Below are 144,179 nucleotides of genomic sequence, written 5' to 3'. Positions count from 1 at the left end.
GGGAAGCCGAGCCCTCATCGATACCTCCAGCGCCCCTGCCACTAGGCCTCAGAGGAGCGCTGATCGCGAGAGGAGCAAAAATCTCACTTTCCCACGGCTCGTTAGTAGTACCTACAGTGTCACTGGTCGCTAAAACACTGCCTCGCCATTCTGCGACTGCAAGGGCGAAGACTTGCACTTTCCTTGCTGCCGAAATCCTTATGTAGGGTGGGTGGGAGGAAAAACTGCTCCCGACCTTGTTCTTCCGATGTTTGTTGGGTGAAAGAATGGTGCTGCTAGCGGTCTGAGACGCTCTTATCCTCAAGTGCACGCCTCCTTCCTTTGCTGCCCTTTCGCAGGCTTCTCATCATGTTTGGTGGGCTTCCTGCCCCTTAACGCTTTTCCCGGGCTAAACACCTGGCTTTGCAGGCTTTTGCCCAACCCCTCCCCCTTACCCAGGTGGGAGGAAAAGGACGCTGCCCTGTTATCTGGGCGCCTCCTCTAGGGTTTTCCCCATCATCACCTCCATAACCTGGGCATTTGTCCATAGCTATACCAACATTATTGCTCTTTCCGTTCGCTGCCCTTACCTCCCTCATTTGGAAAAAGGGCAGATGGAGAAATGTTTCTTTTGTTGCCATAAAAGGCCGCAGATTTATTATCACAACATTACTAAACACTACATGCTTATCATCACTGCAAAACCAAAGTTTGTGAAATTGTTCTCCAGGTGCGGCGACCAGCCGACTGCTCCATCTCAAAACATTGCTTCCTCCCATTTTTCAACCAAGCCCACTTTAGGCCAAAGCTCCCCCAACCATTATTGCCTGCGCCCCGCGTGCCCTTGCAGGTGATGCTGGGCTGGAGGAGTGTAGTTTTTGCCGGCGAAGCCGAGCCCTCATCGATACCTCCAGTGCCCTTGCTGCTAGGCCTCAGAGGAGCGCTGATCGCAAGAGCAGTGAAAACCCTTCCCGCTTTCCCACGGCTCGTTAGTAGTACCTACAGTGTCACTGGTCGCTAAAACACCACCACGTCACAGATGGGCCCATGCTCATCCGTGGCTCCCCCCGCCGTTGTTCATAACTGCAGCAGCTTTGCGCACAAGTTCCAGAAGAACAGATCCATGCCTCCCAGAGACAAGTGCACTCCATCCTTCTTGTAGTACTCCGGCCACTCTAGGTTGAGTTACCTGAGTGAAACCTCTGCCCCTGAGTAGGTTACCTGAGTGAAACCTCTGCCCCTGCAGAACTTGGTCATTGCGCCATTTAATTTTCTCCTCGATTTTTCAACAGCCGAATGACTTTCGGCTCCCCTCCACTTTTGCCTTGGTATAATTTCGGACCAAATGATATCTGTATCTCCCAAACGGGAGGTCAATTCCTGCAAGGTGTGCATTATTTCCCTCATTAGCACCCCTCTGCCCAGGCTTGTAAGATCATTTCCACCCAGATGAATGATTAGTACGTCGGGCCTGCAATGTCTACAATTTTTCCACATGCTCTTGCAGCTGGCCCCATTTCATCCCGGGCACCCCATGTCACCAGATCTGATACTGGCCAGCTGTCATCCTCTGTCTTTCTGTAGACCATTTATCCTTGGCCCTTGTCACAAAAGAATGACCCACCACCCAAACGGACCACTTCCTCCTTTGAGCTGCTGTTTTTTGAGAGGAGAGGAGATGAGAGCGTGGCACATTAACATCACATTTTGCCCGGCTTTATATATCTCTTGAAACAGCTAGACTTCCATCCCCTTATTTTCATAATTGCTTCTGGCCTCATACCCAGACCAGCTGCTGATGCGGCTGCTCCAATTCTGAATGAACGGGTTCCAAAAATCCCTCTGTCACTCCCATGTCTTTCAATGCCATACCCATCACACTCTTGAACTGGTACCTGCTCAGGGCCGTCTCGTCCCTGTGCAAAAATAGGGATGAGCCTGCTCCATTGGGCCGTCTTACATGTAGGTTTGCGGCTAGACAAGCTACCGGACAAACTGGGCTTTCCTTAATACCATAGAGTGTGATTGCTCTCCCCCTCCCATTTTGATCCATCTGAGACTTTCTTAAGTGTATGTGGACCCGATCCCCTGTCATCGTAACATCTGTCTTCCAGCCTCAAAACCCCCGAACCCTGGCCCTCTTTATTCTTTGGAACCAGCTTGCTTACTCTGAAAGCCCCAAAGAAGGTCAAGGTGAATGCTGCCCTGAACAGTACCATCTCTCACTCCCTTCGGCATGTTTTTGGCAGTATTCCTATCAACCTGTGCAATTTCAGAATATCTTTGGGTCGCCTGGGGTTGGTTTTTTCTCTGTGCGTTTCGCCCAACCTTTCATAGCCAGACGTAATGCTTTGGTGGGATCAGGCATCCCTCCCAGATTATGGTAGTGCGCTATCGCTGCCAAGTTATAAGCTACTCGGGCTCTGGTTTTGTGATTCTACCAGCCCCAGCTGATGAAGGCGTGCACTGACGATCCCGCTAGATGCTCAGCCAGGAATTCCTCCTTGAAAGTCAAGAATCACTCCCAACACACTTTGTATCGCTTTCCCGTGCCTGGCGCCAATGCTGTGTTGATCAGTGTGCTCAAGTGTTCCCAATCATGCCCCGCCATTGGCCCTTGAATGGGGTCATCCTCTCGTTTGCCTCTGGTCTGTTCTCCCGAAACCTTCCCCACTGTAAACGAGAGAGAGAATCAGCTGCTACGTTCCTTACCCCTGGTATGTGTCACGTTCCTTACCCCTGGTATGTGTCGTGCTCTTACTTCAGGGTTTAACTTGAGAAGGCTTGTTGTCAGCTCCCTGAGCAACCTCAGTACTCTTAAGTTGCTAGACGTCCCTTGATTTATGATCTGTTCCACAAAATCACCCTTTTATTGGCCAGTGACTCCTCCCATAGCTTCAATGCAGCTGCGATGGGAAACAATTCCAGCAATGTGATGTCTCGGGCATGCCTGCACCACTCATTCCCTAGTATTGCACCAAACCTGTGGGTGCCTGAAGCATCTGTAAAAAGTCTCAAATGTTCACTACTTGCCCACTGCTCCTGCCACAGTAGGACCCCATTGAACTTATCCAGGAAACCATCCCACATCCTCAGGTCCTCCTTTACTTCAGCACCCAAACGCACATGTTGGGATGCATGTTGCAACCCCACTGTCTTTAGCTCAAGGCTCCTCGCGAACACCCTGCCAGCTGGAATCACCTTACCCGCGAAATTCAATTTCTCCGCCAATGATTGCTGCTCCCTCAATGTGGCCTTGCTCCTGCCCCTCAACTCCTTGATAGTGTCCTTCAGGTTCTCCACTTTGTCCATTGAGAGCCCCGTTGTCCCTTCCTCCGAATCAATCTCGATTCCCAAGAATGTTAACCTTTTGAGAGGACCCACTGTCTTTCCTTTCACTAGGGGAACCCCCAGCTCGAGCATCAATGCCTTAAACCTGTCCAAGGCTGATTCAATATCTGCTTTCCCCATTAGTGACCCTCTCCTCATGGCCTTCACCAGTTCAACTGCATCCTCAAAGGAGGCGTAATTCACCCTACAGTTCCCTTCTGCTATGCCATCGTTCACCAATTGTCTCTATGGGAAGGATAGGTGCTGGATGAGTCGAAATGCCCTGCTTCTTTCTTGGGCACCAAACCCAAGGGCGATATCCTAACCTTCTTGAAAGGGGGGATAGTGAAAGGACCGGCCACCCTACCTAGGCTAACTTCTTTTGCAAATTTATGTTCCACTACCCCTATCTTTTTTAACGCTGAGTTCAAGTTGTCAGCCTCCATGCTCCCCACTGACCCGGTGTAAGGAAATACAAACACCCCCAAAAAACCCTCCCAAATTATCTTTGCATCTGCGCTATTCTGGTACGAGTTTAGGAATGGCATCATTTTAGCAAGGAGTATGGGTGTGGGCAGTGAGGTGCCAATTTCGCTTAGCCTTCTCCTTTGGCTTGGGGTTGCAGCTCTTTTTTTCCCCCATCGCATGATGTTGTGCTATACCTCCCTGAACATTTGGTGCATGCATGCTTGAATTTACAGATTTTGCCAAAGGGGCAATAGCCTTGCTCAAATTTCCAGCATGTCGCTTGCTTCCCCTGCTGATAGCTCAGTCTACTATTCCAGGAGGCGTGCCCACAAAAGGATCCCCTCTTCCTGTCCCCATATGTCCATTTCTCTTTCTTATTAATAGGACCTCTCCCCTTGAGCCCTTTCCCCCACCTCTTTTGCTGATACCATCTTTTCAATGTAATCAGTCACATCTACTTCATTCCATGACATAGCTGGCCAAATCTGCATTTTTAAACCTAAGCCCCAGTCATATTTCAACCATGCTTCTCCACCATAAGTTAAGTAAGCGGTATGAATGTATTGCTCGTAGGCAAATAACGCCCCTGCATCCCCAGGGAATTTCTCCACCATAAAGGATGGCAGCATTCTGAACGCTGCCAACCAGTTGTGAATATTCTCCTCCTTCTTAACCTTCTCTCTGTCTTTCTTCTCCCTTTCCTTTTCTGAAACCTGGCGCATATCAAGCCCTATTGGCTCTATGTCAAGAAGGCTGAAAATATCAATGAATTCCTTTTGCCATTTCCTCTCTTTGAATGCTGTTGGGAAATGCCACACTAATGCATTCCCCATAGCTCGCACTGGTGCAAAACCTGGCATCCCTCTCCCATAATAGGTACTACTCCCAGACACCTCTCCCTGCCCCTGGATGCTGGACCCCATTGTGGTCACCTGCTGTGGGTGTATAACCACCCCCTGCAGCGGTTCCCCAGACACGCTACCAGCTGGCCCGATGTGCTCCTGAGCCCATGGCTCCTTCCGAGCCACTCATCACCCACCTCTGGGTATCCCCCTGCTGGTGAACCACATCCAAAAGCATTCACATTCCCACACAGCATTTGCCCATTCACCCCATTGCCCCATGCTGGCAAGCACTGCATCACTATACCTTTCACTTGCTCCAAGGACGCAGGTCCCTCTGGTGCCATCGCCGCTGTGGTGGCCGCATGCGTGCTGTGTCCACTGCCGCTAGTCCTTAGAATATCTGCAGGCACAGCCGCTGGGCTGGCAACAGGCCCATGCTTCAATTGTCGGTACTGTCCATCTTCTGGCAGCGGCCTTCACGGCACACGCACTGCCTAACGCCAGAGCTAGTGTTGTCCATCCCAGACTTGCCCCTTAGGTGTATATTGCTCGTCCCTCAATTGGGCGAACTGTGCGTTCTGGGAGCTATCCCCCTTAGAGGTTGCCCGACTGGCACATGCACTGCACGAGACCTTGTACCCCAGCGGCCTCTTTCTGCTTGTGTTTCGCTCTTCTGCTTTCATTAGCTGGAGAATTCACCGCCGCAGCCCACAGCCAAACTCTTTTTGCAGAGCTGCAGCTTCGCTACGAGATACCTCCAGCAGCGGGCACCCAGCAGCACACATGCTGCACGCGTGCCTGCTCCTCCTCACGTCGGGGCAGCGGCCCGACTGGCACTCGCACTGCCCTTGCGCACTTTTCGTCTGCACTGGCTGACTTCTCCTGGGGCAACAGTCTACGCCAGTACCCGGCACGCTTACCGCACGCCGGACTGAGTTTCTGCTTTACTGGGGCTTGCTTTTCGCTCCATGCTGGGCACCTTCCTCGCTGCGGCACTCCTGGCAGGATGGTCCTGTTCTTCACGGCGGCCTCCTGGCACACGCACCGTCTGACCACAACGGAGCCGCTGACTGCGGTTCACGTTCTCGCTCCTCCAGCCTTGGCAGGTGAAAGAAAAACTGCTCCCGACCTCGTAAAAACTGCTCCCGACCTCGTAAAAACTGCTCCCGACCTCGTTCCTCCGACGTTTTTTGGATGAAAGAATGGTGCTGCCAGCGGTCTAAGTCGATTCTTATCCTCAAGGGCACACCCTTCCTTTGTTGCCCTTTTGCAGGCTTCTCATCATGTTTGGTGGGCTTTGCGCCCCCTCACACTCTTCCCGGGCTAAACTTTGGCTTTGCTTGCTTTTGCCCAACCCCTCCCCTTACCCAGGAGGAGGAAGGAGGACGCTGCCCTGTTATCTGGGTGCCTCCTCTAGGGTTATACCGCCATCGTCACCTCCAAAAGCATACGTGTATGGAGCAGAACTATACCGTTTCCGCCTCCTCCGTCCCCTCCATCTGCCAAACACAAATCCAGTGACGTCCGAATGGGATTTTCATGCTGGCAACACTGATAGGATTTGTATGGGATATGGAAAGCTTTAAGTCCCTGCTAACAGCTGGGGGATGCCATTGGGATCGGTTCAGGTCTTCTCGCAGATCACTGGCTCCACAGGTCTCGGCACTCTCTGGAGCTGCCCCATGAGTTTACTCTCAGTGTGCTTCATTGCACAAGCTCAACTATCAGTGGGAATTCAGCCTGCCTGGGAATGCAGCTGCAACCTGCAAGAGCTGTCCCTCTGCCCAGCCCTTCATGTCACAATGGCATTCATCATTGCGGGTATCTCATGGACCTGCCATGATTGTGTGTCTGCTCCCTGCTGCCGCTGGCAGCTGACTTCATCTCGTCGCATGCTAGTTCCTGCCTGCCATCCCTTAGCAAGTGGGATTAACTGCTGGATCATCTGCCATGGGGAGCCGAGGGTCTGTAAGGGGGCTGCTGTACTATGGGTTGCTTATCTCTCCTCATCCTCAATAGTTCCACTGCGCCTCATGCTCGAGACAAGATGTCCACTCCTGTCCACCCGAGACCTTCCCAGCCCACGTGGCTCTCCAGCACACCTCTTTCTCTATTGGGGGAATGTATGGAAGTTGAGAGGGTCAGAGGGGTCTGTGGGGGGGGCTGCTGTACTCCTGAGGGGAGTGCTAGTTCAAGTACTAAGGGTTGCTTATCTCTTCTCATCCTCAATAGTTCCACTGCGCCTCATGCTTGACAGAGATTCTATTCTATGGATTTTTTATATAGTGCCAGCACCTCCGCAGGCCTCAGGGCGCTCACAAAACACACAATAGAAAAACAAAAATGTAGGGACACATAGCTAATAATCCAAGGGTCTCACTCCTTTTCTTTGTCAAACAGATATGTTTTTAAACCTTTCTTGAACTGGGCAATTGAGGGAACCAGTCTAAGTGACTATGGTAAAATGTTCCCCATGGTTGGGGCCTAGGAATCAAAGCTGATTGCTCCAAACCACTTCAGAAAATAACGCGGCTGAGACAAGAGGGCATCCTTATTTGAACGCAGAGACCGCCTAATTGGCGTTGTCTTGATTCGTGAACTAAGATACAGGGGGGGCATTACTAGCCAAACATGTGTATACCATGCTGGAGGCTTTTAAGTGAATTCTCTGTTGAATGGAGATTCAGTGCAGTTTCCGACGGGCAGGTCTTGGGTACCTGGACAGGGAGCATCTGGAACAGGAATAGGAACAGGAATAGGAATTTAGGGAGGACCACCATTTTAATCAGGTTAAGACTTGGCATCCATGAGAGCCACAAGCTTGCCCACCTCTCTACGTCCCTCCTGTCTTCTGTCCAGAGTGGGATAAAGTTATTGGGGAAGATGTCTGTAGGGTCGCTTGTGACTTGGACTCCCAAATATTGGAACCCGTCCCTCTGGAATCGGAAGCGGAGCTCTCCCACGTACTCCGTCTCTGCGTCTGATAGATTTCCCCCTATGAATCCCACCGACTTCCCCAGGTTAACCTTGAATCCCGAGAGTTCTCTGTAGCGCGCTAGGCCCTGCAGCACACGGGGGACCGTCTGGGATGGTTTAGTGATGTAGAGGAGCGCATCGTTGGCAAATAGGCTAATTTTGCAATGAGAATCTCCTATCAATACTCCGTTTGTTGCCTCATCCTTTCGGATCGAGATCGCCCAGGGCTCCATAACCAATCCGTATATTAGGGGGGATAGTGGGCAGCCCTGTCTCGTGCCTCTCCCCAGGGGAAACACCCTTCATTCTGTCCCATTTGCGACCACCTTGGCTGAGGGAGCGGAGTATAGTGCCGACATCCAGCCCAACCACTTCGGTCCCAACCCCACTGCAGAGAAAACCTCCCCCATGACTCCCCAACTAACCCTGTCGAAAGCCTTCTCTGTGTCGAGTGCCAACAGTAGGGCCCCATCATCCCGGACCATCCTTGAATTTAGTACATGGAAAGTTTTGCGCATGCTGTCGGAGCCTTGTCTGTTTAGGATGAAACCCACCTGGTCTGGGTGGACCAGGGGGGGAAAGCATCTCTCCAGTCGGGTTGCTAGAATTCTGGCAAAGATTTTAGCATTTAGGTTGAGAAGGGAGATAGGCCTGTATGAACCACAGTCTGCCAGGTCTCTGCCCGTTTGGGTATTACAGGGATGAGGGCCTGCAGAAAGGTTGGTGGGATTGAGTCTCGGTTTCTAATTTGATTGAACAATTTGGCTAGGGGATCTGCTAGGATGGTTTGGCACTGTTTGTAGAAATCCGCCGTGTACCCGTCTCCCCCCAGAGCTTTTCCCACTTTTAGCCTCTTAATGGTGCCTTTCACCTTCTCCTCTGATATATCCCCTTCCAGGCCCTGCAGCTCCGGCTCGGTCAGTCGGGGTAATGGATGTTCCGCTAAGTATGCCCGGATTGCCTCCACTGATTCCCCCCTTGCTTTTTATAGAGTTCCCTGTAGAAGTCAGCAAATCATTCTACTATTTGCTCCTTCTTGTTGCACTCGTTGCCCCCTCTGTCTCTGGTGCGTCCCACCCTCCTTTCCATTCTACATCCCCTGGATCTGCGCGCCAAGAGAGTCTCCATTCTGTCCCCCCTTTCATAGTATCTTTGTCGCATATATCTCAATTTCTTAACCACTTCCCCTATGAGGACTGTGTGCAATGCCTGTCTCTTCTCTTGCATCTCTACCAGGAGGGTGTTAGGGAGAATTCTCTGTAAGGCTAATTTCCCTCACCTAGTGAGTCCCCCAGCAGCTTTGCTGGATTTTTGGGGTTTCTTTTTTTCTCTCCTGCTAAGAGTGAGATTCTTTTGCTCCCACTCTTAGACATGATTTGAGGTGTTCCTTGAACTTTCCATGTGTTTTATGGGCTATGGGGTCTTTTACTACATAGGGTCTCATGTGTTTTTTTGATGTGGGTTACACAGCACCCTCCGTGCCGTAACCCAGGGGAGTCGTAGCGACCCCCCAACATAGACTCCATACCCTGGGACTGACTACTGTCTCCCAGGCCATGTAAAGTCACCATTGGCTTTGCTAGTCCCAAATTATGAACAGAAACCAGTACAAACCATCATATTGTGGACGCACTGGTCGGGGCAATTCGATTGCCCCGGGGTCTGTTGTTCGAGGGGGCACGTCTCCGTCCCCCCTGATCGAGTTTTGGCTGGTGGCAGTGGATACTACTTTTTATATTCGACCGCAAATATATCTCAATGGGATTTTCCCATTGTTTGAGGCTACCAACTTAAATTATTTAATTCTTATAGCCTCGAACATACCGCCGGTTTATTTATTTAATATTAATTCACCGGTTGGTATTTTTTGCCAGAACTCGATTCTAAAATGGCGTTTGTGTTCTCTTCTGTGACTCCAACCCAAGTCGAGCCCTTTGTTCCACTTTTTGGCGGGCCTCTCCACAGAAGCCTCCAAAAGTGGTGACACTCTGTCTGGGCACCACAGGGGGTGTGGGAGGGGGTTTAGGCACCCTGGACTGTGTTACCTTGGTAACTCAAGTCGCACTCTTGTGTGATTGGCCCAAGTGGTGAGCCGGCCGGCTCACCACTTAGCATGTTTGATTGACAGTTAGGCTGAGTGAATGGGGGTGTGCTGCATAAAAGCAGGGATTTGGGGACTGGAACTTCAGAAGTCGCCACAGGACCTAAGAATCCGAGGAGGGAGAAGCTGAGCTGACGTGCAACGACGACACCACTGGTGGAGCCCTGCTGAACCGTCTCACCACTTTTCCTGACGACAGAGGAGATCTCCAGTCCGGAGAGTCTTCTTCCTTTGATTGGTGGGGATAACCAGTTTTGCCTTCTTTTCACCTTCCTAGAACATCTCGTGGCCGCCTTGCCCGTGCCAAGCACCCCGGCAACTGGAATACCACGGTTTACCACTACCGCGAAGAGAAGGGTAGTACCTTTTCACTGGAGAACTCCATAGCTGGTTTCTTCCCTGGCAGTGCAATGACCTTTATCTTTCCTCCACGGCGAGACCTCTTCTTCCTCTGGACGAAACACTGACTTGCACCTGCTGCCAGGAACAACTGCCCCCGTTGGAGCTTCCTTCACACTTAAGGTACTGTGTCCCGCCTGGCTTCCCTTGCGACAGATCGTTCGGGGTGACAGTAAAGCCTCGACTTTCTAACCTGGGTTAGCCTGGGACAACCTAGCTAACTTTTCCTGACTTTAATTTCACCCTTTTTGTGCGAACTACAAGACTCTTTGGGCATAACCCCACTGTGTGAACCTGGACCCCTTCTGCTTGCTCTCTCCAAGAGTGGGCCTTGCAATTGACTTCCTTGCCCTCCAGTAGAACTCTGCCTATCCTGCCTTACTGTGGTTCTTTGTAAAAGTATTGAAACTTGTGTGCTTCCTTAACTCTGCCTTTTTCCCTCCCTTTCTTTACAACTTATTAGAGTGTCATCCTATGTTAAGCGCTCACCTCTGTCTGAAAATAAGTGGTGTTCTCACTAAGGCTTGTCTAATAAGTGAATAGGGTTGTATATATATGATAGTGACTGTGTGCTGAATTTATTACCTCATTTTTGCTAGTGTAAATCATAAGTGTGTTTTTAAATAAATAATTATATACTTTTACACCAAAGCTCTGGTCAGTGTTTGTTTGTGCTACTGTGTCTCTGTACCTATTGTGTATACTCGCAATACTGCCTAACTCTTCTTGAGGGAAGTCTGACTGCTCAGCCACAGCTACCAAGTGAATCTGTGTGGTACAGACTGCTACCAAGTGGGTTTACTGCCAAACATCTGTAGTCTTAAATCTTTTGCAGTGGTCCCTAAGGGAACTGCACAGGTTTCTGCCTAACACTGGTGTACAGTGGTGGGATTTGTATTGAGTATACATTTTAGTGTGCTTAGGGATACCTTAGTGCAACTAACCACAAAGCTTAGCACTAAAAGAAGTATTTTCTAAAACCTATCAACTATGGAAGGTTATAGTCAAGAGTCCCTTGCTACAAAAACTGCTGATTGTTTAAGAGTTCTCTGTAAGCATAAGAATCTCCGGACTAAAGGCAAGAAAATGGAGCTAATAGAAAGGTTGTTAGGAAACCAAAGTCTGGATGGTGGTTCAGAGGAACCTACCACTCCAGCACCTGTAGATAACAGCAATGATATTGATATTAATGTTAGTATTGATAACTTATAGAGTTGTCTCCACTGGGCCTCTACCTGCCCTGCCAGCTGTACCTACTGGACCCTTAACAGGCCCCACACTTAATCCTCAATATATTGAACTAGAAAAAATGAAGCTTGAATTAGAATTCAAAAAAATGAATGCTCAAACAGAACAACGGCACCAAGAACTAAGGCTCAGAGAAATGGAGCTCAACCATGAGCTAGAAATGAAAAAAATGTCTGTTGAAAGTGCTTCTCTCTCCGAATCCTCTAGGAGTTCCAGTCCCAAAAGACCCCGGATGCCTAAGGAGTTGGTGGGTATGTATGAACCTAAGTTGGATGTGTTGGACTGGTTGAGTTTGTTTGAATATAATCATGGACTCCAGAACATTACAGGAAATGAGTTACTTTCCTGGTTGTTCTCTAGGCTCCCCCCTGTTGCCTCTGATGTGGTAATGGAGTTGGGGGAGGAGGATAAGAAGGATTATGAGTGTTTGAAACTAGCTTTGATAGCTAGATTTGGGAAGACCCCTTCCCAGTACCTTAAGAGGTTTAGGACCCTCAAAAAGCATGATGGTACCCCTTGGGCTACCTGGGTGAGTGAAAGTTTGAAGAATTTAGAGGGATGGATTAAGGGTTACAAGGTGAACACTTATGAGGGAATGAAGAATCTTGTAATGTTGGAGTCAATTTATGATGCCTGCTCTCCTGAGCTCAGACAGCACTTGGCTGATTCAAAGGAATTAGATTCCAGGAAACTAGCTAAGGCTGCTGACTTGTGGGTTGCCAACAGGGCTACTCACAAGGACTCTGGGGTAACTCAGAAAAAGGATGAGGGGAAACAGCCAAAAAAGGACTCCAAAGAGAATTCTAATAATTCCAATCCGAAAGAGGGCCCCAAACAGAATAATAAGGGTAAACCACAAGGGAAACCAAATCAGAGTAGTGTACCCTCTGGTGGTAAACCAGAAGGAGGTCAGAGCAAGCCACCATTCCAGAAAGCATTTGGTAAATGCTTTGTTTGTGGCTCGCCTGACCATGTGAAAGGAGATCCCAGATGTAAGGGTAAACCTTCAGGGGTTCAGCTTTTCTCCTTAGCCTTCGCTCCAGAGGAGGAAGTACAAATGGCAAGTGGAAACTTTCTACTGCTGGCTGATGAACCCATTGGAGTCTCAGCCAGTGTTTCTTTAGTGTCTCTGGGTCTGTGGGAACAACAGAATTTAGATGTCTATAACTCTATCCCAGATAATACTAAAGAGTATTATAAGGACAGTGTCCAGGTGAATGGTCAGGAGACTCCTGCCATTAGGGACACTGGGGACAGCATAACTGTGGTGGATACATCTTTTTTTCAGACTGAGGATGTTGCTAAGGCACCCAAACGCCTCACCAAGTTAGCTGGAGGGCCTGTGCAGATGCTTCCCCAATTACCGGTTCTCATCCAGTGTAATGACATGACTGTGAAGATACCTGTCAGCATACAAAGTGAGGTGCCAGGAAGGTTCTGTTGGGTAATGATCTGAAAACTCTTGGAGTAGTGTCACATACCCCCAGACCTCCTAGTAAAAGGTTACAGGAGCTCACCAGACCTGCAAGGGAGAGAACCATGAGAGGTACTCCCAAGGAGATGATGAAGAAAGATATCACTCCTACTCCACTGGAGTTACAACTTGCTATCACTGAACAAAAAGAAGCCAAGGGGAAACCCAAGACTTCCAAGAAACAGCCAACAGCAAGCACTCCAGTGCTTCCAACAAGGACTTCCCGAGGTTGTCCAAAGTTACACCTGTAACTCCACCTCCAGCTGAGGCTGAGAGGGAGGTACAACCCTGTATGGTGGAACTAGACTCTGAAGAAGAGCTAGTGGAAGGCCAGGCACTCATTGGAGATCTGGATCCTGTTGACCATCCTGAGCTGCAGTCTTTACTGGCAGAAGGTGGACCCAACAGGGCTGACTTCAGTAAGGGACAGAGAGAATGTCCAACTCTGGAAGGTCTTCGCCAGCAGGCAGCTTCTCAGGCTGATGGGCAAGAGCCTGGGAGGTATAGGTTGCACTGGGAGGATGGCCTCTTCTACAGTGAACCAATTGAGTCTGCACCTGGAGACTACAAGCGGCTTGTAGCACCTCAAGAAAACAGACAACAGTTCTTGCAACTAGCCCACGAGATTCCTTTGGCTGGTCACTTGAGTTTCAAGAAGCCCAAGGAAAGGCTCTCACTCTACTTTTATTGGCCAAAAATGGGGGCTGAGGTAGATAAGTTTTGCAAGACCTGCCATACCTGCCAGACTTCTGGTAAGGTTGGGTCCAAGAATGTGGCACCTTTCGTGCCTCTCCCAGTAGTGGGAGTCCCATTTGAGAGGGTAGGGATTGACATTGTTGGTCCCCTTGATCCCCCAACCTCCTCAGGCAACAGGTTTATCCTTGTTGTAGTAGACCATGCTACTAGGTACCCTGAGGCAATTCCTATGAGGACTGTAACAGCTCAGGCTGTGGCTAAGGCCCTCCTTGGTATTGTTACCAGGGCTGGGTTTCCTAAGGAAGTAATCTCTGACAGGGGGTCAAATTTTATGTCCCACTACATGTAAGCCATGTGGAAAACCTGTGGAGTTACTTACAAGTTCTCTACCACCTACCACCCTCAGAAAAATGGGTTGGTAGAAAGGTTCAACAGAACCATGAAGAGCATGATAGGTGCTTTAGAGGATCCCTTTAAAAGAAAGTTGGACCTTCTATTGCCATGTCTTCTCTTTGCTTATAGAGAAGTCCCTCAGGAGGAAGTAGGTTATTCTCCCTTTGAACTTCTCCATGGCCATCCGGTCAGAGGTCCATTGGCCCTGATCAAGGAGGGGTTGGAGAGTGCTCCTTCCCCCAAGCCAGTCCGAGTGACTGACTATGTGATAGGTCTCTGCAGGAGAATGTCACAAATGATGGAAGAAGCTAGTGATAACCTGAAAGCTGGACAAGCCCTGGTCAAGCATTGGCATGACCAGAAGGCTAACATGGTTGAGTTCACTCAAGACCAGCTAGTTCTAGTTATGATCCCAACAAGGCAGAGGGCCTTGCAAGATAAATGGATGGGACCCTTCAAGGTTGTGGGTAAACCTGGAAAGGTGGACTATCTGGTGGACTTGGGCAATCCCAAGGAGGCTCCCAGAGTCTTCCACACTGTTACACCATCCATTGGTCACCTTACGCACACGAATACCCGTGCAGTCACTAAGCCCTCCATCTCAGGTCCTGTTCTGCCTTCCTCTTCTGACCTCATGTCCTCACTCCCTCAAGCAGCATGGCAGCGGCGCACATGAGGGCATTTAACGTGCTATGGTCATATTCACCCATTGCAACGTTGGCAGCTGCCCTGGCGTCTTGGAGACAGTCGACGGAGACGCTGTTTTTTTCCTTTGCTCCGTCACGCCCTCAGGAAGACCCGGCACCGGCGTTTTGGAAACTTGGGTCATGTGACAAAGAATCGTGCTACATCATCGGTCACGTGATGGGTCATGTGACACTCCTAGGCCCCTTTAAAACCGGAGAGGGAACGCTCATTCAGTGCTTCACAGCTGACCCAATAAGACACTGTTCGGCGTCTTCATGTCTCCGCATCTTGAACCTGGACTACAGACTGTTCTTCTTGGATTCCTCTGTGAAGCCCTTGGATATTGTTTTGCTCTGCTGTTTCAGGACCTTTGAACTGTGTTATTGGACTCCTTTGGATTACCCCCTGGTTACGACGAACTTGGCTGGCTTTTGACCTTGGAACTCTTCACGGATTGTTTTCGGATTTTCCTCTTCTGTTACCTTTTGGAGTACCCTCTCCATACAGGTTTTGCAGTGCCTATTTCTACAACAATCTACGCCTCACCGCTGCCGCTTGCTACACTCTGCAGCCACACGGAACACTTCCATTTTTCATCTTTGTTCTTCCTGTCCCCAGACCCTTGGTAAGCCCCTTGATATTTGTTACCTCGCTATTCAGTATATTATTTGCCATTGTACTGACCCATTGTTTGCTTTACAGCGGTGGAGGGGTCACCGGTGTTCCTGGTTCCTGGCGTTCTTCGGCACTCAAAAACGTGTGGCCTCAAGGATTGCTCAGGAAGTTATTTGTATCTTTCTGAGCGAAACTTGTGGACAGAGGCCCCATAATCTTCATGACCATCAAGTCATAACACACACCAACCGACTAAAGGTGTATGTCTCCAGACCTGAAGTAGGAGGCTTGCTTCTGGCTTCAACGGAAGAGGAAGAAGAGAGCAAAGCTCTACCTGATCTCCTCAGAGGCTTACCCTTGGACGAAAAGATTGACGGAGTAAATCTCTCATCAAATCTGACACCTGAGCAACAAGAAGAGTGCAAAGGCATGTTAAATCAGTTTGCCTCTCTGTTCTCACTTTCACCCGGCTTGACCCCTTGGAGACAGCATGATATACTCACTGGTGACTGTCTGCCAGTCAAAAGCAGAGGATATAGAATGTCAGAAAATGTAAGGTCCCACATCAAAGGGGAGGTCAAGAAGATGCTTGATCTCGGGGTAATAGAGCCCTCTACTAGCCCATGGTCTAGCCCAGTTGTGTTAGTACCAAAGGCAGGATCCGAAGAATTGAGATTCTGTGTGGACTATAGAGCTCTTAATGCAGTCACCAAGACTGATGCCCACCCTTTGCCAAGGACAGATGAGTTGGTGGATAGACTTGGTTCAGCCAAGTTCCTCAGCATATTTGACCTTACGTCAGGCTATTGGCAAATAGCCCTGACAGACCATGCCAAGGAAAAGACTGCATTTTCTACCCCAGTTGGCTTATACCAATTTAAGGTGATGCCTTTTGGATTGAAGAATGCACCTGCTACATTCCAAAGAATGGCGACTCAGGTTCTGAATGGGATGGAAGACTTCTGCATGGCATACTTGGATGACATTGCAGTGTTCAGCCAATCCTGGGAAGAACATGTGAGCCACTTAGGGTATCTTTTGCAGGCTCTTGGACAGGCCAATCTGACCATAAGGGCAAGTAAATGCCAAATTGGTCAGAGTAAGGTGGTCTACCTTGGGCATGAGGTAGGAGGTGGAGAAATAAGGCCTTTGCTCAGTAAGATTGAAGCTGTGCAAAATTGGACAACACCTACTACTTAAACCCTGGTGAGAGCCTTCCTAGGCCTCACTGGGTATTACAGGAATTTCATTGAGAACTATGGGACCATAGCTTCTCCACTGAATGTGATCTCCTCTCCAAAATTCCCTAAGAAGGTCAAATGAAATGAGGAATGCAATCAGGCCTTTGAAAACCTGAAGAAAGCTCTTTGCCAAGCACCAGTACTGAGAGCTCCTGACTATCACCAAACTTTCATTGTGCAGACAGATGCTTCTAATGTAGGTATAGGTGCAGTCCTTAGCCAACTAGATGAGAAGGGTAGGGAGCGCCCCATTTGCTTCATCAGTAGAAAACTGAAGGATCCTGTGACAAGGTGGGCAGCAATCGAAAGAGAATGCTTTGCTATTGTGTGGGCACTGAAGAAGTTTAGGCCATACTTGTATGGTTCTACTTTTGTCATTCAGACTGACCACCAACCCTTGAGATGGTTAATGCAAATGAAGGGAGAAAATCCAGAACTATTGAGATGGCCTTTCTGCCTGCAAGGGTTTGATTTCACCATTTAGCACAGGTCAGGGTGTCACCATCAAAATGCTGATGGACTCTCTAGGATGTATGTCATCGACTAGAGGTATGAGGTTCATCCAGGAGTGGTTAAATCCTCCTGTCCCTTAGTCTGGGGGGGGGGGGGCGAGTGTTAGGGAGAATTCTCTGTAAGGCTAATTTCCCAAACCTCGTGAGTCCCCCAGCAGCTTTGGTGGATTTTTGGGGTTTATTTTTTTTCTCTCCTGCTAAGAGTGAGATTCTTTTGCTCCCACTCTTAGACATGATTTGAGGTGTTCCTTTAACTTTCCATGTGTTTTATGGGCTATGGGGTCTTTTACTCCATAGGGTCTCATGTGTTTTTTTGATGTGGGTTACACAGCACCCTCCGTGCCGTAACCCAGGGGTGTCGTAGCGACCCCCCAACATAGACTCCATACCCTGGGACTGACTACTGTCTCCCAGGGCATGTAAAGTCACCATTGGCTTAGCTAGTCCCAAATTATGACCAGAAACCAGTACAAACCATCATATTGTGGACGTACTGGTCGGGGCAATTCGATTGCCCCGGGGTCTCTTGTTCGAGGGGGCACGTCTCCGTCCCCCCTGATCGAGTTTTGGCTGGTGGCAGTGGATACTACTTTTTATATTCGACCGCAAATATATCTCTATTGGATTTTCCCATTCTTCGAGGCTACCAACTTTAATTATTTAATTCTAATAGCCTAGAACATACCGCCGGTTTATTTATTTAATATTAATTCACTGGTTGGTATTTTTTGCCAGAACTTGATTTTAAAATGGCGTTTGTGTTCTCTTCTGTGACTCCAACCTAAGTCGAGCCCTTTGTTCCACTTTTTGGCAGGCTTCTCCACAGAAGCCTCCAAAAGTGGTGCCGCTCTGTCTGGGTGTGGGAGGGGGTTTAGGCACCCTGGACTGAGTTACCTTTGTAACTCAAGTCGCACTCTTTTGTGATTGGCCCAAGTGGTGAGCCGGCCGGCTCACCACTTAGCATGTTTGATTGACAGCTAGGCTGAGTGAATGGGGGTGTGCTGCATAAAAGCAGGGCTTTGGGGACTAGAACTTCAGAAGTCGCCACAGGACCTAAGAATCCAAGGAGGGAGAAGCTGAGCCGACCTGCAACGATGACACCACCGGTGGAGCCCTGCTGAACCGTCACACCACTTTTCCCCGACGACAGAGGAGATCTTCAGTCCGGAGAGTCTTCTTCCTTTGACTGGTGGGAATAACCAGTTTTGCCTTCTTTTCACCTTCCTGGAGCATCTCGTGGCCGCCTTGCCCGTGCCAAGCACCCCAGCAACCGGAATACCACGGTTTACCACTACCGCGAAGAGAAGGGTAGTACCTTTTAACCGGAGAACTCTGCGGCTGGTTTCTTCCGTGGCAGTGCAACGACCTTCATCTTTCCTCCACGGCGAGACATCTTCTTCCTCTGGACGAAACACCAACTTGCACCTGCTGCCAGGAACAACTGCCCCGCTGGAGCTTCCTTCACACTTCCCTTGCTACAGATCGTTCGGGGTGACAGTAAAGCCTCGACTTTCTAACCTGGGTTAGCCTGGGTCAACCTAGCTAACTTTTCCTGACTTTAATTTCATCCTTTTTGTACGAACTATCTACAAGACTCTTTGGGCATAACCCCACTGTGTGAACCTGGACCCCTTCTGCTTGCTCTCTCCAAGAGTGGGCCTTGCAATTGACTTCCTTGCTCTCCAGTAGAACTCTGCCTATCCTGCCTTACTGTGGTTCTTTGTAAAAGTATTGAAACTTGTGTGCTTCCTTAACTCTGCCTTTTTTCCTCCCTTTCTTTACAACTTATTAGAGTGTCATCCTATGTTAAGCGCTCACCTCTGTCTGAAAATAAGTGGTGTTTCTCACTAAGACTTGTCTAATAAGTGAATAGGGTTGTATATATATGATAGTGACTGTGTGCTGAATTTACTTACCTCCTTTTTGCTAGTGTAAATCATAAGTGTGTTTTTAAATAATTATATACTTTTACACCAAAGCTCTGGTCAGTGTTTGTTTGTGCTCCTGTGTCTCTGTACCTATTGTGTATACTTTGCATACTGCCTAACTCTTCTTGAGGGAAGTCTGACTGCTCAGCCACAGCTACCAAGTGAATCTGTGTGGTACAGACTGCTACCAAGTGGGTTTACTGCCAAACATCTGTAGTCTTAAATCTTTTGCAGTGGTCCCTAAGGGAACTGCACAGGTCTCTGCCTAACAGAGGGTTTCCCTATCTTCCCCGTTGAGACCGAGCCTTGCTCGCAGGACCTTTAGTTCTTCACGGATCTTGTTTTCCATAAGCCCTCTCTCTCGCTTACGACTGGAGCCCTCGGCTATCAGGAGACCTCGGAAGGTGGCCTTTGCGGCCTTCCACACCATCACCATGTCGGATTCCCCATTGTCATTTGTCTCAAAATAAGCTACCATTTCCTTCCTTAGGAAGTCTCTGAAGACCGGGTCTCTCAAGAGTGTGTGATTGCAGCGCCATCGAGAGGATCTCGGGGACAAGGGAAACGACCAATTTGCCACCAGTAACTCGTGGTCAGACCATGTTATTGATTCCACCCTGGGGAGCGTGGTCACCCCTCCCCCTTCCTCTGAGGTTAAGAGCAGGTCAATTCTCGTGTAGGTGTAGTGTGGGGGAGAGAAGAAGGTGTATCCCCCCGGGCCTGGCCACACCTTGCGCCATACATCTGTCCAATAGTGTTCCCTTAGGAGAGTCTGTTGGGCTAGATTATCTTTGGTGGCTCCCCTTGACCCCGCTCCTCTTGCCGTCCACCAGTCCAGTTTGGGGTCCATTATGAGGTGGAAGTCACCACCTAGTATCATGGCCCTCTCTGCCCATTCATCCATTACCCTGAAATTCTGCGTCAAGAACCGTATTTGACCTGAGTTGGGTGCATATAGGGTGGCCAGTGTGATGCGTTCACCCTTGCAGGTGCCCTTGATCCCCAGGAATTTCCCCACAAAGCCCCTCTTAGTTTCTATGCTTGTGAGGTGGAGTGTTTTGTTCAAAAAAATGCCTACCCCTTCCTTATTTGAACTTCTGCGGGAGGCCCAGAAGTTGCTCCCAATTTCCTTTCCTTTAATCATCGACTCCCCCCTGTTTGTAGTGGGTTTCCTGTAGGAAGAGTACGATCAGATGTTGTTTGCGGAACATGTTGCTAGTCAATGATCTTTTGTTTTGAGAGTTTAAGCCCTTGACATTCAGTGTGCCTATCCTTCCTTCAACCATGGTCGTCCTTGGTCTTATTTTCTTTGTGCTCCTCTATTTGTTTCCGATGTAGGGCCCATTGTGAAGCAAAGAGTCCTGGCTCGATCTGGCTGCCCCCCTTCCCCTTAACCCTTGCGGGCATCTCCCCTCCCCCCGTTCTTTTGTTTTATCCCACCCCTGCACCCTCCCCCTTCCCAACCCCCTCCCCGCTTTCCCACTTTTCGAGGCGTTCGTCTTCATCCCTTGTCAGGACTAATCAACGAACCACCAGGGCTTCTTCCCCAGCGCTGGGTGTCACAGTTTATCAGGGTTCCCCAGCTTTGACTTTATGTCAGAGCCATTGCCCATTTAGCGCGGTGAACTCTGTCCATTTTGATCTCCTCAGCGGCTTCTGTGCCCAGAATAGTCTGTATGATGTTGTGCACCTTGCCCTCTAGGGCAAGCAGGCTCTCTCCCTCCAATTCCGCCAGTCCAAAGATGCGTAAATTGTTTCTCCTTTTGCTGTTTTCCATATCATCGACCTTGAATCGTAGTTCCGCTTTGTGACGTTGGACCTCCATGAACCTTGCTTCCATTTGAGTCTCTAGGAGTGCTGTGGAGAGTTGGTTGTTTTCGACCCCTTCCATGCGGTCCTCCAGAGTTGTTACTTTCGTTATGAGGTCAGCCAGCTTGGCTCCCATGTCTGTTCTTATCCCCCAGATTTCCTCTAGGATCATCTGGATATTGTTCTGAATTGCGCCCATGTCCGGGGCCGGGGTGGATTGGCCTCCAGACGCCATCTCGTTTTCGCCAGCTCGGAATTGGAATTTGGAGAGGGCTTCCTTCCAACGCATAGAGGTTGTGCCTGGGTCGGAAGTGGGGGTAGCCCTGTGACACGTGTGTGATAATAGCTGTGCCACCAGCCTACTACTGTTTCTCCCCCAGCTAGTGTTTCAGTGGCTCTGGTGGTTAGGTTGTCCTGCTCGTGGCTATTAGGTCCGGGGAAGAGTTGGACCGTGGATGGGCCGCCGGTTGCTAACCTGTTGCCCGTTTCTGGGTCTCCTTCCAGGGGTCTCTGGGTCGTTCTGGGTCTGATGCGGCGACCAGCGAGGGGTGCAGGGTCGCCCAGGGTCTGAGGAACTCTGAGTCCAGGTGTGTGGGCCTTATCCGAGGTAGAAGGGGCTCTGTATAGAGTAAGTGTGGGGCCGGGGCGTTCTACAGATCAGGTGGTGCTTCTCATCGTGGCCCAGCTTTGGGGGGGACAACTTAGTTGGTGGTCACCCTTCGGGGCCCCTCCAGTGCTTTCCTCACCAGCGGTGTAAAAAGGGGGGTGCGCTCCCGCGACGGCCTCAGCTGGGGGGGGTCCTGTTAGGAATATTGGACCAGTTGCCAGTATCGCTGGGCTCGTGTGAATGCTCCTCCGGAGGTCGGGCGGTGTTGTGGGCCCCCGTGGCTCGAGAGTCAGGGTCCGGGTGCGTAGGTTTGTGGGTTCTGTCCCTCAGATAGTAGCCGCAGCTCAGCGGTTCATTTGACCCCCACGTGTGGGTTGTGGGGGTCACTGGTATCTGCTCGGGCCCCCTCCAAACTGCCTCCTCACCTTGTCTCCTGTGTCTCTGCGATACCGGATCTCTCACCGGCCACGGTATGGGCACACTCCCGCGTCGGCCCAGGCTGGGGAGGTCCTGATAGGGGTATAGTGTATGCCTCCCGGGTCTGATTTCATGTGGTTTATGGGCTCTTGGGTTTCTCTGCGTGTCCTGGGCGTGTGCCTTTCTTCTCTTGTGGCCGCCACTGGGTTGCGGTGCGGTGGACCCCCACGTATGGGCTGTGGGGGTCACTGGTGTCCACTCGGGGCCCACGGGCCGATGTGTGGGCGTGCTCCCGTGTCAGCCCGGGAGACAGTTTCTGCTACCGAGGGGTGGGGGACTGCCCCGCCGCTGTGGGTGGCAACCGGGTGGGAGAGCAGTGGTGCTACCTCCGGCAGAGTGGCCCCCACCCCACTGCTCCGGTTCCCCTTGGTGTCTGCCTCGCCGACGGGGTGTGGGGCTTCTACACCCCTCGCTGATGGTGGTGCGCATCCGCGGGGGGGGGTAGTGGTGTCCGGGCCGCAACTCCGGGTGTAGCGAGCCCGTCGGGACTCTGCTTGCTGTTGCGCTCCCCGTGGTGTGTTTCCCTGCTTCAGTCCTCTGTGTCTTCCTCTGGGGCGCGTCGTGCAGTCTTGAGGGGGAGGGGCCCCCCCGGCTTTCACCTGTATTACTCAGAATTGGGAGCACCTCCAGAATTCAGACTTTGATCATTCTGTTGGGCGTTGGTTCCAACGCTTTATCTCGGCATCATCAATGTGCTGGGGCCCTTTAATCTTGTTTCTCCGCGGGTTTCCCAGGGCTTGGATGGGAGCTCTCGGTTCAGGCCGCCATCTTGCCTGCGCCCCCTGGTGGCCTCCTGAAATTTGTTTAAAAGTAAATAAAGAATCACCAGGGTTTGGTTCTACCCTAGGAGCAGTGGTCACAACTTCAGGTTCCAATATGTCATTGATGCAATCTGCAATACGTGCTTGGTGCTGATTGCTTTTCTGTTTAAAACCCTCATGCACTTTTTTTATTTGTATTTGTATTTTATTATTTACTTTTGACACCAAAGATTGTCAATGACAACGTGCAAATCCTTTTCGGAACCCTTTAACTCCTGTAAAATCGTAAATAGCTCTCTCGCTTAATCCGTTCATCTTATTTGATCTCCTTTGCCTTGAAGATATTTGTCTTATAACATTGTTAGGGAGAATTCTCATTCAATGGCTAATTTCCCTTACCTAGTGAGTATCCCAGCAGCTTTGCTGGATTTCTGGAGTTTATTTTTTTCACTTGGTAAGAGTGTGAGCTTTTCCCCCACTCTTACCTATGTTTTGCTATGTGTATTTCCTCTGTTTTTGTGATTGTGGACTCTGGAGTACACCACTTCAGTAGCCCCCTTCTTTTGTGTGTTACACAGCACCTTCAGTGCAGTGACACAGGGTTGTCTTTAAGACTTCCCACCGACTCCATTTCTGGGGCTGACTACTGTCCCACAGAAAAGGGTAAAGTTGCCATTAATTTCACTTAGTCATTTAACCACAGATCCAGTACACCCCATCTTACATGGAGTACTGGAAAGGGTTCAGCCTTAGCCCTTTTTATCTGTACCTCCTAGAGCATTGTTTCGCTCTTTTAACATTTAGACTTGGCTGGTGGCAGTGGTATCTACCGTAACTTTTCTACCGCGATTATACTAGATAAATGTGGTATTGTTTTTAGGCTATTATATTAGCCTAGAACTTAAACCCGCTTGATCAAATACTTTTTCTTTTGGCTACGGTCGGGTTTATTCACCATTTCTTTTTGTTAAAGTCCTTCTTGTGTTTTACTTTGCGTGGCAAACCAGGTTTGCCTTCTTTGTTCACTGTCTTTTGGCGGGCTTCTGCCAAGAAACCCTCCTCTAGGCGCCGGGTGTCTCGGTGGGCTGAATGTGAGGGAGGGGTCTAGTCACCCCCTGCACAGGGTATCCTAGGAAACCCAAGTCGCACTTTGCCATGATTGGCTGACGTGGTTGTCCGGGCCGGACAACCCCCCTGCTGGGTGATTGACAGCCAGGCTGTGTGAATGGGGGATTTTCGCATAAATGGCAGAACTCTTTGGCTAGAAGTCAGAGTCGCCACTTGAACTGCAAGGAACCGAAGAGAAACGGCGAAGAAGTCGGCTGCTGCAACTATCCCATCCCGGTGAAGCCCTGCTGCAGTCCTGAGCTATCTACCCTTCAACGACCAGAGAAGATCCAGTCCGGAGTCTTCTTCCCTTGAGCCTGGTGGGGATAACCAGCTCATCTTCCATAGCCAGAGGATCCTCTTTGTGGTCGAAATCGCTGCACACTGCTCTATTGGTCCGGATAGCCATCTGAAGAGCCTCTCCTGTTTTTAAGAAGCGCACCTTTTATTCACTGTTGCCGCTGTTGGCTTCAGCCCTGTGTGATGCAGACCCCTCCAGACGTCCTCCTTCTTGCTGAGGCACCAGGAACCGTGGGTCTGCAGGAAACTACCAGGAACAACTGCCGTGGCACCAGCTTCTTAATTGAATAAGGTACTGTGTTCTGCTCGAGGAAATTTGGGTGAATCCCTTTTCTTTGCCTCTAAGGCTTGCCCTTGTCTTCCCTCCTTCTTATAACGTCTGCTTCCTCTGTTGACAATATCTAAGTACTCCTGGCTACGTTGAATTGTGAACAATCCGACTGTGTGATCCTCGACAACAGGAACCCGGTTCCACTTGACACTGGCTCTGGCCTATTGACTTTTGAATTTCTGTCTAAGAGTCTTCTCTGGTTCTGTCTGCCTTGACAAAAATATTGCCTATGGTTTTTGCCCCAACTCTCTCTCTGGGTATCTCAGGTGCTAAGTGTGTTTTTGCCCCGGTAACATTTCTTTCCGCGGTTATGCGTTTCTTTAGTAAGACCGAACTGTCATTACTGTCAAAAAGTGATTGCAAGTGTAATTTGTCTTTTGTTTCACAACACCGGTCTGCTAAAACACAGGGTACTTACCTTGAAGTTATACCGTACAAAGTGAATTGGTTAGTTGTAGCATATTTTACGTGTGGTTTTGAATTAATAGAAGTGTTGTGTTTATAACAAATGGTTTAAAAATAAATGTACTTTTTACCTGAAACCTTGAGTCAGTGTTTGCTTGAGTCACAGTAATTGTGGTCCCTTTGTGTAATCTCTGCTACTGCTCATATACTCTTGAGATAAGCCTGGCTGCTCCGCTTCTGCTACCACTTTAGCATTAGTACAGGTTTATACCAAAGGTAAAACTTGTATTACCACCTGTAGTCTTAATTGTGTGTAGTGGTCCCTAAGGGTACTGCACAGGATTCTGCCTAACAAACATCTAGCAGCCGCTTTATAAACTTCAAAAGAGTGGCGTTTGATGGATTTTTCCTCCAACTCCGCTCAGCCGTCCGCTTGAACTTCCTGGCGGCTAAGACCTCAGTAGAAAACCACTGCTTTATGTTTCTTTCCTTATTTAGCCTTAGGCGCAGTGATGCTTTGTTGGTAATAGTACGAAACTGGTTAGTGAGAAATTCTAGCGAGATATTTTCTTCAAGAGAACTTAATTGGGGAATACCAATAGACTCGAAGGCCATATTTGTGGCTTTCCGGGTATTTCTAGAGAGAGAAGATTTAGCCCCTACTTGACTATTTTTCATTAGTGAATTTGAAAGTTCAATATCAAATACCAGGAAAGAAAGATCAGACCATATACATTTTTGGACATTGATTAATGAAATGGGCGGGTTTTTCGTTAAAATCCAATCAAGAATATTCCCTCCCCAATGTGTAGCTAATTTTACCTGTTGTTTCAGTCCCAGACTTTCTAGGAGATTCAGCAGTGTGCTAGCCACTTGATCTGATTGATCACGTGCCGCCAAGTTAAAGTCTCCTAGGACTATAAGTAGGGCGCTAGGTTTTATAATCGATCCCAGAAAGGCCATTCATTGTTCTTCAAAGATAGGGATCGCTATTGGTGGACGATAAAGTATAAGAAAGAGGTCCACTCCTGTCAACCCGAGACCTTCCCAGCCCACGTGGCTCTCCGGCACATCTCTTTATCTCCTGGGGGAATGTATGGAAGCGGAGAGGGTCAGTTCCAGTTTACATCAGTTTCTGCGCAGTAAAGACCAACGCGTATTAAATGCATTTACACTTATTTGCAATACACGATGCGAACAATGCATGTACGCACAGAGCAGACGTCGATGCGTGTAAGTGCACACATTGACAGTGCCCCCCCCCCCACGCCTGTGCAGACAGACTTAACATACAGCACAGTTTGAACTCTCCTTGCCCGTCTGATGATCTTTGTGCCTGCTGTTCGATTATTGTTTTTATTCTGTGTTTTGTATAGTTCTGCCTCTGGATCTTCTTTGATGTTTTCCCATGTCTGGGTAACACCATGGATGATATTTTGAAAAATCACTACACTTTCGAGGTCTTCGTTATGTGGTTTGCCAGTGGCAAATGCAGGGATTACTTAGTGGTAATCTTCATTATTCCTAGTCCTACTCTTTCTTGTTACAGTAGTTCGGGGAGAGGTGTCCCACCTCCCCCAAGAAACCTTTTGTTATTTCTAAACTCCTTTGGTCCCGCCCTTTGTCACGGGATATCAGGAAAAGCCCACCCGACTGGCCTTAGTAAGCAATACCCAAGCACAGCCCCATTCAGCCAAATCGGGAGGAAGAGGCAGGACTACAGTACTGTTACAAGGACAAGAAGGACTAGTACTAATGAAGTTCACTGGTAAGTAATCCATGCATTACCTCCACATCCCTCTACCTCGTTCCAGTACGTGTGTGTGAGGTATACCAAAAGGTAGCCATCTGAACGTGCAACAACCAGACACCAGCAAAATGAGAAGCAAAAGGTCAGTACCATCTTATTCAGAACAACACAACAACTCAGAAGGCCCTGACCCCCCAGAACACCAGAACCAAAAGCCCCACTGCCCACCCAATGCAAATTCAATCGATAGTGCTGTATAAAGGTATTAGAAGTGGCCCAGAAGTGGCCGCCTGAAAAATTTCCTCAAGCGAGACCCCCTGCGTCTCTGTAAAAGAGGTAGCCATGGCTCTAGTAGACCGGCCCTGTACCCCAGTGGGAGATGGAACCCCCACTGACTGATACGCCAGAAGAATAGCCTCCCGGACCCACCGATTTGTGGACAGGCCTAGATCTTCTGCCCAGGCCTAGGGCCCCCAAAAGTGACAAAGAGATTGTCCACCTTCCGAAGAGGCGTAGAACGCGCCCCGTAAACCATTTCAGCCCTATGCACATCCAGAGACTCCATCCCCAATCTTTAGACAAGCCTGGATTATGATAAAAGGCAGGAAGAACCACTTCCTCAGACCGGTGAAACCTAGAGGACACTTTCGGCTGAAAAGAGGGATCACACATGAGAAAGAGAGCCTCCTCCTGAACCACCAAAAAGGGTGGCCTACACAAACGAGCAGAAACTCCTAGCCGACACGATAGCCACCAGAAAGGCAGTCTTGATGGTGACAATCTTCAGAGGAACCACCCCCAGGGGCTCATAAGGAGACCCATGAAGGGCTTTGAGCACCAGAGGAAGATACCAGGGAGGCAAGCGGAAACCACCACAAGGGGCGATGCAAAAAGAAACTTCAACAAGAGGACCCACGAAAGGCCCTGACAGCAAACCACTGTTCCCACAAGGAGGACACAGCCAGACCCAGGTCAATTCCATCCTGCAAGAACTGCAGCCATCCACAAGAGAGCAAGTAGCCCTACTGGAACCATGCCTAGTGAACCTGCCCTGAAATGCATCTTAGTGTCTAGAGTATGACTACACCGTGGATGGCGACCTGTCCCCTTGGATAGAGTCTACCACACCTCCGGAAAGCCCCTTGGCCTGCAGTCTACCCCTTTCAACATCCGAGCAGGAAGTACTGGCGCCGGAACCAGAGACAGAAACAGACCTTGCGCCACAGCCAACTTCAACAACAAGGTAAGTCAGCTCCTGCGTGGCCAGATGGGAGCTACCAGAATCACCACCACATTCAAGTCCCTGATCTTGACGAAGACCCAAGGGATCAGGGGTAGAGGGGGAGGCATACAGGAGACCCGGTGGCCACGGGAAGGACAATGCATCTAGTCCCTTTACCACTGTACAAGGAAACTTGGCTCAGAAGTGTGCTGCCTGAGCCAACTGTGGGTAAGCAAATTGATCCAACTACAGGACACCCCACTTCATGCAGAGAACCTGGAAGACCACCTTCGACAACACCCAGTCCCTGGATGGAACTATCCTGCTGAGCCTGCCCGGCACTGTGTTGTGCACACCTATTATGTGCACCACCTTGATGGATAGGAGATGCCGTTCTGCCCCAAACCCCAGGGACTGTGCCAGGGCCCCCAGCAAACGGGACGGGCAACTCCACTGTCTGTTGATATAGGACACAGCTGTGGTATTGTCCATCCGCACCACCACAGCATCCCCTCAGAGAAGGCCAAAAAGCCCTGAGGGCCTGAAAGATGGCTGTCATCTCCTGCCAATTGGATAGGCGAGAGGCCTCACAAATCCTCCGCCCACCAGGCAGATGAGATCCACCAGAACCACCTCCAACCCTTCTGGTTGGCATCAGTGGCAACAGTGATCAGCCAGGGCTGAGAGAGGGGAAAGCCCCTCAGGAGGATCCCTGGTCTCAACCACCACCTCAGGGCCCTCCTCAGGGAGGGGAGCACCAGAAGAAAGCGGTCAAAGTCTTGCTCGGCTTCCCTCCAGTACAGGTGAAGATGATCCAAAAGGGGACGCAAATGAAGACAAGCGGAAGGCACCAGGAAGACGCAGGATGCCACGTGACCCAATGACCCGAGAAATTCCCTTGCAGGTGCCTCCCACTTGGCTAGCAGAGACTGGAGAATCCTCACGAGGTTGGCATCTCTGTCTTCCGGCAACAGAACCCAGTCCCCTCCTGAAAAAAACGGCCACCAATAAGCATGGAGATTCTGGGATAGCGGCAGATGGGACCTAGGCCAGTTGATCAAAAACCTCAAGTCCCAGAGAACCTGACATGTCCAATGCAGGTGGGCCTGAAGGTGGGATGTCTAGGCGGCTATCAGCAGCCAGTCATTCAGATACAGGAAGCCCTGGATCTTTTGACGATCCAGGATGTCCAAGATGGACCCCTAAGATTTTCATAAAAATTCTGGGTGCCGACTTCAATCCAAAGGGGAGAGCCGGGAACTGATAATGCATGCCCTCCACGAGAATCGGAGGAAGCATTGATGAGGACCCATATGGGAACGTGGAAATAGGCGTCATGAAGATCAAGAGACGCCAGGAAGTCCTACTTCCAGACCAGAGGGATGACCCGCTGAAAGCATTCCATCTTGAAGTGACAATGTGACGATTCAGCCTCTTCAGGTTGATGATTAAGCTAAACCTCCCCTGGTTCTGGGACAAAAAAGATGATAGAATAGGAACACTGGACCCTTTCGCATCAAGGAATCTGGAGCACTACTTTTCTCCTGAGATCGAAAATAGCAAGTGTGAGGAATCTGAGGGCATCCTCACTTCTTACCCCAAGATATCCTCCTCCCAGGTGGCAAGGGAAAAATCGAAGCTACCAGATCCTGACCCTGGGGTGGATATGCGAGGTAAGTCTACTGGGGGAGAGGTAACTTGGGGAGAGGAGGTGGGGTATCCTTAGGTGAGACACGTTATCCCCCTTTTCCCTTTCGTAATGAATCTTCCATTCACCTTGTCTATATAAGCTATTGTTATTCCCTTCTTCATTTTCCCAGTGAGCCACATAATAACATCCACCAGTTAAGTACTGGGACGAGGAAGAGACAAACAAGATCAATGCATCCTTTTTCCATTGACTCACACAATCACATACACCAGTTAGGTACTGGGATGAGTAGGCAAGCAAGAGCAATGCAGAACTCCAAACAGGTAGTGAGCGGTGTAGTCTTTTGTGGACTAACCAACCTGGCGGGAGGTTTAAAACCGACAGGAACAGAGAAGAGGGTGTCAGCAGTGTAAGCAGGTTCGCGGACTGCTTGAGGAGCAAAGACCCTTACTGGAAAGTGGCTTGGCAAAAAATCACTTGAGACCCCAAGACATATGCAGAGCGTATGCAGTGGGAAGCGAAACTGAAGGAGGCGGGAAGCCTGTCATAGACTGCAGAGAGGAAGCAGTCGTGACCAGGTGAAGCTTTGGGACTAATGTTACGCACTTAGCGTTCACACGGTCCCAGATTCTGGCTCCTCATAGACTCCCGGTGGTGCGCCGACTCCGGGGCCGCTCTGCTGCATTGCTTCCGCCCCTGCAGGGGGTTCTGAGGGCTGTGGTCATCCCGCTCGGCCATTACAGCTCCCGTCACAGCGTCGCTGGCAGGAGACACGCCAGGAACGAAGTACTCCATGCTCACGTGACCAACAGCGGGTCATGTGATCTGACATTACCAGGAAGTGGACTATAAAAGCACTGACGTCCATTCACCCAGTGCTTCTCAGCTGTTTTGGGAGTGGCGTTTGAATTCATTGCTTCCTCATCTCCTGTGTTTTGACCTTGGCTCTTGTCTTTTGGATTGCCACGTGGATTACCCTCTGGATTATTGGCTGAACTGGTGTTTATTCCTCCTGGTTTTTCTTGACCTTGGCTCACTTCCGTGTTTCTGGACTGCTCCTGGATTACCCCTAATGTTTTGGTGACAATGATGCACTTTCGAGCTTTGAAAGTACTTTGAAGTTGGTTTTCTGTCTCTGTTGGATTTTCCTGGAACCTACCATTGGAACTTTGACTGGAACGCTTCACATTTGCCACTCACCCATATGTCCTGAGGGAGGTTTTTTCCCATTTCTGGGGTTATCTCCATTCCTCAGTTCTTCCTCCTTCTGGCACCTTGTGTTAAGGTGTACGTCACGTGGACGCTGCGTACCTGCGCTCCCAGGAGATGTCCGCACCGGAGTAGCCAGACTGTTTGATCTGTTGGCAGGGTACTGAAGAGCAACAAAAAGAACAGGCCCCGATTCCGCCCTGAAGACACAGGGTTGAAAGGGTACCAGCTCCTGACCCCATGGATGAACTCTTATTCGAGGTGATCGAAGGCTGAACTCGACGGCTGATCTCGACCATCTTGCTTGATGTCATCATCTAAAGAGCGAGACAAGGCGTCGGCTTTCAGATTTTGTGCGTTTGGGATGTAGGTGATAGTCATAGTGGGAAAAAAAAGGCCCACCGAGCCTGGCGAGAGGTTCGACACTGAAGGGAACGTAAGAACTGCAAATTTTGATGGTCAGTGCGGACTTCCACAGGAAACCGACCCCCCAGAAGGTGATGTCGCCATTCTTCAAATACAGTTTTAATGGCCAATAGCTCCTTTTCAATGACTGCATAATTCCATTCACTGGACGTGAGTTTCCTGGAATAGTAGGCCACTGGGAATTCCATCCCTAACTCTTGATCTTTCTGTAGCAGAACTGATCTAACAGCAAAGTCTGAAGCATCAGCCTCCACGATGAATGGTCTGTCTTCCTGAGGATGGTGTAAGATCGGAGAGGTACTAAAGGCCTCTTTCAGTTGCTTGAATGAAGCGGAAGCCACCGAACCCCAGACGAAGGGTATCTTGTTCCTGGTCAAATGAGACAGAGGGGTGGTGAGCTGAGAGAAGGATGGAATAAAGCGTCTGTAGAAATTGATGAATCCTAGGAAACGCTGAAGAGATTTCAGGTCACAAGGACGTCTCCATTCTTGGATTGCACGTACCTTGGCAGGATCCATGTGTATACCTGAACCGCTGATCACGTAACCGAGGAACTCAATGCTGTCTTGATGAAAAAGACATTTCTCTGCCTTTGCATATAAGTGGTTCTGAGGCAGTCATCTGAGAAACTCCTTCACATGGGACACGTGTTCCTTTAAGTTAACAGAAAACACAAGTATCTCGTCGAGGTACACCCAAACTGAAATCCCGATCAAGTCCGCAAATATATGATCCATGAAACGCTGGAAGATGGCCGGAGCATTGCACAACCCGAATGGCATGACCAGATGGTGTTTTAAATGCCGTCTTCCACTCGCCACCGGGTTTAATTCATATCAAGTGATAGGCCCCTTGTAAATCCAATTTGAAAAATACGCGGGCAGTATGCAAAGATTCCATGATGTCACGTATCAGAGGTAGCGGATACAGATCCTTCCTTGTGATGTCATTCAACTGCCTGTAATCAACACAGGGACGCAGGGTACCTTCTTTCTTCTTGACAAAAAACAACGGAAATCCCGCCGGTGATTTGGAAGGTGTAATATACCCTTTCCGAATGCATTCCTCCAAATAGTCTTGTAAAACTTCCTTCTCATGGGGAGTCAAGGAATAAATCTTACCATGCGGAATCACAGAGTCAGGTAGTAACTCTATAGCACAATCAAAGTTCCTGTGAGGAGGCAGTGGTATGTCCTTGGGTTACGAGAAGACCTCTTGGTATTCTGCATACTCAGGCGGTACTGATGACACTGAATATAGATGAGAGATTCAACTTCTTTCGGTTTGAGTAGCTATTGATGGTGTCTTCAGGGTGGACCCAGAAGAATAGCACTCCTGCACACAACGGTCAGAGCCAAAAACCAATATTCGGGTTACCCAATTGATGCTAGGATTGTGGTATAGCAAACAAGGGTAAGCCCAAAACAATTGGGAATGAAGGTGACTTGATTACATCCAGAGAGATCATTTCATGATGTTCCTCAATCTGTAGTTTTAGAGCCTCGGTGTGTTGTCAGATAGGACCGGGAGCCAAAGGAGTCCCATCGATGACCTCCAGCATTGTGGCACAGTCCTTCTCTAACAAGGTAATTCCGTTCTTGGTGGTAAATTCAGCGTCGATGTAATTACCAGATGCGCCACAATCCAACAATCCCAATACCTCAACCGTCTTCTTTTCTTGCCATGGCACTTTGATTCGCAAAGCCATAAGGATCAACGGCTGCATGGGTCATAACAGCCTCAGAATCTGGAAGGACTGGAGGTGACGAAAGGCCTGTTGTTGCCTTCCCCATACACGACAGGTCATTCAGTTTTCCAACTTCCTAGGTGGTCGCAAAGGTCAGGTACTGAGGTAATGGCCGCAACTCCACAATACAAACATAATCGGAGATCTCTTCTACGCTTCTTCTCTGCCTCGGTTAGAGGACCTCTAACAGCTCCCAATTGCATAGGTTCTGGACTGGGCTCCGGAGAACCAGATACTCTAGCTTGTATTGGTAAATGTTAGGGAGAATTCTCTGTTTAGGCTGAATTTCCTAACCTAGTGAGTCCCCCAGCAGCTTTGCTGGATTTTTGGGGTTTATTTTTTTCTCCTGCCAAGAGTGAGACTCTTTTACCCTCACTCTTGGATATGATTTGAGTGTGTCTCTTTGATTCTAGATGTGTTTAATGGGCTATGGGGTCTTTTAATCCATAGGGCTTCATGTGTTTTTGTGATGTGTGTTACACAGCACCCTCAGTGCAGTAACACAGGGGTGTCATAGTGACCCCCCAGTATAGACTCCATACCCCGGGACTGACTACTGTCTCCCAGGGCATGTAAAGTCACCATTGACTTTACTAGTCTCAAATTCTGAACAGAACCAGTACAAACCATCATATTGTGGACGTACTGGCCGGGGCAATTCGATTGCCCCGGGGTCTGTTAGTCGAGGGGGCACGTCTCCGTCCCCCCTGATCGAGTTTTGGCTGGTGGCAGTGGATACTACTTTTTATATTCGACCGCGAATATATCCCTACGGGATTTCCCATTGTTCGAGGCTACCAACTTTAATTATTTAATTCCTATAGCCTCGAACATACCGCCGGTTTATTTATTTAATATTAATTCTCCGGTTGGTATTTTTTGCCAGAACTCGGTTCTAAAATGGCGTTTGTGTTCGCTTCTGTGACTCCAACCCAAGTTGAGCTCTTTGTTCCACTTTGATGCGGGCTTCTCCACAGAAGCCCTCCAAAGTGGTGCCACTCTGTCTGGGGTACTTAGGAGGGATGGAGGGGGATTTAGGCACCCTGGAATGAGTTGCCTAGGCAACTCAAGTCGCACTCCATCCTGAATGGCCCAAGTGGTGAGCCGGCCGGCTCACCACTTAGCATGTTTGAGTGACAGCTAGGCTGAGTGAATGGGGGTTTTCTGCATAAAAGCAGGGCTTTGGGGACTGGAACTTTAGAAATCGCCACAGGACCTAAGAATCCGACGAGGGAGAAGCTGAGCCGACCTGCTATGACGACACCACCGGTGGAGCCCTGCTGGACCGTCTCACCACTTTTCCCAACGGCAGAGGAGATCTCCAGCCCGGAGAGTCTTCTTCCTTCGACTGGTGGGGATATCCAGTCTGCTTCCTTTTTCGCTTCCTGGAGCATCTCGTGGCCGCCTTGCCTGTGCCAAGCACCCCGGCAACCGGGATACCACGTTTTACCACTACAGCGAATCAAAAGGGTAGTACCTTTAACCGGAAAACTCCACGGCTGGTTTCTTCCATGGCAGTGCAACGACCTTCATCTTTCCTCCACGTCGAGATCTTCTCTTCCTCTGGACGACACCGCGACTTGCAACCGCTGCCAGGAACAACTGCCCCCGCTGGAGGATCCTTTCCATATAAGGTACCGTGTTCCGCCTGGCTTCCCTTGCAACTGACTGTACGGGGTAGATTTAGCCCCCGGCTTTCGACCCTGGGTTAGCCTGGGACACCCTGGCTAAACTTTTCTGAAACCTAACTAAAACCTTTCTGAACTCCCTGCAAGACTTTTTAAGCCTGTTGTCATTGTGTGATCTTGGGCGCATTTGTGCCCTGCTCTCTCCAAGAGTGGGCCCGACCGATGGACTTTGGCTCACAAGTAACTCGTGACTTTCCTGCCTTGCTTAAGAGTTCCTAAGTATTAGTGTGGTGTATTTTCCTACATTCTGCCTTTTCCCTCCCTTTTTCGTTAACTTATTGGAGTGCCATGTATAGTTAAGCGCTCACCTCTGTCTGGAAATAAGTGGTGTTAACTGAGACTTGTCTGATAAGGAATACGGAGTGTATATATAATAATAGTAATTGTGTTTAGAGTGATTTACAATAATAGTGCTGGAGTGTTTCAATAAGTGTGTTTTTAAATAAATAATTACCTTGATACCAAAGCTCTGGTCAGTGTTTGCTTGTGCTATTGTATCTGAGTGCCTATTGTGTATACTTTGCATACTGCCTAACTCTTCTTGAGGGAAGTCTGACTGCTCAGCCACAGCTACCAGGTAAATCTGGGTGGTACAGACTGCTACCAAGTGGGTTTACTGACAACATCTGTAGTCCTAAATCTTTTGCAGTGGTCCCCAAGGGAACTGCACAGGTTTCTGCCTAACAGTAAACACCTTGGGTATGTTCTTTCCATGCGACGTCTTCCGCCTCTTCGTTCTGCCAGCCTGTGATCGATCCGAAGCACCTGTTCCTGGAGGGACTGCAGGGTATCCGGTTCGGGTATATGGAGCAATTCATCCTTATATTCTTTCCTCAGTCCATGCTGGAAAAGTGTCTTCTGGGTCACTTCGGGCCATTGAGAGTCGGTGGCCAATTGGCAGAAACGACTGATATATGCGATGATGTCGCTTGACCCTTGTTTAAGATCCATCAACGGGTTCTGCGCGGTGGCGGCCAGGTTTGGTGACTGAAAAACATCCAAAAATGCCTTTTCAAAGGCCCCAAAATCATCAAGAACAGGACTTTTAGCTGACACCAAGGGAGCTGCCCAAGCTAAGGCGTTTCCAGTCAGGTTTCCCAGTATGTAGCCGATCTTTGCCATGTCCTGAATGAAATGCGCAGGCCGAAATAAAAATGAATCCTACAGTGATTACAAAATTCAGCCACTCGTCTAGGGTCCCCATCGAATTTCACTGGCGTTGTCTGAGCCATGGCGGTCTCGGCTTGAGAACTAGTGCTGGGTCCCTGAACCACCATTTGACGTAAGGCTAGATTTTCTTGATGTAGGGCAGTCATCTCAGTACGTAATGCCCTAATCTCATCCCTGAGTTCCTGGGAGTCATCCATCTCGGAATCGGAACTAGTGGTAAGGCGCGTCTCAATCTGTTAAGGTGTATATCACATGGATGTTGCGTACCTGCGCTCCCAGGAGATGTCCGCACCAGAGTAGCCAGACTGTTTGATCCGTTGGCAGGGTGCTGAAGAGCAACGCAAAGAACCAGCCCCGATTCTGCCCTGAAGACACAGTGTTGAAAGGGGACCAGCTCCTGACGCCACGGATGAACTCCTTCCTGTGGATTAATGTGACGCCAGAACAGTGCAAGCACTGACAGGGAAGGTCGGCAGCTCTTGGCACACTAAGCAGGATGTGAAGAAAAGTCCAAGTTCGCTGTGCAGTAGGCAGAAATGTCCACAAGGCGCTGTTGTCCAGGCAAGGAAAAAAGCTGGTGTGGTAGAATGGAGATGATGTCCACCAAGTGCTGGTAAAACAGGAGGCTGGCGAGGCAGTACAAAGAGGAAAGGACTCCAATGTAAGGCAGACAGGTGGACAAAAGAAAGGGATCCAGACCAAACGGGATCCAGGACCCTACCAACCAAGGAACCAACAAGGAAGGAGCCAAGACCTACAAGGGCGAAAAGGGAGACCCGGGAACCAGGAACCAGGAAGTGGAACAGGAGCGGACCCATGAACAGAGAAGGAGAGTAAGGGATCGGGGGGACAGGACTCAGGCAGGGGAGAACAAGGCAAGGAGTCAAGAAACAGGATTTGGACAAGCCAACAGGGGCGATGCAGAGGGTCAGGAACCAACCGCGTTGAGACTCAATTGATTCCCGACCCACCGCTACTTAAATAACTCGGCATGAAACCGAGTTTTTGGCCTGCAGTCCGTACCCACGCATACGCGTTGGCCGAGCGGAAGCGAGAACGAGTCTTGGAATGCAAGCTCATCTCATCGCGGCCCGTGAGGCCAGTGCATGCGTACAAGCTCGTGCGCGAACGGGACGAAAGTTTGCAAATCGGGGAGCGCATCTCCCCCAGAAATGAAACCGCGGGTACAGCCACCAGACCTGGGAACCCTGCACGGTACCAACCCATGTAGGTGTCCTAACACCTTGCTAGGTAGGTCACATTACCTCTTTCTATACCTTTGGTAGTGCTGTGTATTGTGTTCTAACATTGTTCCTTTCCTTGTAGCTGCCTGAGGATCCTGTGCTGCGGTTCCGGTCCACCTGTGGCCCTAATAACTGGTGAGGGAGTGGTTGATTCGCTTCTCTGACTGGTGCTTGGGGACGGAGGTATTTAGTCCACTCGGAAGACCACGGTTTACAACAAAGCCAGAGCTGCGAGAGACGCATCTGTGGCAGGAGCAAAGCCACGGGGAGCCGCTGCAGAGGAAAAATGAGACGCTGCATGAGCGAGAGGATGATTGTGGTGGCCCGAAGTCTGGCATTCATCTCTGTGTGCAACAACTGGTGAGTCAGCCTACACAGAGGGAAACCAGGCACGGCAGGCAGGCTTTTCAGACCTGTGTGGACATTTGTTTTGAATACCGATCTGAATGAAAGCAAGTACTTTTGAATCCCAATCCGAAAGAAAGCAATTCTTTTGAATATCGACCTGAACGGGAAATGATATGTGGTGAATGCTGAATTATCTGCAAGATGTGAAAAAACAGTTTTTAAAGACCCCTTGAGAAATGAAAAGGTTTTTTTTCGGAAAACAGCATTTTTGTATTCTTTGAAGGAACTTTGTGACTTGAGAGAACAAGCATTGGTAAAAGCCATATGAGTGTATGAAAACAGTAGAAATGGAAAGCTGGCAAAACACGTATGATAAAGCATCATGAGAATATGAAATGAGAGAAATACTTTCACCTGGCAGGAGAGTAAACAAGGTATCTGGTCAATCCATTGAATGCTATTGCATCTAACACCAATCCATCGAATTATAAGCATTGAAATGCCATTCCATTGAATTACCATTTTGTGGTCTATAATTTCGATGGATCCATCGAAATGTGTTATATTGGATGAGGGTTAGGGGTAGATTAAGGGTTAGATTAGGGTTAGGGTTGGGCCTAGGGTTAGATTAAGGGTTAGATTAGGGCGAGGGCTGGGGCTAGGGTTAGGGGTTAGGATTGGGGCTGGGGTTAGATTAAGGTTTAGGGTTTGAGTTAGGGGTTAGGGTTGGGGCTAGGGTTAGATTAAGGGTTAGGGTTAGGGTTAGGGTTTGGGCTAGGGTTAGATTAAAGGGTTAGATTAGGTTTGGGGTTAGGGTTGGGGCTAGGGTTAGATTAAGGGTTAGATTAGGGTTGGGGTTGGGGTTAGGGTTGGGGTTAGATTAAGGATTACATTAGGGTTAGAGTTAATGTTTGGGTTAGGGTTGGGGGTGGGCGTGGGTGATGAGGGTTTGGGGGATCCCCCCCTAATATTCATAAAAACCTTAAATCGTTACAAGGAGCTGGCCAGTGCCGAAATGTCAGCACTGGACATCTCCATGTAATGTTTTAAAGTTACAAAAAAGCATTGAAATGCAATTTCTTGCATGTAAAAGTGCATTTCCATTGAAACCAGTACATTTATATTTTCGATGGACTGGTTTAGATAGAAATGCACTTTTACACGTTAAAGATAGCCTGTCAATGTTTTTGGCAGACGATGCTTTGCATTAGATGGTTTGGTTTGTAGATGTTTTTTTTTCGACGGATTGACCATAAACCATTAAACAAAGCTCCACTGTAGAGCTGAAGCAGTGGCATTGTGTATTCAAGGAACTGACGAGCAGTGTCAAGTAATGTGTCGGTTGCGTGACCTGTAATGGGACTGTGTGTGTGGTCTGACAACTGCGCCTAGACCGAGGACACATACATATTGAAAAGCCACTCAGATAACTAAAAAGAAATCTGTGATTCATTATGAAGGAAGTTTTGTGTTACTCAAGTCAAGGAAATCTATTTTGAGAATCCTGTGAAAATTAACCAAATTAGAAGAGCTGGGACGTATCCCTGAGAACCATGTGTTGAAGAAGTTGAAAGATTGGCAAAGAGAACCCCTTTATATGGTGAACTATATTGAAGCTTGTGGAAGGGAATCCCTTTGCATTGCAAGTTGTCTTGAGGTTTGGGAAAGGAAACCCCTTTGCAAGCCAAGAGCTGGGAGAAGCTCTGACTTACATTTCTCTTCCAAGTATTAGGTGAGGGCCAGGTTAGGTTTGCACACAGACAGAACTTTTGATTTGGACATCCTGAAGCAGACTTTCCTTTTTTCTTTTTTTTAAACTCTGTTTATTATTTTTCAGCAGAAAGTATACAATTTGAGGAAAATAGAACTACAGGCTTGCAAAACATTGCTAATTGCCTCCTCCCCCAGGCAGGTACACTCATACAACCTAGAAGAAAAATGTGGGTGGTCCAGCAAGCAACTTAAGACAAGTCTAGTAGGTTAAGTCACTGAGGGCACCACTGGGCTCTAAGGTCTTCCCTGAGGAATGCAAGAATTTGCCCCCAGTCTGTGGCGAAGCACGCTAAGTTGTTATTCATCGCGTACGTTGCCTATTCCAGAACCACAAACTCCCAAATTTCCGTAGCCAGTCTTGCACTGTGGGGGTGTCAGCCCCCCTTCCAATATAGCGCTATAAGGAGCACAGTTCTGGCCTTCCTCTGTCCCATGGGCTCATCGCCCCGCGACCCACCGTCCAGCCTTAGTATCACTTCCTCCAGGGGTAACCCCGTAGCCTTGCCAAATATTCCCACCTGAGACACTTTCCTCCAAAATGGCTAGCTTTTAAGGCACCTCCACCATATGTGGGACCAGGAGCCACCCCCCTGCAACCCCTCCAACACGTCTTTGATGCCTCAGGGTATATTCTGTGGAAGCGCCTGAAAATCTGTTTATACCAACACTCCTTTAGCTGAGAGGCCTTAACCGTCTTGGGCACCAGTGTCCAGCCTTTCCCAATCCCTCCTATCCAGCTCCCTCCCAATCATCCTCTCGCAATGCCCCATAAATGCCCATGTTGCACGGGGGTGGCCATTGCCAGAACTTTGTAAAGACCCGAGATAAGCCCCCTTTCGCCGGCATGTGTCATTAGGTATTTTTCAAATTGGGTGAACGGTTGCATTGCTACCTTCTTGATATCTGGGTCCAACAGCCAATGCCTCATCTGCAAATAGCGTAGCCTTTCATTTTCGCTCACTCCAGAACTTTGTTTACACTCGTGGAAGGGATTTATAGTGAGGCCCTGGAACATATCCCTCTTTTTGCCATTGTCTGAAAGCCCCAGTGAAAACTCTGGATTGTTGTACAGTGGGGTTAAAGAAGGTAGAAATGTTGTGATCCCACACTTTTTAGCTAAATTGTCCCATGTGTCGGCCACAAGCTTTGTTATGGCGCTGAGGTATATAGGTGCCGTGGCCTGTGTGGGCACGGAAGCCATAGAACCTCTCGTAGATCCCTTCTCGGTAACGCCCGGTCCATTGCCACCCATGGTATCTCCTCACTTCCCAAGAGCAATTCTCTTATCATACGGATCTGGGGCGCCTCATAGTATTGCTGAAAATTTGGGAGAGCCAAACCCTTCTCCCCCCTACGGGATGTCAGAAGGCCGCGGTTAAGCCATGGGCACTTACCTTCCCACATGAACTGGCCTGTGATCTTCCCCATGTCCTGAAAAAAGGTGTTGTGCACTGCCATGGCCAGAGTCTGAAAGACGTAAAGCAAACGAGAAAGCATAACCATCTTGACTGATGCAATAATGCCTAACCAAGAGATTCTCAAGTTTCTCTATTTCCTGAGGTCCGCTTTTATGGAGGCCAATGTGGGAGGGTAGTTAGCCCGATAACACCCCAGAAGCTTAGAGGTTATGTGAATTTCCAGGTATCAGATCCCCACGGAGCTCCAAATGGAAGGTGAGGTAGTCTTCAGGTCCTCCGACCTCTCTATCCTTAACTGTGAGATTGAGCAGTTCCGACTTGGATACATTGATCCTCAGGCCCGATACCGCCCCGAACTTTGATAGCGCCCTCCTACACGCCCCCACCGTCTCTCAGGTTTCATGAGCGTGAGTAGCATGCCGTCTGCATAGGCTGCAGTTTTATGTTGGACTCCTCTGAAGAGTATTCCATGCACCTCGTTCGACTCCCACAGGTACTGTAGGACGGGCTCTAGGTCTATAGCAGCTTGGTCCCTCTGCTCAGACCAAAGCACCTAGATAAGGACCCAATAATAAACACACAGGCTGTTGGGTAGTTGTAATTTGTCCAGACCATACGGATAAAGTCCCCACCCAGCTCCATCCTTTCCATCACTTTGGACAGAAATTACCATTCGAATGGATTGTGTCCTCCAACGTATTCCTCATCTTATGATAAATCGTTATCTCCAGCTTCGCTGCTTCGGGAAAAAAAACAAATTTCTCGGCAGAGGGCGCTGTGATCGAGGTCATGGCGTCGAATGTCCCTTGACGGACTCCGTACTCTGTCGACGTCACCGATGGTATAAATAGCTCGAGCTGCACCTGTTGCTTCAGTGCCGTTTTTCCGATCGCTTTGCTATCGAGAATGGCACGCTTGAAATTTTCTGTGAAGAAAATGTTGTCTTCTTCGACTCCTTCGACACCCAAGACTGGGTTCAAGAAATGCGTAGATTGTGGATCGAAAATGTCGATCACGGATCCTCACCGGGTTTGTCTCTGGTGTCTCGGTTCCAGTCACCGGACCGACGACTGTGGTTCCTGCCAATCCATGACCGAGAAAGCTCTTTGTGAGAGGAGAGGTAAACTGTCGGTGGGGAGGGAAGCCTCTAAGAAGGCTATGTCCAAAAAACATAAGAAAGCGACTGATTCGAAGGAATGGGATCGCCATAGGCATTCAAAGAGATCTCGATCTAGGAGTAGATCGAGACACTCTTCTTCCTCGTCCAAAAAAATGAAGAGGAGACATAGATCTCCCTCATCATCATCTTCCGAGTCGACCGAAGAAATTCGATGTCCGACAAAATCGGATTCTCCCAGAAAATGGGAAGAACTTTGTAAAAAGATGATGGAGGTATTCGAGAATGCGGCCCGACCCCCTCAAATGAACCTCGGAAGAGCCATACCCCTAAGGTCGCTCCATTGGACGACAAAGGGAAGTCTAAGACTACCTTGGTAAAACCCGGTAGTGTTGAGGATACTCGAAAAACTTGAGTCGACGACAAGTCGTCGAGGACTCTTTGAGAGTCAATCACCTCTCCGATGCCATATAAAAAACATAAGTCGTCGAAGGCTTCGACGACTTCATCGACACCATCGGCGTCGACCGCTTCGGCATCAAAACCAAAAATAACCTTGACTCCTGTATCGAAGTCATCTTCGAAGTCATCGAAGATTCCTTCGACAACTTCGCAGGATTTTTCCATTCCTTCGACGCGTATGGTAGAGGAAGAAAGAAGATTTACTCCGTTGCCCAGGTAAGACTTTTTTAAGTCCATGTCCTCAATTTATGAGGAATCTGGCTCGGAGGAAGAGGAAGTCAATCCTTTTGGAGTTTCATATGGTACAAAGAAAGTTCCTGAGGAACTCATTGATCAAGAGTCCAAAATGTGAGACCTGAGTGACACTCTACATTCTGCCAGTGAAATTGACACCTCCCCAGAATTAGAGTTTGCCAGACCTGATCCTGCAGAACATGCAGACTCAGGGTACAAGAGTCTTATGACCAGAGTAATTGAGAATATGGGTTGGGGTAACACTTCACCCGTTTTTGAATAGGATGACATGATGGATATAATTGTCAGAGGTCCTCAAAAAGATCCAGTTCTCCCCTTTCACAGGGCTCTTCAGAGGAGGGTGGAGAAAAACTGGGAAAAGCCTGAGAGCATTGCTGCTGCAGATAATAATTTCCCCAAGAAATACAGACGAGCTGGTACGGATCCTGAATACTTAAACAGGTATCCGACTCCAGGAAGTCTAGTTATTCAGGCAGCATCCACATCAAAGCAATCTGCATATCCCACTATCCCTCCAGATAGAGGATAAAAAACTTGATGCCTGGGAACGTAAAGTTTTCACTTCAGGCAGGATGGCCCTTAAATCGACAAATGTCACCTGTACCCTGGCCAGGTTTACCCATACCCTGTGGGACTGTATTTTCGGCGGCGGCTGAGCATATTCCGGAAGGCGAGGAAAGGGAAGGCTTCCTGAATATAGTCAAAGACGGGAAGGAGGCAATGGGGGAATGTCTCCAGTCTGGACTGGATACTGCTGATAGTATCTGCAGATCCATGGCTGCAAGCATTGTGCTACGCAGATTTGCGTGGTTGAGGAAGTCGGGGTTTTCACCAGACGTGCAAGCCAGGCTCCTTAACATGCCCTTTGATGGCTCGAGGCTGTTTGGCAGTAAGGCTGATGAAAGCCTAGAAAAACTTAAGACCTCGAAAGCGGCAGCAAATCGCTTAGTGCCTCCATGCGCCAGCCTCTAAAAACCCTATTCCGGCTCATCTTCCTGGAGGGGTTGTTCTTTTCGTTACTACTCCTCATTTAGTAGAGGAAGAGGACAGGCTTCTCAAAGAGGCACAAGAAACTTCCCTCGTGGTGCACGAGGAAGAGGTGCAAAATCAGCCTCAGGAGCGGCATCTTTACCTTCAGCCACTCATGCAGCCGCCTCCAAATCCCTCTGAGGCCTTGTTACACAAAACACCAGTGGGAGGCAGGGTCTCTCAGCATTTGAAGGAATGGCGGGGCATTACCTTAGATGCTTGGGCACTGGAAACAGTAGCCCAAGGTTACTGTCTTCCCTTCCAAAAAAGACCTCAGAATCATCCACCGGGAGCCAACTCCGTAAAAATTCCAGACCCGCTCTTGTTGCAGGAAATTTTAACCCTGCTAGAGAAAGGTGCCATAGAACAGGTACCTGTAGCGGAGAGGAACTGGGGTTGGTACTCCCCATATTTTCTCATCCCAAAAATGGATGGAGGACTGAGACCCATCTTGGACTTAAGAAACTTGAACAATTTCCTAAGGAAGGACAAGTTCAAGATGGTGACCCTTTCTCAAATCCTCCAGGCTCTCCAACTCCAGGATTGGCTGGTATCATTAGACCTTCAGGATGCTTACTTTCATGTGCCAATCCATCCAAAGCACAGAAAGTACCTGAGGTTCGCGACTGGCAACTCTCACTATCAGTTTTGAGTTCTGCCATTCGGGTTGACCTCCGCCCCAAGGGTTTTCACCAAACTGTTGGCGGTTGTGGTAGCGAGTCTCAGGAGAGGGGGTATTCACATCTACCCCTACCTGGACGACTGGTTGATCAGAGCAAGTTCTCCAAAACAAGCTCAGGAACATCTTTCGATCACTTGCCACTTCCTCCACAAATTGGGCTTCTCCCTCAATTTCAAGAAGTCCTATACGATACCATCCCAAAAGCTCCAGTTTATCGGAGCAGTCTTGGATACTTCATCGGGAAAAGCCTTGCCTCCTGAAGTGAAAGCTCTCCACATCCAGCAAATGGTAACAGAGTTCCAGAATGCCCAACGTCTACCGGCCTTTGATTTTCTCAGGTTGCTCGGCCTCATGGCATCCTGCATTTTCCTAGTACCAGAGGCCAGGTTGAGAATGAGATCCCTTCAATGGGCACTCAGAACTCGGTGGTCCCAGTTCTCAGAGAATATGTCGGATCTTCTGCAAGTCCCGAGCGCAGTTGCTCAGGATCTTCTATGGTGGGCTTGCAACGACAACATTCTCAAGGGAGAATCTTTTTGACAACCATGGCCGGAGAAAACAGTAGTGACGGACGCCTCACTCACGGGCTGGAGAGCACACACCAACGATCTGAAAATCAGCGGTCGTTGGTCTCCATCGGAGTCCAAAATACACATCAACCTTTTGGAGCTGAGGGCAATCAGACTAGCGCTGAAGGCCTTTCTACCCTCTGTACAGGGAAAGAATGTCCTGATAATGACAGACAACACGGTGACCATGTATTACCTCAACAAAAGAGAAGGAGTAGGGTCACTACCACTGTGCAGAGAGGCAATGTAGCTCTGGTTCTGGGCAATACAAGAAGGAATCTCTCTATTGGCAATTCACCTAGCTGGAGAGAAGAACACGGCGGCAGACGCTCTGAGCAGGCAGAGCACAGTCTCTCACAAGTGGGAACTAGCTCAGGAAGTCCTTCAAGAGATCTTCGCCCTTTGAGGAACCCCTCAAGTGGATCTGTTCGCCACCGCGATCAACCGGAAATGTGATCAGTACTGCTCAAGGGAATTTCCTCAAAGAGGAGCTCTGGGAGACGCATTTGTAGTGGAGTGGAAGTTTCCATTGCTGTACGCGTTTCCCCCAGTCCCTGTGATTCCTCAAGTAATCAGGAGGTTGAGATAGTTCAGCAAAACTATGATCCTAATTGCCCCGGATTGGGCCAGGAGGACGTGGTACCCGGACCTTCTAGACATGTCCATCTGCTCTCCAATACGTCTTCCACAAAGAGAGGATCTTCTCTCGCAAGAGGAAGGTCGGGTTCTCCATCCAGAGGTCAAGACACTCAACCTTCACGCATGGTTTCTGAGAGGTTGAGATATAAGGATTGGGATCTTCCGGATGACGTAATGGAAGTCTTGCTTTCGGCCAGAAGGCCAGCAACAAAATCTTTGTACCGATGTCGCTGGAACAAGTTTAGTAATTGGTGCAAAGATAAGGATGTGGACCCTTTTCAATGTGGCACTCCAGTAGTGCTCTCTTTTCTATTACATCTAGCCAATCTGGGGCTCCAGATAGGAACAATCAAAGGATACCTTGCTGCGCCGTCCATTTTCAAGCGCACCTCGGAAGAGGTTTCATATTTCAAAATACCATTAATCATTCAAATCTTGAAAGGGCTTACTAACGTATACCCTCCAGTACCTTTTCATGTCCCAACTTGGGATTTAAATTTAGTACTAACATTTTTGACTTGCATACCTTTTGAGCCTATGCACTCCTGTCCATTGAGGCTTTTAACACTAAAAACTGTACTTCCTGTGGCTCTATCATCAGCCCGCAGGGTTAGTGAACTTCAGGCTCTCTCATGCAAACCACCATATACTGTTTTTTACAAGGATAAGGTAGTCCTTAAAGTTAAACCTTCCTTTTTACCAAAGGTAGTTTCGGACTTCCATTTGTCACAAAAAATAATACTACCAACATTTTATCCTCCTCTTCATTTGGGCAAGGAAGAGGAGAGACTGCATAGACTAGATCCCAGGAGGGCTCTTAGTTGTTACATCTCAAGGATGTCTAAATTGCGACAAGATGACCAACTGTTTGTGGGTTATACTGGTCACAAACTGGGATTATCAGTAACAAAACAGACCATATCCCGCTGGATTATTTTGGCCATAATTGAATGTTACAGATTGGCGGGAAAAGACCCACCAGATGGGCTTCGAGCCCATTCTACAAGGGGAATGGCTACTTCTGCGGCTCTAAAGAGGGGAGTCCCGACAGCAGATATTTGTGCAGCTGCAACTTGGAAAACAATGCATACTTTCATCAAGCATTACTGCTTGGATACTGCCTCCTCCAATGCGGGGTTATTTGCCAAGGCAGTTCTGCATTCTGTCCATGAAAACTGTAATTAGTACTCCCACGCCCAAAATTGCCACTGCTATTGGAGTCTATCATAAAATGAGGAATACGTGGGAGGACACAATCCATTCGTTGAACAAGTTACTTACCAACTGTAACGTTCTTTCAACTGGATGTTCCTCCCACGTATTCCTCATCGACACTCCCATCCTACCCCACAGTACACTTTACGTTTTCTTACACTTTCCTCTCACGAAGAATATATCTGTCATGGGGCACACCTGGGTGTTCCTCCTATATATTTATCGAAAAAACAGAACTGAAGCAACGGGCGCAGCTCGAGCTATTTATACCATTGGTGACGTCGACAGAGTACGGAGTCCATTGAGGGACATTTGACGCCACGACCTCGAGCACAGCGCCCTCTGCCGAGAATTTCTTTTTCCGAAGCAGCGAAACTTGAGATAACGATTTATCATAAGATGAGGAATACGTGGGAGGAACATCCAGTCGAAAGAACGTTACCGTTGGTAAGTAGCTTGTTCTTCTACGCAGTCGAAGGCCTTCTCGGCGTCGAGGGAAAGGAGGACCGCTGGTTTTCGCCCCTCACAAAACCTGACTGGTCCGGGTGAATCAATTATGGGAAGTGTCCCTCCAATCTGTTGGCTAAAATGTTGGTATAGATTTTGGCATCTATATTAATTAATAAAATGAGGAACACGTGGGAGGACACAATCCATTCGTTGAACAAGTTACTTACCAACTGTAACGTTCTTTCAACTGGATGTTCCTCCCACGTATTCCTCATCGACACTCCCATCCTACCCCACAGTACACTTTACGTTTTCTTACACTTTCCTCTCACGAAGAATATATCTGTCATGGGGCACACCTGGGTGTTCCTCCTATATATTTATCGAAAAAACAGAACTGAAGCAACGGGCGCAGCTCGAGCTATTTATACCATTGGTGACGTCGACAGAGTACGGAGTCCATTGAGGGACATTTGACGCCACGACCTCGAGCACAGCGCCCTCTGCCGAGAATTTCTTTTTCCGAAGCAGCGAAACTTGAGATAACGATTTATCATAAGATGAGGAATACGTGGGAGGAACATCCAGTCGAAAGAACGTTACAGTTGGTAAGTAGCTTGTTCTTCTACGCAGTCGAAGGCCTTCTCGGCGTCGAGGGAAAGGAGGACCGCTGGTTTTCGCCCCTCACAAAACCTGACTGGTCCGGGTGAATCAATTATGGGAAGTGTCCCTCCAATCTGTTGGCTAAAATGTTGGTATAGATTTTGGCATCTATATTAATTAATGCTATCAGCCTAGAGGAGCTAGACCTGGTGGATTCCTTGTTCAGTTTAGGAATAAGGATAATTCCCCCCCACCCTCCATCGATGCCAAAATACTGCCTGATTCTCAAAAACAATTGTACAGTCTTGTTGGATGGGGGGAGGAGAATGTGCCCAAATGTTTTGTAGAAATCTGCGGTATACCTATCTGGCCAAGGCGACCTGTTGGGGGGGAGGTCTGAAATTACCTTCCTTATCTCCTCTTCTGTTATCTCCCATCCCAAGGCTTCCCTAGTCTTGGCTCCCAATTTAGGCAGATGGACCCCACTTAGGTAGTCCTTCCTACTTTCGGGACTCTGGCCGAGTGCTGACTTTTGAAGCACTGTCTGGATGTGGGTCATGCAGTCCATCTCTAGTTTGACAGGACTGCCCAATTCAGGTCCTTCCACAGTGTTTTTGTTGTGGTTGGTCGCAGACCCAAAGGTAGAACGTCTTCCCAGGTCGCCCTCAGTGAATGGAAGCATCAAGCCAATCTGGTTGGCAATGGAGGGGTGGGGAGTTGCTGAAAGTGATGCAGTTTTTATCCGCAAGAACGGTGTTACCTCTTGGGCCAAGACGAGGGGGTGACTATGCCCAGGATTTGCTGTGCCACAATGGCTACCCCATCTGCATTTGTTAAACATAACTGACTCCATGTTGGAGCACTCAGAAGGGACGTATTCTGGTGTAGCCCTGATGGAATCTGCTTTGTGAGGGGTTAGATGCATTCATATTAATAGAAGTGTGAGCATTCTGTAACCCTTGTTTTTTTCCCCCTGGCCGGGGTGAGCACAGCATTAAAGAAATACTCAGAGCCAGGGACGGATCCACTTACATCACCCCGTCTTCCCAAACCAGCTGCTCTGGTGGGGCGCTAAGCAACCTGCAAACAAAAGGTGTTGATTCAGGAAAGGGGCTACACTCTGAGTTCTTTGGTGATTAACAGACACCAGAGTGAACTTTTATATGGATACATGAGAACCCCTCTTTATTAAACACACCCTTATTCTTAACACCTAGACCCTAGGATTCCCCTGGTGTGAGCACTATCTAAGCGGGAACCGGCTATGTCAGTTCACCCTTCCTTGGAGGTGTCTCGGGGACCCAAAGGATGAGCTTGCCACAACCAATCCCCTTCCTAAACTCAGGTACCACCCACATGGAGAGTGAGGCCAGAGGATGGCCTCTGTGGGTGGTCCCATCTTGCTAGGTGGCTTCTGGCAGACTGCCAAACTATCCCACTACCTCACGCAGGGCTACCTCCCCTTTACACCTATTTAGTATAATGACCATAGAAACAGTCCACCCTACTTACCATTTACCTTACTTAACATACCACTGTTAGGGAGAATTCTCATTCTATGGCTAATTTCCCTCACCTAGTGAGTCCCCCAGCAGCTTTGCTGGATTTCTGGAGTTATTTTTCCACTTGGTAAGAGTGTGAGCCTTTTTTCCCACTCTTACATGTGTTTTGCCATGTGTATTTTTACTGTTTGTGTGATTGTGGACTCTGGAGTACACCACTTCATGAGCCCCACTCTTTTGTGTGCTACACAGCACCTTCAGTTCAGTAACTGTTAGGCAGAAACCTGTGCAGTTCCCTTAGGGACCACTGCAAAAGGCTTAAGACTACAGGTGTTGGCAGTAAACCCAATTGGTAGCAGTCTGTACCACCCAGATTTACCTGGTATCTGTGGCTGAGCAGCTAGACTTCTCTCAAGAAGAGTTAGACAGTATGTAGAGTATACAAGATAGGTACCAAAATACAGTAGCACAAGCAAACACTGACCAGAGCTTTGGTATCAAAGTATATAATTATTTATTTAAAGACACACTTATAGAAACACTCCAACACTATTATTGTAAGCAAGTTCAGAACACAGTCACTATTAATATATATACATCCCTTATTCCTTATTGGACAAGTCTTAGTTAACACCACTTATTTTCAGACAGAGGGGAGCGCTTAACTAAAGATGGCACTCCAATAAGTTAGCAAAAAAAGGGAGGGAAAAGGCAGAAATTAGAAAGGCACACAACACAATACTTTAGAAGCACCCAGCAAGGCAGGAAAGTCAAAGTCTACTTGTGAGCAAAAAGTTCAGAGGCCAGACTCCCTCATAGAGAGAGCAGAACACCAATGCGCCCAAGATCACACAGTTTAAAAGGCTTGAAAGGTCTTGCAGGGAGTTCAAAAAGGAATTAGTTCAGCTCAGAAAAGTTCAGTTAGCCAGCCTAGGGCCAACCCAAGTGGTAAGTTGAGGATTTAAGAGGCACCCCACACAGACCGTTGCGAGGGAGGCCAGGCGGACACAGTACCTTGAAAGTGGAGAGAATCCTCCAGCGGGGGCAGTTGTTCCTGGCAGCGGGTGCAAGTCACGGCGTCGTCCAGAGGAAGAGATCTCGACGTGGAGGAAAGCAGAAGTTTGTTGCACTGCCAGGGAAGAAACCAGCCGCGGAGTTCTCCGGTTAAACAGTACTACCCTTTTATTTGCAGTAGTGGTAAAACGTGGTATCCCGGTTGCCGGGGTGCTTGGCGCAGGCAAGGTGGCCACGAGATGATCCGGGAGGCGAAAAGACGGGCAAACTGGTTATCCCCACCAGTCAAAGGAAGAAGACTCTCCGGGATGAAGATCTCCTCTGTCGTTGGAAGAAGTGGTGAGGCGGTTCGGCAGGGCTCCACCGGTGGTGTCGTTGTTGCAGATCAGCTCAGCTTCTCCCTCTACGGATTATTTGGTCCTGTGGCGACGTCTCAAGTTCCAGTCCCCAAAGCCCTGCTTTTATGCAGAAAACCCCCAATCATCAGTCCTAGCTGTCACTCAAACATGCTAAGTGGTGAGCCGGGCGGCTCACCACTGGGCCAATCACACAAGAGTGCGACTTGAGTTGCCGAGGCAACTCAGTCCAGGGTGCCTAAACCCCCCTCCCACATATCCTGTAGACCCAGACAGAGTGGAACCACTTTTGGAGGCTTCTGTGGAGAAGCCCGCCAAAACGTGGATCAAAGGGCTCGACTTGGATTGGAGTTACAGAGGCAAACACAAACACCATTTTAAAACCGACTCCTGGCAAAAAGACCCAACCGGGGAATAAATATTAAATAAATAACCCGGCGGTATCTTTAACATTGCACCAAAAAGTGGTGCGTTTAAAATGAATGGGAAAATCCCATAGTAAATATTCTTAAGGAATATTTCGCGTGGTAACCACTGCCACCAGCCAGAAACTCGACGAGGGGGGACTGCACAGTGCCCCCTCGAAATACAGACCCAGGGGCAATCTAATTACCCCTACCAGTACTTCCACAATATGATGGTTTGTACTGGTTCTGTTCCTAATTTAAGACTAGTAAAGTCAATGGTGACTTTACATGCTCTGGGAGACAGTAGTCAGTCCCAGGGTATGGAGTCTATGTTTGGGGGTCACTATGACACCCCTGTGTTACTGCACTGAGGGTGCTGTGTAACACACTTACCAAAAACCACATGAAACCCTATGGAGTAAAAGACCCCATAGCCCATAAAACACATTACAAAGTCAAAGGATATCTCAAATCATGTCCAAGAGTGGGAGAAAAAGAGTCGCACTCTTAGCAGGAGAAAAAAATTAAACCCCAAACATCCAGCAAAGCTGCTGGGGGACTCACTAGGTTTGGGAAATTAGCCTTAACAGAGAATTCTCCCTAACACAGGGAAAACACAAGAAGGACTTTAACGAAAAGAAATGGCGATTAAACCCAACAGGAGCTGAAATAAAAAGTATTTGGGCCAGTAGGTTTAAAGTTCGAGGCTACTGCACAGGGTATCCTTGGAAACCAAAGTCGCACTTTGGCATGATTGGCTAAGGTGGTTGTTCGGGCCGGACAACCCCCCTGCTGGGTGATGGACAGCCAGGCTGTGTGAATGGGGGATTTTCGCATAAAAGGCAGGACTCTTGGGCTGGAAGTCAGAGTCGCCATTGGAACTGCAAGGAACCGAATGGAAGTAGAGAAGAAGACGGCTGCTGCTACTACCAAGTCCTGGTGGAGCCCTGCTGATGTCCTGAGCTACATACCCTTCGACGACAAGAGAAGATCCAGTCCGGAGTCTTCTTCCTTTGAGCTTGGTGGGATTAACCAGCTCGTCTTCCACAGGCAGAGGATCCTCTTCTTTGTCGAAATCGCTGCTCACATCTGTAGTGGTCCGGATAGCCACCTGAAGAGTCTCTACTGTTTTAAAGGAGCGCACCTTTTATTCACTGTTGCTTTTGCTGCTGCTGGCCTCATCCCTGGGTAGTGCAGATTGCTCCAGGCATCCTCCTTCTTGTCCGCATGACTGAAGTCACAGGAGCCGTGAGTCTGCAGGAACTACCAGGAATAACTGCCGTGCCATCAGTTCTTCTTTACTTGAATAAGGTACTGTTTACAACCTCGAGGAACTACGGTGAATCCCTTTTCTCCTCACCAAAGGCTTGTCCTTATCTTCCTTCCCTCTTATAACTTTAGCTTCCTCTTGTGACAATATCCAAGTACTCCTGGCAACCTTGAATCGTGAACTACCTAACCGTGTGATCCTCGACAACAGGAACCCTGTTCCACTTGACACTGGCGCAGGCCTATTGACTTTTATTCACTTGTAGGAAAGTGTTCTCTGATTCTGTCTGCCTTGACAAAAGTATTGCCTATGATTTTTGCCCCCAACTCTCTTTGGTTAACTCAGGTGCTAAGTGTGGTTTTGCCCCGGTAACGTGTCTTCCCACGGGTACGCATATCTTTAGTAAGACCGAACTGTCATTACTGTCAAAAAGTGATTGCATATGTATTCCCGGTAACGCTGTTTGTTTCATAACACACGGTCCGTCAAATCATAAAGTACTTACCTTGAGTTGTTCTGTACAAAGAGAATGGGTTGTGTGTAGTGTATTTTATGTGTGGTTTTAATTTAATAGAAGTGAAGTGTTTTGTGAACAGATGGTTTAAAATAAATGTACTTTTACTTTTCAACCAAAAACCTTGAGTCAGTGTTTGCTTGAGTCACAGTAATTTTGGTCCTTTGTGTAATTTCTACTACTGCTCATTTGCTCTTGAGATACGTCTGGCTGCTCCGCTACTGCTACCACTTTAAAAGTGTAGTACAGGCTTTTACCAAAGGTGAACTTGTATTACCACTTGTAGTCTTAATCGTGTGAAGTGGTCCCTAAGGGCACTGCACAGGATTCTGCCTAAAAACCACCTAATACCACAACCTGGTAACTCCCTCTACTTAACATTTAACCTACATAACATTAAGTATACACAGCCCTTACATACATAAATAGACTCACAACATGTAACAACACACACTCCCATGTCGCAATGGGGTGACTGCTGCAACCAGTCACCCCTACACAGTACCTTGAGCTCTGTCCTGGGGCGCTGGCTCTGAATGTGTGCAGAGCTGGACTGGGAACCAAAAGGCGCCCTGGAATCTTTTTCAAAAGTGGCCTTATATTCCACTGAAGGAGTGTAAGTGCCCCCTCTTTAATGAGGCACCTCTATCACAGTCGCAGGAGTGATGAGTTGAGTCTCAACATATGTCATACCACCATATTCTCAATTTTTTTTAAATGCATGTACTCATTCTTTCTTGTCTTTTTGTCACACCACCCTCCCTTAGTTCTTCCCTCCTGTCAGTTCCCTCAACTCTCCTTTTATCCACTCTTCAACCTCTCCCTCCAGCCAAAACTCTTCTTTCCTCTCCTGTTGTCATATCTCCCTCCCATCCTGTTCTCTTGCTACCTTTTCTTTCCCTCTCTCCCATCCCATATAGCTCACCTTCCTCTTGCGTTCTTCCATATCTACCACATACACTTCACTTTCACCCTTCACCTCAGTCTTGCCACATCTCCATCCTGAATGCTCATACGTTCTTCATATTACATTTAGAGCACTTAGCATCTATTGAGCACTTAGCATCTATTGAGCACTTAGCATCTATTGAGAACTTAGCATATATTGAGCACTTCTATTGAGCACTTAGTATCTATTGAGCACTTAGCATCTATTGAACACTTAGCATCTATTGAGCACTTAGTATCTTTTGAGCACTTAGCATCTATTGAGCACTTAGCCAGTAGGTTTAAAGTTCGAGGCTACTGCACAGGGTATCCTTGGAAACCAAAGTCGCACTTTGGCATGATTGGCTAAGGTGGTTGTCCGGGCCGGACAACCCCCCTGCACCTATTAGCATCTATTGAGCACTTAGTATCTATTGAGCACTTAGCATCTATTGAGCACTTAGCATTTATTGCTGATGGTGATTTTCTTCTCTTCATTTGACACGTGTTCCCCCGCTCTGAACTGCATTTTAATGCCTTCCTTCCATCCTTGCGCACTCAATGGCTAGTCTCTTCCTCTCCTTCTTTCTCTACGTTACTACTGCTCCCTTACCATCCTGCTCCTTTCAAACTATCTTACTCTCTTTATTAAAGTCCTCAATGTTCTCCACAGCCCAATTCCCCTTTATTTGTGACCACCGTCCCACGCCTACCCTTGTCTTCCATTCTAACTTCCAAAGCCTGATTCTCTTACCCGCTTACCCCACCCTCCCACTCAATACTTTCTTCCTTTCTCCCCGATTACCCCGTTGATCTGGATTACAAATGACCCGCATTCAGATTAATCCTACAGAATACTAGTGGTATTCCCACGATTTGACCTAACGTCAGAGCCAAGACCATATTAATCCTGCAATAAGGAACACATCTAGAATGCCGCCTCTGTGGGAAGGTTATGGGGAGATAAATGAATGACAGAGCATTCTTGCATCCTAAATTACAGCACCACAGACCCTAGGACATATGCCCAACCATAATACCATTAAAAGTACACTTTAATTGCTAATTTGCGTTCTTAGCAAACGCAGAATTTTGAATTGAAATCCACATTTGAGTCTTACCTGAGCAGCAGCATGACTACTGGGTGCCCCCCAAACACACATTGGTGCCAACCCCTCGGCATGTCTGAAAATGAACGTGCCACTCCTTCGTGAACCACTCCATGTCCTCCCCCATAAAATGTCCCTCTTCTCTCTGTGCCACATCCCACAGGATGGATCTGGCTCTCACAATTTCCCGCTCTCTATGCTTGATTATTTTTACAGAGCTGCTGTTTTGTGGGTGGAGTGGCGAAGTCCCAGTTCTTAGGGTCAAAAAAGGACATTTGTGCCCCGGTGCTTTGCTGCCAAGTGCCTAATTCCGACACTTTTTTGTTACTAAGGTTCAAAACTTGATCAAAAACACTTAATGAAAGAAATGGAAATCACTTCGCCATCGTTCTTCGTCTTATGTTTATCAGGAAAAGGTTTTTTGTTTATTTCATATTTCCTTATTGCAAAAGACATACAATCCTCCTCATATAACATGTCGATAAACAGCATCAATGGTTCATCCTATCCACAGCGCATTCCAATGACCATTACCCAGGAGTAATACCTCTGCCCTCTACATGTCTGGGGTCCAGTATTCTTAAAATCACAGGTAAAGGCCACTTCCTCCTGGGCATATCGCTTCCAATACTTACACTATCCACCTGCGTCTTCCCCCATAGACTTACATCATGGAGACTCCAGGTGCAGTGATTTCATCCCATTGCGAGTATACACCCTCATGTTCCATTGGCTCCGGCTAGTGCTGTCTAATATCCCTTTTGGCCGTTGCCCACTTCATCCTGTCTTTGGCGCAACTCCCTAGCAACCAGCCCGGTGACTGCCCTGACTTCATGGCAAGCTGCCTCTTTGCCAATGTAAATATGGCATTAACACCCTGCTCGTTCCTTTACTGGGGGGAAGGCCAAAAGACCCATTCTGACTGTGTCCGGAGGGCAGCGAGCAGCCTTGCCTTGCACTTGATGTGTATAAATGTGGACCCTGGACAGTGAGCACTAAACTGTAAATCCTCTGTGTGCTCTACTCCATTCTGTCTTCCAATACATGCCCTGCATTGGTGCCACAGCTCTCCTCTCAAACCTAGTAGGTGTGTTTGGAGAATAGATTCGAGACACCCCTGTATCCTCCGGCTACTTCCTCTATCTTAGCGTACACTAGGAAACTGTAACAAAGTGGCAATGTACACAGCACACCTGAGCCAGCAGGTAAGTTCACTGTAGGTTTACGGCTTAAGATAGTACAGTAGACACCGGCACGTCCTTCCTAGCCAGCTTCCCTTTTCCAACTGTCCCCTTTTGGAACATACATTCATAACACAACACTCCATCCATGGTGACATCACAGGTATAGCGTGCACTCTACACTGAAATCTCCACACTCAGTAATAGGGAGACATACATTATAACACCTCTCGCTCCCTACATGTCAGAAAACCTGGAAAAGCTTTAAACAGATGATACATTTCTTCCCACGCAGTACATTCCTACTCCATACATTACAAATACGTGTGGCCACCACGTACCTGCTCCAACAACACCTCAACGCCACTTCACACTCCAAATATCACCCAAAATGAGCATCAAGATACAATGCCCCAACAACGCATGATAACGCTATGCGAAACGAACCGACAAAGCTACAACAATAAAACCCCACACGGCTCACAAAGGATGGAAACCCCAAAATAGACAACCACAACCAACAATATAACCACAACTAAAGAGGAACCCACAGAATTGGAGTAAGGGCTAACACCTCCCTTCAACCCAACTGAAAACACCCGAGAACAAAAACAAACTACGCACTCCCCCTGTTCCAAGCTGCCCCTTGGAACCTAAAGCCTGCCACGTCCCAGCGTCCCCCGAAAGTACCAAAACTAACTAACCAAATCCAACGGTGCACCAACATCCTTCCACCCTAGTCTGCACCCCAGGGCGCCGGGGCTGCCACCCCCGGGCACTAACCTAGCTCAACCGAGCAACAACAAGCACAACCAACAACACCAGTTCCCAAACTTCTTTAAACTCAAAGAATACAACCCCACCAACGCCCAACGAACTCGACCCTGCATAAATGCACAGCAGAGTACTAAACGTGCCAACAGCACACCTGTGCATAATACGGTACCCCAAGTCCCTTCCAAATACACTAATCCACTACACCACCACGAGACCCCTAGTCCCAGCCTAAATGCACGGCAGCGTATCTAAACGCGCCAACAGCACACCTCTACATAATACGAGACCCCTAGTCCCTGCCAAGTACACTACACCACTACACCACCACAGAACCCCTAGTCTCAGCCTAAATGCACGACAGCGTACCTAAACACGCCAACAGCACACCTCTGCACAGCACGAGACATTCAGTCCCTGCCAAATACAGTACAACTCCACACCACAATGAGACCCCTAGTCTCAGCCTAAATGCACGGCAGCATACCTGACCGCGCCGACAGCACACCACTACACACCGCGCCGACAACACACCACTACACTGACCGCGCCGACAGCACACCTCTACACACCGCGCCAACTGCACACCACAATACACCTCTACACCACACCTCCACTACACACCACGAGACCCCTAGTCTCTGCCTACAACAGCACACCTCTACACCACAACTCTAGAGAGAATCTCCCTAAACTGTCACCAAACCCAAAAACTCTGGGTTGACTCTACCCCAAACACCCGAAATTCTAGAACCCTGCTAACCAAAAACAGATCACCACATTATGTGGAATCCTAAGAAACACTAAGCTACCACATTGCAATGTGGGACCCCTAACAACATCAACCCTTAGCAACACCACGCAACCACATAGATACAAATACACATGATGAACCAACATTCTCAAGACACACCACACACACTCACCAACAAAACGACCAAAGACAAAATGTAAGAGGAACACATAATAACTCCAAAAAGTCTCTCTGCGATGTTGTGTGCTCAGTTTGCAGACATTTACATATTTTTCAATAGCCAACAACATGCCAACAATGCTCTGTATGCAGACATTTGTATTTTTTTCAATGATCAATAGCATGTCGGCAAAAGAAATCGCAAGATAGGCAGAATATGAAAAACGAGCAACGCTTCCCTCCCAAAAGTCCCAGATGAAACCCCCGTAGACCTGGAACAACAATTGAATCACATCCATAACTGAGAGAGAAGTAGAACACACGCCCCAGACCTGACCAGCCCCACCTGCAAGAAAACATGTTAGACACAACAAAAATATAAAACGTACTGTAAAAAAAAAACGAATATTCACACCATACTGGCCCAACACATGACACGGAAGCTAAAGTAGGCCACACCACATACACGCGACATCTAACACACTGGCCTTACTGCTAAGCATAGTTCCAGCAACAATCAAAACGTCCTGCTTCCGTCAGTCCACGCTGCACTCCCACACTGGCGAAAGATCACCTCTCCTCGGCCCGGAGAACATATTTCTTGCATCTCGCCGCACTCCTGAAACAAATCCATGTTGCCATCATATACGATCTCACAGCACTCCGCAGCGACAAGGCACTCTCCACCAGTTTGCCGCCCGCCTGCCGTAACACAACCCATGGTTGCCACGGACACGAGAAGACTTGACTTACTTCCAGAAACAGGCACAGCGCTGTCTCTACATTCCCTGCGCACTGCGCATGCAGTGCATTCTGGAATTCTCCTGCGCTCCAGCATCTTGCAAAGGAATGCTCAGTGATGACTAGTAAACGTCATCATTTCACTCCCGACAACAAAGGGTTCACTTCTCCAGCAGATTAAATACCAGGCATTAGTTCGCAGTGCCCGGCACCAGGAGACCTCCTTCCCAGCACTTCCCATGGCAGCCAGCACACAGTCCTTACGCAACGTCATGAATGGTTCTGCTCTTCACAACGGTCCTCCCTCTACCAGCGTCTCGCCAATACCGGACTCTAGGGCAATGTCAGTCCCTGCCCCAGCTACGGCCACCGACAACGATGAATGTTGGGAAACGTCACCTCCCAAACGTGTTGCTTTACCTCAGTGATCACTGAAATGTCCTACTCAGCTCTCGCACCAGCTTCTGGACCCAGAGACACTGTACACTTCACAGGCCTCCGCTACATACAGCCGGAGAGCAAATCCACTGAAAAAGTGCTCCCACAGACAAATGGATTGGTAGAGAGGATTAATTGTACAATGAAGAGCATGATAGGTGCTTTATAAGAACCCCTTAGAAGGGAGTGGGACCTTCTACTGCCATGCCTTCTATTTGCTTATAGATAAGTCCCTCAGGAGGGAGTTGGATTTAGTCCCTTTGAGCTTCTCTATGGCCATCCAGTTAGAGGCCCCATGGCCCTGATTAAGGAGGGGTTGGAGAGTGCTCCTTCCCCCAAGCCAGTGAGAGTCACTGACTATGTGATAGGTCTCCGTAGGAGAATGTCACACATGATGGCAGAAGCATCAGATAACTTGAAAGCAGGTCAGGCTCTGATGAAGCATTGGCATGACCAGAAGGCCAACATGGCTGAGTTTACTCAAGACCAGCAAGATCTAGTTATGGTACCTACAAGGCAGAGGGCCTTACAGGATAAGTAGATAGGACCCTTCAAGGTTGTGGGCAAACTTGGAGAGGTCAACTATCTGGTGGATTTAGGCAATCCTAAGGAGGTTCCCAGAGTCTTTCACACTAACCGTCTAAAAGCTTATGTCTCAAGACCAGAAGTAGGAGTTTTGCTTCTAGCTTCAGCTAAAGAGGAGGAGGAGAGTGAACCTCTACCTGACCTCCTCAGAGGCCAGCCTTTAGATGAGAAAATAGAAGGAGTCAATCTCTCTTCTAATCTGACACTGGAACAACAGGAGGAGTGCAAGTTTCTTTTAAATCAGTTTGCCTCCCTGTTATCACTATCACCAGGCTTGGCCCCTTGGGTGGGGCCAGCATGATATTCTCACTGGTGACTGTTTACCTGTTAAAAGCAGCGGTTACAGGATGTCAGACCATGTAAGATCCCACATAAAGGAAGAGGTCAACAAGATGCTTGATCTCGGGTAATAGAGCCATCTACAAGTCCATGGTCTAGTCCCGTTGTACTAGTGCCAAAGGCAGGGTCCAAGGAGTTGAGATTCTGTGTGGACTATAGAGTTCTTAATGCAGCCACAAAGACTGATGCCCATCCTTTACCAAGGACAGATGAACTGGTGGACAAGCCTCGTCCAGCCAAGTACCTCAGTACATTTGATCTCACTTTAGGCTATTGGCAAATAGCACTGACAGGCCACCCCAAGGAGAAAACTGCATTCTCAACCCCAGCAGGCCTCTAGCAGTTTACGGTAATGCCTTTTGGACTAAAGAATGCACCTGCAACATTACAAAGGATGGTTAACCAGGTTCTGAATGGGATGGAGGACTTCTGCATGGCATACTCGGATGACATTGCAGTGTTCAGCCCTACTTTGAAAGAACATGTTGACCACTTAGGATATGTTTTGAAGGCTCTTAAGCAGGCCCATCTGACCATAAAGGCGAGTAAGCGTCAAATTGGTCAGAGTAAAGTGTTCTACCTTGGACATGGGGTAGGAGGAAGTGAAATCAGGCCATTGCCTAGCAAAGTACAAGCTGTACAAACCGGGGCCACTCCTACTACTCAAACCCAGGTGAGAGCCTTCCTAGGCCTTACTGGTTACTATAGGAACTTCATAGAGAACTATGGGACCATAGCTTCTGCCTTGAATGTGATCTCCTCACCCAAATTTCCTAAAAAGGTCAGGTGGAATGAGGAGTGCACTCAAGCATTTGAAGGACTTAAGAAAGCCCTTTGTCAAGCTCCAGTCTTAAGAGCTCCTGACTATAACCAAACTTTCATTGTGAAGACAGATGCTTGCAATAGGTGCGGTTCTGAGTCAGCTGGATGAGAAAGGTAGGGAGCACCCCATTTGCTTCATCAGCAGGAAGCTGAAGGAACTTGAAACAAGGTGGGCAACCATTGAAAGAGAATGTTTTGCTATTGTGTGGTCACTGAAGAAGTTTAGACCATACTTGTATGGATCTATGTTATGTTTGTAAGTAGTCCTAGTTGGGTAGTTTCTATTATTCTAAATGTTCCAAGTGATGTAAGCACATTCTTGGAATCTCGGGCACTTTCAAATACTTATGAATGCCGTTTGGATTGGTATCCGCTGCCTCAGTGTTTCAGAGGGTCATAGAAGAAGTACTCAAGGGTCTTAAAAATGTTACTGTATTTCAAGATGATATTCTTATTTATGCAGGGTCTGAAAGTGAACATGATTGTGTGCTGAGGCATGTGTTACAAAGGCTGAAAGTGTCGGGTCTTACTGTACAGAGGAAGAAATGTTGCATTGCTCTCAGAGAGGTGGAGTACTTAGGACATAAGGTGTCTGGTCAAGGTGTATCACCAAAAACCAATTTAGTGGAGGATATTTGTGGAGTACCTGCTCCCACCGTTAAAGATCAACTTAGATCCTTTATGGGTATGGCACAGTTCTACCACAAATTTGTAGAAAGGTTTGCCACTATCTCATCACCTTTAAGGAATCTATTGAAAAAAGGAGTAGGTTTCAGATGGTCTGCTGTTTGCCAAGAAGCATTTACTGCCATAAAAGAAAGCATATCGAAAGCCCCCTCTTTGGGTGTTTTATGAGTGGCAGGAAGACAGTTCTCATGGTGGATGCTAGTCTGTCTGGTCTAGGGGCTTCACTGTGCCAAGTAGACTCAGGGAAAGAATTGCACGTAATTGCATTTGCTTCCAGGCCTTTGAGAGGAGCTGAGTGTAATTACTCAGTAATAGAAAGGGAAGCATTGGCTGTCTACTGGTCCGTTTTACACTTCAAATTCTTTCTTTGGGGACAGGAGTTTCTAATAAAATCAGATCACAAATCATTAGTACAACTTTTGAGTAGTTGTGATTGGTCAAAGGGTTCCCCTAGGATCGCCAGATGGATGGTTGGATTACAAGGTTATAATTTTAAGATGAGCCACATTCCAGGCAAAGATAATGTGGTTGCTGATTGCCTATCCAGACTTCCCTCGGAGCATGCTAAAAATATCTCAGGAATGGTCAATGAAGAAGACATGACTATTTCAGATGTGAGAGCGTGTGCCATGGGAAAGGAGGAATGGCTCGAAGCGGATGCACGTGACCCTTTTCTGACCAGAGTGAAAGAGTGGACAAGGAATGGATGGCCTAATAGAGATACATTAGACAGAAATTTTGATCGTTTTTATGAGGTCAAGTTGGAATTAAGCTGAAGATGGAGTAAAACTGAGAAGAGGATCCAAGAAAGTTCCTCCTTCAAGCATTAGAGCTCGTTTAGTTGACCTAGCTCATCAGGGTCACCTAAGGATAAATGGTACAAAAAGGCTTTTGAGACAATCATATTGGTGGCCAGGCATGGACAGTGTGGTGGAGAAAAAAGTGCGTGGTTGCAATGAGTGTGAAAGTGCAGACAAAGGGAACATTGTCAGGGAGGTTCCCCTCAGTCCTGTTCAACTCCCTAGTGAACCCTGGAAAAAACCTGCTAATGACATAATTGGCCCTGTACAAGGCTTGGGTGATGGATTCAAGTTTATGGTTGTGCTAGTAGACTAGCACACCAAGTGGTTAGAATGGAAAGCCCTAAGGGAGGCCACTACCAATAAACTAGTTGCATTCTTCGAAGAAGTTTTCCACAGAGAAGGGTTTCCCACAGAAATCATTACCGATAATGGGGTGCAATTCTGCTCTCAAAAGATGAAGGAATTTTTAGTTCGCTATGGGATCAAACATTTAAGAACAGCACTGTACCATCCTAGGGCAAATGGGTTAGTGGAAAGAGCTAATAGGTTTATCAAAGGTGGCATTCAATTGGCACTTACTTCTGGTTTAGAGTGGTCAGAGTTGTTAAAGGAAATGGTCTGAAACTATCGCATCACTCCACATTCCATTAACAAAGTATCACCGTTTGTGTCCAAACTTGCTGTGTCGTGAAGAGTATTAGGGCCTCTGTCCCCAAGTTCCCCAAAGAGAGATGTAAAAATACTCTCTGTGCGAGCCTTGAGGCCACAGGTGTTGGTGTAGTTGCAACAGGAACCAGGCGCAGCCGAAGACCCCAAGGCTGTGGCAAGGAAGCCAAGTATTAGCACAAACAGGCACAGTATTTAATTACACTGGCAAACCTTAAGACCCAAAAGGAGCTTACCTAAACCCGATAAGAAGGGGCCTGGATCGGGAGTTGTGGTGTAAGAGGCGCGCAAGACAGTCCCTGAAGCATGGCACCCGATGGTAGTGCCGGCTGCAAACACCTGGATGTTTCTTGGCACTTGGTAGAAAATGGAACACTTGAACGTGACTGTAACAATTCAGGCAAAACGAAGGCAGGTCCAAAAACAGTCCGAGGGTTAGTTCAGCTAATCGAGGTATGGAAGAACAATCAGGGAGCAGTTCAGAGGCAGTCCAAAGTTCGTTATCCAAAAGGTCAGTATTCCGTGTAGATCAAAGTAGAAGTTCCAAGGAGAGAGAGAAAGCAGTCCGTGATTCGTGAGCCGAGGTCGGGTACCGTGAATCTTGATTCCTGAATCGAAACGCCGAACAGTGTTTCCGTGAGAAACAGCTGTGAAGCAACAAGCGTTTCGAATCTGTCGGCTTTTATGCACAGCTCCCGATCACGTGAGCGGATGACAGGACACGTGATCGGGGAAGCGTCCTGTAACCAGGAAGTGATAGCGATCGGCTGCTCCTGCCCGACCGCAACCTCCAGGGAAGTTGCCAATGAAAACGAGACACCCAATGAGGACGGCCACCGCCCTTGCTCGGAAACAAGGACCGCTTACGCTTCCCTAGCACCACAGGTAACCTAGGACCCTGAACTGAGTGTGCCCTGAGAAGCCTAGCAGTACTATTTGTCGGAGGATAACCGGGAATGGGAGTACTGATGCCACTATCTGCAGTGGTCTGGCTGTTAGGCATGATGGGGTGCATGTTGGTATTCCTCCTGAGTATGACAGTTTGTGTCTTTGAAGGGCCGGCAACCAGCTACCAGATTATGTCCAGGATGGTTAGAGGTATCTGGTTGTGTAGAAGTAGACAGGCAGAAGATAATGAGCTTAATTTCTGATGCCCAGAACGAATACAGACAAAGGGCCTCATTACGACCCAGGCGTTAAGGGTTAACGCCGTCGTTAACCCTTAACGCCTATTCTGATTTTAACGGCTGCTTTTAGCATCTGTTAAAATCCATGGCGCTAACCTGCCATGATGCTAATTACGCCACTGTAATTTACGGTGGCGTAATTAGCGCCTTCCCCACTCCCATTATGCCCTATGGGGCAAAAATGGGAATGGGGAAGGGAAAATGGGAAATGGGGATTTACCGCCCCACTCACCTTGGAATGGGGCGGTAAATCCGCCATCCACCATGGTGTAAACGTAGTTTACACCATGGTGGTAATGATGGCGCAATTAGCGCCTGGGTCGTAATGACCCCCAAAGATTTAATACCACCTTTTGTGTCAAAGATATGAAGTTTTCTGAAGGAGATTTAGTTTTGATTAAAAATCCACGTTTTGGAGTAAAATGTACAGAAAGTACGTTTATAGGCCCAAGAAGAGTAAAAGCCATACGAGGCAGTGTTGTCATACTTGAAAGGGGTGAATGCTGGTCAAGGTCCAGATTGGTTAGGAGTACATTCAACCCTCACCGTGAACTTATGGTGAAAGACAATATGGATTGTGAAATCTATGAAGAACAGGAAGGAGGAGTATTGCAATCACAATCAGACAAAGGAAGTTCAGAAAACACAGAATCCAATATTGAAGCACAAAACAAAAGGGCAAGGAGAATGCCAAATCGTTATAGTAAAGTTTTTGTTTCACATGTAAGGAGGGAGGTGTGTTATGTTTGTAAGTAGTCCTAGTTGGGTAGTTTCTATTATACTAAATGTTCCAAGTGATGTAAGCACATTCTTGGAATCTCATACTGTATGTATTCCTTTCAGAATGTTATGTTTGAAATACGGGCAGTTGATCAGAGCATCTGTACCTACAGGTGCGTCTGCTGCCTGCTGTGATTTACTACAATTAAAATCTACTTAATATTTTTCCTGGTGTCATACCTCTTTTAACAATCTACTTTTGTGATTCAGACTGACCACCAACTCTTGTGGCACCTCATATTGTTTGTACTGGCTCTAGGAAGACTCAGAGGCAGAAGGCTCTCGGGTGGTGGTAACCTCATATGGTATGGGCTTTGTCTTGGAAGACTCAGAGGCAGAAGGGTCTTGGGTGGTGGTAACTTCATATGGTTTGGACTGGGTCTAGGACGACTCAGAGGCAGAAGGTTCTCTGGTGGTAGGCACCTCATATGGTTTGGACTCGCTCTAGGAAGACTCGGAGGCAGAAAGGTCTCGGGTGGTGGTAACCTCATATGGTTTGGACTGGGTCTAGGAAGACGCAGAGGCAGAAGGGTGTCAGCTGGTGGTAACCTCATATGGTTTGGACTGGGTCTAGGAAGACTCAGAGGCAGAAGAGTCTCGAGTGGTGCTAACCTCATGTCGTTTGGACTGGGTCTATGAAGTCTCGGGGCAGAAGGGTCTGGGTGGTGGTAACCTCATATGGTTTGGACTGGGTCTCAGAGGACTGAGGCAGTAGGGTCTTGGGTGGTGGTACCCTCATAGGGTTTGGACGGGGTGTAGGAAAACTCGGGGCAGAAGGGTCACGGGTGGTGGTAACCTCATATGGTTTGGACTGGGTCTAGGAAGGCTTTGGGGCAGAGTGTCTCGGGTGGTGGGAACCTCATATGGTTTGGACTGGGTCTAGGAAGGCTCAGAGGCAGAAGGGTCTCGGGTAATGAGCACCTCATATGGTTTGGACTGGGTCTAGGAAGGCTTTGGGGCAGAGGGTCTCGGGTGGTGGTAAACTCATATGGTTTGGACTGGCTCTAGGAAGACTCTGAGGCAGAAGGGTTTCGGGGGTGGTACCCTCAAATGGTTTGGACTGGGTCTACGAAGGCTTGGAGGGAGAAGGGTCTCGGGTGGTGGTAACCTCATATGGTTTGGACTGGGCCTAGGAAGACTCAGAGGCAGAAGGGTCTCGGGTGGTGGGCACCTCATATGGTTTGGACTCACTCTAGGAAGACTCAGAGGCAGAAGGGTGTCAGCTGGTGGTAACCTCATATGGTTTGGACTGGGTCTAGGAAGACTCGGAGGCAAAAGAGTCTCGGGTGGTGGTAACCTCAAATGGTTTGGACTGGGTCTAGGAAGACTCAGAGGCAGACAGGGCATGGGTGGTGGTAACCTCATATTGTTTGGACTGGCTCTAGGAAGACTCAGGGGCAGAAGGGTCTCAGGTGGTGGGCACCTCATATGGTTTGGACTGGGCCTAGGAAGACTTGGAGGCAGAGGGGTCTCTGTGGTGGTGTCCTCATATAGTTTGGACTGGCTCTAGAAAGATCTCGAGGCAGAAGGGTCTTGGGTGGTGGTAACCTCATATGGTTTGGACTGTGTCTAGGAAGACTCAGAGGCAGAAGGGTCTCCGGTGGTGATAACCTCATATGGTTTGGACTGGGTGTAGAAAGACTCGGGGCAGAAGGGTCTTGGCTGGTAGTAACCTTATATGCTTTGGACTGGGTCTATGAAGGCTCGGGGGCAGAAGGGTCTTGGGTGGTGGGCACCACATATGGTTTGGACTGGGTGTAGAAAGACTTGGGGCAGAAGGGTCTTGGCTGGTAGTAACCTTATATGCTTTGGACTGGGTCTAGGAAGGCCCGGGGGCAGAAGGCTCTCGGGTGGTGGTAACCTCATATGGTTTGGGCTGTGTCTAGGAAGACTCAGAGGCAGAAGGGTCTCGGATGGTGGTAAATTCATATGATTCGGACTGGGTCTCGGAAGACTCAGAGGCAGAAAGTTCTCTGGTGGTAGGCACCTCATATGGTTTGGACTGGGTCTAGGAAGGCTCAGAGGCAGAAGAGTCTCGGGTGGTGGTAACCTCTAATGGTTTGGACTGGGTCTAGGAAGACTTGGAGGCAGAAGGGTATTGGGTGGTGGTAACCTCATTTGGTTTGGACTGGCTCTAGGAAGACTCAGGGGCAGAAGGGTCTCGGGTGGTGGGCACCTCATATGGTTTGGACTGGGTCTATGAAGACTTGGAGGCAGAAGGGTCTCTGTTGTGGTATCCTCATATAGTTTGGACTGGCTCTAGAAAGATTCTGAGGCAGAAGGGTATCAGGTGGTGGTAACTTCATATTGTTTGGACTGGGTGTAGGAAGACTCGGGGCAGAAGGGTTGCGGGTGGTGGTAACCTCATATGGTTTGGACTGGGTGTAGGAAGACACGGGGCAGAAGGGTCTTGGCTGGTAGTAACCTTATATGCTTTGGTCTGGGTCTAGGAAGGCTCTAGGGCAGAAGGGTCTTGGGTGGTGGTAACCTCATATGGTTTGGACTGGGTCTAGGAAGACTCAGAGGCAGAAGGGTCTCTGGTGGTGGTAACATATGGTTTGGACCGGGTCTAGGAAGACTCTGAGGCAGTAGGGGCTCGGGTGGTGGTAACCTCATGTGGTTCAGACTGGCTCTAGGAAGACTTGTAGGCAGAAGGGTCTCGAGTGGTGGTAACCTCATATGGTTTGGACTGGGTGTACGAAGACTCTGGGTCAGAAGGGTCTCGGTGGTGGTAAGCTCATATGGTTTGGACTGGGTCTAGGAAGGCTTGGGGGCAGAAGGGTCTTGAGTGGTGGTAACCTCATATGGTTTGGACTGGGTGTAGGAAAACTCGGGGGCAGTAGGGTCTCGGGTGGTGGTAACCTCATATGGTTTGGACTGGGTCTAGGCAGACTCTGAGGCAGAAGGGTCTTGGGTGTTGGTAACCTCATGGTTTGAACAGGGTCTAGGAAGACACAGAGGCCGAAGGGTCTCGGGTGGTGGTAACCTCATATGGTTTGGACTGGCTCTAGCTCTAGGAAGACTCAGAGGCAGTAGGGTCTCTGGTGGTGGTAACCTCAAATGGTTTGGACTGGCTCTAGGAGGGCTTGGGGGCAGAATAGTCTTGGATGGTGGTAACCTCATATGGTTTGGACTGGGTCTAGGAAGACTTGGAGGCAGCAGGGTCTCGGGTGGTGGTAACCTCGTATGGTCTGGACTGGGTATAGGAAGGCATGGGGCAAGCCCTGGGCCGGGCACTGGAGAGCCACGCCTGGCGCGAGCCCTACGCTGGTACTGGATGAGGAGTCTGCACACCTGGCATGGGGCGTGCCCTGGGCCGGCACTGGGTGAGGAGTGAGCAGGCCTGGCATGAGGCAAGCCCTGGGCCGCCATTGGGTGAGGAGAGACCAGGCCTGGCTACTTTTCAAAATGAAAAACCCGGAAACCTATGTCACCGGAATGCCCTGCCCACATTTTTGCAAGGCCACGCCCAAATGTTCAGCCCACATATTTTAAAGCACAAAGCTAGCGGTTTTTGATGGCTAAATCTGCATGAACTTTGCACCCAGAGATAGCTCCACTGTCCTAAGAGATACCACAGCTGTTGTAGGTAGTCCTGTATCTGCAAAATATGTGTCACGTGAGTGCTAGCTGTGCTGTATGATACAGCAGAGCTAGCACTCATGTGACAAGTTTTGCGAAACCTGCACTGGACACACACAGACATGATAGTGTTGTGTGTGTGTCCAGTGTGTTTTTGAAAAAAAAGTATTCTGTTTTTGTTACAGCAGCAATCCTAGTCCCTGGCGGCAGCCTTATTTCTGCCTCCTACAGAGCGCTGTATTCCGAGAAGCACATTACCTCCACGTCCACTCTTCCTCGTCCCAGTACTTACTTCATGAGGCCCCTGCCTCCGACACAGGGCCTTCTTCTATTTCTTTAAATTCCTATAACTCCTCCCCCACATCCACGTCACTCAGTTTCATTTTTCCTGCCTCCGGCAGGTTGGACTTTTTTTTACCAGTGCGGGGCACTGGGGAGCACCGATTGCTGGCCCCTTGGGGGGGGCTGTGTGGTGGGGCCCTCGGCTCCCTCAGGTGCAGCGCTGCTCCTGGGCCACCTGCGGGTCTTGGGGTCACAGTTCAGCGGGATTGCTCGCTCGGTTCTTTGCTGGGCTCCGGACTGCAGCGTGAGCATTGTGTCCCGGGTCCTGCATGGCCCGGGGAAGGTAAGGAGAGGGGAGGACTGGGCTTGATGTTTTTTCCCCTCTCCTCCTGTTTTGGCCATCTTGATTCGACAGGCCTTTTTCTCGTGCTCTGTGTACACATCTTTATTGGAAATGATGGCAAGCATTTGGCAGTATGGGCTAGCCTTCCCTTTTGTTGTGTGGCCTCTCTGCTTCTTGTCGTGGGGTGACAGTGGCAGAGAGTCTTTGAAAGTGCGGGGGCTCTGTTCTGTCGCAGGCATGTCACATACCACCCGCTCCTCAGACACACACAGCACAGGATGCACCGAATGTTAGCTGCATTCTCTGGGGGAAGGTAAGGAGAGGGTAGGACTGTGCTTGTTATTTTTCCCCTCTCCTGCTGGTATGGCCATCTTGACTCCTTCAACATGCTGTTTCCTCGTGCTTTGTGTACACATCTTTGTTGGAAATGATGGCAAGCACTTGGCAGTATGGGCTAAGTCTTCCCTTTTGTTGTGAGGCCTCTCTGCTTCTTGTCGTGGGGTGACAGTGGCAGAGAGTCTTTGAAAGTGCGGGGGCTCTGTTCTGTCACAGGCATGTCACATACCACCCACTCCTCAGACACACGCAGCCCAGGATGCACCGGATGTTGGCTGCATTCTTGGCGTGCAGCTTGTGAAAACGGTGTAAATTTGGACGTGTCTGTAAGTGGCCGGAAGAGTACCGGCCTGGCATAGTCTACACTTCGGGTTCGAGTCTCTGCGGTGCTGACTCGGCCCTTCATCCTTCCTAGACCAATGCATTGGAACGATTTAGAGCTTGGGGCTACCAGCTACTGGATGCAGGGCTCAAGCCACCTCTCAGCAATGTGGCGAGTTAGTGGTGTATTTGGGTCTGTGCTAGCTATGGACGCAGACTCCTTGTCCTATCCTCTTCCTCTGAACTGCACGAGGGAAGGTCAAAGGAGATGATTTTCTTTTCCCTTGTCCGGTATGGAATTATAGAAAATGCATAATGGAAGTAATGGCCATTCAGAGAGGGTTCCCAGTATCTCTTCTTTTAGGGCCTAGGTCCTCCGGTGCCGACGTGTTGCTTTCACGCCTCCTCTCAGACTTTTGGGAAGTGATATGGCACATGGTGGCACATGTCTGTGCTTAGGGGGGTTCTCAGAGCCCCTGGTGTCGGTGGAGGGGGATGTCACTTCAGTGGGTTTTTCCAGTGTAGGAATACCCCAGGTGGGGGCTGCCTTTCATGTCTGCTATCCGGGTTGGATTGCTTTGCCCCGCTTTGTGCCAGTACTCTGCCCTTTTGATGCCAGCCTGGTGGCTCCTCTGTCGGCTGGGGGGGCCATGGTCTGCTGGACTTCTAGGCTGTCCTGTATCTTCCTTTTGATAAGTGGGATCTTTTTGTGGGCTGACAAGCATGCTGTTATATTGTGGCGCAGGCATGCTTCAACGTCCTGTGATTTTCCTCTGGTGCAAGTGCAGTGACTGGCAGTTTTCCCTGGCTCCTCGTCTCTATCTTCTCGGAGGTGTATGGGACCGGTGGGGTTCGGCTTCCTGGGTAATGGGCTCCTTCCGGAAGGGGGTATCAGTTGCAGTTCCTGTCTCCTCCTGTCCAGGTTTGCATGGTTAGGACTTTGGTACCCAGCTCACGGTCCAAGTAGTTGGCCATGGGATCAGTTCTCTCCGAACGATTGTTGTGGGTTACCGTCTTGCCCATTCCTCTCCCTGTTCAGGGTCAAGTTTTCTACTTGCGGGTGTTCCTGGTCCCTATGCCTTCTAGGATGTGTCAACTGCTTATGGGTCTCAAGACCCTGCACTGCTTGTCCGGACGTCTGGGGAGAGCGTACTCTGGATGTTGTGCAGGGGGGGGGCGCTTGCTGGCTGGTTTGGGCTGGGTTCTCAGAAGGCAGTGTGTCTCGGCTCGCCTGTTGCTGAAGTTACGGGGCACGTGGCGTCTTGCGTGTTTTCCGGTTCCTTGAGCCCGTCTTCGGTTACGTCCCCTGGTGTCTTATACTCTCTTCCACTGGCTTCCGACGTCTCGGCTTTCGTAGTTGTATTTTCAGTGTCCCCAGCACTGCGAGTCTCCCTGCTGTGGTGGCGGGGGGTTTCAGGTCTACATACTGAGGTGTGCATGGTCCATCCTCCTGTGGCCACTCTTACTGCCGACGCCGGCAGAAAGGGTCTACATTGGGGGTCCTCTCAGCTCAAGGGTTGTGGGATCTGGGGAGAGCCAGCGATCATCCAATTGGCAAGAGTTGTGCCATTGTCCAAGCTCTGGTGTACTACAAGGAGTTGCTGGACGGTCGTCAGTTTTGATCCGATTGGACAATACGACGGCTTTGGCATATGTCAACTGCAAAAGGGGTTCCGGCCGCTCCTTGAATGCTCTGGCAGCACTGATAGGCACCTGGGAGAAATCTCATCTGGTGTCTCTGGTGGCCTCACGTATCAGAAGGGTGGACAATGTTCAAGCGGATCTTCTCAGACGCCGGTTTTCACTCCTCGGCGGAACTGGTCCTGTTGGCCCAGGTCTTTGCGGTGACCTGTGTCAGATTAGGGTCCCCAGTTCTAGACCTGTTTGCATCCCCTCTTCTGCTCTCGGTTTCAGGCCGGTGGGATTGGGGGATGGACGCCCTCTCTGTACAGTGGCCTTGGGGTTTTCCTTTATGCCTTTCCGCCTATTCCCCTTCTGCCCCGGGTGGTTTGGCGCATCAGAGTGTCCAGGGTGACTGTGTTGTTGTTAGCTCAGTTCTGGTCCCGCCGGAGCTGGCTCCCCTCTCTGTTGGAGCTTCGGTCCTAGGAACCTTGGCTGGTTCCGAGGTGGCCGTGTCCCCTTCAAGGGGATCTGCGGTTGGAATTCCACTGGATGCAATGGGCAGTGTGGCTATTGCTCGGTCTAGGTTGATATCTCAGGGGTTCTCAGATCCTGTAGTTGAGTACATTATGGATGCTCTTAGACCCTCCACTCTGAAGGTGTTCGGCAGGCATTTGGGCCATTTCCGAGACTGCTATGGGCGGTCTGGGATCCCTCCCCTGCGTTCTGGCCTCTGCTATCCTTTGATTCCTCCAGAAGGGCTTTTGACAGGGGCCTGGCAGTTTTTTTTTCCCAGTCTTCACTCTCAGTGGGCATCCATGAAATTGATTTTGGGGGACTCTGATGGTCACTTGGATGGGGAGGTGTTGGTGGGGAAGTTGCTCCAGGCTTTTTCTTCTTCCCGTCCTTATGCTGATAAAGGGCTTCCCCCTTGGGATCTCCCTCTTGTATAACGGTTCCTTCAAGGGCCTCCTTTTGAGCCCTTTTCCGAGATTGATATCAAACATCTTGCACTGAAATCTGCTTTTCTTATTGCCCTCGCTTCTGCCCGTAGGCTTGGGGAGATTGAGGCTCTCTTATGTCACCCTCCTTTCCTGAGAGTGCTGCCAGACTCGGTGCTGCTGAGGTGTGGTCCGAAGTTCCTCCCTTAAGTTGTATCTCGGTTTTCACACCTCTCAGGATCTGGTTCTCCCTGACTTCTTTCATGATCCGAGTATGCATGAGGAGGTGGCTTGGCTTAACATTATGTCTGGCGGGACGTGTTGGAGTATTTGGCTAGGTTTGCTTTTTTTCACCAATCTGATAGTCTTCTGATTGCTTGTGGTCCGGCTGGGGCTGGGCATAACACATCTGTGGTTTCCATTTTCTGATGGTTCCGGGTTGTGATCTCCAGGGCCTATGTGGCTTTTGGCTTGCCTGTGCCTGCGCACGATCAGGGGCGGTCCGCCAGGGGTTTGGCGGCTTCCTGGGCCGAGGCAAGGAGGGTTTTCTATGCAAGAGATTTGTATGGCTGCTGCCTTGGCTGGTCTAGGGATTTTCATCAACGGCTATGGATTGAGTTTCTCCCACTCGGGGGGTTGGTTCCTTCGTGGTTGGAGTTTTATCTGTAGGGATATGAATTAAGAGTTATTGTGGGTGTGTTTGCTGCACTGTCTTTAGCTCTGTGTCTCATTGGGTCCTTTTCCCCGTTGCTGCTTTGGTATACCCCATGAAGTAAGTACTGGGACGAGGAAGAGTGGACGTGGAGGTAATGCGCTGAGTACTTACTGGTAATCTTCATTACTCCTAGTCCTACTCTTCCTTGTCACAGTACTGACGACCCTCCTCACCCTCCCTGTGGGGAAGGTCCCATGCTTTGGTTTGGTAATATGAAACTGAGTGACGTGGATGTGGGGGAGGAGTTATAGGAATTTAAAGAAATAGAAGAAGGTTCTGTGTCGGAGGCAGGGGCCTGATGAAGTAAGTACTGTGAAGAGGAAGAGTAGGACTAGGAGTAATGAAGATTACCGGTAAGTAATCAGAGCATTAACGCAGCAGGCTCCCCGTTTGGACCGAAAGAGCTCGGTCAATCAATGCCGTCAGATTAATTCTGTCTCTAGGGCAGTGGTCTTCACCGGCACCGCGCCATGTGATTGGCCGCTAATAGTCTTCCTGTAGCCAATCACTTGGAGGCGTGGGCGGAGATGCTCGGGAAACCCCTGGTCTTACAGTGGTGGGCTGACCCGGCCACGTGGCGGCCCACACGCTGATGACGCAGGAGCCAGGAACGTGCTGACGCGCATCCTGCGCCGGCGGCCACAGAAACCACGCGGGGCCCTGACGGGCTGCCGCTCGCGCACACACTCGCACCACGGTTGCCATGGCGATAACAGTGGCCGCTGCTCGGAATCCTTTCTGTGGTGAGAAGTTGCCATGGCGATAACAGTAGCCGCTTTCGGGAAGGAGGCTGTGTGTGAGTCAGCAAGACGAGCGTTGCTATGGCGACGGGCGGCACAGGCTGCGGCAGGGGGAGAGAGTGGCTTCCAGGCAGTGCTGCTGTGTGAGAACGGGGGGAGGGGGTAACACAGCACCGCCGCACGGGATGGGGCGGGGGCAGGGGGTCGGATCCGTGTTATATTATATATAGAGCGCTCGCGTGCAGAGGAAGCGGGCTGGCATGAGAAGATGAGTGAAGGGGAGAGGGAGGCAGGGGAAAAGGACAGGACAAAGCTAGGGGAGACAAGGGGGGGGCGGCAAGTGTGCATGCGTGCTAACATGGCTGTTTTATCTAGTCCTCGGTGTGCCACCACGGCCATCGAGGACTCGATACAACAGTGCCCCCGTTCTAGCCCTGTATTTTTCCTAACATTACCTTATGGGACTTGTAGTCCTGGCTAATAACGGGGCAATCCCGGACTACAATGTTCTATGGGGGAGAAGGCCCCCCCCCCTTCGTACAACAGAGGAGACCACGAGACAGAGGTATGCATGGCGTGCCCATGCTCCATAATCACCTGAAACCCTAAGCACCCTTCTTTTATTCCTGACGCGGCAGCAGTGCTCTGGAGGGACCGGGTACAGCCCCGGAACATAAAATTCCTTTTCCATCAAACAAAATATCTAATAAACTGTAAAAAGGGCACCTATTAATAACTTCTCACGAACAGGCATAGGGCCTCATCACAAGTTGGCCGGTACGGTAAAGGAGTTACCGCCGCATTTACCGCTCTGCCTAATCTCGTGTCCAGCGTGTTTACTCCCAGCTCAGAGCTGGGGTTAACCACGCCGGGAAAATGCCAATTACACCCGGCGGTATTACTGCACGACAATTGTGCCGAAAAATCCCCATTGGGTCCATGGACCCAATTGGGAATGGGGAGCAACGTTTAGCGTTCAACCTGTGATCCAACGGAAATACCGCCAGACGGGTGGGCGGTAACCCAGTAGGGATACCTCCCAACTCATGGTGAGGTCCTAAGTCTCTGAGTCTCACTAACTGGCGATGCAGCGCGTATGGGTTACCTCTCATGATGCCGGGCTGACAATAGTGTGGGACGGACCTTTTCTACTTCGTCCTCTGTCAGTCTCTGGTTCCTCTTGGAGAGGGTTTCTTCATCTTCAGAAGTCCAGATACCCCACAGGGCATTCTCTCCTCTGCCAGGTTTATCAGACTACACTTGCCACGCAGCTTCTTGAACCTTGACAAATTCCAGGAGAGGGGGTCTGGGCCCCGCCAGGGTTCCGTTTGTCCTCCACTTTCCATGGTGCGTCATCAATTGGGAGTGTCAGCTTCGCTCTGTTTAGGTTGTTGAGAACCAAAACGTGATCCCCCACACAGAGGTGTGATGCTTTTGCATGTCTTTGATTACTCATGCGTGCATTGGCTCTGATGCGTATGGCTCTGGGGAGGATCCAGCATTGCAAGAGTGGGGTGATGAGCCACGATAAAAGTCCTGCTACTTTCCCCCAAATGCAGTGCGCTGCAATTCCATATGCTCTCATTCGCGCCCACAAACTGCCCACCCCAATCAATTTTTTTGGTAACATTAGTGATAGATGGCATTTTAACACGTACACAAATAAATAAAATGGCAGAATCATTACAGATGCAGGGAACTCATCTATTAGAGTACTGTCCAGGCACTTTGGGGGCAAAATACGTACAGACCTCCTAATTTGCATATGGATTGTACCAACAGAAAAGACTTCCACAGAAATGGACATGGCAAGGCGCATCATCAGTCTTTGATACTTGGATGCACAAGGGAAGTGACTTTGGAATAAGTAGCCATAAGTAAGCCAAGTCGTGTTGCACTATTGTTATTTATGGAACAACTCTATACCGGTGTTAGGCAGAATCCTGTGCAGTGCCCTTAGGGACCACTACACACAATTAAGACTACAGGTGGTAATACAAGTTTTACCTTTGGTACAAGCCGGTACTACTAAGTTATAGTGGTAGCAGTAGCGGAGCAGCCAGGCTTATCTCAAGAGTATATGAGCAGTAGCACAGATTGCACAAAGGGACCACAATTACTGTGACTCAAGCAAACACCGACTCAAGGTTTCAGGTAAAAAATATAAGTACATTTATTTTTAAACCGTTTGTTATTAACACGACACATCTGTGAATTTAAAAACCACACGTAAAATATACTACAAATAACTGTTAGGGAGAATTCTCTGTTTAGGCTGAATTTCCCTACCTAGTGAGTCCCCCAGCAGCTTTGCTGGATTTCTGGGGTTTAATTTTTTTCTCCTGCCAAGAGTGAGACTCTTTTACCCTCACTCTTGGACATGTTGAAGTGTGTTTTCTTGGTTAAACCTTGTGTTGAATGGGCTATGGGGTCTTTTACTCCATAGGGCCTCATGTATTTTTGTGATGTGGGTCACACAGCACCCTCTGTGCCGTGACCCAGGGGTGTCCTAGGGACTCCCCAACATAGACTCCATACCCTGGGACTGACTACTGTCTCCCAGGGCATGTAAAGTCACCAAAGACTTTGCTAGTCTTGAATCCTGAACAGAACCAGTACAAACCATCATATTGTGGACGTACTGGCTGGGGCAATTCGATTGCCCCAGGGTCTGTTAGTCGAGGGGGCACGTCTCCGTCCCCCCTGATCGAGTTTTGGCTGGTGGCAGTGGAAACTACTTTTTATATTCGACCGCGAATATTTCCCTATGGGATTTCCCATTGTTTTAGGCTAACACATTTAATTATTTATTTACGGTAGCCTTAAACATACCACCGGTTTATATATTTATTTTTATAACTCCGGTTGGGACTTTTTGCCAAAACTTGACTCTAAAATGGCGTTGGTGTTCGCCTCTGTAACTCTGACCCAAAGTGGAGCCCTTTGTTCCACTTTTGGCGGGCTTCTCCACAGAAGCCCTCCAAAGTGGTGCCACTCTGTCTGGGGTACTTAGGAGGGGTGGAGGGGGATTTAGGCACCCTGGACTGAGTTACCTTGGTAACTCAAGTCGCACTCCGTCCTGATTGGCCCAAGTGGTGAGCCGCCCGGCTCACCACTTAGCATGGTTGAGTGACAGCTAGGCTGGGTGAATGGGGGTTTGCTGCATAAAAGCAGGGCTTTGGGGACTGGGACTTCGGAAGTCGCCACAGGACCAAGAATCCGACGAGGGAAGAGCTGAGCCGACCTGCTTCGACGACACCACCCGGTGGAGCCCTGCTGAACCGTCTCACCACTTTTTCCCGACGACCGAGGAGAACTCTTAACGGAGTGGCTCCTTCCCTTGACTGGTGGGGACAACCAGTTTTCGCCTTCTTTCCGTTCTTTGAGGTATCTCGTGGCCGCCTTGCCTGTGCCAAGCACCCCGGCAACCGGAATACCACACTTTACCCCCATACCGCGAAAGTCGGCACCAACCCTTTAACCGGAGGACTCCGCGGCTGGTTTCTTCCCGGGCAGTGCAACGACCCTCTTCTTCTGCTCTTCAGCGAGAACTTCTTCTCCCCTGACCGACGTCGAGCCCTGCTGCCACTGCCTGGAACAACTGCCACCGCTGGAGGATCCTTTCCGCTTAAGGTACTGTGTTCTGCCTGGCTTCCCTTGCTACCGACTGTACGGGGTAGATTTAGTCCCCGGCTTTCGAACCTGGGAGTGCCTGGGACACTTTGGCTAAACTTTCTGAGCCACTCTAACCTCTTTTTGACTCTTTGCAAGACTTTGAATCTCTAACTAACAGTGTGATCTTGGGCACATTTTCGCTCCGGCTACTCTAAGAGTGGGCCCTGCCTAGTGACTTTTGCTCACCTGTGACTTTATTCTTCTGTAAGCCTATTGCAAGTGCTCTGGACCTTAGAGTGGTGTGTCTAACCCATTTCTACTTTTTCTCTCCCTTTCTTGGAAACTACTAGAGTGTCATCTAACGTTAAGCACTCACCTCTGTTTTAATTAAGTGGTGTTTTACCTAGAGTTGTCTAGATAGGAGAAAGGATTGAATCTACTTTCATTATAACTGTGTTGAAGTACTTTTACTATATTTTTGCTAGAGTGTTTTTAACTTATGTGTATTTTAAATAAATAACTATATACTTTTGAAACCAAGCTCTGGTCAGTGTTTGCTTGTGCTATTGTGTTTTGGTACATATTGTGTATACTTTACATACTGCCTAACTCTTCTTGAGAGAAGTCTGACTGCTCAGCCACAGCTACCAGGTAAATCTGGGTGGTACAGACTGCTACCAAAGGGGTTTACTGCTCTACCTGTAGTCTTAAATCTTTTGCAGTGTTCCCCAAGGGAACTGCACAGGTTTCTGCCTAACACTGGTGTACAGCGGTGGGATTTGTATTGAGTATACATTTTATTGTGCTTTAGATACCTTAGTGCAACTAACCACAAAGCTTAGCACTGAAAAAGTAAAACCTCTAACATGTCAGTTATAGAAAGCTATAGTCAAGAGTCCCTTGCAGCCAAAACTGCTGATTGTTTAAGAGTGCTCTGTAAACATAAGGATCTCCTGACTAAGGGCAAGAAAATGGAGCTGATTGAAAGATTGTTAGCTAACCAAAGTCTGGGTGATGGTTCAGAGGAACCTACCACTCCAGCAACTGTAGATGACAGTGTTGAAGTTAACATGGAGCAAAATGTTGATGTTTCTGAGGAAGAGTCAGAAGAGGAGGGTGAGGCTGTTGTAACTGTCCCCCCTAGGCCTCTGCCTGCTCTACCTGCTGTACCTACTGGACCTTTACCAGGTCCCACATTTAGTCCTCAGTACTTTGAACTGGAGAAAATGAAGCTAGAATTGGAGTATAAGAAACTTAATGCTCAAACTGACAAAGAACTAAGGCTAAGGGAAATGGAGCTCAAGTATGACTTAGAAATGAAGAAATTATCTGTTGAGAATGTTTCTCTCTCTGGCTCCTCTAGAAGTTCCAGTCCTAAAAGACCCCGGATGCCTAAAGAATTGGTTGGTATGTATGAGCCTAAGTTGGATGTGTTGGATTGGTTGTCTCTGTTTGAATATAATCATGGGCTCCAGAACATCACAGGAAATGACTTACTCACCTGGTTGTTCTCTAGGCTTCCCCCTGTTGCCACTGATGTGGTAATGGAGATGGGGGAGGAGGATAGGAAGGACTATGAATGTGTGAAACTAGCTTTGATAGCTAGGTTTGGGAAGACCCCTTCCCAGTATCTTAAGAGGTTTAGGAGCCTCAAAAAGCATGATGGTACCCCTTGGGCTACCTGGGTGAGTGAATGTTTGAAAAACTTAGAGGGATGGATTAAGGGTTACAAGGTGAACACTTATGAAGGTATGAAGAATTTGTTTATGTTGGAGACTATTTATGATGCCTGCTCTCCTGAGCTCAGACAACACTTGGCTGATTCCAAGGAATTAGATTCCCGGAAACTAGCTAAGGCTGCTGACTTGTGGGTTGCCAACAGGGCCACTCACAAGGATTCTGGGGTAACTCAGAAGAAGGATGGGGAGAAACAGCCTAAAAAAGACTCCAAAGAGAATTCTAATAATTCCTATCCCAAAGAGGGCCCCAAACCACAAAATAACCAGGGTAAGCCACATGGGAAACCTAGTCAGGCTACTGTACCTTCTGGCCACAAGCCAGAAGGAGGTCAGAACAAGCCACCCTTCCATAGAGCATTTGGACAATGCTATGTCTGTCAGGGTACTGACCATATCAAAGGAGATCCCAAGTGCAAGGGTAAACCTGCAGGGATCAGCACAGTCTCCTTAGCCTTCACTCCTGAGGATGAAGTACAGATGGCTAGTGCCCACTTTGAACTCTTTGCTGAAGAACCCTTGGGTCTTCAAGCAACTGTAAACTTAGAGCCTATGGGTCTGGTTAGTCCCCAGAATAGGGTTGTGTATAACTCCCTACCTGTTAACTCTAAGGTGTATTATGTGGACAGTGTTCTTGTCAATGGCCAGGATACTCCTGCCAGGAGAGACACTGGGGCCAGCAGAACAGTAGTGGATGAAAGCTTCTTTCAACCTGAAGATGTGGCCAAAGCACCCAAAGGTCCCACTAGGATGTCTGGAGGCCCTGTCCAAATGGTTCCTATTCTACCAGCCCTCATTCAATGTAACAACATGACAGTAAGGATCCCTGTCAGTGTTCAGGCTGAGGTACCTGGGAAGGTCCTGTTAGGGAATGACCTAAGAACTCTAGGAGTAGTGTCACATACCCCCAGGCCTCCCAGTATGGAGAAGCAGAACTTAACCAAATTGGCTAGAAAGGCTACCTTGAAGGACCCTTCTAAGCCTGTGGGACCCTCTACTGAGAACCCCACTACAAGCCCTGGGTTTAGTAAGTTGACCTCTGACCCAGGCACCTTTCCGGATAGTATGCTAGGAACATGGGAGCCCCAACCAAGCTCCATCATTGTTCCCCTAGTCTCAGAGTCTCTGACTCCCCCTGCTTCTGAGGAAGAGGTGGATAGACCAACTAGGCCCCTATCTGGACCCGAGAGAACTGGTAATTCTCAGTGCTGGTGGAAAACCAGAAAAGAAAAGTCTAAGGCCAAAAACCTTCAGACTGTTGGACCTTCTACTGAAGACCCCAACTCAAATCCTAATATTAGGGGGGGAACTCCTAAAATAGGTAAGGGTAGATCTAAGAGGAAGGGGAAGCAGGTACATTGCCTAACCCCAACCCCTCCAACCAAGAGGCCTAAGACCCAACCTGCTCCCACAAGAGAGGTGGTGAGGAACCTTGGAGGCCCCTCTAGATCTAAGGGAATCCTTTATAAGGACCCCTTGAAAAAGCCTAACATAGGTTCAGAAGTTGTACCAACTTCTGAGGGACTGGTCAACCAGATCCCCTATAACAAAAAGACTGATGTTCCTCAAAGGGTCTGTAGGTCCGTTAGCTTACAAAAGAAAACCTTTGAGTTCACCATTGAGCACAGGTCAGGGTGTCACCATCAAAATGCTGATGGACTCTCTAGGATGTATATCATCGACTAGAGGTATGAGGTTCATCCAGGAGTGGATTAAATCCTCCTGTCCCTTAGTCTGGGGGGGGCGAGTGTTAGGGAGAATTCTCTGTTTAGGCTGAATTTCCCTACCTAGTGAGTCCCCCAGCAGCTTTGCTGGATTTCTGGGGTTTAATTTTTTTCTCCTGCCAAGAGTGAGACTCTTTTACCCTCACTCTTGGACATGTTGAAGTGTGTTTTCTTGGTTAAACCTTGTGTTGAATGGGCTATGGGGTCTTTTACTCCATAGGGCCTCATGTATTTTTGTGATGTGGGTCACACAGCACCCTCTGTGCCGTGACCCAGGGGTGTCCTAGGGACTCCCCAACATAGACTCCATACCCTGGGACTGACTACTGTCTCCCAGGGCATGTAAAGTCACCAAAGACTTTGCTAGTCTTGAATCCTGAACAGAACCAGTACAAACCATCATATTGTGGACGTACTGGCTGGGGCAATTCGATTGCCCCAGGGTCTGTTAGTCGAGGGGGCACGTCTCCGTCCCCCCTGATCGAGTTTTGGCTGGTGGCAGTGGAAACTACTTTTTATATTCGACCGCGAATATTTCCCTATGGGATTTCCCATTGTTTTAGGCTAACACATTTAATTATTTATTTACGGTAGCCTTAAACATACCACCGGTTTATATATTTATTTTTATAACTCCGGTTGGGACTTTTTGCCAAAACTTGACTCTAAAATGGCGTTGGTGTTCGCCTCTGTAACTCTGACCCAAAGTGGAGCCCTTTGTTCCACTTTTGGCGGGCTTCTCCACAGAAGCCCTCCAAAGTGGTGCCACTCTGTCTGGGGTACTTAGGAGGGGTGGAGGGGGATTTAGGCACCCTGGACTGAGTTACCTTGGTAACTCAAGTCGCACTCCGTCCTGATTGGCCCAAGTGGTGAGCCGCCCGGCTCACCACTTAGCATGGTTGAGTGACAGCTAGGCTGGGTGAATGGGGGTTTGCTGCATAAAAGCAGGGCTTTGGGGACTGGGACTTCGGAAGTCGCCACAGGACCAAGAATCCGACGAGGGAAGAGCTGAGCCGACCTGCTTCGACGACACCACCCGGTGGAGCCCTGCTGAACCGTCTCACCACTTTTTCCCGACGACCGAGGAGAACTCTTAACGGAGTGGCTCCTTCCCTTGACTGGTGGGGACAACCAGTTTTCGCCTTCTTTCCGTTCTTTGAGGTATCTCGTGGCCGCCTTGCCTGTGCCAAGCACCCCGGCAACCGGAATACCACACTTTACCCCCATACCGCGAAAGTCGGCACCAACCCTTTAACCGGAGGACTCCGCGGCTGGTTTCTTCCCGGGCAGTGCAACGACCCTCTTCTTCTGCTCTTCAGCGAGAACTTCTTCTCCCCTGACCGACGTCGAGCCCTGCTGCCACTGCCTGGAACAACTGCCACCGCTGGAGGATCCTTTCCGCTTAAGGTACTGTGTTCTGCCTGGCTTCCCTTGCTACCGACTGTACGGGGTAGATTTAGTCCCCGGCTTTCGAACCTGGGAGTGCCTGGGACACTTTGGCTAAACTTTCTGAGCCACTCTAACCTCTTTTTGACTCTTTGCAAGACTTTGAATCTCTAACTAACAGTGTGATCTTGGGCACATTTTCGCTCCGGCTACTCTAAGAGTGGGCCCTGCCTAGTGACTTTTGCTCACCTGTGACTTTATTCTTCTGTAAGCCTATTGCAAGTGCTCTGGACCTTAGAGTGGTGTGTCTAACCCATTTCTACTTTTTCTCTCCCTTTCTTGGAAACTACTAGAGTGTCATCTAACGTTAAGCACTCACCTCTGTTTTAATTAAGTGGTGTTTTACCTAGAGTTGTCTAGATAGGAGAAAGGATTGAATCTACTTTCATTATAACTGTGTTGAAGTACTTTTACTATATTTTTGCTAGAGTGTTTTTAACTTATGTGTATTTTAAATAAATAACTATATACTTTTGAAACCAAGCTCTGGTCAGTGTTTGCTTGTGCTATTGTGTTTTGGTACATATTGTGTATACTTTACATACTGCCTAACTCTTCTTGAGAGAAGTCTGACTGCTCAGCCACAGCTACCAGGTAAATCTGGGTGGTACAGACTGCTACCAAAGGGGTTTACTGCTCTACCTGTAGTCTTAAATCTTTTGCAGTGTTCCCCAAGGGAACTGCACAGGTTTCTGCCTAACAATAACCAATTCCCTTTGTACAGTATTATTCGAGGTAAGTACCCTGTGTTTGAATGAACCGGTGTTACGAAACAGAACACGTTACCGTGAATACAATTGCGATCACTTTTGACAGTTCGGTCTACTAGATAAACGCGCATCCGCGGTAAGAAATGCTACCGGGGTAAAAACACACTTAGCACCCGAGATACCCAGAGAGAGTTGGGGGCAAAAATCACAGGCAATATGTTGGTTAGACAGACAGAATCTCAGAACACATAGAGTCAAAGGGCCGGAGCCGAAGTCAAGTGACACTTGGTGCCTGTTGTCGAGGATCACACAGTCGGACAGTTCGAGATTCAACGTTGCCAAGAGTACTTTGATATTGTCAATGTTCGGAAGCAAAATTTATAAGAAGGAGAGAAAAGTAAGGACGAGCCTTAAAGTAGAGAAATAGGGATTTCACCCAAAATTCCTCAAACAGGACACAGTACCTTTCTCAAAGAACGAAGCTGGTGCCACGGCAGTTGTTCCTGTTGGTTTCCCGCAGACCCACGCTTTCCTGCAGCTTCAGCACGAAGAAGGTCGATGAGGGGGTCCGCACCACACAGGGATGAGGCCTGCAGCAGCGACAATGAATAACAGGTGCGCTCCTTAAAAACAGGAGAGGGTCTTCAGGTGGCTATCCGGACCACTACAGCAGTGTGCAGCGATTTTGACCACGAAGGCGACCTTTGACTGAAGAAGATGAGCTGGTTATCCCCACCAGGCTCAAGGGAAGAAGACTCCGGACTGGATTCCCTCTTAGTCGTTGAAGGGTAGATAGCTCAGGACTGCAGCAGGGCTTCACCGGTACGGGGTAGTTGCAGCAGTCGACCTCTCCTCCACTTCTCGTCGGTTCCTTGTAGTTCCAGTGGCGACTCTCAGACTTCCAGCCCAAGAGACCTGCCTTTTATGCGAAAAGCCCCCATTCACACAGCCTGGCTGTCAATTACCCAGCAGGGGGGTTGTCCGGCCCTGACAACCACCCTGGCCAATCATGACAAAGTGCGACTTGGGTTTCCTAGGATACCCTGTGCAGGGGGTGACTACACCCCTCCCTCACATTCAGCCCACCTAGACACCGAGGCGCCTTGAGGAGGGCTTCTAGGTAGAAACCTGCCAAAAGACAGTGAACAAAGAAGGCGTACCTAGTTTGCCGCGCAAATTAAAACACAAGAAGGAGTTTAACAAAAAGAAATGGCGAATAAACCGCACCAGAGCCAAACGAAAAAGGATTTGGTCAAGCAGGTTTAAGTTTGAGGCTAACACAATACCCTACAATATTACCACTTTTATATAAGATAACCGCGGTAGAAATTTAGGGTAGATACCACTGCCACCAGCCATGTCTAAATGTTAAAAGAGCGAAACAATGCTCTAGGAGGTACAGATAAAGAGTTAAGAGTTAACCCTTCCAGTACTCCATGTAAGATGGGGTGTACTGGATCTGTGGTTACTTTTGACTAAGTAAAGTTAATGGTAACTTTACCCTTTTCTGGGGGACAGTAGTCACCTCAGAAATGGAGTCGGTGGGAACTCTGAACGACAACCCTGTGCCACTGCACAGAAGGTGCTGTGTGACACGTACAAAGAAGGGGGCTACTGAAGTGGTGTTCTCCAGAGCCCACAATCACAAAAACAGGTAAAACACATAGCAAAATACAGGTAAGAGTGGTGAAAAGCTCACACTCTTACCAAGTGGAAAAGAAACAACTCCAGAGATCCAGCAAAGCTGCTGAGGGACTCACTAGGTAAGGGAAATTAGCCATGAAATGAGAATTCTCCCTAACAGGCTTTTTAAAAATAACAGCATGATACATTAACATAAGCTCTGAAGTGAATCACAGATCTGCAGATAAGACACAGTGGGCCTTATTACAACTATGCTGGCCTGGAAAACGGGTGCCGGTAAGCTTACCAGCACCATTGTTTCCTGACCGGCATATTACCTGGAAGGTCAGACCTGCCGAGTGGAACGGCACCCACCCGCAGAGTTTTCACGGAAGCACCTGCACCATTATTAACAGGGATTTACCATTGCCGGCGGCTGACTTTCCGCACCGCCGGTGTTGTAACCCGCTGGTGTTACTGGGCAGTCAGGTGCCGGCAAATCATTACGGGTCCGGCGGCAACCTGTCGGACACGTAATGTTACCACCGGACCCGTAATGAGGCCCAGTGTGATTAAATGGTCTGCCCAGGATCACACACTTTGTTTAAATGGTGAAACCGGGATGTGGACAATTTAAGCAACTGAGCACATCTTCACAGGTTTAGTTGATGTTTATTAAGATTTCCCTTTGCATTTCATTTCCTTAAAAAATACTTTATTTAAAGCAATGCCTTGGAAGCAAAGCACATAACATAAGAAACTACCCTTTCATAATTAACTTTACACTATTGTCAAAACACACACTTACTTGGAGGAGAGAATTGACACTCTCCCCCGAACCACAGAAGCAGAATGAATTCGACCCTCCCACCGTGGTTGGCACAGGTGCCTGAAGTGTAACACAGGACACCACGTGGCAGCCAATGGGGGGAAGAGGAGTTAGGGAGAGGTTGTGGATGGGGAGGGGAAGTTAGGGAAACCGGGAAAAGGGTTAGGACAAAACCTAAGTTGGATAGGTAGGGGGAAGCACTGGGGAAAAACCCTTCCTTTCATATACCTGTATATCCTAGTTCCTGACACACTGTAACATTGACTACATGAATACCCAGTAACATAGATCAGGACACACCTTAATACGTATGCCCCTGACTTCAGAACAAACATAGAGCACAAAACATGCACATGTAGTAGCAAGCGGGATGAACACAGGACAATGGAACTTTTCCTATCAATAAAGAACGAAACACATGGCCCGTAGGGCAAGCTTGCTACTGCAATGCATAAACACATAAATGCATGTCCTTGCGGTTTAACCAGACAAACTAATACACATAATCACCCCTTGAGAGTGAATACTCTTGTCACCCTTAATGAGCTGTATTCGAGAGAATATGCCCCAAAAATGTTCGTAATGTCCTTGTGTCTTATTACACAAAACCAATTGCTTTATCCCCAAATTCAGCCCTTCCGTGATTGCCAAGTATCAGCTTCATGCGAGAGAAAACATATGCATCATAAGCTCCCACCCCGCAATGCCTTCTGCACTTATCTGAGCTCCGAGGGCCCAGCGGGACTCCTCGGAGGATTAGTAGCATGCTGAAAATGCTGCCGCAGTTCCGCTTGCAACTCAGTGCAAGAGAACGCTCGAAACCTCGTGTAGCTTTAGGGCAGAGCTTCGCCGTCCATGGTTTCCTCAGCGTTTCGCCGACATGCTCCTCACGCCAACCGCTCCTGGATTCGTAATAAGCCACACCTGTTTCACGCGCCGTTGCTCTTTATGCTGTTTGTAATCACTGCAGCTGGCAACGTGCACGTGACCTTCTTCCTGATTGTGCACAGAACTACCAACCTCCCGTGGCTTGCTGGGAATTGTAGCCTTTGCCACCAAAACTAGCCCAAAAAGGATTAAGAGACAAAATGTGTGACTCCTGTGCGCTTCCAGCCCTTACTCCTCACAACTATATACATCATTATAGAAATATATTGAGCAATAAGAGGATGGCTTTAGTTTTATTCTTCCCATTCTGCATGCAAAGTCACAATAGCATCATGCAGATTAATGTTAGCCTAACAAATCTCCCTTGGGTAAAGCCATAGTCATTATTTAATAAAGCCTGTAGTATTATGCACCCTTCTCACTGCTGATCACTCCCTCCCATGCACATTTCTAAAGGGACAAAAGTCCCTGCTAATAGCCCCTCTCCCTCCCGTCAGTGCGTAATGGCTCATATTAGCTCACAGAGCTCTTTGGGACATTGTCCTGGCAGCGGGACACTTCTCCCATTTGGAAAGGGTAAGTTGTCCTGCTTCCAGGAAATGGCTCTGCTGAGCAGGAATTGCTCAGCACACATTACATTGTCCTCCCAGCGGGTCACCTTTCCTGTTGGGCACCCTCATTTAGGTCCCGAACGGGGGAGGTGTCAGTGACAAAAGTCCTGGTCAGGCTCTCAAAAGAGCCTGTGGGGGGCTGCTTACCCCCTTGCTCGGTACGCCACTGCCTGTACATGAGGTCAGACACTGGGGCGTCCGTGGACTTGTGTGGTGTGAGTCTGTAGTTGCTCAAAAACTGATAGAGCTCCAGTTTCCAGGGGAGTTTGGCAATGTAGAGGGTTTTGTTTAGTATTCTCATGAACCACGCTCCACGTCCCCATTCGCCTGGGGCCAGCGGGTCATGATGCAGTGGTGGTAAATCTGCAGGTGCTCCAGGTATTTATGAAACTCTTTCCCTTGAAATGGCGGGCCGTTATCACTTTTTACGGAATGAGGGAGACCTTGTATCACAAATTATTTTTTCAATGGCTGGAAGTACTGCCTCTGCGGAAGTGGATGTCACTATCTACACCTCGGGGCATCTGGAGTAGTCGTCAATAGCCAACAAAAGATACATCCCCTCCTGGACTGCAGAAGTTGATACTGATAGACTCCCATTGAGATTCTCCTCGAGGGACCAAACAGATGGGGTTCAGACTCGGAGGGCCTCTGATGCTTGGCATGGGAGGGAGGAGGTGCGACTTCGTCTACTTTTGAATGCAGCAGCAGGAACCACACTCTGCTTCTGATGCGCGACTTGATGGGAGAATGCGACAACCCTGTCTTGGAGGTCATTCGGGATGACGATTTGCGCCCCTCGAAGGAGGAGGTCATCTGACGTGATGGAGAGTTCATGGCGGACTGAAAAGATTCCTGCCAGAAAACCCCGAGCAGCATTTGTGCGGTTTTGGTTGTGTCCCAGGAATGAGTTCCAGTGCCCAGACATCACTGCATGTTTCTTGAGGTCACAACATGGGTCCTGGAGGGTGGCTTCCCCAATGACGGATATGCTGATGGCCTTTGGGTTCATTGGTGGCCCACTTGGCAGATATTTATATTTTGTATTTTTATTTTGCTTTATATAGCGCCTTTGTCGAAAGCGCTTTACATAAGACGATCAACAGTACATTAAGATCAGCAATGCAAATCAGTGTTCAAATACTGGCGGTATCAATCAATCAGAGGACTGAAGCAGGTGAGTTTTTAGAGAGGAACAGAACAGAGGATAAGAAGTAATGGAGCGAAGAGACAGAGGGAGCAGGTTCCAGTGAAGATGGTCAAGGAGCTGAAAAGAACCAAAGCGGGATTGAGCACATGGGGGACAGGGAACATTAAGTCTAAAAAGACCAGCAGAGCGGAGGGGGCGAGAAGGAGAATAAAATGAAAGGAGCGATGCAAGGCAGGCAGGAGTGAGTCCATAAAAAGATTTAAAAGTTAGCCAAAGAAAGTTATATTTCTGCATGGCCCTGACTTCTCATTTAATCTCCAAAACTCAAGACATCCTGTCCTCTCTCTTCCTCTCCTCCTCCTCCCTTTACTCCCTGCTCTTCCTCTGTCCCTTCTTCGGCCACCTCTCCTCCCTCCTTCTCTCCCTTTCCCCTGTTCTCAGACGAGGTTTCTAGACGAGTTTGATCTATGAAAGTGACATCAAAACAGGTTCACCTCTGTTCCTCCAAAACCATCAAGGACCACATTGACACCCTGGCTCCTGCTCTGGCTGACTTCTTCAACCATTCCTTTGCCACTGGAGTCTTTCCCTCCCCCTGAAGCACTCCCTTGTGCACCCTCATTTTAAGAAACCCACAGCCGACCCTTGCTGCCCGGGTAACTATCGTCCAATCTCCATCACTCCTTTCCTGGGCAAACTCCATCTCCCAGCTTACTCTTCACTCTGAATCTGTTGGTTGTCTCCATGACCATCAGTCTGGCTTCAGAGCTGCCAGAAGCACGGAAGCTGCTCTCCTGAACATCCGTGAAGACCTGCTCTCCAACCTCGATTCCAACACCCCCTGTGTCCTCATCTTACTTGATCTCTCTTCTGCCTTTGACATGGTCAGCCATGCCATCCTGCTCAACCGTCTCCGTGATAACCTGCGTATCACTGATCAGGCCCTGGCTTGGCTGACCTCCTTCCTCTCCGATCGACCTTCCCAGGTCCAACTTAGTTCCTTCCTCTCCTCTATCTTTATCTCTACCTGTGGTGTTCCCCAGGGGTCTAACCTCTCTCCGTGGCTGTTCAACCAATACCTGGCACTTCTTGCCCACCTCATTGCCGCTCTCTGCTCCAACTTTCATTGCTATGTAGATGACACTCGGCTCATTTACAGGCTCCCTTCAGCCACCTCTTCTCCTTCTCTCATCTCTGACTGTCCGCCATCCAGGAGTGGTGTGCTGCCAGTGATCTCTGCCTTAATGCCAGTAAGACCGAGATTCTCCTCATCGGCACACCTGCGCCCTCCTTTCCCGTCACTCTATGGCCGGCCTCTCTTGGTCCTCTTCTTGCTCCCAACTGTGAAGCAAAAAACCTCGGGGTCATCTTTGACTCCACACTTTCCTTCCCTCCTCAAATCTCTGACGTATCTAAGAAGTCACACTACCAGCTGCACCTCCTCGGAGGTATTCTTCCTTTCCTCTCCTTCCCCCAGAAGCTCACTGTCTCCAGAGCTCTGGTTCTCTCTAGGCTTGACTATTGCATCAGCCTCTTTCTAAATCTGCCTGCCTCTACTATCATATCAAATCATATATTTAAGCTGAGCTTAGAAAGGCAGCCATCCGAGTGATATGATATAGCATTTGTAACGCGCATGTACCCAAGTGTTTCAAGGCGTTACAAGGCAAGGGAGGGGAAACGGGGAAGCCAGAGACAACGATCCTACTAAGCCAGGTGACATTGTGATTGCGCAAGTGCAGGGGTGGGGGGAAGGGGAAAAGTGCAGGGGGAAGGAGAGGGGCCAGTGCGGTACATAGGATAGAAGTAAAATAAATAAGACAATAAATAGAAGTGCAGCCAGCTGGTGGCAAGGGTAAGTGCAGACAACAACTGTCAAGTGCTAGTAGGGGCTGTAGGGATACAGAAACAGTCCCCAAGTGCAGGGTTGCCAGGGGGGCAGTGCAGGTGTGCAAGTGGCGGGGGGACCTGGGCCCAAGATCAGAAGGTAGCCAGGTAACCAGTGCAGTTTCAGATTCATGAGTGAGGCAAGAGAAGAAGAGATTGAGTCCCTATAAGAGAGAAGGCAGAGCGAACAAATAGAAGAATGATAGATTGATTTAAGTAGAGCAAGACGTGAGCAGGGAAGACCGAAGAACAGGACAGATCATTAGAATAGTCGGGAGAAGACTAACAAAGATACAAGAAGCTTTGTGGCATGAAAAGTAAGAAAAGGGCAGAATAAAACTTCAGTCTTTCTGGCATTTAAAGTGAGGAAATTAGAGGTCACCCAGGATTTGATAGCAGAGAGGCAGGATGAGAGAGTGTGATGAATATCAGGCGGGAAAGATGAGAAGGAAAGAAAGAGCTGAGTATCATCAGCATAGAAGTGGTGTGATACTCCAAAAGATGAAATAATGGGGCAAGAAAAGAAGTATATAAGGAAAATAGAAAAGGACCAAGGACTGACCCTTGAGGAACACCATGATCGAGGGAAAAAGATGGAGAGGTGTTGCCGCCCCAGGTGACAGCAAAAGTACAGTTAGATAGATAAGACGAAAACCACAATAGAACAGACCCACGAAAACCAAAGGAGGAGAGAGAGTCCAGAAGCAAAGAGTGATCTACAGTGTCAAGAAGAATGAGAACAGAAGAGTGTTTAGAATAACGAGCTGTGAGAAGAGAATTAAGCACGCAAGTCACGGCTGTTTAAGTGGAATGGTGGAGACGAAAGCCAGACCGAGTGGGGGGAAGGAAAGATAGGCCAGACACTAATGTTGAAATTTGCGAATAAACAAGACGCTTAGATAGAAAAGGTAAGAGAGATATAGGACGAACGTTTGAAACAAGAAGGGGATTAGCTTTGGGTTTCTTTAGGCTGGGAATGATAATTGCATGTTTGAAAGCAGAAGGAAAAGGTGGTAAGATCAGATATGATCTTTGGTTTCCGTGGTATCCAGCCCTTCCACTGCTGTGGTGGGCTGTGGATGTCTGTTAAGTAGTGAGCCAGAGACAGAAAGGAGTGGTAACAGATATTTATTTAATGCCAGCAGTTATCACGACGCTCAGTTAAATATGTCACATATTTCATAAGGCAGAATCAGTAACATAGGACTTTCTCCGTGATTTTAAACGTTCTTCAATAAAGTTCGTCAAGGGCAAACTAGAGCGACCCGGGTTTCAACTTAAATGCAGTCCATAAAGCCTTTCCTTAAAAAAAAAATGCAATTCGCACCTTAATAATATGGATGGAAAACCTCCTTGAAGCCAAACGTACTTTGTACTGGATTAGAGCGTTTTCTCCGCACGCCTTCTACTCCAGTGCTTGTTTCATAACCTTTCCCCGGCTTGCTGATGGCTCTCCAGGATGCAGTCGTTCCTTGCTGGCCTCGGGCTTGGAATCACCTAAACAAACAAAACGTCCGGTGTCTGTTTCCACACTGGAATCTCCTTTTACCCAGGAGCCTTCATCCGCTGAGCATTCGGTCTGCAAACCAGGTATCGGGCACTTCGGTGTGTTTTTCGTTTCCTTCTAATATGCCCACCGATATGGGAAACTGGCCTCATACCAGTCCGAGTTCGCTCCGTCAGCCTCCTTCCACTCCTGCCAGGCGAGAGACAAGTTGAGTTGTTTTCACCTGTTTTTAACTCCCTTGGCCCTCCTCCCCAGCAATTAACATCAGGCGTTCCCAGCCATGTGTTTCTCATCCCTGAGGCTAATTCTCCTCCTCCCTGCTTAACCCTCGCATAGCCTGCCTGTTTTTAACTCCTGCCTGCAAGCGTTCCTCGTTATATGGAAACGTGGTTTTCTGTCTTCCCAATCTCATTTCTTTACCCCTTTTCAGGCTTTTATGTTGAACATGCATTGGCTGGGGCATTCTGCGATATGTAGATTGGGTCTTTGTTTGTTCACTCGTATCACTTCTATTTTGCCTAGTAGTTGGCTGGTGGGGCATTCCGGGATATGTAGTTTTTCCACTGTTGACTCTTATACTTAGTATTTTGGTATCTTGTGGGACAATCGGCTTGTCCTCTTCATTGCTGTTTTTCCCCGCAATGCTGGCCGCTACTGTTTCCCCATCACAATGTTGCAAGAGAAAATCTGCGGGGTTGTTAGTTCTGACCTGGTAGGCGGGGTCGAACTCATACTGCTGCAGGTGGAGGAGCCATTTCTCTATCCTCGCCAGCTGGTGAGGCGCAGACCCTGTAAATATTGGCATCAATGGTTTGTGGTCTGTGTACGTGGTGAATTTTTGACCATACAAATATAGATGGAAATGGCAGCAGCCCCAGAGGACTGAAATGGCTTCCTTCTCGATGTGTGAGTACCTCTGCTCAATGGGGGTGAGCGCCCTGGATCCATATGCAATTGGTTTGATTTCTCGGGCCAGGGACTTTTGGACTAGCAATGCTCTCAAGCCTACTGGGCTTGTGTCCTCGTAGAGTTCTGTCTGCAGTTCTGTGTTATAATAAGCCATCATTGTTTCTACAGACAGTGAGTCCTTGATGGATTTTAATGCTTCTTGACACCTATTATCCCACTGCCTGAGGTCACAGGTTGAAGGTTGTGAAGTGATTCTACTAGCAATGTAATGTCTAACCAAGTTTCACTGCCACAGTCTGTGCACCCACAAGTCGGCATTACTGGTTCAAAGGTTCCGTCCATCTAAAGCATACTAGGAGCACCTAATACAGTGTCTTCATTGCTTGCAATTCACCCCGGGGTAGCATTGTACCGAACACGGCATGGCACTCATCACATCAACTTCCCATGTCTGTATATCATGAAGACTGTTGGGGTGGTCAGGAAGGGTCTCCTTGATCACGTAGGGTTTATGTTGCGCGCACCATATTAATGACTGGGGAGTGGCAGCAAATTGAACGCAAGGTTGCAATTTTATATATACATTGAGTGTAGGTAATTATGGATGGGAGATGTTACTTTAGTGTTCCTATTGGTCTAGAAATTGATACATATAAGCTTGCATTCATGCAGAAAGATATGTTATGATATGTCGTTTATAACGCGCCTGTACACAAGAGTTTCTAGGCGCGATAAGGGAGGGAAGACAGAGGGAGTACAAGACAAACAATCTTACTAGGCCTTGCGTCATTCAGATTGTGCAAGGGAGACCAACGTAAACTGTAAGGGGAAGGGTCGATTGGGAAGTGGCAAGGGGGAGGAAAGGGGGAAGTGCAATCAGGGCAGCATTGCTCTAAGTAAGTGCAGCCACGGCAGCATGGTTCAGGGTAAGTGCAAGGAGGCAGGGGACTGTGGGGTTACAGTTACATCCCCTAAGTGCATAGTAGGCCCAGAGGCAGTGCAGGGGAGACTGATCGTGGAGGAGCCTTGTACCCAGTGCGACTCTGAGGATAGCCAAGCAACCAGTCGGCGCAGCTGACTGGTAGGTCAGCAGGGGAGAGAGAGAGGGAGAGAGAGAGAGACAGACAAAGCAGAGGAGAAAAGAAAGCTCTTGAGCTGCTTCCAGAACTTCAGGTGGTCTGGCTCAAGTTTGAGAGGGGCAGGGAGGCCATTCCAGAGGGAGGCACCTGCATAGGAGAGAGATCTACCTCCCACTATCTGTCTGGAGAAGCGTCTGACCTCCAGAGATAAAATATTAAACCCACCAAATCTAAAAACATATATGTACAATAATATAAATACATGGGGAATTTATTGCAGGAGCCCTGCAACAATAGCCGCGCACTGCTACGTGCTCCCGGCTTTGTTTCATGCTGCAGGAGCCGCTAGGATTCTAGGAGCGACGCCGCGCTGCATCCAGATTGCACCGTTATTTTTGCCTACCAGTAGGAGGTCTACTGGGCACACAGGCACTGTGGCTTTAGCCTTTGAGGCCACTTTGCCCCACAATCCTGCCCCCGAGCCACGAGGACTCCCGACATCCACCTTCACAAAAAGGCTGCCATCACAACATGATCGTAGCGTCATGCTCGGTTGCCTAGCAACCTTCTGAGGCCGCCGACATCAGCATCCTAACAAGCCGGAGGCGGAAGCTGGCCCACCACAACTAAGGCCCACTCAGCATAAGGCCCCTTCCTGTCTGTGTTACACCTTTTCGGCATTGGCAAGTCCGACATTGTTGGTCACTGTGTGGAAGTCTGCTCCTGGGTCCTCCCAATAGGGTTGTAGGGAACCATTGCAACGGTCTAGTGGTTTCACGTTGCCGGCAGAAACACGTGATTGACCACATAACATCTCTTAAGGGAAGCAGAACACTGCGTCGAGGCGTCGCTTCTGCTGAATGTGATGCTCCGTAAGTTCGGAAGGGTTTACTTAGGACATTCTACTTCTTTGACATGCTTGTTCACTCTTTTGTCTAAACCTCTTTTCTTCCCTTGTAGTACCGAACCCCATCCTTTGTTTCCCGCCTTGGTGCCCTCAGGTTCTCCCATTGATTCTCCCGTTACTACGGGTCGGAAGTTGTTCCACACACCCGACCCGATTCAAGACCAGAGTCTGCTGTGCGGAAGTGAGTTCCAAGCCTTTAATTCAATTCTCGTTCATTCCTTCTTGCGCAATTACTCACCCTTCTTTCCTTGTTAAGTGCATTTGTCCTCCTGGGGAGTCCGACGCTCACAGCCACCCGGATGGTTCAAGGCGAAGGGTACCGCTCTCAGAACCGCTGTTACTAGTGAGCATTCTCTTTCCCTTCAAGCTTTACTTTCAAACTTCTTATCCTTTTCCCACTTACCTCTTATTCTCTCGCCCTGCAGAATTCCTTCCTCCTGCTTCCGCTTGAGAAGAATCCATCTTCCAAGAGGGATTGTCCAGGGTCTCCCGCGTCACCCATCCAAGAAGACCGTTCCTCGGCATACAGGGTTTTTGACCCCAGAGGGTTTCCCTGGGGTTTGTGCTACCCTTCACTGGTCTATATTTCCCGGTAATATGGGGGGGCAGGGACTTCAGGGTGATCTTTCCTTTCTGCAGTTGCTGTTTCCGTCACGTCAAGGCTCGATCAGGTTAGTGACAATCTCTACATTTTTGGTAGTATCAGGATCAGTAATAGTGTATTAGTAACAGTAAGCGACGCCACTAAAAGAATGATAGGATCGAGCTGTGGCAGGATGGAACAGCAAATGCAGCAGCTGATGGCTGCTATGCAAGCTATGTCCCTAGAGATGCAGGCAATCAAACAGGACAACGCTCAATTAAAGCAACAAGTTACCAGAGCATTCTCTGAGACTCCTCCCATTACTCTAAGCACAGGCAGATTTGATGGGGATCCACAGAAGCTCAAAGAGTATTTGGACAGTTGCACTGTGCAGTTCACGTTTAAGTCCCGTTTTTTCCCAACAGATAAGGATAAGGTGGGATTCTTATTATCACACTTGGCAGGCCCTGCATTAGCATGGGCTACCCCTTTAGTTACCTCAGGAAATGTAGTGTTAGACTCATGTTAGTGTTAGACTCATACCCAGCGTTTGTAAATAGTTTAAGGTCTATGTTTCTACTGTCTCTACCCAAGAGAAGCTATTGGACTTACGCCAGGGGAGTAAGGATCTCTTATCTTAGATTACCCAATTCAAACAATTGTCTGCAGACATAGGGTGGCCGGACGACGGTCTATTGACCTTGTTCCGTCGGGGACTTTCAGAGGACCTGAAGGATGAGCTCTCCAAGGTCCCTCGACCAGCCAACCTGGCGGAAATAACTCTTACCATGCAAATCGACTACCGGCTTCAGGAAAGGGCCCATGAGAAAAGGAGACCGAAGGGGAACCGCTCTCATTTTGATCCTCCCCAACATGTGCCTAAGTCTTCTATTGTTGAGGAACCTATGCAAATAGGATCAGTTAAGGGTCCCTTAACGTCCGCCGAAAGAGAAAGGAGAAAAACCTTGGGTCTCTGCATGTATTGCGGATCCTTCTCTCACATACTACGGGACTGTCCAGTAGTACCCCCGCGCAGAACACGAGCTCCGATGCCGGGAAACGCCAAGTCCCTACCGTAGAAGGAACCACGGTAGGGAAAGCGAAACTAGGTTCCCCACCTAATTTAGGATTATCTCTTGACCAACCCATTCTTAACTCATCCATGGTAGTACTTTCGCTGTCCTTTTGCCTACCAGATAGAATACTCCAAGGCATTCCTGCTTTACTCGATTGCGGGGCAGCAGGGAATTTCCTAGACGATCAGTGGGCTGCCGCCCACGCGATCGCAAGAATTCCTAAGTCCTGCTCCACACCCATTCAAGGAGTAGATGGCAGTCCGTTATCCTCCGGGCCTATTCGAGAGCAAACCAGACCGATCACCTGCCTGATCGCTTCACATAAGGAGACCATAGTGTTCGACCTGATAAGGGCTGCTCACTTTCCTGTGGTATTAGGTCTCCCTTGGCTTCGCACTCACAACCCATTCATAAACTGGACAGCAGGGACTCTCTTTTTAGGTTCAGAGTACTGTTTGACCCATTGTGTAGCACAAGAAGAAGTCGGGATTCAGATTCCATCTGGAGAAGTTAACCTTCCTGGGTCTTCATCTACCAGCAGTACTATAAGGTGTTCTCTAAACCTCTTTTTCCCATGTTACCACCACATCGTCGAGATGATTGTCATCTCACATTGCTTCCCGACCAACCCATTCCATTTGGACGCATGTATGTGCTATCGATCAAGGAAAAAGAGGCTCTCAAGGAGTATCTTCATTGTAACCTGCAGAACGGCTTGATAACCAAATCTATATCTCCTGCCGGAGCGTCTCTCTTTTGTATTCCCAAAAAAGACACAGAGGAATTGCGTCCTTGTATTGACTATCGGGGACTCAATAAAATTACGGTCCCAGACAAGTACCCGATGCCCCTGATTAAGGATATCCTGGAAGCAGTTCAAGGAGCGCAGCTATTTACACTAAACTGGACCTTCGAGGGGCGTACCATCTGATCCGAATCGCCCCCGGTGATGAGTGGAAGACAGCCTTCCGTACCCCTTTCGGCCACTTCCAGTACCAGGTGATGCCAATCGGACTGGTGAATGCACCAGCGGTGTTTCAAAGGTTCATGGACCATCTGTTTGCAGACATCCTCCTTCTTTTTGTTATTATATACCTAGATGATATTCTGGTATACTCGGCTAATCAAAATGATCATATCCGCCATGTAAATATCGTACTGGAACGTCTCCAGAAGAATCAATTGTACTGCAAAGTAGAAAAGTGTGAGTTCCACCAAACACAAATCACTTACCTGGGGTTCGTTTTATCAGCACAGGGCATATCCATGGACCGGAGAAAAGTATCTGCCATTCTTGATTGGCCATCCCCCACGTCAGTGAAGGAGATTCACCGGTTTTTGGGATTTGCGAACTTCTATCGTAAGTTCATCCCCTGTTATTCTGAAATTATCCTACCTATCACTTCACTACTAAAGAAAGGAGTCCATTTCGCATGGAACGACGAAGCCCAACACGCCTTCGACACTTTGAAGAATCTGTTTACTTCGGCATCCATTCTGGTCACTCCGGATCAAAACCGTCCTTTCATTGTAGAGACTGACGCTTCCCACCACGCTTTAGGAGCAGTTCTACTTCAACAGTCTAGACTAGGGGATGAAAGACCGGTAGCTTATCTCTCTAAAACCTTCTCTCCTTCCGAAAAACACTATTCAGTGCTTGAAAAGGAACTGCTAGCAATAAAGAAAGCCTTCGAAGAATGGGGACATCTCTTACTGGGCTCCCGCTACCCGATCAAAGTGCGAACAGACCACCAAAACCTGAAGGTTCTCCAAGAAGCACAAACCACCAATAGCAGACAGGCACGATGGGCACACTTTTTTTCTTCCATATCGAATAGAATTCACCTTCCTACTGGGGAAACAAAACCTACGCGCAGATGCGCTATCTCGCAAGGACCCTCGATCCACCCGCTTTTGTCCAGAAAAAATGTTCTCTCAAGCACGTTTTGTTTCAGTCATCTCTGATTTTCTTCAAGTCTTAAAATCAGAGACTTCAAAGCAACAACAATGGTGCGAAGAACTAGCGGCATCTTATCACCTTACAAGAGATCAAGGGTTATATTATTGTGAAGATAAAGTACTTGTACCAACTCAATCTTTGCAAATAGAGGTCCTTCAGATGTGCCATGACTCCCGAGTAGCCGGACATCGGGGCGTTCAAACAACTCTAGATTTGATCAGATGTCATTTCTGGTGGCCTACTCTTCAATCAGACGTTTCTGATTATGTAAAAGCATGCAGTATTTGCATCCAATCAAAGACACCACGTTCTCTTCCCTTTGGATTACTAGCCCGAATGCCCATACCTGAACGCCCTTGGCAAATCATATCTACCGATTTTATTGTGGAACTCCCTCTTTCTTCAAATAACACCACTATCATGGTAACCATTGATTACTTCACCAAACTGGCCCACTTCACTCCGTTACCCACGATTCTGGGAACTGATCAGATGTGAATAATATTCCTTACCGAAATTTTTGCGAGGCATGGTCTGCCAGACAAGATGATATCCAACAGAGGTCCACAATATACCTCCAAATTCTGGAAGGGAGTGTGCCAAGTATTAGGCATCAAAAGAGCCCTAAGCTCAGGGTATCATCCCGAGACCAACGGGCAGACAGAACGTCTCAACCAGACCTTAGAAAGCTACCTGAGATGCTTTGTTTCAGCCGCCCAAGACAACTGGACGGATCTCTTGCCTTTCGCAGAATTTGCGTATAACAATGCCAAACACTCCGCACTGAAGACAAGCCCCTTCTTCTGCTCGTATGGTTATCATCCTTCTTTTGTACCAAATGGTCTTTCTACTTCTTCCAAGATACCCGGAGTGGACTGTCTACTTGCGGACGTTCTAGAGGGTCACAGAACTGCACGTCTTGCACTACAATTGGCCCAAGATAGGGCCAAAAGAAATGCTGATAAACATCGTCAAAATACCCCGGACCTCAACCAAGGAGACAAAGCTTGGCTAGCCTCTCGTTTCCTTCCTAAGCATCTGGTTCCCTCAAAACTGTCTCCGAGATATTTTGGTCCTTTTACTGTTTTAGAACGAGTAGGATCAGCAGTAGTCCGTTTATCATTACCTCCTTCCTGGTCTCGTATCCATCCAGTGTTCCATGTGTCCCAAATTAGACCTATGGTGCAAGATCGATTCCCTCGATCAGTCAGGCCACGGCCACCTCCAGTTATGACTACTTCAGGAGCCGAATACGAGGTTGCGGGAATATGTGATTCGAGATATCATCGAGGACGTCTCCAGTTCCTCATTGATTGGAAAGGTTACTCACCTGCGGGTCGAACTTGGGAACCGGCTTCGGGGGCTCACGCCCCCCGGTTGGTTCGACAATTTTTCTGCCTGCACCCGGGTAAACCGGGTTCGCCACCTATCAGGAGGGGGCATACTGTTACACCTTTTCGGCATTGGCAAGTCCGACATCGTTGGTCACTGTGTGGAAGTCTGCTCCTGGGTCCTCCCAATATGGTTGTAGGGAACCATTGCAACGGTCTAGTGGTTTCACGTTGCCGGCAGAAACACGTGATTGACCACATGACATCTCTTAAGGGAAGCAGAAAACGGCGTTGCTTCTGCTGAATGTGATGCTCCGTAAGTTCGGAAGGGTTTACTTAGGACATTCTACTTCTTTGACATGCTTGTTCACTCTTTTGTCTAAACCTCTTTTCTTCCCTTGTAGTACCGAACCCCGTCCTTTGTTTCCCGCCTTGGTGCCCTCAGGTTCTCCCATTGATTCTCCCGTTACTATGGGTCGGAAGTTGTTCCACACACCCGACCCGATTCAAGACCAGAGTACGCTGTGCGGAAGTGAGTTCCAAGCCTTTAATTCAATTCCCGTTCATTCCTTCTTGCGTAATTACTCACCCTTCTTTCTTTGTTAAGTGCATTCGTCCTCCTGGTAAGTCCGACGCTCACAGCCACCCGGATGGTTGTAGGCGAAGGGTACCGTTCTCAGAACTGCGGTTACTAGTGAGCATTCTCTTTCCCTTCAAGCTTTACTTTCAAACTTCTTATCCTTTTCCCACTTGCCTCTTATTCTCTCGCCCTGCAGAATTCCTTCCTCCCGCTTCCGCTTGAGAAGAATCCATCTTCCAAGAGGGATTGTCCAGGGTCTCCCGCATCACCCATACAAGAAGACCGTTCCCCGGCATACAGGGTTTTTTACCCCAGAGGGTTTCCCTGGGGTTCGTGCTACCCTTCACTGGTCTATATTTGCCGGTGATAAGGGCGGGCAGGGACTTCAGGGTGATCTTTCCTTTCTGCAGTTGCTGTTTCCGTCACGTCAAGGCTCGATCAGGTTAGTGACAATCTCTACATTTTTGGTAGTATCGGGATCAGTTATAGTGTATTAGTAACAGTCTGCCCCTGTCCGCACCTGCGCTACGGCGCGGGACACTGCTCCGCAGCTCTCTTTTCATCATGCTCTACCGCAGGAGCCGTCCAGTTCACACTATCAAGGGTTCCTCTACGCCACAATTCCAGTAGACTTCTGCAGCATATATTCATTTGATCATCAGGTAGCCCAGCACGTCCTTATTCACCACGCATCCGTGCCTGCACTACCTCCCCAAGATATTCCTATACAACTCTTTCACAGAGCTAACTTTCACTAATGACACTTATACACACCAGTTGTAGAAGCTACACTTCCAACGTGGTGCAACATATCTGCACTCCTGCTGGCCACCTGCTTACTCTACGGCACTCACAAATGTTCTGTCTTGTGCCTTCATATAATCCTGTTAACCACTAAGCGGCAAGACTAGCATGTCAATAATCCGCCCGCCCCTCTCCAAGTGAGCTGGCAGATTAATTGTCGGAGAGGTGCCCGGCACCAATTGCATACTATTCTGCACATGTACCTGTCAGCCATATTTGAGTAATGCCTTTGGAATAATTTGATTGCTAATTTGCACATGTACCTGTCGGCCATATTTGAGCAATGCCTCTGGAATAATTTGATTGCTAATTTGCACATGTACCTGTAGGACATATTTGAGTAATGCCTCTGGAATAATTTGATTGCTAATTTGCACATGTACCTGTCGGCCATATTTGAGTAATGCCTCTGGAATAATTTGATTGCTAATTTGCACATGTACCTGTAGGACATATTTGAGTGGACGTGCACTAACTGCACCACCACTGTGAACTGTCACTAACCCGCCATTCCTGATAAGCTCACCCTTGCCAATGAGCGTCGGCTCTATACCATACCTACTGTTAGGACTCCCAGGTCACGACATGCGGCTGTGGCCTTCTGCCAGCCTCTACTTTACCTACCTTGTCATTCTAGGGTGCCTAACTTCTACCCACAGCATCCTCTCTATTAGCACTGCCAAGACTCACCACTACTACCCTTCTACATACTCCCTCACCATGCTCCACAGCAACGACCCCCTTACCAATCCATACATCAACGACCAGGCTTTGTGGCTTCAACATTTCGCTACAAAACCCATACCTAATCAACCATGCACACTCCAATCTAGGAATGTCAGACTTAGATCTAGACTGCCTCGTGCACCATGCACCCAGCGCAGCCACACCGCCAGCACACAGCTTACAACACAGAAGATACCTAACCTCCCCTCCTATTAAAGAACTCAAGGGAGCCCTCATCAGTGCCAGATCCCTCACGGCCCACGCACTCGATATCATTGACCTCATCACCGTCCAAAACCTCGACTTCATCGCCATCACTGAAACATGGCTACATGTAGCCTCTGGCCCACTTCTCACCCTCGCCATCCCTAATGGCTACTCCATCAACAGAAATGACCGTCAGTCCAACTCCTCCAAAGGAGGAGGAGTCACATTTATACATAGAGATAATATCACTATGAGAACTATTCCCAACACCCAATTTAGCTCTGCCGAATCTCTATCGGTGAAACTAACCCTCTCACGACCAACACAGCAACATTACACCTCATCTACAGACCACCAGGACCACTTGGATCATTTACAGATGATATTACCTCCATCCTGACTGACAATACTAAGCCTAACTCTCAGGTGTTATTACTAGGTGACCTTAATCTTGGCCTATCCGGCCCTAAGGATCCTGTGGCCACCGAGGTCGCTACTACCTTTGCCAACCTAGGCTCCCGGAAACGCATTCTTGAACCCACCCACTGACAGGGGCCCCTAGGGGTCCCTCGTGCTATGGAAACAAGGCAATGTCCATACACGAAAAGATGCCCCAGACACAAGGTTTCAAATTCCCAATGCTAGGGTTTATTGCAAGCAAAAAATAGTATCAATTGGCCAATTCTGATTTCACGCCCCGCGATGTGAGTTTCCTAGACCTCGAGGGACGCAAGAGAGCGAATTACGTACATCAGTTACATATATACAAAATGCATATCATACAATCAGCAAAGTCATGTTCAACACCCCTCTTTACTAAGTTCCTTTGAACTCGGGATGACGATGGACATATCCGACGAGTATGACGATTATCATGCTTTCGATGTCTATTCTAGTAACAATGTGCAATTTAGAAAGTGCGGAGGCATCTTTTAGAACACAGTGGTTCTGTTCTTGGAAGCAATCTGTACACGGGGGAAGAGCCACATTCCAAGCTTTGCTATCTATGAGGTACTATTCGTGTCCTGGGAGCCGACACGCTCTAAAGGGTTTTGCGAAGGGGGACCGTAAGAAAAGCATAATTCAAGCCTTTAACTGTATTATTCTAACATATTCTACCATCGTACGAGACTGGGTGGCAGCTGTGAAGTGATTAAATGCCCTGCAGCTTCCTCCCATGGCTACAGAGAGGGAGCGTGGGCATTCCTCTCTGAGCTACTCATGAGGAGTTTCAGCAAACACTTCAGTCCCACGTCCTTGTCCTTTCATATTCAGACAATAATGTTAACAGTTGAGCAGAGTAAGCAGAATCCGTAAGAATTGCAAGCTGCAAAGCAGTTTTTAGACAGAAAGCAATGAGCAATGGTTAACAAGCAAAATGGCGATTCTTGGTACATTTAAAATGGCCGCTCGTCGGTCAAGCTTAGCAGTTTATATTTCTATAATTCGGTGCATAAGACGGTTGGCCCACGGCCATCAAGTTACGTCTATCATTCAAATGAAGGGTATTCATTTTTCCAGATTGACACCACAACAAGGGCAGAACGCTTGACTGGATTACAGATCTTAACTGCAATACATCGATAAATTCCATCTCCGCCTGTGCTTGGTCCGACCACCAGATCATTATCTTCCACTTACCAGCCACCAACCCTCATCCCAAACCTACTATAGCCCCTGCTATTCCCACCAGGAACAAAAAGGACATTACCAGGGACAAACTACTCCCTCTCATCCTTCCTATTCTGAACTGCGCTTCTCAGCACAATGACCCCACCGTCTTAGTAGACACCTTCAATCAAACACTGCTCAAAGCCATTGATACTATAGCACCGCTCAAATTACGGAAAGCCAAACAACGAGCACATCTGAACTCATGGTTCACCCCGCAACTTAGAGTTCTGCGCAAAGAAAAACGTAAGGCTAAAGCACTTTGGAAAAGTCTTCCCTATGAGGCCTACAAATACCTCCTTCTCATCACCTCCCTCAATTACAAGGAAGCTATTTTACAAACCAAAAAAGAGACCTACAACCAGCGTATATCACAAGCTGAATCCAACACGAAGGAGCTATTTAAAATTCTCAAAGAATTAGAATCCCCTTCACCCGTCCCTGATACCTGCAGTAAAGACAGTATGTGGTGCAACAACGTCCAAAATGCACTTCTCACCAAAATAACCAACCTGCAATCCAAAATCAATGCCAAACAAAACACCCATCTCACCCCCCCTTAACTAAACCCACGACGCCCAAAATGGCCACCTCATTCTCCCACACTCCATTCAGCTTTGTGCCGCTCACCATCCCGGAGGTTGAAAAAATCATCTGTAACTTAAAACCCTCCAACTGCCAAGGTGATTCTTGTCCTGCACCTATCATCAAGGAATCGGCACATGACCTTGCTCCTTTCATAACCAACTTCTTCAATTCCTCGTTTCAATCCGGAATAGTCCCTAATAATCTGAAGGACGCCTGGGTCATCCCTCTTCTAAATAAAACGACTCTAGATCCTGAGATGCCAACTAACTACAGACCGATCACTACGGTCATATTAGACAGAGCAGCATACTTACAGATACAGAATTATCTGGAAACAAATAATCTTCTTGGTACAAGACAATCTGGTTTTAGACCTAAGCATGGGACAAAAACAGCCCTCTTAGACCTCAAAACCCAAATTGAGGACCTAAAAGACAACGGCAACTTGGCCCTTCTACTCCTACTGGACCTATCTGCAGCTTTCGATTTGGTCAATCACCAAATCCTTTGTCATCATCTGAAATCTGCGGGCCACTTCTCCGACAATGCCTCTAATTGGATTAGGTCATTCCTAGACAATAGACACATGAGAGTACTTTCACCCACTTCCTCAGCAGACCCTACGTTAGTCCCCTGCGGAGTCCCTCAAGGGTCCTGTGTATCCCCCACACTCTACAATGTATTCACCAAACCTCTGTTTGATGTGCTTGACTATCTGGGTGTCACATACACTAATTACGTAGATGACACCCAGATACTGATTCCCATCACCGGTGTCTACATTGCAGACTCCAAAGCTCTGAAAGACATTTACCAAGTCATCCAAGCTTGCATGGCCCAACATGAGCTTTGTCACACGACAAGACAGAGCTCCTCATCTTGGGTACACAACAGAGACTTAATAAGCTGAACCCATCATTCAGCTCTTTCAATATCCATGGTAATTCCATCAAAGTATCCAAAGATACCAAAACACTAGGAATCTACCTAGATTCCACACTCTCCCTATGTAGACAAACTAACGCAGTCGTTGCTGCCTCGGCTTACACATGCAAGTTGATCACACCCTGCCGCCCATTCCTCTCTACTCAGAATTGCATCACTCTTGCCAGGACATTGGTTATGTCCAAACTGGACTATTGCAATGCACTGTACCAAGGCACCAACCAGCGCAACCTTAACAAACTTCAGATCACCCAAAACAGCGCCATCAGAGTGGCCCTCAACATCCCTACATCAGCACACATCTCTGAAACTAGGAAGAACCTTCACTGGCTCTCAGTCACCCAAAGGATATCATTGTAATCGCTGGCCCTTACTTACAAATGCGTAAACAACCAGGCCCCCATCTACCTAGCCTCGCGATTCACTCAGTACATTCCATCTCGGTCACTTAGATCTGCCCAAACTCAATGCCTTACGATCCCCAGATACAAGCTTCAAACAGCCGCAGGTGTTAGCTTCCCAGTCCTGGCTGCCAAACTTTGAAACACTATGCCACTTACCATTAGAAATTTACCGTCACTGAACCTATTCAAACACAAATCAAAGCTATGGCTAGCCACCACACATGACCAATTGTCTTCTTGAACATTTGAACACCACGACTTCCTGTATGCCTGATTAAATCTGCACTGCTCTTGTACTTTACTGCTCTTGCTTACGCAAATGACTGATTGTAACCTTAACTGTAACTCTGCCATTCTTGTAATTACTATTTGAAGATATGCGCCCAGTTGCCCTCGGGCCTGGTTGCGCTATACAAATAAAATAAATACAAATACAAATACAAATGAATCTCACAAATGAATCAAACACAGTAGTTGGGGCCCTTTTGCAAAATTCACTTTGACTTTCAAACTGACTTTGCCAGGTTTTCGGAAGGCAGAGGGCCGGTGAATGAGTAACTTCACAACCGTCGTGGTTAGCAGCTGCACGATGAATATTTGGTGCAGGGACATTCTGGTTTTCTGGGCGTAGGGGGTTGACAGAAGAAAGAATGAGTCATGTAGTAAAAAGGTAAATTTTGTGAACAGGACAAAGGTTTATGATGTAACAGTTCCGCAAGGGAACAGGTGTAATCTCGCTCATTGCATTGAAGTCGCATAGAGGGTGTTGACCATTTGCTTAGGCCAGCAATAAAGATGAGGCATTATGCCATGGTGTACAGCGGTCAATTATTTTTACAGGTTGAAACAAGAGGCTGTATGTGCTGGAGTAGTGGTTGCATTAATTAGTATGTCTCAATAGGAGCCAGGAGTCGGGGGCAGATGAGATCGCAATCAGTGGTTCAAAGAAAAATCTGTTTATTCAACTGTGTTCTCACTTCTTAAGTGGTGTGCCTGTTTGGGTTAAGTTGATTAAAGGCTCACCCGTACATTTGGCCTCCCTGGGTGGGCCCCACGCTTTCCAGGACGTTGGGGGTCTCCTGTCCGCACCACTCAGCTGCTGCACCTCACTGTGGGGTCCAGTCTTCTGTGCACAGTAAAAAGAGGTCTGTGGATGCCATATTCGTTAAAGGTCCATCTGCTCCCTAGAGAGGCGGTGCAGTGGCCTTGCTGTGCAGTACGATTTGATGGAACACCCCATCAGTGTGCTTCGGGTTCAGGTGAGTGCACATTTGGGTGTAAAGCAAGAGTGGAAATAGGGGTAAAAAAGGGTTGTTTCTTTGATTTAAGTTTTCTTTTTGTAAGGGTAGACTTGGAGTGTGGGTGTGAAATTAGATTAGTTGAGGTTGCAGGGATTGGAAAAGTGGATGTATTTGATGGAGTGGTTGAATTGTTCTGTGTGTAAGTCCCCTGTATGTATTTGTTACCTAGTTTGTTATTTTAGAGGTGTGAGGGGGTATCTTACCCCACACGCCCAGTGTAAGGCTTGTCCTGATACTCTTTAGTTTGCTTCTCTGGTTGTCTGGAGCCCTCACCTGAAGGTGGGTTGGTATATTAGGGTAAGTACAACCGTAGATACCTTTTTGAAGTAGGTCTTGACATTCTTTTGTATTAACCGTGTAGGCAGAGCCCCTCGTCTCAATTTTCTTGGTTAGTCGAAGTAGTGAAGGGGAACTTTTCTGTAGTCGGGGAAAAGATGGTTTTGTAGTAGAGAAGGCTGTACTAGTGATAAAGAGAATGAGGGCAGCGATGCTGTAGTGGACAGCATTGTGTTCCTCCTATGCTTGAGTGGTGCGGATATCTCGGAAATGTTGGCTGCAAGTGTTTTTCTGATAAGATGCTGTCTTTTGTGTAAAAGTGAGAAGTAGAATTGAAGCAAGTAGTTGAGTGAGGTAATTGCAGTATAAACGAGTACGGTGAGTGATTGAGGGGAACAACTACGAAACAGGATAGGAGTAAAAAAGGGGTTCCTTGGGTGACATTTCTTTCATGCCACGTACCGGCTCAACATTTCTGTCTGTGAAATAATGTTTTGATAACTTGGGGAAGGGTATGGAAACTCCATTGAATCATTTGTGCCAAGTGTTACCAGGCAAAAGTTCTAACATACCACAGGGAGTGGTTGTGGTAAAGTAAGGGGAACATGACCAATGTTTGGCCTATTTAGGGAACCTATAATATGGGGATATTGGAGAACCTGCATATTTTTTTTACTACAAAGCACAAAGGCTCGAAGTTAAAGAAGCGGTTAAACAGCTTGGAATTATGGAGGATGTATAAAAAAGGCGGGAAGGGCCATAATGTTGAAATAGGTGGGGGGAGGCCTGAAAAAGGAGCGTGTAGGAATTTCTTCTGCATCACCCCCATATGGGTACCACCATTTTCCCTAGCCTCTACTCCAGTGGTTGCGAGACGGACACAGGTAACACCTCTATCAGTTACGATTTCTAAGAACTGGGATTTTGAAGAAAGTGGAAGAATAACTCCTTCAATGGTTAGGGCTACTGAGAGGTTGAAAACAGAGAGTGGGAAGGGGATATTTCCCCCGACTAATAGGTTAGCAGATAGATTAAGGATGGAGGTAGAGAGAAAGAATGGGAACGGCAGTCAGAAGAGTGGATGAGGGATTGAAAACAAGAGAGGAAGAAGAGGTTAGTCCTTTTCCTACTAGGATAGAGGATAGGCTGCAAAGAGTGGTAGAGACACAAGAGCGGGGAAAAATGAAGGAAGCACTAAGGCTAGCAGAGGAAAAGGTAGTGCCGCTATGGCGGCAAAGAGATGAAGAGCAGGAGGAAGTGAGAAGATGGGTAAGGGATGTAGAAGAAGGAAGGTGGAGCCGTAGGCAGGTATTTGTTAGATTGGACAACTCGGTTATTAGAACGGTTGAGGTGGATATGGAGAAGAGGAATGCTGCCACAGGTACAGCGGCTGAGCAGGGAGGACAGGAGATGCCACCCTATGATAGTGCTGATTATACTTCCGTGCCTGTAGAAGGGTCAGGGGATCTAGTAGCCGGAGTAGAAGATGAAGAAGGAGACGAAGGGGATGTTGAGCAGGGAGGCCAGGGTGTAGTCACCCTACCTCCTGCTCCAGTAGCAGTGATGGAAAGCACACCATGGAGCCATAGGACAACACCCCAGGGTTCTTGCATGGCTTTGGCAAGTAGTAGGGGAGATGTGGGGAAAGCCCCAGTAAAAAAGGCATAACTCAGTTCCTGTTGCTCAAGAAGGATCTGGGAAGGACGTATTATGCGCCGTCCTCACACATGGAACGGAATAACTTGATGAAGACACTCTCTTCGCTCACTGCAGGGGTGGGAAGTGGATTTATGCATTAGAGAAACACACTGCTGCTGTTATGTTGGCTATAGGGGACATGAAGAGCTTATTCACAGCCCTAATGCCCTAACAACGGGAGCTGTCAGTCAAGCTTTGGAAGAGATCAGTGTATCCGGGAGTTCAGGTTAATACAAATACCTATGATGGAGCAGCTTTTAATAATCTTAGGGCACAGGTATGGGGGGCCTTGCGGATTATGTATCTCGATAGGCCTGGTATCAATTCGATTTTAGCTAAGATGATGAAATTGGATGATGATCCTGCCTAACACATCTAGTTAGCTCAGGAGGTGTGGAGGGCAGAAACGGGAGAAGCATGGGGCAAGAATGTGGTGATCTTTTACCACATACTAAAAAGGGACTTCCCAAAGAAGTCCAGCACGATTTAGATAAAGTGGTAGGGATGGAGGCCAAGGGTTGGCTGGAGATTCAAGCATATATTATTCATTTTTGCAAAAGAGGACAAGAAAAAGAGAGGGAAAGTGTAGAGCAGGCACAAAAAGCAGAGGCTAAGCTTGTTCAAAAGAAATTGGCGAAGATTTGTCTAAAAGGGGCAGTAATCACGAATCCTATGGAGGGACAGCAGGGGCAATTGGGACAACAGGGCCACAGTGAACTGAGTATGTGTAAAGACTGGTAGGGGTGTCTGTACTTACGCTCTCTATATGGTAGAGGAGAGGCACAGCAGAACCCAGCCGAGATTCTCTATTACGGTAGCAATGGACGAGCAATCAAGGCCTAGCTTCTCAGGAGGTGATGCAGGCTGGTTCTTAAGTACAGTGTAGTCCCCGAACCCCCACAAAGGAATGTCCACACACTGTATTACTGAAAACACAGTCTTTATATAATTAATATTCAAAGGTATGTACACGATCACAATAACGCACTTTGTACTTGGAAGTCAATAATGATAAATATATATACGTCTAGAGTGGTACCACTAATGTTATCGAATCTCATTAAAGTGCATCAACTGTACGGTTAAAATGTCACACAGATCAATAACGAGTAAACCAGCAATAGAGATAGGCAGGAACGAAAGATGGTTAAAACAATAGGCAGAATACTGGCCCCTACCTCTAGGCGCAGTTCTGTGTGGAGATCCCCCCCCCCCCCACCTGGGCAACCTGTAAATAAAGATATATAGTACAAGCCCAGTCCAAATGTTCAACAGTCTTACTTCTTTCTGTTAAGGTTTTACCCCCCCAATGTACCTGGTGGAGTAGAGTTCTCCGACGATGCACCGACCGATCCTTCTTGAGTGCCTCCCTTTCAGGCGGGAGCCACGGATCGTCGAGAGGTGTCGGGGAACTTGGCGTTCGGTGTCGGGGAATCGACAGCCCTTCTTGAGTGCCCTCCCTTTAAGGCAGGAGTCACGGGTCGTGGAACGTCCCACGGTGAACAGGGTGAACTATGGCACGGAAGTGGCAGCTTCGTTGCTAGCGGTGCTCGTCGACGACGGAGCGTTGGCGTCCTGCAAGGAAGAGGCGTGCGGGGCACCTCGGTGACAATAGTTCTGGACCGCAAAGAGATGATGAAGAACTCTGGCCCAGCAAGGGCGTCGAGTCGTTGGCGTCTTTGCGTTCTGTAGGTGGCGGGAAACCCACCGGTGGATGCTCCTCGGCGTGTCGAAGGTCGGGCCTTCTCCAGCGGGAGACAAGCGGATGCCGATGCAGACGAGAGCGTCCGATGATCAATTGAAGTTCTTAGGCAAACGGGAGCACGGCGGCTCCGGTCGGCGACGGCGGTTGTCGACAGTGGCGGACAACAGTCAGAGTGCTTCTCCTTGGAGTTCCGCAGCAGTCCCCGTATCGGGTTGGCAGCCTGTCGAAGGTCTGTCTACCAGGGAGCGTTGGCAAAGATCAGCTGTGCACAATGGTACCTCGTAGCTCGGGAAGAGGGCGCCTTACCAGGTCCTCTCTGGGTCAGTCCTTGGAGGCACAGCAGCTTTCAGATTGTGAAGGAGAGCAACAGCAGTTCTTCTCGTCCAGCAGGGCTTCAAGGTCAAGAGTCAGTTAATCCAGTTACTCATCGTAGTGGACTTCAGCTTCTGAACACGATTCCTAGCAGTGAGAGGTCCCCAGATATACTGTTGATCTCCCATTCATTCCGCTGGGTCACACTCAAGCATCCAATCACGACTACAGGCATTCATGCAGGCAGGCAGCCAATCAGGCACACAAGGTATTCAGGCCATTCACTTCTCTCCAGACACTCACAACAAGTTATGTGTATTGGGACAAGTACCGAGCCATTCAACACTCCAAGCTACATTCATACCGGTTTTGGGCAGGGTTGTCTCAGTCATTGTGTCAACCACCAGATACTAGACACCCACAACACAGAATGCATATTCGTCACACACTCTATTCACCCAGGTCCCACCCACAGGAGGTACCCACAACATACATCACCGGGAAGGCTCCATCTAGTCTGACTGGGCCTTCACAACAACACCATATATGGCACTTCCACCCAACAGCCAGTCAGGGTTAAGGGACAGAGTCAGGGCTTCCCAGGACTTGGGGGGGAAAACAAGATAATGGGTAATAGAAAGCAAGAGGCCACAGGGGCCATCTTGTTTTCCATCAGGAATCAACAGATCCCAATGGCAGGGCCTTGGTATCCCAAAATGGAGGATACGCCGCGCACCTGTCACATTCAGCATGGAGCTGCCACCAGCCCATACCCTGCTCTGCGGGCCACCCACAGGTGCCCAAAATCATACACTAGGGGCACAGGGTTGTACCCCCACCTATGGGTGCCATAAGGGTATCCCACGGGTCTGTTCACCAAACCAAAAGAAAGAGAGCTTAACCGCCAGGAGTCCCACATGAACTCCTGCGCGGAAAACATGACAGAACACACAATAAAAAGCAGTAAAGGACAAGGACAAGCATTTCCAGCATCACAGTCGCCCCCCCAGACTGAGGTGGAGGGTGCCTAATCTGCCACGGGATAGACACCCTCATCCAGACGGTCAACATACCTTCTGGAAAGGGCATCTGCATTATCGTGACTCTTCCCTGGTCTGTGCTCTATGGTGAAGTCTAGCCCTTGCAGGCTAATGGACCACCTGAGCAATTTCGGGTTCTCACCCTTCATCTGCAAAAGCCACTTCAGGGGCTTGTGATCTGTTTGGACCTTGAAGGTTGACCCCGTAAGGTAGGGCCTAAAACGCCTAAGGCTCCAAACTATACTAAAACATTCCTTTTCAACAGTAGCCCATCTAAGTTCTCTACCCTTGAGTTGTCTACTGATGAATATGATAGGATGTTCTCTCCCTTTGTCATCTAACTGGGACAAATTGATCGGTCACTGAAAGGCACAGGAGACCCCATTCTCTAGATTGGGGTATTACCATAATAATACATCTCAGAAAGGAAATCCAGAGGAAACAATTTACCAAAAAGCGTATTAAGGATTTTATTAAACCTAATACATTTTTCTCTGTGAATTTAATCACGAATTAATCTGCACTCTAACAATTTTTAATTTCACATAGCAGGAATATTATAAAACATCAAAATTTGATAAAAAATCATCCTATTAAATCATTCATGCATTTATCCACATCCATACAACAGCCATCCAAATACTCATACAACTCATCAATAAGTACAGAATAAAAACATATAACAATTCATCCACAATTTCATAGTTATACAAAAAGTGTTTGTGCAAAACAACTGTTAGGGAGAATTCTCTGTTTAGGCTGAATTTCCTAACCTAGTGAGTCCCCCAGCAGCTTTGCTGGATTTTTGGGGTTTATTTTTTTCTCCTGCCAAGAGTGAGACTCTTTTACCCTCACTCTTGGACATGATTTGAGTGTATTTCTTTGAATCTAGTTGTGTTTAATGGGCTATGGGGTCTTTTACTCCATAGGGTTTCATGTGTTTTTGTGATGTGTGTTACACCGCACCCTCCGTGCAGTAACACAGGGGTGTCATAGTGACCCCCCAGTATAAACTCCATACCCTGGGACTGACTACTGTCTCCCAGGGCCTGTAAAGTCACCATTGACTTTACTAGTCTTAAATTCTGAACAGAACCAGTACAAACCATCATATTGTGGACGTACTGGCTGGGGCAATTCAATTGCCCCAGGGTCTGTTAGTCGAGGGGGCACATCTCCGTCCCCCCTTATCGAGTTTTGGCTGGTGGCAGTGGATACTACTTTTTATATTCAACCGCGAATATTTTTCTATGGGATTTCCCATTGTTTTAGGCTACTATCTTTATTTAATTATTTACGGTAGCCTCGAACATACCGCCGGTTTATTTAATTAATATTAATTCTCCGGTTGATATTCTTTTGCCAAAACTTGATTCTAAAATGGCGTTTGTGTTCTCTTCTGTGACTCTAACCCAAGTCGAGCCCTTTGTTCCACTTTTTGGCGGGCTTCTCCACAGAAGCCCTCCAAAGTGGTGCCACTATGTCTGGGGTACTTAGGAGGGGTGGAGGGGAATTTAGGCACCCTGGACTGAGTTGCCTAGGCAACTCAAGTCGCACTCCGTCCTGATTGGCCCAAGTGGTGAGCCGGCCGGCTCACCACTTAGCATGTTTGAGTGACAGCTAGGCTGAGTGAATGGGGGTTTGCTGCATAAAAGCAGGGCTTTGGGCACTGGAACTTCAGAAGTCGCTACAGGACCTAAGAATCCAACGAGGGAGAAGCTGAGCTGACCTGCCACGACACCACGACCGGTGGAGCCCTGCTGGACCGTCTCACCACTTTTCCCAACGACAGAGGAGATCTCCCGCCGGAGAGTCTTCTTCCTTTGACTGGTGGGGATAACCAGTTTCACCGTCTTTTCACTTTCCCGACGTATCTCGTGGCCGCCTTGCCCGTGCTAAGCACCCCGGCAACCGGGATACCACGTTTTACCACGACCGCGAGATAAAGGTACCACCTTTCACCGGAAAACTCCGCGGCTGGTTTCTGCCCTGGTAGTGCAACGACCTGCATCTTTCCTCCACGTCGAGATCTTCTCTTCCCCTGGACAACTTGCAACCACTACCAGGAACAACTGCCACCTCTGGGGGATCCTTCCCACTTAAGGTACCGTGTCCCGCCTGGCCTCCCTTGCAACCGACTGTACGGGGTAGATTTAGCCCCCGGCTTTCGAACCTGGGTTAGCCTGGGACACCCTGGATAAACCTTTCTAAAGCCTCTCTAAACTCTTTTCTGAACCCTCTGCAAGACTTTCTAAGCCTAGTGTAACTGTGTGATCTTGGGCGCATTTGTGTTCTGCTCTCTCTAAGAGTGGGCCCAGCCTTTGGACTTTGGCTCACCAGTGACTTTTTGCTCTCTGCCTTGCTAATAGTGTTCCTGAATCGTAGAGTGGTGTAACCCTGCATATTCTACCTTTTTCCCTCCCTTTTTCACAACCTTAGTAGAGTGCAATCTAGTTAAGCGCTCACCTCTGTATGAAAATAAGTGGTGTCTTACTGTGATTTTCTAATAAGGGCAAAAGGGGTGTATATATCATAATAGTAACTGTGTTTAGAATATTTTACAATAAGAGTGCTGGAGTGTTTCAACTGTGTGTTTTTAAATAAATAATTATATACTTTGATACCAAAGCTCTGGTCAGTATTTGCTTGTATTATTGTATCTGAGTGCCTATTGAGTATACTTTGCATACTGCCTAACTCTTCTTGAGGGAAGTCTGACTGCTCAGCCACAGCTACCAGGTAAATCTGGGTGGTACAGACTGCTACCAAGTGGGTGTACTGCCAACACCTGTAGTCTTAAAAATCTTTTGCAGTGGTCCCTAAGGGAACTGCACAGGTTTCTGCCTAACAACAACACATAGTGCAAGGCCACAATAGGTTTTTTAAGTGGTCAGCAACAACAACACACAATGCATGGCCAGTGTAGATTTTAGAAGAGGTGGTCAGCAATCGGGATAGGCCAAAAAAGGACTTCGCAAGTGACCTTATCCTAGGTTTCTCTCAACCGGTTTCGACGTGTAAACGATGGTTTGGTCCGTCTTCATCAGGAGATAAGGGGTAGTTGTCTTGGCAACTGTAACAGGAATCAATCCGTTGTATAAATTTTGTGTGGAACAGAAAACACTGGCATGCAAATTGGCAATGTTATGATTAACAATCCTGCATTGCAGATGGTTGAATTTTAAGCTCCAATTGACAACAATGTTGGCTTCTTCTCCCTCCTCATCTGATTCTTCAGTGGAGAGATCCTGCTGATCGGTTGGAAACCCCTTATCTCCTGATGAAGACGTATCATAGTTATACAAAAACTTTTTGTATAACTATGAAATTGTGGATGAATTGTATTTGGATGGCTGTGGATAAATGCATGAATGATTTAATAGGATGATTTTTATCAAATTTTGATGTTTTTAGAATATTCCTGCTATGTGAAATTAAATATTGTTAGAGTGCAGATTAATTCGTGATTAAATTCACAGAGAAAAATGTATTAGGTTTAATAAAATCCTTAATACGCTTTTTTGCAAATTGTTTCCTCTGGATTTCCTTTCTGAGATGTATCTAACTGGGACAAGACAGCTCCAATTCCGGTGTCGCAAGCATCCGTCTGGACGATAAAGGGTCGGCTGTAGTCAGGCGCACACAACACGGGTGCCCGACACAGACTTTCTTTCAAACCATCAAAGGCCCTCTGACAGTCTTCAGTCCAATTAACCTTCCTAGGCTGTTTGGGTGAAGTCAGAGCTGTCAGTGGTGCAGCTATGGTTCCATAGTCCGCCATGAAATTGCGATAGTACCCGGTGAGGCCCAAAAAGGCTCTCACCTGGGTTTGAGTAGTGGGAGTCTCCCAGTCCTGTACATACTGTACCTTACTGGGGAGAGGTTGGATTTGACCCCCTCCTACCTCATGACAAAGATACGTGACTTTCCCCTGAGCTATATGGCACTTGGTGTGTTAAAACTATTCCCCTGGTGGATACGATACGTCTCAATCACCCCCTCAATATGCACACAGGTATAAAGAGCAAAATCCTACCTGTTCTTCAACTCTCGTTTTCAAGTGATATGAGTAATCCACCCGGCGCTCTCTCACAGCGTCGGTAAAATTCGACACTGTGTGAAAATGCTGGGGAAACCCTCTAAGGGAAGAAAACGCCGAAATGGAGGTGATGAAGAATCGGAAGCGTGCTGTCTTCTGTGGACTTCTAATGAGATGTGATGTTCTCTGTTAAGTTGTCCGTGGGGTGTCAGAAGTCTGTAGTTAGAACAAGAAGTAACAGTTAGTAATGGGGACAGAAATCACAAGAAAGGTTAAATGCGAAAATAAGAGGGAGGTTCTACACAGGAAGGCTAGTAGGAGGCTGAACAGGTTTGCTCAATGTCCAACGGGAGAGACGTGAAGGAAAGAGGAATCCGCGTCCAGGAAGAAGGGTTGCCTGGGTGTTGTAGTTCGATATTGACTCGATGTGGCGAGTGCTGAGAGACAGGGAAAGCAGATTGAATGAGTGCAAGGATTGGCAGATAGTTGGAAGGGAACGAGGGTTGTACCGTGTTTACCTAGTAGAGCGGAATCAGGTGAATGGGCTGGATAATGTAGATCCTGGGAGAGATTCACGATCGCGCGGGATGTAACCCTGAGGGGTAGAGAGAAAAAGGAAGTAAGTAGGTGTGTCTGAGAGGATAGCGAGTTCGTAAGGATTGAAGGTCCCTAGGAGCGATACTCACAGAGCGCAGTCTCTGATAGCAGAAGCAACGCGAAGCCGTTCTGTGTCGGGCGCCAGAAGTACTTTCGGTTCGAGGATGGGCGGAGTCGGTTCTCCCGTCTCCCGATCCTCTGGACCAACGCTCTGAGAAACAGCGGCCATCTTGGGAGTAGCTACTTGGAGATTAGCAACGTGACGCCAGCAGCGCCACAGAGAAAAGCGCTGGAAAATCCTGTGCCGACGGGAAATCGTAACATGGTGGCCTTGATAGTGAGGTTAGCCCTTTTTAAGGCCTGCAACACTCTACCCAGATGTGTCAAGTGCTCTTCCCAAGTGGAACTGTAGACGGCAATGTCGTCTAAATAAGCCACACAAAAGGCTTCCAGCCCACTGAGAGCATGATTGACCAATCTCTGGAAGGTGGCAGGGGCATTCTGCAACCCAAAAGGCATGACCCGAAACTGGTAGAGTCCCTCTGGTGTTGAGAACGCTGTCTTTTCCTTGGTATGGTCCGCCAGAGCTATTTGCCAATAGCCTGAGGTGAGGTCAAAGGTGCTCACAAATTTGGCAGCACCTATGGTATCCACGAGCTCATCAGCCGGGGTCAATGGGTGCGCGTCAGTTTTGGTGACGGCATTGACTCCTCGGTAGTACACACAGAACCTCCAATCCTTGGTACCGGTCTGGGAACTTGCCTTGGGGACAAGGACCACTGGACTGGACCAGGGACTGGTTGAGGGTTCAATAACACCCAGATCCAACATCTTGGCGACCTCAGCCTGGATGTGGTTCTTAACCGTATCTGACATTCGGTAGCTCCTGCTCTTGACAGGCACGCTGTCACCAGTGTCAATCTCGTGTTTACACCACAGTGTAAGGCCTGGCATCAGCGAAAACAGAGAGGCATACTGCTGGAGCAAAGTCCTGCAGGCCCTCTGCTGCTCGGTTGTCAAATCTGGAGAGAGCTGCACTCCCTCCACTGAGCCATCCTGAGGGTTGCTATGCAGCAAATCAGGAAGGGGCTCACTCTCATCCTCTTCTTGCTCTGAAGCCAGCAAGAGACATGAGACTTCTGCCCGCCTGTGGAACGGCTTGAGCCTATTAACATGGAATACCTGAGGGGCTACCCCTGGGCTTCCCATGTCAACCAAATAATTGACCTTCCCCATCTTGGAGACGATCCGGAAGGGTCCAGTCCATTTATCTGCCAATGCCCGAGGCTTGGTAGTTTCCATCACGAGGACCTCCTGTCCCGGAGTCCACTCCACTTGCGATGCTTTAGGGTCATGCCAGTATTTGTTCAATTCCTGGCTGGCCTTGAGATTCGCTGTTGCTTGACCCATCATCTGTGTCATCCTCCGTCTGAGGCCTAACACATAGTCCCCCACTTGCTTGGCGGGACCGGGAGGGGTGCTTCCAAGCCTTCTCTGATCAAGGCGAGGGGCCCCCTCACGGGATGTCCAAAGAGCAACTCAAAGGGGCTGAAATCAACACCCTCTTGAGGTACCTCTCTGTAAGCAAACAGCAGGCATGGCAGGAGGAGATCCCATTTCCTCCTTAGGGGCTCTTCCAAAGCACCTAGCATGCCCTTGAGAGTTTTTTAAAATCTTTCTACCAGACCATTGGTCTGGGGGTGGTAAGAAGTGGAGAACTTGTAGGTTACCCCGCACTCTTTCCACATGGTTTTCATGTAACTAGACATGAAGTTGGATCAGAGACAACCTCCTTGGGGAATCCGACGTGGGTGAAAATGCCGAGGAGAGCCCGGGCAACCACCTTGGCAGTAACAGTCCGAAGGGGTATAGCCTCAGGGTACCTGGTGGCATGATCTACCAAAACCAGGATGAACCGATGTCCACCTGACGTGGGAGGGTCAAGGGGACCGACGATGTCGATGCCCACACTCTCAAACGGTGTGCCAACCACAGGCAATGGCTGCAGTGGGGCAATGACACTGCCTCCAGTCTTGCCAGACAACTGACAAGTTGGGCAGGTCCTGCAGTGGGACTCCACTTCTACTCCCATCCGAGGCCAGTAGAAATGGGCAGAGAGCCTCTGCTTAGTCTTCTTGGTACCAAGATGACCAGCCAAGGGCACCTCATGCGCCAACTGCAGTAGGAAGGGCCGGTAAACCTGGGGTAACACCAACCTCTTGAGGGCACCAGGTTCAGGCTTAGTGGGCTCACTAACAAGGAGCTCACCCTCCCAATAAATCCGGAAAGTCCTAGGCACTTCGCCTTGTGCCTGGGACAGGGCCTGTTTCCTCAGACCCTCGAGAGAGGTACACTCTCTCTGTCCTTTACAGAAGTCTGCCCGGGAGGGTCCCCCTTCAGTTAACAAGCATTGAAGATCGGGATGAGCCTCCGGCTTGAGAATCTCTCCCACAGGAGAGTCTTCTGGCTCTTCTCCCACAGGAGTGGAGACAGGGTTTACCAATGGACCCAGCCTGTCCGGAGCATGGATCCCAATGGGTGCTGTAGGAACAGCAGGAAGAGAAGGAGCTCCCTCCACAGAGGTGGCCTTCTTGCTCTTCCTTCGTTGTGCCTTAGGCCGCGCCTTCGGCTCGGGTACCTGACTCACAGCCAGACCCGGTGTCACCTGTGATCTAGTGACTGCAGCCGCAGTCATGGGAAAATCATCCGCGATCAATCCCAACTCGACTAGATCGTTACCTAACAGAATGTTATCAGGGACATTGTCCTGAACCAGGACAGGAAGCTTTGCTGTCTTGTCTCCAATTACGAGTGTGACTCGGGCTACAGGTGATAATTTGGGAGGCCCACCAGCTAACCTGGTGGTTCTCAGAGGAGCATCTACATAGTCCTCTGGCTTGAGCAGGGCCCTGTCCACCACTGTCATGCTTGCCCCAGTGTGTCTCAAACCAGTAGAAGGCTGGCCATTCAGGAGGATACTTCTCAAAAATCTACGGGTGTTCTGTGGGATAGTCGCCAGTACTTCTGCGTACTGGTCCGAGGCCCCAAGGGACACGGGAGCACCAAAGGTGATCCCTGTAGAGGAGGGGAGGACAGTGGCCTCCACCTCAGACATGGGGTAAGGGTAGGTCAGGCTGACAGCCTGTACTCCAAGTGCCTTACCTTTACACTTGGAGTCACTCCTTTTGTGATCCAGAGCCCCACAGTCCCAACAAGTGCCGGGAGTGCGGGGTACGGTTCTGGAACCACCGGGAGCCTGCTTTGCAGCAGGTGGACCACTACTCTTATTCCCACCCACAGATGACTTATCCCCACTAGATTTTTGGGTCTTAGGAGAGGAGGGTTTAGGTTTACTCGACTGTGACTGCTTTTGGGACTCCTCAGCTTTCTGAGAGGCCCCCTTTTCTTTGTCCTTGTCCTTCCCACTGGAGTCCTTAGGGGACACCCGGTGAGAGACCCACTTGTCAGCCAACCTAGCCAGCTTAAAGGGATCCAAAATGTTCTGGTCAGCAACATACTGACGCAGCTCCGGTGAACAGGCTTCAGAAGAATGCTCAAAAAACAATAGGTGGGACAATTCAACGAAAGTTTTCACCTTGTAACCATCAATCCACCCCATCATATTCATGTGCGCAGCACTCACCCAGTCTACCCAAGACACATTCTCTCTTTTCTTAAAATCCATGAACCTTTTAAGGTATTGGGTAGGCGTCTTGCCAAACTTGGCAATCAAAGCAGATTTCATACACTCATACTGACCCCTTTCTTCCACACTCAGCTTCAGAATACAGTCATATCCAGTTTGAGGCACTCTGCTTAGCAAACACTTAGCACAATCCCTTTTGTCAACATCATGAATTGCACAAGCCATTTCAAACGCTTCAATCCATTGGAGGTTTTCAGAACCCTCCGAAAACACACCAACCAAATCCTTCATAAATTTAGTGGCTGGGGACCTGAGACTCTCACTGGGTTTCGCTGAAGTCTCCACTCGAGCTTTCTCTAGCTGGATTCTCTGACATTCAGTGTCCTTGTCTTTGAGTTCAAGATCCCTACTCTTGAGTTCAACTTGTTGCGCCAGCTCCTCTTTCTTAAGCTCAGCATCTATTTCCAACTTGCGATATTCAAAGGCCAATTTCATCCTTAATAACTCAAGTTCCAAGGAATTGCTGGGGTTCAGAACAGAGGCAGCAGGAATGGCGGCATTCCCAGAAACAGATTCAGTAGAAACCCCAGGGGCAGAGCCCTCATTGGTTGCATTCCCCCCCTCATCAAGAGTTTCACCATTGGTCTGGTAGTCCACCAGGGCAGCTATCAGCTCAGCCCTAGACTTATCCACAAAGTCTAATTCCCTGGCTTCACAAGCACTCTGGAGAGCCTCTAAGCTCATCCGAGTCAATTTACCATTCGCAATAGACTCCATTGCTTGTAATGCAGTTATTTTGTACACACCCAAACCTTAATCGAATAAAGTGCAGATATTTTGTAAGTGGCACGGTTATACACTGATTCTTAAAACCATAAGCATCCCACCGCTGCTACCAGTGTAAAGACTGGTAGGGGTGTCTGTACTTCCGCTCTCTATATGGTAGAGGAGAGGCACAGCAGACCCCAGCCGAGATTCTCTATTACGGTAGCAATGGACGAGCAATCAAGGCCTAGCTTCTCAGGAGGTGATGCAGGCTGGTTCTTAAGTACAGTGTAGTCCCCGAACCCCACAAAGGAATGTCCATGCACTGTATTACTGAAAACAGTCTTTATATAATTAATATTCAAAGGTATGTACATGATCACAATAACGCACTTTGTACTTGGAAGTCAATAATGATAAATATATACACGTCTAGAGTGGTACCACTAATGTTATCGAATCTCATTAAAGTGCATCAACTGTACGGTTAAAATGTCACACAGATCAATAACGAGTAAACCAGCAATAGAGATAGGCAGGAACGTAAGATGGTTAAAACAATAGGCAGAATACTGGCCCCTACCTCTAGGCGCAGTTCTGTGTGGAGATCCCCCCCCCCCACCTGGGCAACCTGTAAATAAAGATAAATATTACAAGCCCAGTCCAAATGTTCAATAGTCTTACTTCTTCCTGTTAAGGTTTTACCCCCACAATGTACCTGGTGGAGTAGAGTTCTCCGACGATGCACCGACCGTTCCTTCTTGAGTGCCTCCCTTTCAGGCGGGAGCCACGGATCGTCGAGAGGTGTCGGGGAACTTGGCGTTCGGTGTCGGGGAATCGACGGCCCTTCTTGAGTGCCCTCCCTTTAAGGCAGGAGTCACGGGTCGGCGAACGTCCAACGGTGAACAGGGTGAACTATGGCAGGGAAGTGGCAGCTTCGTTCCTAGCGGTGCTCGTCGATGACGGAGCGTTGGCGTCCTGCAAGGAAGAGGCGTGCGGGGCACCTCGGGACAATAGTTCTGGACCGCAAAGAGATGAACTGTGGCCCAGCAAGGGCGTCGAGTCGTCGGCATCTCTGCGGTCTGTAGGTACTGGGAAACCCACCGGTGGATGCTCCTCGGCGTGTCGAAGGTCGGGCCTTTTCCAGCAGGAGACAAGCGGATGCCGATGCAGACGAGAGCGTCCGATGATCAATTGAAGTTCTTAGGCAAACGGGAGCACGGCGGCTCCGGTCGGCGACGGCGGTTGTCGACAGTGGCGGACAACAGTCAGAGTGCTTCTCCTTGGAGTTCCGCAGCAGTTTCCGTATCGGGTCGGCAGCCTGTCGAAGGTCTGTCTACCAGGGAGCGTTGGCAAAGATCAGCTGTGCACGATGGTCCCTCGTAGCTCGGGAAGAGGGCGCCTTACCAGGTCCTCTCTGGGTCAGTCCTTGGAGGCACAGCAGCTTTCAGATTGTGAAGGAGAGCAACAGCAATTCTTCTCGTCCAGCAGGGCTTCAAGGTCAAGTGTCAGTTAATCTAGTTACTCGTTGTAGTGGACTTCAGCTTCTGAACACGATTCCTAGCAGTGAGAGGTCCCCAGATATACTGTTGATCTCCCATTCATTCCGCTGGGTCACACTCAAACATCCAATCACGACTATGGGCATTCATGCAGGCAGGCAGCCAATCAGGCACACAAGGTATTCAGGCCATTCACTTCTCTCCAGACACCCACAACAAGTTATGTGTATTGGGACAAGTACCGAGCCATTCAACACTCCAAGCTACATTCATACCGGTTTCGGGCAGGGTTGTCTCAGTCATTGTGTCAACCACCAGATACTAGACACCCACAACACAGAATGCATATTCGTCACACACTCTATTCACCCAGGTCCCACCCACAGGAGGTACCCACAACATACATCACCGGGAAGGCTCCAGCTAGTCTGACTGGGCCTTCACAACAACACCATATATGGCACTTCCACACAACAGCCAGTCAGGGGGAAGGGACAGAGTCAGGGCTTCCCAGGACTTTGGGAAAACAAGGTAATGGGTAATAGAAAGCAAGAGGCCACAGGGGCCATCTTGTTTTCCATCAGGAATCAACGTATCCCAATGGCAGGGCCGGGGTATCCCAAAATGGAGGATACACCGCGCACCTGTCACATTCAGCATGGAGCTGCCACCAGCCCATACCCTGCTCTGCGGGCCACCCACAGGTGCCCAAAAACATACACTAGGGGCACAGGGTTGTACCCCCACCCATGGGTGCCATAATGGTATCCCACGGGTCTGTTCACCAAACCAAAAGAAAGAGAGCTGCACCGCCAGGAGCCCCACATGAACTCCTGTGTGGAAAACATGACAGAACACACGATAAAAAGCAGTAAAGGACAAGGATACAGAGGCCCTGTCCCTCCGATGCATTTCCAGCATCACAGTATGACACAGGGGTGGATGGATGGGTATATCCCCAGTTCAAGGCCGATGAGTGGGAAACAGTTTTGGGGGGTTCTATGGGATTCAGTGTTGGTCGTGTGGAATGTTGGGCCATGTGTCACAGGATTGTCGTGAACGGTCACAGTACTTTAACACGGGAGCTGAACGGATGCAGGCCCCGACTCTGCCATATGCCCCGGGCTCTTTGCAATCACAGAAGGCATGGGTTGAACAGAACCCATCGACTGGGGCTGCAAAGACCCTCATGATCCCATGCCAGCACAAGCATTGGTGCAGACATGGGACAAGAATCCTTTACCCCAAGGCACAGTTGCACACAACACTGGAGTGTTTTCAGGGGAAATCCTTTTTCTCTCTCAGGTGGTAATATGTACAGGAGTCGGACAGCCCATAGGGGTCTCTGATATGTCATGTCCATTACCACCGAAATGGAAGAGGAATAAAGGATAGGTGTAGGTAGGTGATCAAACATTCTCATTTATGGTTGACACTGGGGCTACAAAATCATGCATCAAGGAAGGTGAGTTCCCCATGTCAGTCAAAACGACACACATGGATTCTCTGGGGCTGTCTTGTCGGTTTATCTTGTTCCTTATACTGTAGATGATCTTATCAAGGTGGGTAATACAAATTTATCAGCCCCTGTGTTGCATTGTACGGACACCCCAGCAAATCTTTTGGGAAGGGACATCGTGAGCAAGTTGCAGACGTCAGTTGCTTTCACGGAGGAGGATATGGTATGCTCAACCTAAGGTTTGTATCCAGTAAGGGAAGAAGCACATTTTCAGACCTACTGTAGTGATAGCACAATTAGGGAGGTTCCCTTGCATGCAGTATTGTTTCTTTATGGGGTGATGGTTTTGTCGAGTTGGGTCCCGGGGATCAGAAATCAGGCCTGGTGAGTACCATTTGAGTTTTTATTTTAGCCTGATGTGCCACAGGAGGTAGTGCTAGGCGCAATTGTTATGATTCTCTTGGAGGCCGTAGTGATCAAGAAGAACAGGGTGGTTCTCTCAGGCACAGATGAGGAAGGCGGAGAGTGGCGCACAGTTCTGTGCACCGATCCAACCTTATCATTAAGGGACATGTTCGACGAGCAATTGTTAAAAGATACTGAAGACACAGGAGAGATGGTCATTGAAATGGGAGTGCCTTGCCACATAGCGATAGAGGAAAGGGAAGTATCACAGACCATATTCATCGTTAAAGATACATCGCCATTTTTGTAGGAGGATTTGGGAAAAGTGCTGGATGTGAGGCTGCTAAAAAGTTTTCCAGCGTTGAGGATAAAATTGAAACCTGATGTGATATTATCACGGTTAAGCAGTACCCCATATCTAAGGAAGCAAATGAAGGGATTTATGAGACCATTATGGCACTGTTGAAGCAAGGCATAATACAACCTTCTGCATCCCCATGCAGTACGGCTATCTACCCTGTGAAGGAAGCAAAGAGGTCCAGTTGGAGGATGTTCCAGGATTTGCAGAATTTCCGGTGTACCGAATCCTGGCACCATTCTCTGTAACATCCCTACTGGGTCGATCCACTTCACAGTAATTGATTTAAAAAATGCATTTTTCTCTGCTCCCTTACACCCCGATTCTCAGTACCTCACAGCATTTACGTATAGTGGTCAGAGATTCGAGCAAACGAGGTTGGCCCAGGGGTACTGCGAATCTCCAAGTGTTTTAACGATGTGGTTGAGATGGACTTGGGGAATTTACTTGTGTCCAGTACTGTAATTCAGTACAGGGACTATCTATTAGTCTGCAGAACTTCAGAAGAACAGTGTCGAGGGGACTCAAAAATGCTCCTCACCCTGCTTGCCGGAGAAGGGGTACAAAGTGGACAAAGACAAAGAAAAATTGCAGTACTGTCAGACAGAGGAAGTATATTTGGGGCAAGTAATATCGCCTGCAGGAACAAAGGTAATGCCGGAGTGAGCCACCGCAGTTCAGAATACGCCTCAGCCAGACATGGTAAAACAGATGCAGCAGTTTCTGGGGCTCTGCAACTATTGTAGATCATGGATCTTCCATTACTCTAGTTATATGAGGCCCTTACTGCAGGTACTGAAGGAAGCACAGATGGTGGAAGGTCTGATAGAGTGGTCTGACGAAATGGGGACTTGCTTTCGGGAACTCAAGGCTGCGATCAGTAATGCTTCGGTCTTGGCAACCCCAAATTACAAGAAGACTTTCTTTCTGTTTTCCAATTCAAATGGGCAGGTGATGACAGTGGTCCTGACCCAACAAACATTGCTAGGCCACAGACCTTTAGCATATTACTGCGGACTCCTAGACCCAGTCATGCAGGGACAGTTCAAATGTGAGCAAGCTCTAGCAGCAGCGGCTTTTGCGATTCAAAAGTCTTTGACCAGTACCCTGGGTTGCCCAGTGACATTGTACGTGGAGCATGCAGTCTTCACAATTCTCAAAAAGTCTAAATCCACGTTAACGAGATGTCACTCTGTGAGATGTCACCCAGTAAATCCTGCAACGTTTGTAGCAGAGCCAGTGCAGCCTGAGGATATTGTTCACGATTGTGCCATGTAGGAGGGAGAAGAGGAAGAGAGGGTGAATGTGAAAAAGGATTTCCTGGAGGGGGTGAGGTGATTTTTGTTGATGGGTCTTTGACCATCAACCAGGAGACAAGTCGGAGGCATACGGGTGCAGCTGTCGTAGGTCTTGTCAATTTATTTATTTTGTTTTTATTTATTGTATATTTGTAAGGCGCCTATACAACAAATGGTGTTTCATGGTGCCACAAGGCACAAAAAGGGTAGGGGAACAAGGGAGAAAGATAACAACGAAAACAGTCCTACTAGGCCTTGTGACATTTGGATTGTGCAGCAGCACTGCACTTCACTGGGGTAGAAGGGAGCTGGTTAGCTTTTGACATGTTGGAAGCGGCCTCTTTGATTCCTGTTTCCTACGAGGTGCAGCTTGACGCGCCTCGACGTGCTTGACAGACATTGCAAGGTGCTTTCCTCTTCGCTTCCCTTTCACTTCAGTGTGTGCTGCTACGGAGCGCTGAGACGAGGAAAAGTGCAGGCTGACCGCGCAACGGCTGGTGGAGCTCCGTGGTCAGTGAATGGTGACCTAATGCTAACAGCTCACAGCGTTCTCCCGCGATAATAACAGGGAGTAAAACATGTGTTTTTTGTGGCGGTAAGGCAGCAAGGCGCTTCTTGGGTACTATGCTGGTGATTTGCATGGTAAACCCCTTTTCCCCATTTTTGGACTGCTAGACTATAGTGCTGAAAACTGTCATTTAGTCAGGATTTTGGATCCCATAGTACTAGCACATCGGGGGTCCTCTAATTGTGTCACATTGCAAGTGGCACTGACTCTGAGGGGCGGTTGCTAAGTGTTGGCTAAGTTTTGGCATTTAACATATTTTTTGTAAGCGCCTTATTAAAAGGTACCGTACAGTTGCTGATAAGCAGAGTGCCGTGATCTGCTGGGAGGCCGTATTGAGGCATTGTCACACTTGTTCCCATTGGCGTTCTGGAACTAATCTTTATGTTCCAGAATTGAGTGGAAAGCGAGTCCTAGCAAATATTTTATTTTTTGCCATTTTGCCATTACAATACAGCAAATTATTAAAAGTGTTTTCTGTTTTTCATCACTTATCAGCACAGTCAAATCTGCTAAGAAGGCCTAAGGGCAGAAGTGATACACAAGTGTGTGCAAAAGAACCTTTGTTTGCTGGGGACTGTCAGCTATTAAAGCCTTTGAACTGCCAAAACGTAATAACGTCTTCCTTTGGTGGAGTGCCAGTGCCCCCATGCTAGCTAAACTCTACCTACCAGGCAGCTCTTTGGCAGACCATTATTGATTGGCTGGCCCTCAGCCACAAAGCAGCAGGCACCACTGTAAAGGCCCCTTAGGCCCCCGAGGTGCTACCAATGGGTGTCCTTGCCAAGGGAAGAAGCGTTGTGCCTCCTACTGATCATTGCAGGGATGCTGTGAGCTGCCCTGGCCCGAGTGACCTAAGTGGCTTTGAGGCAGCATCTGTAGATATGGATACCTTGTCAGCCTCCAATAAGGCAGGGCGTAGTCCCTCAAGCTCTCCATACTTCAATGTTAGAGTGAAATGCTTTGGGGACAGTCGCAGACGCACAGGCTTGTGACTCTATTATCAGAACCTCCTCTCCAAGCCTGGCTGTGGCTTGCAGTGGCTTTTTGACCTCCCTGTGCCAAGGCCCATGTTGGACAAAGGCCCCATTGTTCTCCCAGGCCATTTTGCTGATCTTTCATCCAGACCTTCTTTAGAGGCTCTAGAGCGCTCTATAGATCGCTATTATGCTGAGAATGGTCTTTCAGGCCACGTTGCTGATCTGTCATCCAGAGCTGCTCTAGAGGCTCTAGAGCGCTCTATAGATCGCTATTATGCTGAGAACGGTCTTTCAGGCCACGTTGCTGGTCTTTCAGGCCACATTGCTGATATGTCATCCAGAGCTTCTCTCGAGGCTCTAGAGCGCTCTATAGATCGCTATTATGCTGAGAATGGTCTTTCAGGCCACGTTGCTGGTCTTTCAGGCCACGTTGCTGATCTGTTACCCGGGGCTTCTGTAGAGGCTCTAGAGCGCTCTATAGATCGCTATTATGCTGACAATGGTCTTTCAGGCCACGTTGCTGATCTTTCAGGCCACGTTGCTGATATGTCATCCAGAGCTTCTCACGAGGTTCTAGAGCGCTCTATAGATCGCTATTATGCTGAGAATGGTCTTTCAGGCCACGTTGCTGATCTGTCATCCAGAGCTTCTGTAGAGGCTCTAGAGCGCTCTATAGATCGCTATTATGCTGAGAATGGTCTTTCAGGCCATGTTGCTGGTCTTTCAGGCCACATTGCTGATCTGCCATCCAGGGCTTCTCTAGAGGCTCTAGAGCGCTCTATAGATCGCTAGTATGCTGAGAACGGTCTTTCAGGTCAATCTTTTGCTGGGGATGAAATTCCAGAGATGAGGGGGTACATTGCCCCATCTGCCCATTCTGACTTTGTTGTTGGCCCGGGCTCGCCCAGTTTGGTGGTCTCTGGAGGCAAATGGGACCACAGCTCTACCAGAGTGAACTGTGCCGGGCTAGGGTGCTCGGCTGCTTGTTTCAGCCATACTGAATATCAGGGAAGCTGCCAGTTTAGAAGACGTCTGTGTATTCCATCAATTATAAGGGATCAATGTTGCCCCTTGTCAAGTGTCGAACATATTTCATTTCTTTCTTTGCCCAAACTTTTAATAGTCTGGTTACAGCCTTCATGGAACTAAAGGAGCCACATAGGCCACTTACTGACCGTGTGAAAAAGATGCAGGGAGAATGGACTCCTGCCTAGGGGTGATCAACATGCTGGCAAAATCCCTTTCTGACTTTACGGCAACTACACCCAACATGCTTGAAGCTTCGAACGCAGCGACAGCAAGTCTTGAACAGGTGACGACTTGTAAACTGACTGGGACTACTCCAGTGTCGGGGATGATGTGCCACCCCTCAAAGGCTGGCAAGGAAGAGAAAGCCGACCAGGGGGCTTTGTATATATGTTCTTTGAGACTGAGAGAACCATATTCCTTACTGTCATGGTGTGGGATTGTTATCTATCTGATCATTTGTCCTCTACATGGATTTTGTCTTTTTGCCTCAATGTGATCCATTACAGACTGTACTGGATCTTTGGTAAATTCGTAAATGTACAATGTAATGTATGATGTGCTTTTGCCAACTATACCATGACCCAACATTTGTCTTGTATTGCACTGTACCTTCATTGATATACTGTAATATATCGTATACATGATGACATCCTCAATGCACTAAAATTGATCAAATGCCTTGTGTGAATATGTTTTGCCCTAGCCAGTGGATCATAACTACCCAGACACGCTTGATGTGGGAATCGTGTTCAGTGCTTTTAAACCTTCATCAGTCTTATTTCCTGGGTTCTCACAGTTACACCCGCTCTCCACACACTGTCAGCTCCAGTAGGTTTCTACAGATGCACCCAGCCGCTTGAGCACATTGATAGAGCACGGACGTCGTGCATAAACCGCTCGCCAAAACTATGCAGCATTTCCCAAGACACGGCCGCCCGTGTACAGTGATCGAGCGTGCATCTCTTTATCCATGCACGACTCATTTTCGTTCACATAATCAAGTTGCACGCATTCTTCGCACACCAAGCCCGGATGATCAAGAGCACCCGCCCCCGTGGCTGCGTGTTCTTTGGTGATTGGTCCCGGGGCACATGACGCCCTATCAGGGAAGCGCCACCGCAGGACCAATCAGCGTGACCCATGGGTTTGATTACCCTGGGTTACCTAGGCAACGGTTTCACTTTCGCGGCCACCTCTGCATACAGAGTAGACGCCACTCTACACAGTCCACGCCACGCTTCGAGTATCAGAAGTAAGTTCAGCTTGTGTGCTCATTAAAATCCAACTATTTGGAACGTGTATATATATATTCTAGAAATTTCCGCGTTAATTTACACGGTCTCTGTTCATAGTAGTTTTTTCACCAATATGAGCCGTTATAGCTGGATAAGTCTTTTGAGCCATTTGTGCCGTATATATATATTTTTTACAAAAACGCTACAGCGGACTGTTGTTTTTGCACACAGGTATTGTCAATCCTAGACAAACCGGGCCCGCGAATACCTTGTCCAGAAATTGTCTCCGCCACCACCACTTAGAAGACAGTGTTTACCATTTTAGGTAAGCTTTTATCCTATATCTCATGATACAATGCATGATACCAGGATACGATATTCTGACAGATCCTCGTATGTCGTTATAGGTAATACAGATATACACCTATTTCCTTTTACGGCGCATTGAATGCCTTGTGGGCATCTATATTCATAATGGATTTTCTTGCTTACCCGTGTACTGGATAAGCTTTCGGTAAGACCTAGTCTCCTTAATAAGGGAGTCTTGTTTTTATTATGTAATGAAGCATCCATAGAGAGCTTTTTTTGAATTATCATTTTAGTCCTTGAGGTCCCCTTTCCACTTACTGCACTCCATTTGTTGTTCATAGATAGAGATCCTGGGACTACCATTTTTCCACCACACGTCCTAATGAAGGCCTGCCCACCAAGCTGCACTCTACAGCTCCTTTAGGCCGAAACACTGTTGTGTCGACGATAAAACACCACCTGAACAAGGCAAAGTCCAAACACTGTTGTTTTTGTGACTTCTTATTTTATGTTTATGAATTGTTGATTTGTGTTTTAATAATTTGTTGTTGTCTGTTTGTCCATTGAGATCCTTCCTTGTTTACGAGATCATACCTATTTGTATTGTTTTTCAGAATACCCTTGGGTACTCTGTCACCAATATTATCCAGATCATTAAAATACATAAAATGTGAAAAAATGTATCTTCATTGACAATTATATAGTTTAGCAGTTTGGAATGGTGAGACCTCTCACCCTGAAAAAATGTTGGTTTTGTTAATTTAAGTATACCCACCTGGGTCTTTCAGGGCTCTGCCAGGTGCCCTTATATTTAAACCAGGAAGAGAAAGCCTGCATGACATGTGCCGGTGTAGATACCTCTCTCGTGGCACAGAGGCCAGCTAATGGATCAAGGCCTATCCTGACTCAGCACGACGGCCTAAATTAGCCTTTTGGGCCTGCGGCCGCGGGCCATATGGTGGCTAGATCGAATACAGGGGTTTTGGTTAGGCCTAATGAATGAGTGAAAGGACCTGGTGGAGCGGACAGTTTACCACCCACGGCGTCTAAGCCCTGCTATGCCGCTCTCCCCGACGCTACGAGATATGAAACAGCAGATGATGATTCCAACGGGGGCTGTCATCTAAATCTGATATGATGTTTCAAGGACCACATGCATGGCAACAAGAATGCCTACAAAAGCCTTTAAGTGCAGGGCTTGTCGGACGTTCTGAGTGTAAATGATATTTATTTTAAATTGTTTCCTGTTGTTCGTATTATGTCTGATTGCATGTTTTGTAAAGGGTGCAATGGTCGTTTCTCTTTTGTTAATGTTAGTTTTTGCACATGCATCTGGAATTGGCATGCAGTCTTGGCATCTAAGGAGAGGGAGGTTAATGAAGACACAAAGGCAGTGCTTTGCCATATTCATGATTCCTGGTATCAGTGGCAAGAGGTGGGGTGAGTGGGAGAATGGCTATCCTCCCCGGTCACTGAGGTTCACGGGAAGGGCTCTCAGGTATCCGGACTGAGCTCTAACTCAGAGCCTAATCATTGTATTACTGATCTAACTAGACCACGACTGGAACAGGGTCTGAGGCAGTCTTCCCTACTGTCCTTTCAGATCTCATATTGGGTTTGGGATAAGTTGTATGCTTCTTCTAACCAGGCACTTTTTATGAAGCAGCTTGCGCAACACACAGGCCACATGCTTGGAGAATTGTTGGTATGTGCGTCTTGCAACGTGGCAGGAATTAAATCTAGATGAGGCCACCCAGAGTTTTTGTCACTTCTAAAAATGTCTGATATTATCCTAATTCAGGAGTCCTGGGCATTGGATCTTGTGGCTTATTTAGGGGTTTGTGGTTTACTCTGTCCCTGCACAGAGAAGTTCCAGGGGTACTGCCACAGAGGGCTGTGTATTTTGGTCAAGTCCCCCTTGTGAGTGAATTCTTCCAGCTTGAGCCCTCTTACCCTTTTCTGCAGGCGGTAATAATTCGTAGGGTGGGTGGTTGTGATGTCCTGGTGGTGAATGTTTATGTTAGCCCTCATACCCAGTTTGGTAAGAACTGTCTTTCTATTTTAGCCTACCATCGATTGTTTTTGTGTCCCAGTGAAATCCTGGGACTGTGTTATTAAGTTTAGGGTGTTGGATGATTTGCGCAGCGATCATTTTCCTATCTAACTCACGGGCAGGCCCCAGTGTAGATCTTTCCCTTTGGGGCTGACGGATGAGTGCCCCAGTGCCTTGAAGCCATGGCTAAAATTGCCATCAGTAAATTATGAGAGTCTGCAGAGGAATATCGCTAGAAGCAATTGGCAAGCTCTTGAATGCTTTTTAGGTGGCAATTTAGACCAGAGTGACACACGGTTTCATTTTTCATTACTATTGACTAATCTTTCGGCGTTCTTCACACAGAGTGTGGACAGAAGTAAGAGCAGTCCTCACCCCGTTTAATATTGAGTATGCCAAACTGAAGTGTTCTCTGGTGAGAACTTTAAAGAACCCATTGTCTTCAAAGCTTGATATTATCAAGGCCCGAACGACTTATAAGAAGGCCATAGCTTGTAGAAAATGTAAAATTGAAAGAGAATCTTAGGAGGCTTGGGTCAATTCCTCGATTAATAATGACGCTAAACTCTTTTGGGACATTATTAATATTGGTCCCTTTTATAAATACAAGCTTGGTGGTCCATCCTCTGGGGTCTCTGATGAGCATTGGGTAACTCATTATTCTTCCTTATATAGTAATGCCTCTGGTGATCTGGCTATTGCTGGGCCCCTTGCTTTGGAGCCTAATTTATTATTTGGCGTTACAGAGGATATTATCATATTTACTGTCGGGGAAATCTTGACAGCCAGTAAGAACTAAGGCAGGAGTAAGGCCACTGGTTCGGATAATGTCCACACAGACTTGTTCCTGGTGGAACCAAACCTGTAGGCCCCCATTCTGACTTTTGCGTTCAATGCTGTATGTGCTGGAGGCACCTAACCTGTTTCTTGGTCCCGTGCTATTATTTGCCCAATCTATAAAAAAGGTCCAAGGGCATTACCAGCATCGTATAGACTGATCCCTCTTTTAGATTCAGTGTTTAAGATCTTGGGGAGGGCCATCCATGGGAGGATGGAGTCTTGGGTGAAGAGTACAAAAGTCTTCTCTCCTATTCAGCTGGGTTTCAGATCAGGTCTGGGGACAGCAGAGGAGGCCTTGAACCTTTATCTGGTGGTGGTGCATTCTTTGTTTATCAAGGACAAACCTATCTATCTGGCTTTCATGGATCTGGGCACTGTGTTTGACAAGGTTAATTGTGGCAGGCTATAGAGCATGCTCAGATCCATATATTGCCCTGGTGGATCTCTTAGAAGGATTACAACACTGGCCTGTGTGAGGAGTGGACCTGCTGGACATTGCACCCCTTTCTTTCAAGTTGAATGTGTGGTACTTCAAGGCTGTGTTTTGGACCCTTTGCCTTTTTGTCTTTATATAACTGGACTTTATGACCATTTACTTAAATCTAACTCTGACTTTCCTAGGCTGGGCAACCAGCGGTTGCCTTTACTTGCCTATACAGATGACACGGTTTTACTAGCTTGCACACCTAGATATCTTCTGTACCTCGTTGATGACTATTCCCAATTTATACCCTGGGTTTAAAGGTCTGTCACAGGGGGAAGCACCCTCCAAGGTTTTCAGCTCTTTTTTGTAAATGGGAGTATCGAATTTAGATTACCTGGGGGTCAGGTTCTCATTGAATTTTGGAGCAGAGGCACATGTGGAGAAGCAGCCCCTAAAATTTGAGCAGGCAGTTGGGGGGTAGCCAGAGCTTTGGGTTTATTTAAAATAAAAATGAGTAATGTAGTACCCAAAGTCTTTCAGGGCAAAGCCTCTTCTGTGGGAAGATATGGCATCAATCTGTGGGGTTTTGGCAAAACTGATCCTATCCAGGTGGCTGAGAACACTTTTTTAAAGAGCACTTTGGGGTTACCTGGGTCTACCTCAATTTTGCAGTTCATCAATAACTGGGCTGCTGCTTTCTGATTAATCTGATTGCAGGTATGCCTACTAGTCATTGGCTAAGTATTTTGGCGTAACACCAAAGCTACCTTGGCTCAGGAATTGGTTAGTCATCTGTGTGCAAGGATCCCCTTTTGAGGACTCCATGGCTGAGGTATGTGAAAACTGTGTTGTTGGAGGTGGGTGTGGGTCACTATTTTTCTACAGCAGTCCTTCTTTCTAAGAAGGATGTAAACTCTGCAAAAAAACAGTGTGCTCCGGTCTCTTGAGACCAAGAGAGAGTCTTTGGAGATCATGAAGCGTGCCAATAGAAGGTGAGGAAAGGGAGAATGCCTCTGAGGAGCTGCAGTGGATAGTGGGCCTTCTTGGCAAGGTCCGCAATGTGAGGAGAGAAGGAGAGAGAGGAGTCAAAGATGACACCAATGTTTTTTGCCTCACAAGAGGGTGAGGGGACAGGCCTCATAGAAGGCGGGCAGAGGGTAGGAAAGGAGGCAGATGGGGTCCCAATCAGAAGGATCTCCATCTTACTGGCATTCTGGCAGAGATCATTAGCAGCACACCATGCCTGAAAAGCGGTCAGACAGTCAGGGATGAGAGTGGAAGAAGAGGAAGAAATAGGGGGAAGTTTGACGGAGAGCTGTGCGTCGTCTGCATACCACTGGAAGTGAGGAGAGAAGGTGGAGATCAGAGGGACAAGGTAGACATGGTAGACATTGAAGAGCCAGGGTGTGTGGATAGGGCCTTGAGGCACGCCGCAGGTGGAGAGTGTGATAGGTGAGGGAAAAGGGTCCAATTGAACCCGGGAAGGACGGTCGCAGAGGAATGAGGTCAGCCAGTTCAGTGCCAGGCCTGTGATATCAAGTGTGTCACGTAAGCGATTAGTCAGGGTGGCATGATTGACTGTGTCAGAGACAGAGGAAAGCTTCAGTAGGGTAGGAACAGATAGAGAGTTGGAGTCGAGATTTGAGAGCAAGTCTTCACGGTGTTTAGAAGGGCAGTTTCCATGCCTCTGGCTGCTCTGAAGCCAGACTGGTGATTGTGAAGACAACTAACAGATTCAGTGTGTTGGATTAGTTGGAAGATAGCCAGCTTCTCCAGGAGTTTGACCAGGAAGGGGTAATGGAGAGAGGACGGTAGTTAGCAGGACAGGAGAGGACGGGTGGGGATTTTTGAGGAGAGGGTGCACAAAGGAGTGCTTGGAGAGTAGCAAGAAGGAGCTAGTGGCAAAGGAGTGATTACAGAAATATTGTCCTTGATAGTTCTAAAGGAGCAAGGGAGCACCTGTTTGGGGGGATCTTCATTGAGGCCTCATCTGGTGCTACTGGCGAGAAAGAGGAGAGTGTTAGGGAGATTTCTCACACAAGTGCTAAATTCCCTCTACCTTAGAGCCCTCCAGCTCTTTTGCTATATTTTGGGTCTTTGAACTTTTCATTTTCAATGTGTTTTACTTTTGTGTTCTTTGGTTATGGAGTTTTAACGCAACTCCCTAGGCATCATCTTTTTCTGTGTATCACACAGCACCTTCAGTGCAGTGGCACAGGGATGTCTTTCAGACTTCCCAGGGTTTACATACCTTCTCTCGGACCGACTTCTGTCTCCCAGAGCATATAAAGTTAAATTCACTTTACTAGTCTCTTTAAATTTACTGACCCAGCACACACTATCTTCCTATAGAGTGCTGGAGGGGTTGCCTAGCTGCCTAAAACTCATGTAACAGTCAAATGTTACCCTTTCCTACTTTATATGGCTGGTGGCATTGGTTTAGATCAAACTACCATGATTTATCCCGACCGCTAACAACGGTAGCTAAAAATCGGGTCAGCCATGTTTTTCAATCTGGCGCCCAAGACCTATCTGTAAAAACAAACTCCAGTCTACTTTTTTTGCCGTTGTTTTTAGGAAAGGTCCTTCTTGTGTTTGTCTCTGCACGCCAAACTAGGTTTGGTCCCTTTGTTCGATGCCCTTTGGCGGGCTTCATTGCTCAAGCCCTCCTCTGGCGCCAGGGTGTCTGGAGTGGACAAGATGTGAGGGAGGTGCCCGAAACTCCCTGTGCTTAGTCTCCTAGGAGACCTGAATGCACTCTGGTGTGATTGGCCGACTGGCTGCCCGGCAAAGACAGCCACCCTGCTGTGTGAGTGACATCCAGGCTGGAATGAATGGGGGAAAACTGTTTAAAAGCAGGTCTCTGGAACTTGGAAAGCAGAGTCGACCGCTGGAACGAAAGACCCGAAGACGAGCTGAAGGAAGAGGACTGCTGCAACTGCTGGATGACCGGTGAAACCCTTCTGCAGGTCCGAATTGCCTGAAACTCCATCGACAGAGAAGCCTTTCAAGGTTAACTTCTTCCCTTGAGTTTGGTGGGAACAACCAGCTCACAAGCCACCTCGACACCGTCTCCATCTGGTCGAATTTTCATCAGATTGCTGTTGAAAACCGGATAGCCGAAGGAAAGGAAACCAGCTTGTGGACTTTAAGGCACTCACACCTTAAACCGACGTCTTGCTAAAGCTTTTGGTCTCATCCCTGGGCATTGCAGGAACCTCGCAACGTCCTCCTTCTTGTCCCGACGACTGAAGCTCAGGAACAGCGAGATCTGCTCGAACTTCCAGGAACAACTGTCTCAGCTACAGCTCTTCTTCATTGACAAAGTACTGTGCAAACGCGGTCCGGAAATCTTTTCGGCCATCGAGAAAGTGCGTGAAACTTTCCTCAACTACGAAAGCTTGCCTTAACATTTGTCAAACTTTTCGCCTAGCCAAATTCTTCTAATCGCTGTGGCAAAGACTTAACCGTTATCTTCCAGAACTGTGCTATCCTATACAAAGACTCTGAACCATTGACTTTGGCCCAGGCCTATTGAGAAGAATTGCTGGTTGTATTTAACTGAAACCCTTTGCCCTGCCTATGAATGTATTTGGGCTGTCTATTCTTATAACCTTGTCTTTTTACCCCTTTATTAAGTATTTGAAGTGCCATTTTGCTCCCACTTCCGGGGAGCTAAACTTGTTCTTTTACTTACCCGTTGTGTATTTGTGGTTTATTAGTGTGTGATATTGAGCTGCTCTTGTTAGTTTAATTTTTTGGAACTGACTGAGTAAAAAATGTATATTCTTTTTCCAAGAAACCTTGAGTAAGTGTATATTTGAATCACTGTATTGGTTGGTCCTTTGTGTAACTTGTTCTACTGCTCACTTAAACTCTTGAGATATGTCTGGCTGCTCAGCCACCGCTACCACTTTACTGTGTGATACAGGCTTGTACCAAAGGTGAAATTGTGCTTACACTTGTAGTCTTAATTGCATGTAGTGTTCCCAAAGAGTACTGCATGTGATTCCGCCTAACAGAGAGTACAAGGGGGGATGGGTTCCAAGGGAGGTTTGAGAGCTGGGGAGGAAGGAGGGAGGGTAGAAGAGGGGAGTGAGGACATGATGTCCTGAGTTTTGGTTAAGAAGTGAGAGGCCAGTAAAGTACAGAGGGTCAGTGAAGGGAGGTGAGAAGTGGAGACCGCATCAGGATTGGCGAGTTTCTTCCAGATTTGAAACAGTTTGTCAGAGTTGTTAGTGGGCTCAGAGATGCGGGCTTGGAAATAGGCCCTCTTCTTCGAGCGGATGGGGAGTAGCTTTGGAGCAGGTGACAGGCCAGTCTGTCAGAGGATGTGCCTAATGCACACCACTTCCGGTCAGCCACTCTGTACTTGCGTTTCAGAGAGGCTAGGTCAGAATCATACCAGGTGTTTCACTTGGAGGCAGGCTTCATGCGACTCCTCATGACAGGGGCAGGAATGTCCAGAGTGTTGGTGATAGATGAAGATTGGCAAGGGCAGAGTAAGTGTGGGAGTCAGATGCAGAGGTGGAGGGGAAATGAAAGTGTTAGTAAAAGCAGCAACTGCTACTCGCTTCATCGGTCGACTGACAGAGAAGGAGACTGGCAGTGCAGGGAGGGGCTTAGCTGTTAGGTAGAATCCCATGCAGTTCCCTCAGGGGGCACTACCCAGGATTAGGACTATAGGTGAGAGCAATAAAAATCCCCTTTGGTATCAGTCTGTACCACAAAGATTTAGTTGGTAGCTGTGGCTAAGCAGTCAGACCTATCTCAAGAGGGAGATGAGCAGTATTCAGGGTTTACACAATAGGTATCACAGCACTATGGAACAAGGAAACACTGGCCAAAGCTTTGTATCAAAAAGAGAATATATATTTATTTTATACACATCTAGTTCAACACATGAATCACAGTTGATAAAGCAAGTTAAGTTCAGTCAAGGAAAAGTATATACAACTCCCTATTCAATTGTAGACAAGTTTGCGGTGAAAACAGAGCAAAACGGCACAGTGAAAACCAACTACAAATGGCACTCTAGCAATTTAACGAAAGGGAGGGAAAGCACAAGTTAATCCGAAATATCTTCAGCCACCCCCTAGCAACACTTCCCTGAAGTTTTGTGAACAAGTAATGCACAGTAGAAAGATAAGTGAATGAAAACTGAGCAAAATGGCACTCCACAAGTTAAAACAGTAGGAAGGAAGAGGAGTTTAGAAGATTCAGGGGCATCAACACATTTCTTATTGAGAATCAAATTAGTGAGAGCAGATCTAACAAATCAGCCGGAGTCAATAGGCCTGAGCCAGAGTCAGTGGTACAGGACCAAGAGCTTAGGAGCAAAAATGTTCTTGTATCTGCAGTCAAGTCTTTGGTAAACGAATATTGAAAAGGTAGATGCGAGGCAAAAGACAATGTTAAGAGAGAGGGCGGCCAACCCAACAAGTAGATAAAGGATTTAAAACACTTTTAGGGCTACCGCGGGGAAAGGGAGCCCTGGCGGAACAATGTACCTTAAACGTGAAGAAGTGGCTCCTGCGGTGGTGGTTGTTCCTGGTAGTTCCTGCAGTTCGAGGGGTCCAGCAGAGGAAGAGAGGCTCTCGTCGTGGAGGAAGGTTCGAGTCACAGCACTACCCAGGGATGAAACCAGATGCGGTGCTGCCAAACGAAGTTTAAAAGGTACGCTCCTTTTAATCGCGGTCCGGGTCAATAGCTGCCTGGCTATCCGGTCTCAAAGTGCTGGGCACTGTCGATTCGACCAAGGCAGGTCCGAGGAAGCGATGGGTGAACTGGTTTGTCCCACCAGCTCAAGGGAAGAAGGCTCTTTCGATGAAGATCTCCTCTCGTCGTGTGGAAGAAAAGTGGTGAGACGATCCGGCAGGCTTCACCGGTGGTGTAGAGGCTGAAGATGTCTGTGTCTTCTCTCCCCTTCGGTTCCGTAGTTCCAGTGGCGACGTCTTGCTCTTCCAGTCCTCAGGACCCTGCTTTTATGCAGAAAGAGACCCATTCATACAGCCTAGCTGTCACTCACACAGTGGAGTGGTCTTCTTGGCGGGAGACCCTCCAGCCTATCAGGTTAGAGTGCAACCTGAGTTGCTGCGGCAACTCTGTCCAGGGGATCTACTCCCCCTCCCAAACAACAGACCCACCCCAGAGTCAGAGGCACTGAAAGGAGGGCTTCTTGGCAGAAGCTCGCCAAAAGAGCAAACAAAGGATCCCCGACCTGGGTTAGGAGTTTAGAGTAAGATACGAGAAAGAATGTATATTAAAGTTCTGGCAAATAAAACCTACCGGAGTAAAGTTAATAATAAAATAAACCGGCAGTATGTTAGAGGCTGTCAGTAAAAGTGGTAGCCTCGAACAATGGGAAAATCCCATAGAAAAATATTCGTGGTTGAATATTTATGGTAGTAACCACTGCCAACAGCCAGAAACTTTAGAGAGAGGGACTTTACATGCCCTGGGAGACAGTAGTCATTCCCAGGGTATGGAGTCTATGTTTGGGGGTCGCTACGACACCCCTGTGTCACTGCACCGAGGGTGCTGTGTAACACATGTGAATAAAGATGGTTCCTTTCGGTGAGAGAAAATCCCATAGGCATTAAACACAAAAATAGCCTAGAACACACATAGCAAAAATGCCTAAGAGTGGGAAAAAGAGTCTCACCCTTAGCAGGTAATAAGAAACAAACCCTTCAAATCCAGCAAAGCTGTTGGGGGACTCTATAGGTAAGGTAAATTAGCCATAGAATGAAAATTCTCCCTAACATTAGCCGATAGACCCAGTAGATCCAGGTGAGAGGAAATGAGAGCATGGTCGGTCCAGGAGAGAGGTATAGTGAGAGGGTTGGAGATGGGGATGTCTTCAGAGATGAGACAATCCAAGGTATGTCCGGCAGAGTGCATCGGCCCGGAGGGATGAATGGTGAGGGAAATAGTCACAGAGGCTGCAGAAGAGACTGGTGGACGAATCAGGGGAGTCATGGTGAATATCGAAGTTCCCAAGGAGGAGAAGCTTGGAGGCGGAGGAAAGTAGAGAAGAGGAGAGGTCAGACCATTCTGAGAGGAAATGGGGAGTACCGGGTCAGACTGAAAACAGAGTTTTCTTCTCATTGTACTGCACAAGCGGCAGAACTGGTGGCACTTATAGAGGTGCTAGAAATGAGTACGCGGAAGTCAGTCACTGTTTATTCTGATTCCCCGTACACATCTCCACCGTCCATTCTGGGTTATCAAGATGGCAGATAAGTGGGTTTAGGAGGCTCACTGGTCCCCTGTCCAGCATGCTGTGCTGCTATCCCGGCTAACTGAAGCGTTAACCTTGCCAGCAGAGAGAGGTCTAGTAAAGTGCGCTCACCATACTAACCACACTAATTCAATAACTCTCAGAAATGAAGCCGCAGACAAGGCGGTGAAGGATAGTAAAGAGGAGGGTGAGGTGGAGATGCGCTAGACATTACAACAATAAGGCACACTAGTAATATTGTTGATGCTTTAATTGTGGCAGAAAACAGCCGACATATGCAAACCCCACTTTTTGAGACATACTAATTCGGGCAATAGTTCCCGCTCATTGTTCTCACCTTTAATTATTGTACCGTTTCACCTGTGTCGCTTTAGCTCCATTCCTACTTACAATGCAATTGTTTGTTTACCTCTGACGTCACACATGCAACGTCCGTTGCGTGCGACGCTGCCGACGTCACCGGTGTGACGTCGGCTGCAATCCTGTATTCCTTCTCTTCCTCGCGTATGGATGGCTGCTTTCTGGGATCTCCCTGTGATTTCTGACCGCTCGATCAAACGAGAAAGTATCGTCCCTCTCTGGTTTAGCAGTAGTCCAATTGCTTGTGTTTACTCCGCTCTCAATGTTAAGTGATATCGTTGATTTTTTGTAGGATATATACTTGCAACGGACATTACGGCATGACTATTTTCAACGTGTCCTGTCAGCGTGATATTTAAACCGCTTGATTCTCCATGTGGTATGTGGATTTGAATTTTTTACCCAAATTTCTCATCTTTGCACAATAATTTGATCCGCTTTCTAATTTGTGCCACTACATTAAATAATATTGGTTATTTTGTACAGAGAGCACCCATCTACGATTTGTCAATGCAATTGTTTTGCTTATGGTAAGCTTTGTTAACTATTCATAATTTGACCTTTTACTGGATCCTAGCCCCTTCTTGTTCGAAACTTCTCTTTCTCTCTTAAATGCCAACAATTTTTGGCAAACTACCGGATTTTTCCAGGATATTTATTTCACTGATTGGTAGGTGACTGATGCTTGCTATGCATGACTGGTGGCTGCGGTGTTGTTGTGCACTGCCTAAGGGGATCTTCTTTCTTTTGTTGACCTACACCCTGAGTGATGTACACCTTACATGTGATCACCAACCTTGTATTACATTTACAGACTTAATAGCTTTAAATGCTGAGACTCATTGCATATTCCTTGCTTTGTTTTGTTTTATTATATGTAACTGCCTCCGCCTTGTTTGTCCCACTCTTCAACCCTGGTTCATGGTATGCCAACAACTTTTGCATTTTTTTATGTGATGTGCTAATTTTGTCTTCTATCAATCACTATTTTCTGCTTTGTGATGATGCTGTTAATGTTCATATCCAACTCGGGTGTGACATTTCGGAATTTGGTTGTGCTTGTCATATCATGATACATTAATTATTCAGCCTTGAGAACGACCTGTGTGTTGAAACACGTGTCGGCTGTTTCCTGCCACAATTAAAGCATCAACAATATTACTAGTGTGCCTTATTGTTGTAATGTCTATCGCATCTCCACCTCACCCTCCTCTTTACTAGTTTTCAATACCAGCCAGGGTGGACTGGTTGGCGTTGGTGGTAATGCTGCTGACATTTAAGTCTTCAGATTGAATTTCTAATCCAATCAGTGATCACTAGCGCACAGACCCTTACTTGCGAACCCACAGCTTTGTTAGAGCAAGGCGGTGAAGGAAGCAGCATATTTTCCTTTCACAGATTCCCAGAAAATGAAAACTGTGTCCAAAAAGGTACAGTTATCAGCCCCATACACCGCAGTCCTGGTGCACCAGATAATAGAAATGCAAGGGAAAGCCCCTATAGAAGAACAGGACCTCTGGAAAAAGAGAGGATGTGTATTCTCTCACCCATAGATTTGCTTTTGATACAGGAGGTGATGGGGAAGGTAGTAGTGCCTGAAGAGCTCCTTCTTTTGGCACTAGAGCAACTACATTACCCATTGCATACTTCTGTACGGCAAATCTCAAAAGAGCTCCAGGAGGACTGGTTTATCCTTAATTTACAAGAATAAGTAAGTAGATGCATAGGGAATTGTGTAGTGTGCAAGGAGGTCAATCCCGGAAATACCATGAGGTCGATGAGGGGGTCTTGCCCAGGTCCTCTGATCCATTCAAGGAACTCCACATCGATTATGTGGAAATAACCAGGTGCAGTAACTTCAGATATCTAATTGTTGTAGCTTGTCCATTCTTCTGGTGGCTTGAGGTTGGTCCCTGCGTACATCCTGATGCTAAATCGGTAGCAAGATTTCTGGTGAGCGGGGTGTTTCTGAGCTAGGGAATTTGGGAGGTCCTACAATCCAACAACAGAACCCACTTTTTGAATGCCTTGTTTACAGAAATCACTTCACTGCTAGGAATAAAGCATAGGTTGTGCTTGGTGCGCCACCCGCAGGCCAACAGAATCATGGAGAGGCTCAATGGGGTCCTTAAGGCCCGTTTGGCTTGCATATGTGCAGAGTTAAATAAATCGTGGTATATGTGCCTCCCACTAGCACTGTTTTATGTACACAATCAGCCGGAAGGGACCACCACTTGAGCCCTCAAGAAATCGTGACTGGGCATAGGCTTACATACACCTCTCTCACCTATACATATGACATCAGACACACACAAGACCGCAGTGGTCCTAGGAGAGTAGTTTAGGGAATACCTTAGGGCATTAACGAAAAGTGTTAAGATTATATCTTCATAGGTTGTGTCTTCTCACCAACTGACAACAGGAAAAAACGGTGAGACTACTGACAATCAGCACAAGACACAGCTTCTCCCCGGAACCGCATCTACATCCGCAACTTTGTGCGTCGTTGGAACGAGCAGCGTTTCCATGGGCCGCATAGAGAAATCAATGCGACTCCGACAGCCGTGAAGGTGGCGGGCAACAAGAGTTAGATCCACCCGAGTGACACCAAAAGGGATACCGGCAGCCCTCCACCAACACAGGAGCAGGCATACAAAATTAAGTACGTCCTAAGCATTCACTGTACATTTCAATACAAAGTGTGGAGCGTATAGAGATCTGGAATTTAAATAATTTTTGTATAGGAAAACGATTGTAAATTGTGTAAAAATTAATGTTTTGTGGTTTTCACGTTCCTTGGGTCATCATGCCTGAAGATAACAACTGGTATAAAAAGGGGACATTTAAAATTGTCCGAGGAGAAAATGTTAAGAGTGAAAAAAAATGTTGATGATAATCTTTTTGATAATGATGAATTAGATCCTACAATGAATGCATATGGTTTCACAGCAGATAACATATGGTATAGCCATATGAGGAAGTGGGGAGAGAGAGATCCGTAGGATATTGTTACATCAGCTCTCTCATCCCCCATGCTTCTGGCATTCTTAGGGTATTTATTCCGAGTACGGTAGTAGTAGCAGATGCATTATGCCTAGTGCACCTAGCCTTTTGCAGGGTTCGAGGACAGTTTAAAGAGTAGTCAATTACGGCATCAGTCATACCAAGTGACACTGATTGTTCAATTGCCAAGTGTACAGAACACAAAATTATTAGGTTTGTTCAAAGGGTCCAATTGACCTTGGAAGGAGCTATTTTATTCAAAGAATCGGTGGGAGCAAGGGGTGAAGAGTTGCAGAGCTGGAGGAATGAGGGGACGAAGGGGTGGCAAGAATAAACAAAGTATGGAGAAATCATTTGCAGTATCTGACGGCTCAAAGAGACAGAAAAACCTGTTAAAATACAGACACCCATTTTTCTCTGTGTTTTAAGGGCGATGGCACAGTGCCCGTTGGCAGAAATGGGAACTGCAGCAGCATGCTTTGCATCGCAGACCTAGCTGGAGTTACAGCTGATCTTCTAGACAATGTTTGGACTTGTGGACATAATGTGTACAGGCAGTTGCCGCCAGCCTGGTGAGGTGTGTGCAGTCTCTCTACTCTTCATGTGCCCATCCTCGTGATCCCTGAAGAGCACCTGATTTTGGCCCATCCAATGCCGAAGTTTCATCCGTGCCCCCTTTGTTCCCTATGCCCCTCGCGTACCTTTTACCATCTTATATGGACAAAACAAAGACTATGTATGACGGCAGGAATCCCGACCAATTGTACCATAGGAGAAGATCGAACTACCTTCCAGCACCATTATCACATGTTTTAGCAGACATTCCTGATCGATATCGGTTGTTTACCCACACCAAGACCTCTGCCTCCTTCCTGGCGCCCAAGCAGCGGGCAACGCCAAATGGCTTCAGGTGACCAGGTATGAACTGGTTCTCTTCGTGAATACTTCTGAGTTAGCGTTTAGTGTCATTAAGGAAGTGTTGGGGGCACT

At 48.2% G+C, this 144,179-nt stretch overlaps 1 long non-coding RNA gene across 1 annotated transcript; it reads left to right on the top strand.

Annotated features, from left to right (window-relative positions):
• The first annotated feature begins 73,161 nt into the window (after positions 1-73,161).
• On the top strand, positions 73,162-129,908 carry LOC138581994 (uncharacterized). The gene is made up of 4 exons (XR_011304925.1): positions 73,162-73,307; positions 129,189-129,282; positions 129,365-129,471; positions 129,608-129,908. It is a non-coding gene; the product is annotated as an uncharacterized lncRNA (long non-coding RNA).
• Positions 129,909-144,179: the final 14,271 nt, after the last annotated feature.

The sequence above is a fragment of the Ambystoma mexicanum genome, chromosome 3q (assembly GCF_040938575.1).
Source record: "Ambystoma mexicanum isolate Mex_15411 chromosome 3q, UKY_AmexF1_1, whole genome shotgun sequence".
NCBI lineage: Eukaryota > Metazoa > Chordata > Amphibia > Caudata > Ambystomatidae > Ambystoma > Ambystoma mexicanum.
Note: the sequence above shows the minus strand (reverse complement) of the source record. Positions and strands in the feature narration are given on the sequence as shown.